Below are 144,179 nucleotides of genomic sequence, written 5' to 3'. Positions count from 1 at the left end.
AGTCTAAATGTTTCTGGGCATAACAGTTGGTTTTATATATATTGCTGCATAATTATACCAAGATAGCTTATTGATTGTGTTCTTCATGCACCAATTTGAATGGTCCAGACACTTGTTGAACCTTTCTGTGTAACTATTTCTCATCACTGAAAATCTCTTCTAATTCTTTTCACTAAGTTCATAGACTGAAAAACTTCATCAGATAATAATATCCTAATCCACAAAGTATCCTTTTTATCACTACCAACACATCAAAAGCAAAAACTGGGGAAACATAACATGTGGAGATCATATCTTTTCAGATCCAGCAAAACTGGGAATAATCCCAATTGAATGTAACATGAACATGACCACATAGAAGGGAATCAGGCAGCTGTTTATATCTTGCAGAACAGATATCTTTTCTACTGCAAATGTAATATCTGCTTGTGGTTAGAATTCAGTTGTCTTAGAAAATTGCTGAACAGAATTGCCCAGTTTCTGTCACTTGACTGGCAAGATGATTTTGCTTTTTGAAATAATATACCCTGCAGAGTTTCTTGAAGCAATTAAAAGCTATTGCTTCACTTCAGTTTTGTTAATTTCACTGCCCTGCCCATAGTCCCAATAGGACTTAATAATGTTGGCCAGTTCTGTGTGACTACGCCTTTTTGATTCCATTGATTCTCCAATTTGTCTCTTTAGTGACCCTTGCATACTGGTTAGACCTGATTTGACACAACCTTGGAAACAAATGTAATCATTATTCAGATAGCCACATGCAGACTGCCTGCTTTTGGGCCTAATAGAATATGTAAATTCTCATTTAGGGAACAAAAGTATCAGGACTACCAATGTTATAAAGTACAACATGAATGCTAATATGACAGTTAAAGATTGGGAAATATCCTACACATTACTGTATATTCTCACATATAAGTCGAATTTTTCAGCACATTTTTGTGCTGAAAAAGCCCCCCTCAACTTATACACGAGTGAGGTGTATTTTTAAAAATATTGTAGGGTTCTTACTTTGTCGGCCGCCAGGGGGTGCAGGTTTTATGCTAGCAGCACCAAAATGTCAGGCTTTCATCAGGTGACACTCCTGATGATACCAGCCAGATTTGGTAAAGTTTGGGTTATAGGGTCCAAAGTTATGGACCCCCAAAGGGGGTGCCCCCATTCCCCATTGTTTCCAATGGGAGCTAATAGTAGATGGGGCTACATTTTGTGGGTCCATAACTTTGGACCCCTTGAACCAAACTTCACTAACCTGGGGGGTAACACCAGGATAATCTCTTGCTGATACCAGCCAGGTTTTGTGATGTTTGGTTCAGGGGGTCCAAAGTTATGGATCTCCAAAGTGGGTGCTCCCATCCTCCATTGTTTCCAATGGAAGCTAATAGTAGATGGGGCTACCCTTTTGAGGGTCCATAACTTTGGGCCCCCTGAACCAAACTTCACCAAACCTGGGTGGTATCATCAGGAGGGTCTCCTAAAGATACTCTGAAATGTTGGTATTGCTAACATAAACATTCCTTCCCTGACCAAAAATCCAGTTTTGAAGGATTTTAACTCTTGTGTTTTAGCTTGGTTGCTGATTGAGCTAAGGTTTTTGTATTTTTAAAGTTATTGTTGAGACCATATTGTTTTTGTTGACCCTCTTTTCAACTTACAGATCTAGTTTACTGTTTTTCTTTCAAATAAATATTAAAAAACATTTAACCTACTGATGCCTCAATCAATGTAATTTTATTGGTATCTATTTTTATTTTTGAAATTTACCAGAAGCTGCTGCATTTCCCACCCTCAACTTATACGCGAGTCAATAAGTTTTCCCAGTTTTTTGTGGTAAAATTAGGTGCCTCGACTTATATGCGGGTCGACTTATACACGAGTATATACCATATATGAAACTGTGTGTTGCACAGTTGATTTTAATTTCAGAAACATATGATTGTGTATAAAATTCACATGTATCCAAGCTGGATTCAGCCATTTCTTCTGAAACAAATGTGTGAATTGGGTGCAAAAACTTGTGGGTGGCTTCAGAGGAATATCTTAGTGACCTGATATGAACTGATTAAACAGTTGATCTTTTATAATTATTTTTACAGTCTGTTTCTAGCTGGGTTCTATTTTATAGAACTTGTTTTAAAACTCTGACTGAGTTTTTAATAATGCAGATCAATAACTGTTTTCTGTTCAAACACAAGAAGAAAGGATTTAGAGGTGAGAGACAATTTTTTAAACCATTCATTTAGAAATATTTATTAAATATTTAGATTTTTATTTTGATCTGTGTATGTATTTCTTCTTGAGATACATAATTTGCTTTTTGTGGATTTATTGCCTAAGATTAATTGACATATAGCATCACATGATCTTAGCACAAAAGGAGCATTAGCCAAGAAACAATGACTGGCATTCAAAGAGTTTGTTTTTGTTTTCTTCAATGTAAGCAACTCATTTTGTTGGGGGATACCCATTTTCCTTGTCTTGCTTAGTAACTTAATTGTTGAATTAAAAATAAGTACATTGCAAATCTTGCAAAGCCAGAAAACCCACATCTTCAGATTTTAAATCAGTTCTTTGATTTTTTTAAAAAATTAATGAATTCTTTTTATTTATAGTTTTTACATGTCATAGCTATTCCTATTTAATTGTCAATCCACCCTCCCATAAAAACTCCTCAGCGTAAGGATTTGACAAACTCAGTGTCCTGCGCCCAGGGCGGGGTCCCCGTCAGGACCCCTGTTGCCTCCCTCCTTCCCTCCTCATCCTCCCCCCATCCTTGCTGGGTTTCCCCTCTTTTATCCCCTCCCTTTCCTGCCGAGAGGTTGAAAACCCCGCCCCCGCTCCCCCGTGCTCCCTTTCGCCTTCCGTCTTCAGCCCGTCTTCAGCCCAACAGGGCTCAGCTGGTTTCTCTCTCGTGGCCCCCTCTCCGGCTGCCGTGGCAACAGGACTCCTCGGCGCCTCGTTCCTCCGTCGCAGGAACGACACATCTTTCCCTGCAGCCGGAGCCCTCGCCTGTCACGCCGGCAGAGGGGAGAGCAGGGCGTCAGTTGGGTCTCCCCTCCCGCTGCGGCATTCCGCATTGCCGGGGCACCACCCACCGGCCGCGGGCTGGGGAGCAAGGCCAGGGAGGGGGTGGGGGCTACCCCCGCGCCCGGATACTCAGTTATTGTTATCTTGCATATTATTATTAAATTCCTGTATTCATAGAAGTAGAAGCCCTGAAACTTATCTATTTCAAAATAGACAGTGTACAGTAGGGAAATTATTTGTTGGAAAAACAATCTGCTATCTTTTACAGAACAAACAAGATCCACAAACTTCAGTGGAAGTGAAATACCTTTCCATCTTATGTTTATGATCCTGAGTGCAACAGATATGTGGATGTATGGAATCATAATGCATGAAAAGTATATTCATCTGTTATTTTACTTTGTGGGAGCATGCATTTTCAGTATATATTTGTGATGACATGAAAGTGAGAGAATGGATGCTTAGGAGAGAATATATTTCTTCTCGAAGGCACTAAGTTGAAGCAATTGTGTCAAAATCTATGAGCACCAAACCTCATTGTAAAATTACGTAGTCTGCCAAACTCTGAAATTCTATGTTTCAGTGAGTCAGTGGCTATGAATGTAAGATTCTAAATAGGGGCCATAAGAAATTTCTCCATATTGGCAACGATGTCCAGTCTTGACCCCATCACTGATACTACAGCATCTGTACCATCATTTGTGGCTGGGTTTAAGAAAGGTTTGGTAAGGCTGATTGAAGGATGGAATTGTCAGCAATCTCACCACAAGATATGAGGAGATAGTTCCTCTTCACTATCAGCTCATGATAGCACCAGTACCAGAAGGCTGGTGGGGTGAAACTGTAAAATGGAATGGGATACTTTTGTTAGTGCTTGATGATGGACAAGACAGTCTAAGATTGTATTGTACAAAGACCACATGCTTTGCAACCCTTTCAGTGGCCAGTGTTGGTCAGTCAACTACAGCATCAGTAAGTATGACCAGCAGTATTTGTTCAGCTACAGTATCCTTTCAGCATTAACTGAATCCAACTTTTGCTCACTCACTGCACGGGGTGGTGTGATTTGCACATGCTCCTTGTTTGCTATCAATTACCACCCAGCAGTTGTAACCTGAAAGTGTAGCAAACACCTTCACATCAGGTGCAACTGGAAATAAAAGACCTCACTGTACAAAAAGATAAGAATGTAGCTTAGAACAGCTTTAACTAACCTTGAAGTGGGCAGAGGTGAGATTCCTTTAGTTAATTAGCTACTTATATTATTGGCTTGAATTCCTAGTTCTACTTCTGCAAGTAAAAGAGACAGATAATACTGGTTCCAAGATTCTGCCCTATAGTTTTGGTCCCCTCCCTCTATGCCATGTCCTAATCTATTCTTGAGGGTCATTGATGCAGGAGATACCACTGGGAATCAGGTGGGTAAGCCATGTTCTGCAAGCAGATTGGTTGTCTGTATATGGCCCATTGTTATTAAATGTGTTAAACACAATGTCATCAATGTTTATGATGCTTAACAGAATTTCAGAGCGGGGGAAGGATGAGTGATATGAGATGCTCACAATCTTAATTTTGACAAATGCAAGGATATTTATTTTCAGCGGAATGCTGTTTTTGATAAGAGACTTCTGAAGGCTCTCAAATAAAATCCATGTTTGTCTTTCCAATCTTATTATTGTACAATAAAGCCAAATATAAATATTTCAAAGCAATAGCAAACATATCAAAAGGCCAATAGCGGTCACTATTTAAGTATCTAACCACCTTTCACTTTCCTAAAAGAACCACACAGCAATAACTGTAGCCTAGGCCCTGGAGACTCTTACTGCAGTCATAACACATTCATAACATTTAGGAAGAATTTCTCAGCCAATCCATATTCTCCTTAAACACTTCAGCAGGAATAAGATCCTAACAGGAGTTTTGTAATTGTAGCCAATCAATTAAGGATTTGCCTTTCTAACTGAAGTTTGGAGGTACTGTCAGAGAATTAGAAGACTACAATTTTGCAATGATATCTGGATTGAACTTCTCTTTTGTGATATGCAGGAACTCAAGCACCAAGTACTCAGGAATTTAAACCTTTTTACTTTCTATATCCTTTTCAATAACTAATTGATTTCCTCTTTCATACAATGGAATTCTAATTTTGAATCACCTAATCTGAGGCCATCCCTTCATAAACCCTCAAGTCTTCATTTTACATCAAAATCCTTTATTCAGATCAGAATAGGAAGATTTCATAGAAGAAATTAAAATATCCCATAGTTTAAAAGATATTGGAAGAAATGTATGTACTCATTATACAGAACAGGAAGCCTTATTTTTCATATTCCTGCAAATTTATTTGATTTTATAGTTTTTGTGATTTTATCTCATTATTTTGGATACTGTCTTCCACTTTTAAACTATGGGTATTTTATTCCAAGACAGTTTTTCTGTAATTTAATTTTGTTTGTACATCACCCCGAGCCAGATCTGAGAGGGTAAGTAAGTAAGTAAGTAAGTAAGTAAGTAAGTAAGTAAGTAAGTAAGTAAGTAAGTAAATAAATAAATAAATAAATAAATAAAATCCCCCTTATATAAATCACTCTAACAAATTAGGGAGGGCTACACTAACAGTGCAGTTCTAAGTAGAGTTCAAAATTGATGGGCTTAGAATGATGCAACTCTACAACTATGCCTGGAATGACGATATAAATATTCCAACCTGTTGAGCTGATGTCTATCATCAGGAAGGGTATTTTTTTTTTAAAAAAATAGTTAAAACATATTTAAAAATATTAAAAATATTTTAAAATATTTTTAAAAATCATGAGCCGCCTTGTGTGGTTTGAAATGGTCTAGTCCAAAATTCCACCACTGCAATTTTCCATCAAGTTTTGCATAGTGCATATCTGGCACCTATTTTAGTCATTTAGTGGAAGGAAAACAGCATGATATAATCTGATGATTAGAACTCAGAAGTTAATAAGCAGGGCCAGTACTTGGATGGGAGACCACCAACAAAGGATCTTCAGAGGAAGACAATAGAAAACCACCTCTGCTTCTCAATTATCTTGAAAGCCCTTTGATAGGCTGCCATAAGTCGGTTGTGACTTGATAGGACATACAGTATGCCAGTCACTCAGAATATTTATATAATATGAAAGATCGGTCTTTCCTAACTCTCCAAATATTTCTCTTCTACTTGAGTCTTGGTTTTCATTATATTTTGATATGATAAACATAAAGTAAAGAAATTTAGACTTTACACGTACAAGAGAAGAAATCATAAAATTATTTCGATGGTTGTAACTGAGGCTTTTTAAATCTTCTTTTTTGTATCTATTGTATCTATTGATTTTCTGTAACTTTGCCAAAAAATTCTAATAAAGAATATTTTTTTAAAAAAGAATATTTATATAATATGGTAGTATGCAAGTCATTCAGAATAATTGGTATGAATCATAAACTGTGATTATAAAAAGAGGTGAAGGATTCATTTGGGTTATTCCTGGCAGCAATCACCAGGCAACTTTATGCTTTTTGGCTTGCATGACTGACAGCAGCCACAAAAACTAGGGTGATGTAGTTGATAGAGTTCCAGACTAGTATCTAGTAAACCCAGGTTTGAATTTCCACTCTGCCATGAAAGCTAGCTGGATGACATTGGGTCACATAATTTCAGTCTAACCTACCACAGCGGCCCTTTCTGTACAGATACTTTAAAATGTTTTGAGGCAGGAAATAAAATGTTCCCTCTGTGGAGTTCTGCTCTGTTTTTACCCCAAAGAGTTTTATTTGGATCCTCAAAACATTTCAAAAGAACCCTCTTTTAAAACGATTTTTTAGTTGAAATGTTTTCAAAATGGCTTCATTTGCCTATGCAATTTTTCATGCCTCTCTGCCTTCCCTGCACTTCCTCATTTGTGCCATTTTCTCAGCTCATTCCTTGCCCTTCACCTCTTTTTCCTGCAGGTTTTTCCTTCCGGTTTCTTTATTTGGGGGGGGGGGGCTGATAATTGAAGGATAGACTGCAGATGGTGCAGAGAATTGCAGCACTCCAATTTGAAGCATAGAAGCAACATTCTCAAACATTCTCAAACTAAAAGGGAGGGGAAAAAAAGAGAAATCACAAAATGCTATCCAGGAATTGTTTGGAGGGAGTGTGTAGACATTCTTCATGGTAGAGGGAGAACTGAAAACATTTTACAAACATTTTCAGGGATTTGTGCAGAAAGGGCCCATCTTCTGAGCATAATATGCTTTGGGTCCCCATTGTGGAGAAAGGCAGTAAAGTATAAATGAAGTAAATAAATAATATATATAGGGGAAGACTGGACAGTGGCAGATGTATAGTCGTCTGGTTGGTGGGTGGGAAGAAAAGAAGGAAACGACGAAAGGTAAAGATATGGAGTTGCCAGGAGAAGGGAAACAAGGAACAGTGGTGGGAAGGGGGATACAGTGGAAAAAAAGGTGCCCTCTACAAGTTCCTGTCAGTTCTCCACTGTGCATCTAGGCCTGCCCTGGGGCCAGCATGATGTAATTTAAGCCCATTATGCAGGCATCATTAGTGCCATAGCAGCTCACTTCACTTTGGGGTTTCCCTGTGACTTTCTGTACTTACCTGCTTTTTCTCTGGGAAGAAGGGCAGGAACAGAGACTGGCCAGCCCAGTCACCATTCTCCCTTCCTCCTCCAGCTGTAGCCTCTTGTACTACTGCCACAGGAGAAGAGATAAGCTTGTCACTCTCAGATCTCCTTTTTCCAGGCCATTTTGATATTTCCTTATTAGATCTATCATTATTTTGATAGATCTAATACTGTACAGCTGCTTAAAGCTGATTTTTTTTAAAGAAAAAAAGCCCTCCTAGTCATCTGGGAGGGTGGAAGTAGAGCAGTGGAGGTGGAATGGAGTCAAAAAGCTTGAGACAAAGAGCAAAGGGGAGCCATTTCTTTCATCTTCCCTGCAAAGCAGGGGAAAGAGTCTCTCTTTGCCCACTTTCACAAACAGTGGAGACGATCAGATCTGCTGTGCAGTGAGCGTGAGAGGTTGGAAAAGGTGTTCGTAACAAAATCTCTGGCCCAAAGAATGTATTCCTTCAGCATGGGGGAGGGCACCAGTGTATAATCTCTCATAGTCAGAGTTTTCCCAGGGAGAGGATGCCAAGAGTAGAAAGGAGTAGGGTTTCCAAATGCTCACTTATGGCAGCAGAAATCCCACTAGAATGCCACTCTGCCTGCTAGTTAGCTTAACAAAAATAAGAGAAAAGTGGGAGGAAAATGGCAGTGATGCTCTATAATGGTGACCATAGAAACTACAAAGGAAGGTCACAGAGCATCAGCGGTCTACTCTTAGACGTTAGTGTGCATGCCATGGCCATGTGCAGTTTTGCAGAAGGAGAGAGGAGAGGAGCATGTATTCAGATCTCTGTCCACCAGCAACCAGACTTCAAAATTGCAGTGCTTGGCTGGGCTGCCTGGCCATCTACCTCCTCCTCCACCCCTTCTGAGCTAAGTGCTTGTTGTTCAGCCTGAGCAATGTATGCTGCCTTCCCTGTAATTGCTTGAGCTCCTTCATAAGGGGAAATAATTTGTGCAGAATTAAAAACCTGTGCGCCCCCCGCCCCCCGTTCTTCCCACCCAACCATTTCAATCATTCTCTTCTCCTCTGGCCAAGTCAGCAGTAGTCAGCTCCTTCTTCAGTCATCAGCTGAAACTGGTTTTTCTTGGGGAGCAATTTGGTAAAACCTGAATAGATGGGTGCCAGGCTGTTGGGCTGAGCAGAAGTTAAGAGGACATGTTTAACTTTAACATTTTAACTCTGTTTTCACCTACCCCCACCTCATCTTCCTTTTAAGCAGGGCCTTACCCCAATCCAGGCAGAACAGCAACCTGGTTTTCTATCTCATCATTCCCCCCTCCCTTACATGTGACAAGAGCCAAAGAGGGATTGTGGGTGGGCAGGTATATGCATATGTAATCTTGACAGGTAAATCCTATTCTTGCACTCTGCTCATTTACAGTTTGTGCAAGGGTGGGACTGTTTTTTAGTGCCTGGCTGGGAGAAAGAAAAATTATTCATGCTCTTAGTGTAAACCGTCCTGGCTCTAATCAGTTACTGTACCCAGCAGCTTTCTGAGCAAGAGAGTGGTACAGAAGCCATTCCATACCTTTCATTAAGACTAACCAAAATAACAGAAAGCAGTGTGCAAGCTAAGCTTTCTAGTTCACTGGAAGTTTTCATTATGTTGGATATTTATAGGTGTGTGTGTGTGTGTGTGTGTGTGTGTGTGTGTGTGTGTGTGTGTGTGTGTGTGTGTGTTTCCAGGTAAAGCCTTTTGCAAACATCCTCTGCAGAGTACCAGGCAGGTTTAAATAGATAAAAAAAAGTGCTGGGCAAATTTAAGCAGAAAGATCATATGAGTTAGATCTTGCTTCAGCTGATACAGAAAGTGAACATCCGTGTAACATATATTATACTATGTAGCTGGTATCAAATTGCAGTTTCAGCCTTCTTGGAAACACTGAGTCACTTGACGAATTTCACTCTCTGACACAGAATGTGACCAGAAAGAATATGCAGAATGTGACCAGAAAGCCACATTAAATGACATGACATCACAAAGTAATGTCATATCTTCAATAAGCACCATTCCCAAACTCTCCAGGTAATTCCTGTGTTGGGCCCTTTCCGCACGGGCGGAATATGGTGGCCTAGGGATGGCAAAAACGCCGTCCCCAGGCCGCCATTCGCACAGGGGGTGCAGCTGCAGCGCAGCTGCGCCATCTTCGTGCCGCCTGACTGGCGCGAAGCTGGCGTTCCCAAACCATGCTTCCCCAGGGTGTTCTTTTGGGAACGCCGGCTTGGAGCCGCTGCCGTGCGAACGGCAGCGGTTTCCAAGCGCCTTCCCCCCTCCACCGGGCGACTCACCAGTCCCGCGGCCCTCCGGCACGTCGCCGAGGCCTGGGGACACGTCCCCTTTGCCCTGCGACCCTGGAGCGGCCACGCAGGCAGGGGGGCGTGTCCCCTGGCCTCAACGATGTGCCGGAGGGCCGCGGGACTGGTGAGTTGTCCCAGCTGGTTCCGGGACCATCCATGCGTCCAGGTCAATTTTTAGCTTTTTCTTTATTCACTAGAGAAGATTTTCATTCACCAGTTAATTTTTAAAGATTGGACATCCTATTTTTTTCTCAGTGATTCCTAGCAGCACGCTGGCAGATTGTAGAAAAATATTTTGGTGCTATATTCTCAGCAAGACTTATTCATAGGCGCATAGCACATCCACACATATATCTCTTTGTCACATTTTTGCCCTCAAAAAACAAATGCTCGGTTATATTTATAGAACAGTTCTTAAGCTAGAAAATTACAATCATCTACTTTTGGGGCATGTTGTGGGTTGTAGACGGAAGAATTCAGATAGGAGCTTCATTTGAGAAGAGAGAAAAATCAATGATACGTTGAGATTTACAATAAGGCTGTGCTCCAGGGAGTCAAACTCTGGTCAACAAGCCCTCTACATTTATGAACCTTCCAAGTGTCTTAGTGGAATTTATATGAAACATGCTTTCAAGTATCACTTCTTAAGTCTCAAAAGGAATGCTGTTTTCAAGCTTTCAGATCATAACTTTGAGAGGCATATGTGTATGAGGATCCCTATCTGTCATTTTCAGTGCACAGAATGTGCTGTTTTATTTTCACTTGTACTCTTAACTTATGAAGTTGGCCTACAAACATTGTAGAATAAAGGATCCAGTTTCTTATATTTCTGAATTGGGGTTTACTCAACATTTCCATGCTAGCTCCTTCCCAGACTGAACAGGAATTAATGATTTTATTTCAATGTAAATATTGCTAACATAACAAAACTCCCAACTCCCAACCAAAACACCTAACCAGCAAATGCTCTCCATATTTTTTCCTGGTTAGATCTGAATTTTCCAAAATGACATTTTACTCTGTGCTTCCTACATTTCATGATCTTTTGATTTCCCCTCCCTCACATCTCCTTTGTAAAATACATGCAAAGTGGGAATCCATTCATAGCATCTGAAGAAGATGACTGTAGTCCATGATGGCTGTAGTCCATGAAAGCATACACTGGGGGAAAAGTGTCCTTAATCTTTAAAGTACAAAAAGCTCAGACAAAATCTGTAATGAGGGGAACATTGACTCTTAAAAGGTTATACTCCCCAAATCTTGTTGGTCTCTAAGGGGCTACTGACGGTGGGATCCAAAAATTTTAATAACAGGTTCTGATTGTGGTGGGATTCAAACAGTGGGGAAGCCGCACACACGCACCTCCAGTCCCTATTGGGCAGGGAGGTTGCTTTAGTAACCCCTTCTCGGCAGTCAGAAAAAATTAGTAATCACTTCTAGAGAAGTGATTAGAACTGGTTGGATCCCACCTCTGGCTACTGGACTTGAATCACTGATTAAGTTATATATCCATGACATGTATAATTTGCCTTCCTTGATTTCTTTTATATCCAGTCATGACTGGGAAAAAATGCAAAAATTTAGTGCTCTGATCTGGCTACAAGGTCAAGCATCCACCCATGTATCTTTGGGGCAGGGGTACAGGAAAAGATGAGGAACTGCACTCATAAATGAACATGGTATAAATGATGCCTCTCCCCATTACACCAGCTAAAACTGCTTCAATAGAAGTCCTTTTCAAACTGAGCCTGGGAAGGAAAGTTGGTGAAGAGTGGCCCACTCCCTGAGTCCTCCTGCTTGCTGAATAGCTGATCAGTGTGATTAGGGAGAAATGCAAGAAAGTAACCCACAAAGCAGTCCAGTTTATAGCACATCAAAAATCATTATAAATTTGTTAAATCAAATGCAGTATGTTGTTATGGTTACCATTTACAGATTTAGAGCTCTTGGCTATTTACGTCTTCTGGATTATAGCTACTATATTACATGTTTTTAGGTTTGTTTTGTAAAACTGATTAAGACATTCTAGCTAAACAATACACACTCATTCATACTTCTAAAAGAGGAGTTCAAGCTTGGAGCCTTGACTACTGTGGTAATCCCACTTTATATTGGATCGCTACATCTGGACTATTGTGTGCAGATCTGGAAGCTTCACTTCAAAAAGGACATGGAGAGAATAGAGTGGATGCAAAGGAGAGAAGTGTGGACAATCAGGGGCCTGGAGAGCAAGCCATATGAGGAAAGGCTGGAGGACTTGGGAATGTTCAGTTTGGAGAAAAGGAGGTTGAGGGAAGACATGATTATTTTCTTTAAGTATTTGAAGTAGAGGCATAGCGCCCATGGGGACATGTGGGGTCACATATCCCGGGCATAAGCCATGGGGGGTGGAAAATGGAGGCAAGGTGGGCCAGGCACAGCAGGAGCACGGCATACTTTGAGACTGTATCTCCCCTCATATTGCCCTCAAAGGTCCTTTTGATCATCTGCCTGAGAGATATCCAGCTGACTTTTATGGTCCTGGCTGTGACCTCGTGGAACAGGCTACCAAGTGAGGTCAGAGCCCTGCAAAAGTTATCACAATTCCACTGGGCCTGTAAGACATGGCTGTTCTACCAGGCCTTCTCTATTTAGCCAGTTGGATCAAAATCAAGTAGGAACATCTTATTTCGGCCTCTGGGCGGGGGGAGAGTAGAAGGGGAGGAAGGGATTATTTATTGTCATCTGCTTTTAACACCTATTTTAACAGTTTCGGTGTTACAGTATCATTGTTTTAATGTTTGTATTGATATTTTATGTTTTAAAAGTTTTGATGATTGTTATTGACATTTTGTGATGTGACCCACCCTGAGCCCTGTCTGGATAAGGCGGGATAAAAGTCAAAGAAATAAATATAATACATAAATATTTTTTCCATCTGGTCCTTTCATCAGTCTTGAAATATTTGCAGCCTTCAGGTGGTGGGACATACTAACATATAGGGCCACTCCCCACTTACCTCGTCTGAGTGCAACCCCGCAGCGACCCCTCGTAGAAAAGCCTCTGTGGCTTTTGACCACGGAGACATTTGTTCCCCACTCATTTTCCATTCAGGAAATAGCGCGGGGTTCCACATCAAGAGTCAAAGAGGCAATCGAGCGTTCTGATTGGCTGGCACGTGTGTACGTCATTTACACGTGGGAGTTGCAGCCAGCCGAAGGCGGGGCTCCATTTTGATTGGCTGACCCGAAAAGTTGGTTTGGATAAGCTGAACGCATTGTTTTGAGATGTCTGCACATGCTGACGTCACTACCCGTTGCAAATTGCTTGGGCAGAAAAACGAAAGTAAAAATCGGTTTCGGTTTACACCGGTTTCAGTTTACACTGTGCTCAGCGGCACTTTGCCAAGCTGCAAAACCGTGGAGCTCGAGCAAAAAAGAGCAATGTTGGCACGTCTTGTTGTGCACACGTCTCAATTTCCGAGCACTTTCTGACGGGGACAACCTCCCTAAACAAAATGGTGGTTCCTGTTTCCTGATTGGCCGGAAGCTGCGCGTCAGAGCGAATCAGCCGTGCGTAAACAGCCAAGGTTCCCCACCCCCCCGCAGCACCTGCGGGGTTTTTGAAAATGTTGCTCTTTGCAGAGGACCTAATTTGCCGTGCAACAAGGAGGTGGGAGAGCGGCAAATTAAGGGCAGCTGCGCAGTGGGCGCTGGTGACGTGGGGAATGTCCATCCTCCTCGTGTCTTTTAAAGAGGTGACCCCGCAGCTTATGGTGAGTGGGGAGTGGCCCCACAATCTATGATGGAAACCCTTTGTTGTGTTGTCTTAGGCAGTGGACGGAGATGGTATGATTTCCAAAGTTCCATGGATAGTTATTCTTCAGGAGAAGTTAAAAAACAAAACAAAATAATTTACTACTTCTTCCCCTAACAAAAATAAACATTCAAATCTGCACAATTCATTTTGGCCACAGGGTTCAGTTGTCCTCTTGCAGAATGTGGGTTAGGTTTCCATTTGCAGAATTAGGCTTGGTGCAAAATTGTAATTCTGCGAGCATGAATGAGTATGTATCTTATAATTGTGAGTATACATCTCATAACTGTCAACTACTGAAAGTGATTGAAATCAGCATAGCAAACTGTGAAAATAAGATACATATACCGTATATACCGGCCTATAAGACGACTTTTTAACGCAGGAAAATCTTAACAAAAGCTGGGGGTCGTCTTATAGGCCGGGCACCCCCCACCCCCTGCTCGGACTTGCCACTGCCTAGCCCAAGGCTCTTTCCTGCTTGCTGTGCGGCTCTTGCCCGCCCACCTGCCCGCCGCTGCCACCGCCACCGGCCCCACACATCCCCCTCGGCTCAGGCTGGCTCCAGGTTGCCCTTCAGGCAGTCAGCCTGAGCCTCTGTCTATGATTTTCTTAAAAGGGCAATTCCCCAAAGACTGCTTAAAGGGGAAAGTTTCCCCTTTAAGCAATCTTTGGGGAATTGCCCCTTTAAGAAATTCAGAGCCGGGAAGAGACTGGCGGGAGATCTCCCCTCTTCCCCAGCCAGCCAGGCAGCCTCCGTGGAAACGTCCGTGTCCCGTCCCCGCAACAATCGGCCGGCCTCCACCGAGGCCAAGGAAGGCCACCCGGGGTGCCGCCGCTGCTCTGTCCCGCCCCCGCGACAATCGGTTGGCCTCCGCCGAGGCCAAGGAAGGCCGCCTGGGATGCCGCCGCTTCTGCTCTGTCCCACCCCCAGGACAATCAGCCAGCCTCCGCCGAGGCCAAGGAAGGCCATTCGGGGTGCCGCTGCCGCCGGGGCTCTGTCCCGCCCCTGCGACGATCGGTCTGCCTCTCCTGAGGCCGAGGCCACACAGGGTGTCGCCGCTGCCTCTGCCACGGGGGAAGTCTTATATGGCGAGTATGTGCCAAAATCTATATTTTAACTGGAAAAGTGGGGGGGTCATCTTATACCCCCAGTCGTCTTGTACGCCGGTATATACGGTAAGACAATTCCATTCTTAAAACAACCAATGCAATTTTAGAAATTTGCAAAGGTTCTGATTAAAAGTGGCTAGTCTAAATAACGTTTTCATGCCCTTTGAAGCCTAATGCTTCTTATTTTCACACGAGAACACAGAATAGTTGAGCAAGGAATATAAAGGCACATGAATTTTTCAAGAGCGCAACCCCAGATATCTAATTTCTGTCAATCTAATGAATTAATGTGACAAAATGAAGCTTTTCAACAGTCTCATGTACTAAGTACCTGTTTTAACCTTGAGCCCCTTTTCATTCCTTATCGCAGATTTCAAATCCTGTATCTTTGTTTATATTTGAACACACAAAGCTTTCTTATATTGTGTCAGACCACAGTATCTAATCTGTTCTTGTGTATTGTGACTCGAAGTGTGTTTCCCAAGCCATGCTACAGGAATTTCTTCAGCTGGAGATACCTGGAACTAAACTTGAGGGTCTTGTACTAGCGAAACATGTACTCTTACCATTGAACCATTTTGTGAAATAATGCATGGATGTCCTCCTTGTACTATTGAATGTCCAAGCCATCAGGGTAAGTTCCTTTCAGCAATTATTTTGTTCTTGTCACTTCTTTTATTTACTTTTGTAATCTAAATCTTCAGAATTCTCAGTGTTTAATTAAAATGATTCATCTCAGTCACTCTGCTGACGTATACAAGGGAACTGACATGACCAATGTGGTTATTTTAAATTCTTCTCTAAATACTTTAACCTTTCAGATCATGTTTTATTTCCTCTAAATCCCCTTTCTTCAGCCTCACATTTATTACAGGTCTCCAAACTATGTATGTTTTTCTGCTGGTTGTTGCCTTTCATTTAGTCTTTGTGCTTTTCTGTGAACATCTACACTGTATGATAGATTTTACCCTGATTTTCTGCTTTCCTTTTTGCCTAATCTCAAATGTGTTTTCTTACCTTGTGCTGTGATCTCATCATCTTCTGATGCGCCAAGGAAATATGAAACTGGAAATGTACAAGTCTCCCACAAAGTATGTTTCCAGTATCACATGTCTTTAATAGCTTTTATGACTCCCAGCCATATCTTAAGGAATCCAACCCAAATGAGCATTTATGTCTTGGCCTTATAGCCGTACCCTCTTCTTCTTAAATATTCTGTTGGGATTTATTTAACAGTTGCAAAACTATTTCTGTCTATTCATACATTCTTGTATCTTGCCATGTCTCTTTTTACCAGATGTAATTGACTGAGATATAGTTACAAATGTCAAAAGACTTCTTGATTTCTAGGTTCTTCTACAAGATCTGTCTTGTAATGACAAACTGATATGTTTTAACTCACACTGACCTAAATTGTGTTACTTCCACTCTACATGCCACTTCCACATAACTCTAGACTCTCCTCAGCAGTATCCTTGTAAAGACTTTGCTAGTCACCTCAGAAAACTTCATTCCTCTATCGTTCTTGAAATTGCTCTTTTTTTTAACCATTCTGCATCATTTATATTTTTTATTGCTACAGTACTTTGGCAGTACAATCCTGAACTGGGTTTTTGGAAGTAAGTCACACTGTGTTCAATGGAACGTTTATTTATTTTATTACATTCATATACAGCCTTTCTTTCATCATGGAACTCAAGATAGCATCATCAGCAGATCTCCCATCCAGGCATCAATCAGACCCAAAGACTCTGTGTAACTTTAGCAAGATTGCTGGGTCATGTGTCTTTAAGCAGACATATAAACCTGTTCACAAGTGTGTACCAAAACGAGGCTGCACAAACAGAAGGGATTCCTCCTAGACATGAAGGAAATATATTACTTTGTAAATTAACCAAAAGAAAAAGACTTCCCACCATAAAACACTGAGCTTGCTCTGACCAGGAGGCAGAGAGTGTTGAGTATTAAGGAGGAAGAAAAATGGTTGATGGTAACCTGATGAAGCTCCTAAGGTCTTATCTAATTGTAGATGAAACCTAAATGGGTGGCTGTTATTTCCAAATAATTTACCTTTCTCCTTAGTGATTCCTTGCGTGTCCCCAGCTTAATATGTCTAGCATTGATTTCATGGTCAATAGGGACTTGAAACAGAACACTTCCTAATGTACCTCTACAGAACTGGTATCTTTTGGATGAATTTTAGGAGTTTGTCTCCCCTATATTAAGAATGGAATTTATGCCATAATGTAATGTCAAGATAAGGTCCCATCTTGACTCAAGACGATCTCCATAGAAATCTGGAAACTTAACTTATTGACTCTTCATTAATTCTAGGTCAGAAGTGGGTTTTTTTTGAAGGAGGAGGGTGTCACCAAATTCTTATTTATTCTGTTTAGCTGTAAGCATTCATCAGCCTGTCAAAATTATGAAAGAAAATCTCTAGAAATAATGTAATTTGAATTTAATTAACAATTATTTACTTTTATTTTCACTATTCTTCAATTCTGTGCTATTTTCTAGAAGCCACCTTCTATATCAGTATTTTAACATGAAAAGTCATTTGAACTCAATGGAGACTAAGGCTACCAACGGTAGAACCCTAGCACCAAGGAGGCTGACTTATCAGTAATGCATGCTCCATCATTTGGGCAACTCAAGATGTAGGAAGTAGGTAGATGATAAGTGGGTATCCAGGGAGGAATGTGTTTCCATAGCCTTGGTGATGGAGAAGCCTGGCAGATGAGAGCCTAGAGTCTTGCCAGCAACAGGAAAGGGCAATTTGTGTGTGGTTAAGCTTAGGACCAAGTATTTACAATCTCACTGCAAGTGGCCAAAGACTGTTTTTAGGAATTTATAGTGACATAATAAAGCAAAGACCTTGGAGAGGCACAGGAGAAAGAGTCTGGAAAGGTATCCCTAAACCAAACACAGTCCTATGCATAAAAACTACTTTATCTGCTAGAGTTACTTTAGATTATATTTGGACATTAACTTCAATTATTTGTTTTTGGATTAAATCCACCAGTTGTTTCAGCCAGGCTGGGTTCAGCTTTATGTCCCCATATGTTCTTGGGGAAATAAATTCAGTCTCTTTTTCATGGGATGTTTTCTAACCAAAATTTATAAAACCAGATGCTTCTCTTCCTTCCAAATTTTGAGCAATCAGCCAGTATGACTATAACTTCAAAGAGAAGACTATTTTAAAAATAATTTTACTGCAATGTGAAGGGCTTAATGATATAATCACTCACATTATCTTCTCAGCAAAGAATTCATCTTCTCATCTGTGTTGTAGCAATTCTTGTGGTTCTAGCTGCAAGACAAGCAACTTTAGAGAGAGATAAATTGAGGGGCTCATTCATCAAGTCCCTAATCACTTTTCTTCTTGAAAGGGCCGAGTGTTCTCTCTGAGAAGGGGAACTATGTCTTTAGTAGTCAGGGATTCCTTTCATGTTGCATTATCAGTTATTCTCAGAGAACTTAACCAACTTTTAAAAAAGAACTTTGTTGTTCTTGTTTACTATTTCCTTTCAGTAGCTGGAAAAATAGAGCATCCCTCATATGGCACAGCTGAGAAGAAAGGATGTGTCTCAGGCATTTTTTTACATATTCACTGAACAGTGGAAAGAAGTGTGATATTGAGGTCCCTTTTATACAATATTTTTGGAGCCCTCCCAAGAAACATCTCCTCCCATCATTTTTGCTTGATGAAACTGTTGTCTGAATTAGCCCTCTACACTGAGATTTATCCATCAAGATGTATCATCAAGAAGTCTGACACCATATTCCAAGGTCTTAACAAGGACCTGCAATGCCTCAACCATTACAGGTACTACTAATCAGCCTAGCAAAATCTTGAGATATAACAGTATCAGCACTCAATGTAATTATGAATGGCAACTGCAGGCAGTTCTTTTGAGTCACCTCTTTCACAATTTATCATCTCTGAATCTATATTTAGCTTTGTGTAGGCTAACAAAAAGGGCAAGCACCTGAACATTCCCCCGCCCCAGTATTGATGACAACTGTAGCTTAAGGCGGCTGTTTGATTAATAGAAGGGGTATGGAAAGAAAAGGTTAAACATCTTATTCCATGAATTATCTTTCTTTGATTATCTTTTATTGAGAAAGATCATAACTATGTATTTTAGCATCTCTTATAGCGTGGCTTCAAGACTTTTGTTTATTTGCATTACTCATGTCTATTAATATTTATTTATTAAGAACCCTTTTATTCTGCCTTTCTTCAAAAACCTGTGAACTCAAAACAGTTTTCACAAAATAATCCATCATGAGCATATGAGCTGAAGATTTCTACACAGATAAACATTTGAAACCACCTAAAAACATCTGACCCAGGCGTGCCCAATCTTGTCAGCTCTTACAAGCTAAGCAGGGTAGGCCATGGAACTCTAGAGTTGCTACAGAGAGGCAGGCAATGGGAAACCACCTCAGAACATCTCTTGACTTCCAAATTCTATGGGTTGGTGTAAATTGCTGTGACTTGGCAGTACTATAAACAAAAACATTTGAGCATATTAACAATCCACAACCAACTGCCCAAAAATTCATACAATGGCCAGCCAATTAACATTAAAAGCTCTTCTCCAGAGAACAATCTTTCATCACTTATGAAAAGCATGAAGGAATATTGCCATTCAGATCTCTATCAGAAAGCTATGGCTGTTTCAATTTAAAAATAAAAAACCTCCCATACATAAGAGAAGTACAGATACTGTGGTTTCATGTGCCCCTTTGGAAAGCAGGCAGCACCAGCAGTCCTATGTATCTTGCGGGAGAAATAAATGCATATTACAGGGCAAACCAGAAGGAGAAGATGGTATGATACGTAGCCATAGGAGGTGCTGTTAAGCCACCTGTGTACCTTACAGAGGTCAGAGAAACATTTTGCTTGTAATAAGTAGGGTTACCAGGCATGACCTTGCCACCAGTGGGACTCTAGGGTGGGTGGAGACATGGTAGACATCACTTTCAGGGGAAAAAACTGGGGAAACTCTAGAGTTTACAGTTATTCCTAGGATGGACTGATGTCACCTCTGGATTTTCCTCAGAAGTGATCTCATTCCATCAGCCCATCAGCCAATTTTGAACTTTTCTCCCACTGCTCTTCTGAGCAGCAGTGGGAAACAGGCTCCAAAGGCGGGACGGGGGCAGGGGTGGGGTACCATTTCCCTGACAGGGTCTGGCAAGCATTCAGAATACTGTTAGGATAGTGATAATGTAGGATAAATAGGAACTGATTCCCAGGCACTGTGCCTACTTGTCTTACAGCCAGACTGGGGTTTGTTTTGTTTATTATTTACTGTGCTTTTAAATGTCATAAATGGAGCCTGGGGTTTAAGTAGGTGAAAACACACACATGTTCCTAGACATGTCAGACAAGGAAGGATCAAATCATCACTCTCTGCATGAGAAAACATTTCTGTCAGGAACTGAGATTACTCATTATCCAGAATGTTGTATGATTAACCCCCCTGCTGCTGTTGCCTGTGTGTGTGTGGGGTGTGTGCGTTGACAGATAACCTCCTCTCATTCATGTATAAGAAATTGGAGGAGATTCATATCACAGTGCAGAAGAATTAAAACCTGCCTTATTGTGCATCTAATTCTAAAGCTTAAGGTATATTTTCTCCTGCTCAGAGTCTGACATAAGAAGTTAGTGGGGGTGAGAGAGAAAATTCTGAGCAGAAAGCTGGAGAACAGACAATTTCTCTTGTACACTCCACACTCACAAAATGATCTAGTTTCATTTGTCTCTTTACATACACTGGGTTTTTCATTGAGAGAGGCAAAGTCCTGAATGGATGAAATAACACAAAGGGAAAGTGGCTTTCTGGAGCAACAAGAAAGGCATATTATTATCAGGATCATGATGATAATCATAAGAGAATATATGACATTTGTTATTTACATCCTCTCCAAAAGAAAATCTTTATGCAGCTTCCAATAATTCTGAAATAAATCCCCAAAACGCATTGGGTTGGAGCCTATTAGTCTGCTCAGCAATAGTCCTGTATTCATCCAGCGGTAAGAACCTCTTCTGACACAACTTCAAACTCAGGCTCTTACTTAATTCACAGCCTTTGAGAGAACCACCTTAAATTTTCATAATCGAGGACTCTGCAGCAAAATGAAGTATTTTCAGGCAGGAAACATCTTGAAATATATGCATGGATCATCCTGTGTGAACCCCACACATGTGCACGCCTGCCTGTTTATACGAAGGTATGCATATGCCCTTGTCAAATCTATGCATAACTTTAATTCCCTAGATTTCTGTGTAAATAAAGAACAATGTGTGAAATAGCCTTCCGATGTTCTAAAGAACCCTAATTTCAATTTGGACATTATTTACTGGACTTTTTAAAACGCTACATTCACAGAGTTTATTTACTTACATGTTACATCCGTATATTTAACTGGATGGCAGAGAAATGATCTTCACTGATACAGAGATGATATCAGCTATGCTTTAGGAAAGATCTTGAAAACAAACACAAAACAGTTGCACTAATGGGTGGAGGAAAAATCTGTGCTTTGGCTTCTCCATGCATCCTCATCATGCATATACCCTCATCTTGCATTCTGCATGTATTCTCATCTTGTATATGCCAAGGCAACATGCACAGCCAATCAGTTCCAGAAACTCCCAATGAAAGGAAAAATTCTGATTATGGCTGTTGTTCATAGCATAGCTAAAACACTGGAAGAACCAGACAGTTTAATTGCTGCAAATGTGATTCCCTCAAGTCAGTCACTTCACACATTCTGTCCTTCTTGATAATTCTCTCCTTGGGTTTTTTTTTTTTTTAAAACACCTCTTTAAAATTTCAATCAGGTATTGAATAAAGGCAGAAGCACAAACAACCATAGATCCAAAAGGGATCTGAAAGTTTAAAAATAGAGGCACTGATTGTTGGTGAGGGGTCAAAGGCACTGTCTAGAGAGGGGCAATAGTTGGAATATCCAGAATTGGATGACAAAACAATGACCCAGAATTGGAGAGCAGAAAGAAGAGCCAATGAAGTCCCAATATGGTGGTATCTTTAATATTTATGTACAAAGCCAGAGGTTGCCATGGGGACAGAGCAGCCTACCTGATCAGCAAGTCCAAAATATAACATTATCCCAGAATTCTCTAGTACATCACACATTTTAACATTCTGTATCATTTCGTGTTGGCATTCAAGTGTCGAACTAAAAAAAAGTTCTGGAAGCTGCTAAATATTGTGGTACATTTTTATAGTCAATATAGGTCAGAAGACAAATGTCTTTTGGTGATTCCAACAACCCACCAAGTACATTTAACTTCAGTGAGGACGCTATGGTAGCTTCATGGAACACCCCCTTCCTCTCTCTTCATGTACCTATTGTTGCAGCAGCTGGATACAACAACATTATTCAAGAAAATAATGGAGGGAGGAAAAAGTTAGCTCACATTACAGTCTGAGGCAGAATGAACTCTTACCGCTTTTGGTTTGAAAGAAAGCAATATGAACTGCCAGAATTTACATTCTGTGTTGAAGAATTATGAAATTTCAAACAGTGAACATATTGCTTTTCTTTAGAATACAATTTTGGTTCCAAAATTCACTTGTACAGTATTCACTTGTACAGTACTTCTAATTTCCATTCACTTCACTTTTTTTGGTGTTTCTTCCTCACAACAATGCAGAAAGATAACACACAATCATATGACTGTTTTGGAATCCCTTCATAGAGTGAAAATAGCCTTGTGCATTGGTAAGGAGTTTGAAAAGCAAGCCAAAGGTCTATTGCTAGCAACATGTAGGGATTCCACATGTGAATTTCTAGCCACATGTAGCGTGAACCAGGTTTGTTTCCCCACTCCTACATATGAAGCCTTCTAGGTGACCTTAATCTAGCCATATATCTCTCAGAACTTTCTTAGCCCCATCTATCTCACAAGGTGTCTGTTGTGTGAGAGGAAGGAAAGAAGTTTGAATGCCACTCTGAAACTTCTTCCACCTGAGAAAAGTAGGGTATAAATCCAAACTCTTATCTTCTACTATGAGCTAGCACAGTATCCATATCAATCAGCACAATCCTAGCACATTTGGTTACTACACACAGACCTTCTGAGTGCATTTTTGAGGAGTCAAGGAGTCATTTGTAGAAGAGGGATGTAATCAGTCAGTTGGTCTATACTCAATACAGTTCAGTGATTCCTCTGCCAGATCTCTCAAATCACCTCAGTTGCTTCTTCGGGAGACAAAGAAAAAATGATCAAAATTCCCTCCACAATGACACTCTAGAATGTTCCTTATGTTTCTATGGTCTTTACTATAAGGATTAGGGAAAATTCCTAGAGATCATCCTAGAGCATCATCCAGATGTGGACCCCCCCCTTCCCGCCTGCAAATTCCCTTCTCCTCAGACATTACCCTCAAAATCACCTGGCACTTGCCAAGGCAATGCTGACAATCCTAGGGATGTAACCAGTCAGTTAGTCTGTACTCAGTACAGTTCAGTGATTCCTTTGCCAGATCTCAGAAATCACTTCAGTTACTTCTTGGGGAGACAAAGAAAAAATGGTCAAAATTCCATCTTGTAAACACTTTTTGAACTTTAAATTCAGTTGTTTTATGGTGTTGCTTTTATCTGTGAGCATCTCAAACAAGTCACTGGAGAATATAAATTCTCTAAATCATATTATAATAATTGTCCACTTGAGGGTTAGTCAAACAATGGAATTGCTATATGGATTATTAGAACATTTTTCCTGTCACACAGACTTTGTTCATGTTTAACCTTAGATCTATTCTTTCCAGCATTTAAGAAATGGAGAAAACTACAGCAAAACCATCCACACAATGTTTTTTATTTATATCTATCCAGTAAGGCAGCTATTGTAATCAACAAGCCAATGAGGCTGGGGAATAATCCAGTCAGAATATGTGATTTGTGTGATTGTACTGGAAAAGAAGTTAATTGATAATCAAAGAAAAACAACAAGAGATCTGAAAAGCAGTTGGGAAGCTGCACAATCTCATTTTCAGTTTTCCTTTGAGAAAAACCTCTGTTGCTGTTTTAATATAGAAAAAATGTATCAATGATACTTAACTTTATAACCTAATGAAAATCAGTGCTTGTTAATACATTAAATCAGCTTCATAATTGAATGCTAATTCAGTAGCTTGCACAGAATGATTTATGTAAAATATTGATTAACTTCACATTATATGCATAGAACATAACTGAGTTGTATGTAAATGAAGTGAACTGAACATTGTTAGTTTAAAATTTTTATCTTTTTATTTATGATTTGTTCCTGCATTTAGCATGTGAAGTGCAAAATATAAATATAAGCTATTCAATGCTCTTCTTATATATTTAGAGAACAAAGAAAGATTTCTAACATAACAAAGAAAGTTTCTAACATATGGATATGTATCGGACTGGTTGGTTTATTAGTAATGACATCATTTTAGAAGACCATGCTGAAAACAATTTTATAGTCATGGCAAAAAATATATATGTAACTCTTTTGTATAAAATATAAAAAATATCCTAACAATGCAAACCTACCTACTTATAGCCATGGGCTGCATCCAAACGGGTGTATGTGCACAGAATGCACACAATTAGGACTGTGAGGTCCAAACATCAGGTGTTGATAATCATTGACATTTGTATTGATAGATGGGAAGGTCCTTTCTGTGATTGTTAATCCGGGGGGTTTTTTTTGGCTCTGAACAGCACCATCTTTGAACACAATGGATTTCAGACTCAGATCCTGTGTGGTTTATCATTAGGAATTGTAGCTTTTGCTGAGACTGCAATGATACAGCACCAAGTGATAGTTGTGCTTTCCATGAAGAACATCTGACCACAGACAGCTGTAAACACAGAGAAAGCATCTCTTAGTATTGGGAGAAGACATTTGTTAAGGGAGCCAATTTGTCTAAAGTTTGACCTAATGAATTTTTTATAACAAAAGACACATACAAGAGGACTTCAGTTGTATTTGACCAGTGTGATATTATGAGAAAAGCATGATTTTTTAAATCTTATTTTGCACATTGCTCCAGAGACTTTGGAAGAATCTGTGGATTCAGCAAAAGGAGTCCATCTTGATCCACCTACACTGGCTTCCAGTTTGTTTCCAGAAACAATTCAAGGTTTGGTACCTATTCCCTTATGAACCCACTATACCACTATAGTAATCTTTGCAGCCCTGCTTTGGGGATCTACATCTTCTGAGATTAGGTAAGTGGCAGCCAAGAAGAGGACCTTCACAGTCATGGAACCAAAGCTGTGGAGCTCCCTCCCCAGGAAGATGCATCTGCTCCTTCTGTTGCCATCTTTTGCTTGCAGCTGAAGACCTTTTTGTTTCATTTGGCATTCCCTCAGAGAATCCTTCTTCCTGTTTTTATGCCTTTGTATGTATTTAACTCTGTTTTTAATTTGTTTAATGAGGTGTGTATTAGGGGACTGGTTTTAAAGGCTTTAAAATGTGATTTTATCATGTTTGTTTTAAATTTGTAAGCTGCCTTGGTGGACCTTGTAAGGGCAGAAACCTGGGATATAAATTTTCCTATTAAATTTTGAAAACTCTTAGAGCTAGCAATGAATTGGGATTTATGTCTGTAATTCTGCACACCTTCACTGATAATATGAGCTTAAAGCCATTTGTTTTTGAAGTCACATATATAGAACAGCAACTTGTACTTCCTGAATACCTAATCATTGTACACTAAATCATGCAAAAAACACTATATAGCCATCTTGCATATTCAATATATAATGGAGAGGAAGGCTCCATGAAATTTGTTGTTTTGTTCCCTCTTTTGCTGTAGCATCCTTCCATTAACAGTTTGATCTAAACATGTCTAACGTCCTGGTGCAATGCAAGTCTATTTTGAGTCGAGGATGCTCCAGTAGGCAACGTTTGAAGGCAAGTTAGATATTCATCAGTGATGTATCATGCCACACTGCCAAAAGCTGAGAACGTTACAAGCCAGAAACTGCCAGGAGAACCTTATGTTAGTCTTCGCAGTCATTTTATACAACACAGCATGCTGCACCATCCACTGTCAATGAATTGGAAACATCTTTTTGAGTATTGAAGACCTAGAAATGAAACAAAAAGCCCATCTTTGGAAAATGCAACATTTAAAGCTAAATATCTATGAGATTTTTTGCAATAAACTCTCACAGTGATATGAAGCATGGAAAAACATTTTTTTCCTTTCAGGTAAGAGTGGTTGATCTATTTTTTAACATCCATGAATGTGAAATGTGAACTCAAATGGCCTTTTCCTGCTCTCCCCCACCCCCCAAAACAAAACATTGCAAACCTCAAGGCGTATTGTATTTAAATCGCAGGAACACTACAGAACTGCTTATTTTCTGCCCCTGTTTTCTGTGTTTTTTTTTTCATTTTTAAATTGTATAAAAACATCCTGCTGCTATTATGTTTTAAAAAATGTTACGGATGAGAAACTTTTCACATAATAATTATATTCCAGTTGAGCTAAAGCACAATACTTCTTGACTAACACAGGGAATTTTGCTTGGCTTTAGTTTCTGCTTAACTAATTTCTATTGCCTATTTGACTTCATATTTAACTCCAAAATGTATTGCAAAAATACATCTGCATGTTATATTCTTGCTGTCTGACCTGCTATAAAAACCTCTTATGAAATAATTTAGGCAGTACAGAAAGCAGAATGGTGGGATAGATGTCGATCTATCAAGAGCAGCAGATTGGTCCAGTGAATGGAATAGTAGACTCTACAGGGGACATCTACTTTTCTACCAATCCAGAATCTCTCACACACACACATTTTATGCCACCATTTCTTCAAGGGACTCTGGTCAGTTAACATGGTTCTTCTTCCTCAGTTTTATTCTCATTACAGCACTGTACTGTAAGATAGTGAAGATCAACATAAGGTCACACAGTGAGTTTCAAAGCTGAATGGGGATCTGAATTTTTTCAATTATAATTCAGAATTCTAACCACTACAGACCCCTATCTATCAAACTTACCTGAAATTAACTTGTGAGAAGAACCAGAAGGGAATTGGGTATCTGTGGGGTTATCTGAGATATCTTCACTGGGGTATCTATAGTTTCCTCTAAGATATGCTTTTGCCTTGTGCTTCAATTACTATTCAGTAGTGCTAGATAATCCCCACCACACTAGCTTCTGTTATGTAGCACCTTCTCTATATTAAGATCTGTGGGGGGTTTTTTGCCCCATCAGCCTAGTCATGTAACTCAGGGTGGCCATTTTTTTCTAGACATAAAAAAAGCTTTAAAGGACCAGAAATTAGATGACCCCCCAGTCCTCATCCCTTCATTGTATCTTCATGCTGTGAATTTCCATATGCCTGTCTTAACTCTGATTAAGACCATTTTAAGTTTTTTATGCTGTCTGGGATCTATATGGAGAAAGACGGGATAGAAATAGTGAAAATAAATTGTGTACGAAACAGAACAATCTGAGCAGCAAAAAAACTATCCATTTGTTTTGTGCCTCAACTTCCAGTTCAAGAGCTATGGCTGCTCACTGCTGCCATCTTGTGATCCATATTACTGACAAAAGCTCTACATGAAAGGAAGCCCTTATGAAAGAATGATTGAGCTGTCCTTTGTATTTCAGAAGTGGCCATTATAGGCCAGTACCTTTATATTTACCTCAGTTCAGAGTTTCTGTCTGTTGCTGGGACAAGGACAAATTCAAAACTAGATACTTCCAAAGCAATGATAGGTTTCTATTGGTGATTTTGTGAAAACAATTTACTTTTTAATTAAATAATTGAACATTACTTCATCTCGAGCTTTGCCAGTTTGAGAGCGAGAAATGTTATGAAGACTGAACTGACTACGCATTTTTGTTCTTTAAGTTCTAAGTAAACCTAATAGAATATTTCGGCTAATAAAGGACCTTAAGTAGGTGAAATTTATTGTACCACAGAGAACTAATTAAGACTATTTACAAATTTCCCCTATTATTTGTTTGTTCATTTATTTATTTGTTGGTTCCAAAGGAACCAAAACAGCCTGCAGGCATTTAAAAAACAACCAATGTTAATACTAAAACTGAAATAAATGAGAGAAAGAAAACAAACACTGTATTTTTGTTGTTGCCTCTTTACTCAGTGGTCAGATAACACACCCCTAGATGAGGAGATGTAAGGAATTCCATAGAAGCAGAAATAAAAGGCTTTTGGGAGTAAAAGTCCATTTATTAAGACATCTTAGAAAGCTCAAGTACACGCAGTGGCAGGAATGGCACTTCCCGCCAGAAGCACAGGTTATAACACCATTCACCCCATCCCCCCCTTCCTGCTTCCCATGGGAACGGAGTCTTCATCTCCCGCGCAAAGATAAAGTCTCCGCCGATGCATCTGGCCCATCGCCCGGGCTGTGGAATGCACTCAAGGTTACTTCACCATCAACACCATTGAATCCTTTACAGGAGAGGGGGAAAAAACTCTCCTGCAAGAAGAGGGGGGAAACACACATTTAGCTCAGATTATACTAATCTGCTCCTCCCAGCTTTCATCTCTTTCCATGTACTGAGATGGGTTAAGACTGGCTAATTATGCGAATATATTTTTTCTACAACTGTCATCACTACTTAGTCATTACCGTTGGCAGGATAACCAGAATGGTACGGTAGTTAAAATATTATACTATGGTTTGGAAGATACTAGTTTGAATTCCTAGTCAGTCATGGGGACAGAGTCACGGTACCTTACCTGAGAATAAAATTAAAATAAACAAATCAATGGGGAAATTACGGTAGCTACAGCATAAGCAGAAGGGGGTTGCCTAATTTTGAATTCTTGGTTTTGTCTAAAATTTGGATGAACAGTCACACATTGAATGAATGGGTGGTTAACAATCTGTTCAGAGACAGAGGTCAGTGTCATGTGTTTTCCTGTGGAAACAGGAAAAAAAGAACCCCTTCATGAGTGAGGTGGCTGAAACATGGAAAATCCTTGATGTGAAAACAGCCCTGGAGTTACTATTAGTTCAACTATTCTTGCAACAATATCCAAAGCAGAGCAACACCCTTCTAAATTCACTGACATAAACTATAACTGTTTGGGGTTCCACTACTAGTTTAGTGGATGGCCAAATAAAAGTGGACTGTAGATCAAATCAAGCAACAATGCTCCCTAGAAGCTAAAATGACTAAACTGAGGCTGTTGTACTTTGTTCACATAATGAGAAGATAAGAGTCCCTGGAAAAGACAATAAATGATAAGAGTCACTGGAAAAGATAAAGGTTGAAGGCAGCAGAAAAAGAGGAAGAGCCAGCATGAGATGGATTGAATCTATAAAGAAAGTCACAGCCCTCAGTTTGCAAGACTGATAATGATAGAAAGTTTTGGAGCACATTGATTCATTGTGTTGGTATGAGTAAGAAACGACTTGACAGCATGTAACACACACACACCACACACGAGTTTAATAAATGGTATGAAAGAAAGGTTTAATTTAAGCATTGCCCTCTTCAATTCTGCATTTCCAGTCTGCTTTGAACCTACCCCACTCCATTCCCCTGTCCTGCAGCTTGGTAGCTGTTTGGAGTCTTGTCTAGTTTGGCTTGGAGTTGACATATATAATAATAAAGAAATAGGAGTTGTCAGATCTCGATTTAAAGGCTCAAAGGGCTTCAGGAGCTCAGTCACTTTATGTATATTTGCTCTGTTTTGGCTATGTAACTGCTGTAAAAAAAGGATGTAGGTAGAAAAATGAAAGCAACTGACAACAAACATTCACCTTAGGTCTGAAGAGAAACATATCTAGGCAAACTGGAGCTTGGGGACGAAACCTGAGTTTGCCCCCCCCGCCATATCGGCGGCCACCCTCGCCAACCACGACCAAACAATGATTTTTTTGCACCAGCTCACAAAACACCTCCCACCCCCAGCAAAACATACATGTCTCTTTCTGCACCAACAATGTTTCCTAATTTTGTCCGCACACCAACCCTATGGGGTAGGTTGTTAGTCTGAGAAACAGCTCCAAGTCAGTGCAAGTGGGTATTAAGCATGTAAATTTCTCACAAATCACCCCCAGCAAAACATTCACCAAACAAATGTCTGCATCTCTCACAAAAAACCTCCAGTGGAATCCACCCCCAAACAGCATCACTTTCAATGGTGTTTCAACAAGGGAGCCCAGATTCTTCTTTTAAATCCACCTTAAAGGGAGAATCTGGGCTCCACAGTTAAAACAACATTGAAAGTAATGCTGTTTTGAGCCGATTCTCCCCCACCTTGAAAAACCATCACTTTAAATGATTAAACTGGGGACCCCACATTCTCCCTTAAAGTTCATGCTAAAGCGTGTGGATTTAAAAAGAAAATCTGGGGAAATTTGGGGGGTGCCTGCTGTCAGGGGTGCAATTGTTAAACTAGCAGCACCAAAATTTCACAGTATCTTTAGAAGACTCTCCTGATGATACCACCCAGGTTTGGTGACGTTTGGTTCAGGGAGTCCAAAGTTATGGACCCTCAAAGTTGTAGCCCCATCTGCTATTAGCTCCTATTGGAAACAATGGGGGATGGGGGAACTCCTTTTGGGAGGTCATAACATTGGACCCCCAAAACCAAACTTCACCTAACATGGATGGTATCATCAGGAGGGTTTCCTGAAAAATCCCTGAAATTTTGGTGCTGCTAACCTAAAAACTGCACCCCCTGCTGGCCGCAAACTGAAAAAACACTAAAAATACAAAGAAAACACACAAACGAACCTGAATTTTTTGCGCCCTCCACTGTGGGGCATCCGGGGACATAGGGTACCCCATGTCCCTAGGTAAATACACCACTGCATAACACTAAGGAAAGCCTGAGCCCCCGCCCTTGCCTTAACCCTAAATCTAATTTATTATTTTTATTTAATTTATTTTTTGTTACAATTTCGGGAATATTTTCTGACTGAATAAATTTAATAAAAAGAATAAGTTAGGGTTAGGGTTAAAGCAAGGGCAAAGGCTCAGGCTTGCCTACATGGTACATTGAGTTCTAGGGCGCAGTCTGAGAATAGGACTATGGTCTGTTTCAGATTTTGGGATTTTGTTACAATTTTGGGAACAATTTATGACTAAATAAATTAAATAAAAATAACAAGTTAGGTTTAGGGTTAAGGCAAGGGCACGGGCTCAGGCTTGTCTTAGTGTTTCACTGTGCTGTAGGGCGCATTCCGAGAATAGGGCTATGGTCAGTTTCAGGGTTTGGGTTCTTAATACAATTTTGGGAACAATTTATGACTGAATAAATTAAATAAAAATAATAATTTAGGGTTAGGGTTAAGGCAAGGGCAGGGGCTGGGCCTTGCCTTAATGTTACATTGAGTTCTAGGGTGTAGTCCAAGAATAGAGCTATGGTCTATTTCAAGTTTTGGGTTCTTGTTACTGTTTTGGAAACAATTTATGACTGAATAAATTAAATAAAAATAATAAGCTAGGGTTAGGATTAAGGCAAGAGCAGGGGCTGATGCTTGCCTCTGTGTTACGTTGAGTTCCATGGTGCAGTCCAAGAAAAGGTCTATGGTCAATTTCAGGTTTCAGGTTTTTGTAAAAATCTTGGGAACAATTTATGACTGAATAAATTTAATAAAAATAATAGGTTAGGGTTAGGGTTAAGGCAAGGGCAGGGGCTTGGCCTTGCCTTAATGTTACATTGAGATCTAGGGCGCAGTGCAAGAATAGGGCTAAGGTCAGTTTCAGGTTTCTGGGTTTTGCCTTAACTCTTGCTGTTGCTTGAACCCTCACCCTAACTTGTTATTTTTATTTAATTTATTCAGTCATAAATTGGTCCCAAAATTGTAACAAAAACCCGAAATTGACCATAGCCCCATTTCCAGGATTTAAGTCATGGACCTGCTCACAGGTGTAATCATCCCTGACATATAGTGCTACTACACCACCTTTCCTTGATCTATTTCTCTGGAATTGGTTGTTCCCTTCAATTGTTACATTCCAGTCATAAGATTCATCCCACCAGTTTCAGTTATGCCTGTAATATATTCATTATGCCATGTTAAGAGTTCTAATTCATCTTGTTTATTACCATGCTTTGTGAATTAGTGTAGAGAGATCTAAGGTTTTGGTTCATGCCCTGTGGGTGCTTATTTAAAATTTTATCCCCCTCACTGCTAGGTTTTGAACTATTTATTCAGTTCTCTATATAACCTTCAACCTATTCTCTCTAGTATGAGGTGAACTCCTTCCCACTTGAATATTGTCGCCCCCCCCCCACTTCACTCAGGCCCTTTCCTCACTCTGCTGTCGCTCTGAGGAGGCACATCCCCATGGCCAGCACAACGGCTGCAGCTACTGTCCCCTGGGCTCTTTAAAGCGACGGCAGCTAGCAGGAGGTAAGGAGGTGTTTGGGGCCAGGGAGGGGAATACGGCCGCTTCCACCCACTGCCATTCGCATGGCAGCAGATGGAAGCCAGTGTTTGCAGAAAACCTCGCTCCCCGAGTGAGTTTTGAAAACACAGTTTGGGCGGGTACAGAGTGTCGCTGCATTGATTTGTCAGCGGTACCTGTGTGAAGGGTCCCCACCAAAATGGTGTTTTACCGGCGGAAGTCGTTGCTTTCGGCCCATGCGAAAAGGCCCTCAGTTTAAAGCCCTTACTTCACTCAATTTAAAGTAAAGTATATTTATTGGTATATGTTGCCTTTGTTCCCTGGCTCATAAGACAAGCCAGCATGGTGTAGTTGTTAAAGTGTCGGACTAGGACCTGGAAAATCCAGGTTCAAATCCCTGCTGTGCCATGAAAACTTGCTGGGTGACTTTGGGCCAGCCACACATTTTCAGCCTAACCTACCTTATTGTGAGGATAAAAATAGAGGAGAAGAGAATGTAAGCCACTTCGAGTCATCACTGGGGAGAAAGGCAGGATATAAATAAAGTAAATAAATTATATTTAATATAGCAAGAATTATTTACCCATCGTATCAAACCATGCTTCCCATTATAATACCGTAACTAAAACATTCTATATAGATACACAGTTGAAATTCTAAGGACTCTTTCCTCAGAGTAAGAGCCACTGAAATAACATGAGACTTACTCAGCAGACCTGCTTAAGTTGGCTCCCTAAGCCTAGGTATTCCAAAATCTCTGAAGAATAATGGAAAGAATAAGGGATGAGGCCAGTTGAGCCAAATTATTTTCAAAACGTTGACATCAGGAAGCTTATGCACCAATCTTGACTACCTCAATCATTCAAACAGTCTTTATTATGTATTGTTGAAAGCTTTCATGGCTGGACTCAACTGGCTGTTGTGGGTTTTCTGGGCTGTGTGGCTGTGGCGCCGCCCACCCCCACCCCACCCTGGAATGCCTCCGGAATGCCCCAGAATACTTCATCCCCCGCAGCGCTGCCCAGGTCATTGTGCCCCCTTGTCCTGTTGGCCCGACAGCACAGATGTAATGTCACCCTGTGGATCAGTAATGACTTGGTCCTCACACAGGGGACTATCTTTACCTTTTTACTTAGGCAATCAGCAATTACTGTTTGTCCTTCATAATTGCTGTTCTTTTTAAAGGAGTTGGATCTCAGTCATACTACAAACAGCAAAGACAGACTCAATCTCATGGAAGTCCGCACCATATCCTGTCAGTGCAGAAGTTCTTCCTTGAGGTATCCTGTACTTTACGTCCAACAGTGACTCAGCTACCTATAATATCTCGTACTCAGAGAATAATTGCATGTAAATCTACAGGAAAATCATGTTAGCTGTATTAGTTGCTAATAATAGCAGCAAGAGTTGTGCATTCAGGACTGTTCATGTTGCTTATTAAATACAATTATTTTCTGCACATCCCCAGAGCTAAATCCAGTGGGCTAAATGATTCACTGTGCATGTTGAATACCATCAATATTCCCCATGATAATAGCACTAATTCTTTTTTAAAAAACACTAGGCACCAAGATTTTTGGTTTAAACAGATTTTGCAAAGGCATTTTTTTGTTTTTTGTTTGTTTGTGTAGGACTGTGTTAAGTTAGTTTTTAAATTAAATGTCGAGGTAGCTTGGCACTCGAAACATAGTATGTGTACTGTGTTTGAGGGGAAACCTGTCAGCTCTCCGTCTCTCTTGCTGTCAAATTGCCATCTGCCTCCATCTGATTAGTTTAGGCTAATGGAGCACTGTTTGGCAAGGGACTGGATGACAAATGTAGCTCAATACAATGTAATTTTGGGCAACAGAAAAACACACACACACATACAAGGCCACTCATTTGTCTTTGTAAGATATGGCTCTCATTTATATTAAACTATTCAAGAACTTTGGTAACTTGCCCTAAAATAAGATTCTTCATTGACACCTGCTGCAAACTTATCCCAAGCTGAACATGTTCAGAACTCTAAGATGTCTGTTTAGGAGGAAGACATGTCATCTGATGTGACAAGTACCATGCCATGTGAGGGAGCAAATTCCAGCTCCTGTCATATGAGGCTTCTTTCAAATTCCCCATGTAGAAATGATGAAACTGTATTTCTGCTGCAAAAGTAATATTAGAGCTAAGGTTTATGAAGAATACAAAGCAACAAGAGAGCTATAGAAACAGAGGCAACAAACAAATTCCCCTGCCACAGCTTTCAGCTTGCTCAACAATAATCCTTTAAATCCTCCTCTCGGCCTAGGATAATTTTTTGAATATAAGAAGAACCCTACAGGTTCAGACCAGTGCTCCGTCTAGTCAGCATCCTGTCTCACAACCATGTTTGTGAATCTTTGGAAAAACAAATATCAAAACAGACAGAACTCACCATCTATCAGTTTCACCAAGTGGCTGTTTTTTTTTCCTAGTCAATAAAAGGCAATCATGAAAGTTTCTGTTGTAAATGAAACTTTTTTCAGCCTAACCCTAACCCTTCCACTATGCACAGTAATTCCAGTTCCAAAGCAATCTGTCTGTAGCCATGGCATGCAAGGGATGGGAGGGAGGGGGAGGGAGGGGGCTGGCATCTGGACATGACCCATCCACCCTAGCAGAGGGAGAAGGAGGAGAGGGAGGGGTGGTATGCAAGGGGAGGGGAGGGAGGGAGGGGAGGGAGTAAGGGGTGGCATGCAAGGGAGGGGCAGGGGCACGACATCTGGACATAGCCCACCCACCCTAGCAGGGGGAGGGGAAGGGGAGGGAGGGGTGGTATCCAAGGGAAGGGGAGGGAGGGGAGTGAGTAAGGGGTGGCATGCAAGGGAGGGGGAGGGGAACATAGATGCTGTACTAGAGAGATGTTGTGATATTCTGAATGCATAATTTGATCATCCTGACTGACCTTAATAAACCTTTAGCCCCCAAAAAAACCCAAACTTGAAAACAATCTCAGTGGTCTTTCCTATAAAGACATGGCCCACCCACCCTAGCGGAGGGAAGGGTGGGGTGGCATGCAAGGGAAGGGGAGTGAGGGAGGGGAGAGAGTAAGGGATGGCATCAGAGATGGGATCCAACCAGTTCTCACCACTTCTCTAGAAGTGGTTACTATTTTTTTCTGAGTGCTGAGAAGGGGTTACTAAAGCAACCTCCCTGCCCAATAGGCATGTGTGTGGCGGCGCCACTGTTTGAATCTTACCACCATTGGAAACTGTTATTAAAATTTTTGGATCCCACCACTGGGTGGCATGCAAGGGAGGGGGTCCGGCATCTGGACATGGCCCACCCACCCTAGTGGAGGGAGGGAAAGGGGTGGCATGCACGGAAAGGGGAGGGAGGGTGGGGTGGCATACAAGGAAGGGGAGGGAGGGAGCTTCTAGAGTGCAAATGGCATTAGTCCATTAGTGATAGCTACAGAGCATCATGAGTGATTGTAAAGGTTGCAAACAAATTGAAGCTAAGCCTAATGACGTGTTATGCAGTGGGAGGCATATTTTAGTATTGTGACCTTGATCAACATGAAATAAGGCTTCAAATAGGCCTTTTTGACTGTACTAGAACATATCTGACAAATTTATGCTTTCAGTAATTAAAATGACATATGTTCTCTTCCAGAGTGATTTTGATCTAAATTAAGTGGCGGCACTTTTCTACGTGTGGTTAGTGAAAGTATATGGATTGTTTAGAATGCATGGCTAAGGGGGGAAGGAGAGAGGAAAGGAAGCCTCAAAAGAGAAGAAGAGGCAGCAGCAGAACCCCACTGGCTAATGGATTGAGCCTCATTGCTTTTTCCTGTATGTGAAAGGTGGAGCCAGGAGTGAAGCAGAAAGCAGGAGCGTTGAAGAGAGTGTGCAGATTGAACTGGGAGTACCTGGAGAAGGATTTTCTATCCAGCTGTCCACAAGTCGTCCAAGAATGAAATCCATCGCTAAATATGGCTTCAAGGCCACCGCAGATGATGAGCTCAGCTTCAAATGAGGGGAAAACCTTACCGTTTTGAATGAAATATGTGATCAAAATTGGTACAAGGCAGATTGCATGCACAGTGCATCCAAAACTATTTTGTTCATCTTATTGGGATTGCCTGAAGCACATGTAAAAAGTATGGACCAATCCAACTAAAGATCAGGGCTATTACATCTTATTGATTTCAGCAGGAATTCAGCGCATCCTTAATTTCCTTCTGTTGAAACCGGTGAGATTCAAAAGTGCTGAAGCTTTGCTAAGGTTGTGCTGTGTATTTGAAAGTGCAGAGTTACACCCTTCTAAGCCTTTTCAGACTTCAATGAAGTTAGATTACTTTAAAGCACATTGAAAATGCATTAATGGGATCAATAGCTGAAAATAAGAGTATAATAAAGATTTGGATTTGTAATTCTTTTTCCTATGAAATGGAAATAAGGTCAATTTTTAATAAAATGCCATAAAAGGGTGAAATTCTAAACACTGAAAGAAATCTCTCCTGGATCAATATGTACAGTCAGAAATAGCAACATTTGTCATTCTGGGATTTAACCTAAATCAAAAGCCATTGTTTTCTTGGGCTGGATTTGCAAGTTTTTCTTGGGCTTCAATGAACTGTCATTGCATCAGCTTAAACTATCTCAGCCTAGACAGGACTCTAGCAGCAGCGTCCCATTCCAGTATTGATGAATGCTTCAATTTTATCTGAAATTATTAAAAAGTACAGTAACAAAAACCCTATGAGCAATGAGAGAAAGAATCAAATGTGCTGATGGAGATATCTTTGACGTTTCTACTTCAGCTGCTCCCATGGCTGAGTGGGCAAGAAGATTTAAAACTGAAAAGCGGCTTTGTCTGTTTAGCCTTCTGAGCTATTGCAGCAGAAATGCCAGGCACTTCTGGCCGAATGCATATTTCTCTCCCTCATGTGTCCACTTAACTTTTTGGGATCACGGCCTTTTTCTTTGTTCTTAATTCACTAAGAATGAATGAAAACTTTCAGGGTAAGGGAAAATATTTCGGTACGATCCATCTTTCTCCATGTTGTGTGACATTTGCTATTCTGTCCTTTCCTGCTGGCCCTTGCTTTGATTATTACTTGCTATGGATACTTGTGCATGTTGTCCATATGAAGACCCAACTAGCCTGTTCATTGGTTGTAACTTTGTCACTCATTATTGTCCAGACTCCCTGCTTCCAGCCCCCATCGTACATGGCTTTTGTACGTGCAGGTATCAGGATTATGAGCATGTCTTTTTGACAGTTCAAGGAGATCCCATCTTCCCCTTTTCACCAGCAGAAAAGCTTGTTGGATTTATTTATTCTATTTATAATCAATTTTATATACTGCCCCTCCCCTGAAGGGCTCTGGGCGGTGAACAACACAATCATAACAGCAATAACATTAAAATCCCAGTTAAAACAGCGAATTAAATAAAATTACAGCGGATCCGACAAAACTTCATAAAATGTAATACACCCACCCTGGAAACAGACCCCAAAAGCTGAGGGCCCCATAAAAATTAAAGGCCCAGAGCGTAAAAAAGGAGGGAAGGAGGGGGAGGGTGCACTTCAGCGGTCAGCCCCTCCAAACGCCCGGTGGAACAATTCGGTCTTACAGGCCCTGCGGAACTCTCCAAGATCCCGCAGGGCCCGGATAGCTGGTGGTAAGGTGTTCCACCAGGCAGGGGCCAGGGCTGTAAAGGCCCTGGCCTGGGTAGAGGCCAACCGCATCATCGAGGGGCTAGGGACAACCAGCAAGTTGGCCTCTGCCGAACGCAGAGGCCGCAGAGGGACATATGGGGTAAGACGGTCCCGAAGGTACGAAGGTCCCAGACCGCGTAAGGCCTTAAAGGTGATTCAACCCTATGTGTGCAGAATTGGATATCTGCGTGTGCATTCTTGAAAAGCAGCAGAACCATTGCCTCTATATATGGAGGCCCGCACAGTCCATGGAGATAATGTCTGTGCAACAGTGTAACCAGGAAGTTGGACCATGAACTACATTTTTACAGCTAGTACTGTTACCTGCTTTCAAAAACAACCTCATTGTGCTCTCCTGATAATTTATTCCTTACAATAGCTATGACTTGAGAAGCTAATTTAATTTTGCATGGAACAGCAACATATTACTTTAATGGAATCCATCCTGAATAGATTATGGAATAATTGGAAACAGTATCAATACCAATGCACTAGATAGAGCTCTTTTGCACTTTGGTATAGATCTTTCTGCCAGAATCTATTAAGACTTAACATCTCCCTTTGGTTCACTCCCCAAAGACTAGAAACTAGGATCAAGTGAAGTTTCTTTAATAATCTCTTATCACAGCTTGTGGTTCAGAGAAGGCAACTTGGAAGACTTTCACATGATTGAGAAATAGGCACCAGGGCAGCTGCTATGATGGGAAATGGGATCTAAAAACTGATTGTTAGTCCAACCACGTCTTGCAAATTCAGTGCAGAGAAAAATAGATGTCTAATTATTTGTACAGAATATATTTGTATTATGAACAATGTCAATAATTTACTTATAACCCTTTTATTTTAAAATACTAGGTCAATGATAATAAACATGACTGACATCTAAAAAAAAATTTTTTTTTTGCTACCCCCTGCTTTATAGCCCCAAGGTTGGATTTCTGTTCCGCCACTGCAGATAGAACGAATTGCGGTAGAACTGGAATCAAAATGTCCCTTCATGTTAATGTGATGCCTTTAATCTGAGATTTTCTTGCATGGTACTTAATAATAAGGGCAGGACAGACACATTCCAATTATTATAATATGTGAAAGGCTATGTAACTTATTAAGGATTCATTTACATTTCCAATTATAATGCGTGAGATTGTGTGAGAGGGTAAGAAAAAGCTAGCAGTCCCGGGCTATATGCTTTACATCCTGGAAAATTATTATAAATATTCAGCTCAGTTCCAATCTTGATATAACATTAAAACTTTCTGTTTTAGCTACTTTTAGAATACACATTTACTGGTAAATTACCGGTTACTGGCAAAAAACTAATGCTGTGGAAAGCATGGACCAGGAACTGTTTTATTGGTCAGTTCCTGAGGGCCGTGCAATAATTACCTATTCATTTATTTTAACACATATCTTTAAAATGTGTCTTTATAGTTTCAAGAGGCTTAGAAAAAAATTCACAATTAAAACCCCGATAAGATTAGTAGCCGGGGCATGAACAGCCATTTAATTAATGTTATTCTTTGCATACCCTTCAGAAAAATCCACCAAATGCTCCCTCTCTCATTGGCTGATGGGAGTGGAGAAAAATCACATGATAGCACAATTACTGTTCAATTTTGGGAGTAAAGACAAAGATAAGCTAGGGAAACACAGTTTTCAGCAGCTGATCAGTGTCTGCCACATCTGGACACGCTGGAGCTGATTTAAGAAATCCAAGCAAGAGTGAATATAAAAGAGTGGATGTGGAAGGCAATCAGAGGGATAGGGAGATTTCAGTACAAGATTGTCAGGGCTGTTCTTCAGCATACTCAGCATTATATTGTAGAAATATCAAGAGCATGTCTGTTACAGCTTGGTATGTAAGGAAGAGACTCGAGAGAAATATCCCAGAGAAGTAAGTTGTACTAAGGGAAGCCACAAAAATGTCTTTATGAAAAGGTTTATTATAAAGAAAAGAGGTAAAAAGGGGAAAGGGTGGTTGAATTTTAAAAAGTGGTGGGGAAAGGGCAAAAACAAAATACAAAAAAGGTACATAGCAACAGCACAAAAAAGCAATCAGTTGAACTAACTCAGGCAAACACGTTACCTAGGTTATAGCACAGCACATGCAAAGTTTCTTGCAGCAGCAAGATGTTGGAGGAAACCTTAACAGCTACTCAATCTCCTGTGGACCCAGTTTCTTTTGCAGGCAGAAAACTGAACACAAGGGAAAATCTGAAAAGCCCAGACATTTCTGACCAATGGAACTGAACCTAAGCAGCTTCCTTTGTAAGAGTGAAGAGCTGAAGCAGCCAATGTCATGCAAAGATCAATTTCTGATGTCAGAGGTACTGATACCAATCAGAGGGTTAGGAAATACAGTCCCACTCCCATCAAACATCTGGCAATGGCTCTGAAACTCCATGATGGTGGTCTGGTCTAAACTGGCTTGTCCTTTGTCCAAATGGGGTTAACTGTCATGATGGTCCAACATGCAATGGAAATGAATGAATCATTCTAATTTCTAACATTAACCCTCAGGGCCAGGGTCCAAGATTCCAGGCACTCTAGGTGGTGCTCTTGCCCTTGCAAGGTTTTAGGGTTTCTGTCACAATGTGTTGTGGTTATTTTTTTATGCCTGTTATTACCATAGCATCAATATGTTATTGACAAAAGGCAAAAAGAACCAACCATTCAGGAAGCAGCAGCAAAAAGAACAATCCACTCTCTTGCCTCCACTTTTTCTTTATTGCTTCAGCAGACAAAACATTAAACTTATGCTCATGTACTCCCTTAACTAATTTTTTTTTGCCATCACGTCACAACTGATTTATGGCACCCTCTTGGTTTGTTCAAGGCAAGAGATGTTCAGAGGTGATTTGCCATTGACTGCTTCTGAGTGGGCTGAGAGAGTTCTGTGATTGGCTCAAAGTCATCCATCAAGATTCATGTGGAGGAATGGGAAATTTAATCTGGTTCTCCAGATTACAGTCTATATTTTGATCTATATTCATAGCAAAATTCTCTGAACTGCCACACCTGAAACCTGGAACACAAATATTGCCCCTTTCCAGTGACATTGTGTGTGTGTGAATGGTGCCTGGGGAAAAATGGCACTGCCCCCACTCCCCAAGGCTCCCCCTGCACCCCCCACTTATTTTAGTTCAGTCAGCTGCAAAGAGCAGGTGGCTGAAAAAGCAGCCTAACTGGGCCACCTGCTGAACTAAGATAAGTGGGGAAGAGTGAAGGTGAGGCATGGGGACACCCCCTGTGGCCCCCCATGGGGCCTTGCTCTTATGCTGCCCCCACCCTCCCACTTACCTTAGTTCAGCCAGCTGCAAAGAGCAGCTGGCTGAAAAAACAGCCTGGCTGGGTCACCGCCCAGCTCCACGGCCAGGCCCTGCCAGGCTGCTCTGGGTCACAGGGTCTGGTTGGTGGGGCTGGACAGGGGCACCCAGTAGCGACCGCCACTGGGCCTGGCAAAGAGGGGACAGGGGGGAAGGGAGAGGGGTGTGTGGGCAATTTCCTACCCTTATATGACCCCAATGGCACACACCTGGGGTGCGGTGCCCCGGGCCCTGTGGTAGCTACCCAACTGCTGCTCTCTCCCTGCTGCACACACATTTGTTCAGATTTTTTCTTTTTTAAAAGAAGTTTTCTTCTATGAGTTTCTATTTTCTGAGAAATCTGTCAGTTTGGAATTGCTGGTACAAATCAGCCATTCTAGCATTAGAACCTCTTAACTCATTTAAACCTCAATGGTTAACAAATGCATGAAGAAACCTGGGAGTCTACATCTGACAAAATCAGGAACCACTGAGTTTCCTCTTCTGCATTAAGGCCAAGAGATCATATAAACAAAATAGGTATAAAGAGGAACCACTGCAACTTCTTGAATATTTGTAATAGGATGAATTTCAGTGAAATCTTGCTTAGAAAGGTTCTCTGCTTCTGCAGTGACATTCTAACACAGCTTTATGACATTGAATTTTAAATAGATGCAGAATTGAGAGATGGTCCCAGTCATTTGAATATGGATACAAAGATTTGTGGCACATATCTTCCCAAATATGAAGTCAGTGCTGAGTCATACCTGTATTATTGTCCATTTCAATATGCTGTAACAATACAGATTGACAAATAATTTTGTATGTGCTTCCATGGAATCAACTGGCATTGAAAAGAACTTATTTTCTTTTGAGGAAAAAAAAGTTGACAGATGCTGCTTAGCTGGTTTCCTGAGATGGACATCTCTTTCCTTTATTCTTCTGGGAAAAGGGCAGCAACTGTCAGTGCGATGACCAAAGAGAAAAAGGGGGACTGGCTGGGATTGACAACTTGATTAATCATTTGTCCAAAAATGATACTGGAAAAGGCGTATCTTCCTGAACCACATGCTGCAACAAAGATATTTGTTTTTATGGTAAGGAATCAAGCATACATACAAGTATGTGGCAAACTTGCATATAATTTTATCCCTATCCCTCATGATGATCTAGGTTTAGCTAGTAATAAAAAGCTTCTTCATTTGTTTCCACAAGGGTAATGATTCTCACATGCATTCTTTGGTGTGTGTGAATTAGTAATTGGATACTTGGACGAGCATAGACTATGCATGGAGGCGGAAGCCCATATGTGAAGGGAAGTTTTTGTGCATCTGAATACACTCAGAAGTTTTACATTGGGTGTATGAAGGTGCTCCATGGAACTATGGCCTTTTGTTAATATAATCTAATCCCTGTTACCGAATTGGTACAATTATTCTGAATGCCATCTATTATTGCTCCTACCTCTATTGGATAAGTTTGTATAGTTGGACGGATAAAGAGCAAATAATTTGGCCATGACTGAAGAGCACCGACACACAAACACACATGTACAGCACTTGAACAGAGGTGGTCCCATCCTCTTTGATGTTAAAGGAATGAATGCAGTTCATTATTGCATATACAAGTATTATGTGACCCATAAGAAAATGAGTTATCCCCCTTTGGTGCTGTTATGTTCACTTTAGAGCCACTTGTAAATAAGAATTGCACCAGAGACTTTGATAAATGTATTATCGTCTTAACATGCTCAGCACTTGAATTCTAACTTATCAGAATATACTATTTAATATACTACTTGTCTGAATTCAGAGACTTCCAGGAACAGAATGTTAAGTGGTTGTGGTGGGTTTTTCGGGCTATGTGGCCATGGTCTGGTGGATCTTGTTCCTAATGTTTCGCCTGCATCTGTGGCTAGCATCTTCAGAGATGTATCACAGGGGGAAGTCTGTTACACACTGTTAGGAAAAAGAACTAAACGTTAGGAATAAGATCCACCAGACCACGGTCACACAGCACAGAGAACCCACCACAACCAGTTGAATCCGGCCATGAAAGCCTTTGACAAAGCATGTTAAGTGCTCAAACTTCCCCAGGACTGGGGAGTTGAAGTGAAGAGCTGCAAGATTAACTTGCTTTTGGAGAACTGAGAACAGTGGCTAGTTATGGCATTCTGATAAAATTATTTATTTGCAAATATTCCTTAGTGGAAGCAAACAGAACCCTACAAACCTGCAGCAAAAGTTTACATAATAATAGCACAGACCCCTCATATTATCTGATTTCATTTTCCAAGCTGGGAAAGGCTGGGGAAGAAGGGGGAAAGGATGATTCAGTATCAGCAGGTCTCTGGTACTGAATCCCATTTGCTTGTTTACAGCAAGAGAAGAGACCTCCAGCCAATTGTAGCCCTTGTGCCCTGATGCTTAGCTGATTGTCAGGCAGAAACTTGGACCTTTGGGACATGATCATCCTGGGGAGAAAAATTAAAGAGAAAAATGAGGCCTCATACACTTGCAGGAAGTTCTGACCACAGAGTTCCTGATTATTTCTTGAGCTACCCAGAAGTGACAACAGTAGCTTTAGCAAGCAGCAGAAATTCTATTGCAATCTTACCATAGAGCCTTTTATTGCTAGAGCTATTATTGTCACTTCTGGTTATCTTTAAGAGTTGTCAGAACCTCTATCAAGTAGCATAGGTCTTTTTTTCTTTTTTCTCTTTTTTCTCCCAGGCCTCTGCTTGCCCACAACCTACTGCTGATTGCTTTGTATTGGCCCTAAAATAGAGGGAAACAAAGCTGCAGTGGCGAACTGGGATCTGGGAGATCCAGGTTTGAATCCCTACTGTGCCATGGAAGCTGGCTAGGTGAACTTGGGTCAGTCATACTCTCAGCCTCATAAAATTGCTTCAAGTGGAGGGCAGAATAATGATCTAAGCTACTTTTAAGTTTCATAGGGTGGATATTAATGGTTAGTAAAAAAATAAATGTACAAAAGATATATGGTATGGGCAAATGAAAGGAGAAAAACACCTCCCAGCTTATCCTGGTATTGACACATATTTTCCTGACCAGGTTCCAATAATAGAAGAGAAATCTGGGGTAAAAATGGTGAAAAAAACTGAATAGAACCACGTAAGACCAGGGTGCAGCATCTACATTGGCTGATGCTCCATTCTGGGAAAGAGCAGAAAGCTCAGCCACACACCAATGTATCTCTTTCTGTACTTGGTTGGTGAGAACTGTAATCATATGAAGAACAGCAGTACTTTTCTCTAGTAGCTCAATGCTTGGTTCAACTTCTGCACCTCCCTGCTGAAAATGGCAACTTTATAAGTCAGCTTATTTTTTTAAAAAAATGTGCATCAGCATATAAAAACTAACATAACAAAAATAAACATAAAATCAATTGACTTAATTTCAAAATATGGCCAGCTTTACTTCCTATGTGAAAGAACAAGTCTCTTTTTTACTGTCTGGCTTCAAATATTACTTTTTTTGCACATCTGAAAGACTTCTGAGATCATTCTCTGTCTCCCTAAATTTAAAGCTGGCAAGTGGCCCTGAGACCTATATCAAAATTTCTGAAGTAGAAATTCTGGTCTTGTAATAAAGACCTATAGCAAATAGATTAATATAAATACCAGACAGATGGACAACTATCACAAACAATAACAAAGTGAGAACAGTTCATCTCCAAGGTTCTTTTTGATCTAACATTCAGTGTTATTGAAAAACCAATAACTTTCATTGTGAATCCAAGTCTCTCAATTGATTCTCAATATAGTGTTATATATAAGGCCATTTTTCATTGTTGAGATGTTAATGGATTCTTACAAGGCTATAGCTTTAAAATTAGAAGCTCAAGGCAATATGATGAACAGTATGCTGTAAATGTCAGAATACAGTGTACCAAGATGCCACCTCTCATGATATGATAATTTGATACACAAACATTAAATGTCCACTTTAAAGTTTCACTAAAGGCCAAATTGCACATTGCATTGTTTATAAGTTACCCACAACATTGCAGCTGTGAGTTCCCAATAGCAACTCCATTGAAAAGTGCTGCAGGGACCAATTCAGATTGGGATTAGTTTCCCAACACTGCTTCAACAAATGCTGGGAGATTTTGGAAGTGAAGTTTGGAGAGGATACAAAGTCAATTCTGTGTGATACTCTAAGCTGCCTCCCTTAGTTTCTGTGGTCTTTTAGTTTCTGTGGTCATCTGTAGGAGCAGCAGTAGAGTACTGGTTAAAAGCTGGATTTCTGAGAATCTGGAGAACTGGATTTGATTCCCCGCTCTGCCAGCTGAGTTGTGGAGGCTTATCTGAGGAACTATATTAGCCTGTGCACTCCAACACACACCAGCTGGGTGACCTTGGGCTAGTCACAGCTCTATGGAGCTCTCTCAGCCCGAGAGTGCCAATATTTGGCGGCCATATTTTCTCCTGCTTTCCAATTTCTCAGGGCTGAGAAATCAAAAAATTGTGGTTGAGAGTAGGTTGAATGGGAGGCCTAATTAGTATTGCAGCATGGGGGAAGAGGGTCTTATTTATTCTTAATCCCACAATTTTACCAAGCTGAAATGGCCTTGGATGCATTTTGTGCCTCATCAGAGGGCTGCATCCAACACCTGCCCACTACCCCCGAGCTGTTTTGGCTTGGAAAAATTATCTGTGTGTGCGGGGGGGGGGAGGGGAGGAGGCAGGGACCTCTTATTCCACCTGCCATGGTTCTGATCCAAATTGCCCCCTGCAGCACTTTTAAATATAACTAGCGGGGCCCGGCCATGTGTTGCTGTGGCAATTGTCCTTCTCATCACAGTTTGCAACCCACACAGATGTCCATGCAGGTCCAATGATCCACAGCATAGCCTTTTGGGGTGGTCAAATGGAATCCCTCTTTCCCTTTTCAATTCACATTGTTATATGGTGGTGTCTTGTTTTTTTAGTATAAGGTAACCCTTTCCATTCCACAGCGGAACTGACCAGAGTGTGAATCCCTCTGTCCATGAGGCTGGTTGACACGCACAGTCCTGGCTTGGGTAAGGCAGAACTGGGGCAAGCAGGCTATTCCAGTCAGGCAGCAGAGGCAGGGTGGTGAGGCGCTCGGATCGCTCCCTGTGCAAAAGAAGCGGAGCCAGTAGTGTTGGTTCATCCCCACCCCACGGAATTTCTTAGAAGAAAAAGGCAAACTCCAGCTCACTTTTAGTAAAAGAGAGCTGTGGCGAATATGGGTGAGGAAGTGGGTAAGTGGTGGTTGGATGTGGGGGAGGGCAGAGTGAGGTGTGTGAGGATGAGGTGGATGTGTATGAGAGTATGTGTGTTGTGTGGTAGCCATGGGTGAGGCACAGAGAGTGAAAGTTACCTGCGTGTGAGGGGGGGAACCCCACCTGATGTCTCACACGGCAAAGTGTGTATGTGGTTCACTTCCACTCATATTACCTAACAGTATTACCTATTTACTGTTTTCAATGCTCATCTCTGGCCATCTGCACAAACATTCTAAGGGCATTCCAACCCCTCAGGCCACAGACATGCTGCACGAACATTCTAAGGGTGACAATTAAATACAGCCAGCTTCATGGCCTGGTGCGCCAGGAAAAAGACATTTTACCTGGCTCAGGTATGGACTCTCAGCAATTTGAAGGTCCGATTACCTGCCCTCAACAGGGAGGAGCGTCATGTGGAAATTTGGGGGCGATCCGTCCAGCCGTTTCGGTGTTAGGGCATCAGTAACAAAAACACTGTTAGCTTTATATATATATCTTATCTTTATATATATCTCCCTCATTGTTGCAATATAGCTCTAACTCCCTGTGACTAACTTTTGAACAACGTCAGATGTAGTTTGATCCAAAAAATACATGAAGACTCCAGTGTATTTCAGTGTTTGGATCTGCTTGGTCAGGTCTATGTTAGCTTTCTCACTACAAGGGGCTGTAATATTTTTAGGCCTCAGCCAATTTGCATGTAAAGAAAAGCAAGGCAAAAAGAGTTGCTTCCCAAGGCTGAAGAAATTGACCATTTTTGCTTTAAGTTATCTCTCCCTTATCACTTCAACAAAGGGCGCTCTGACTTCTTGAAAGCTCATACCCTGAAAGTCTTGTTGATTTGTAAGGTGCTAATGGACTGAAATCTACCTTTCATCATCTAGCCAAGCTCACAGTCAAAAGAGCAAAAAAGAGATTTTTGTTTTACCACCATTTTTTAAATTAGGTAAGATTTCTATCATTTAAATAAAAATACAAATTAAAAGCAATTAAAAATTAAGTTCTCCAGTGCTCCAGAAGACCCAGTGTTCCACTGGACTCCCCTGGTTACAACCCTGTGTGGAATGTATTGAAGAAAATAGAGAAAATCTACTACTAACACAGTCAGAGAACAGCAAAGAGAATTTCAGGATCATAGAATCATAGAAACACAGAGTTGGAAGGAACATCCAAGATCATCTAGTCCACCCCCCTGCACAATGCAGGAAATTCAAAATGATGTCACCCCTCACACACCCAGTGACCCCTACTCCATGACCAGAAGATGGCAAAAAAATGACCCCTCCAGGATCCCTAGCCAATCGGGTCTGAAGAAAAATTGTTTCCTGACTCCAAAGTTGAGGTCAGCATTAGGAAAGGGCCATAAGAGCCAAGTACTGACATTACCCTCCCTCTCATGATTTGCCTAAGTTCACAGAATCTATATTGCTGTCAAAATCACATTTGCCTTTTTAGCTACCGCATCATACTACTGGCTCATGTTCAGTGCACATATATATACTAAAAACCCCAGATCCTTTCCACACATACTACTGCCAAGCCAAGTCTCTCCCATCCTATCATTATGCATTTAATTTTTCCTACCTAAATGCACAACTTTATCTCCACTGAAATTCATTTTATTATTTTTAATCCAGTTTTCCAGCCTATCAATATCAACCTGCCTTCTGACTCAGTCTTCTACCATATTTCCTACCCCTCCAAATTTAGTATCATCTGCAAATTTAATATTCCTTCTATTCCTTCATCCAAATCATTTGTAAAGATGTTGAACAATACAGGGCCCAGGACAGATCACTGAGACACTCCACTTGCCACTCTTCTCCAAGAAAATGAGGGACCATTAACAAACATGGTTTGCTTAGTTTAATATAGTTTGAGCTTTTCTCCTTTCCTTTCCTTTTTAAAAAAATAATGTTTTCTGAAACAATGAATACACTCTTTTTGGGCATACAATGAATATGTATTCAAAAGGAGTAATTATTGGTGAACAAAAAATAATCCACATGAAAATACATTAATCCAAATTAGCATTTTAATCAACTGAAATTGTTTGCAATTGTGACCTGATTGTTTTACACACAAAATAATAACACCATGCTTTTATGATTTAAAACAACACAATTCTTTTACAAAGTTTCCAGTATCTAATAATCTCAGGTAACATAAATATGAAAAAAAAAATTCTTTTCACATATAGAAACTCTCAAGCTTTCCTGGGAAATCTTATTTTAAACATCTCTGCTTCAGAACAAACAATACTTACTGTCTTATATAAACTCATTTTGGCCTTTATTTTCAGGAGAGTGGGATGTATTTTGTTGGTTGTTAAGCTGTATGATTTTGTTTCTGTGTTAGATTACTCTCCGAAACTGGCAATTGAAGACAATTCAGAAAAGATTTAGGAGAAAAAGGTCTCTAACCATCAGGGGGAAAAAACCCTTAGAAAGGTAAGATTGGCTCAATTATATTAGTAGTTTAGCTGAAATAAAAGAAAATATTGACATCTGGAAATGTTTTAAAGATGCAAGCCAAAATACCTTCAGGAATTTTTTTAGCACTTTGATGAGTTATGGCTATGAAATGCATGTTAAAACTTTGGTTCTGTTATCAGTAGAATGGCTCATAATCTTTACATTTAAGATAATCCTTTGTGGATTGGGTTGATAGTTTCTGGGACTGGCTCAATGTATGTAACCCCACTGATTTCAATAAGTATACTTTTGTTCAAAATCAAGGCATGTTAACATAAGATACATGCTGCTTAGTCAACTAATCAGTGACTCAGTGCTAAATGGCAATGCAACCATAGAATTCACCAGTTTTGTTGTATATATGGAAAAACACATATTTTCCACACCTATCAGTGCAAGCCTGAACATTTTTTTAAGTCCACTGAAGTCAGTGGTCTTAAAAAGGTGTTTAGGCTTGCACTGTTAGGGGTGTAACTGCTTCAGATTGCAATGTACGACCTGGATCCATGGAAGATTGCCAAATAAATATGGGATTCCAGTTGATCAAATTTTCTTGTGACTTGTTCTGACTGCACTGAAACACCTCCGGACATCTTATTTGTGCTGTGCAGATCGGACTATAGTCTGTAGTCTGTAATCTGGAAATAAGCTGTAATTCTAAGATCCCAAATCCCACCTCAAGGCTGGCATCTCTTGACGGAACCCTTCATCCATCACAGAAATCCTCCATTGCATTATGTTGTGTAGTGCCTCTTTAAGAGGTTAACCCCCAAATCTCCCAGTGCAAGCAGCCAGCGGTGTACCTAGGTAAACTGGCATCCGTGGGCAAAACCTGAGTTGGATGTCCCCCCATGGGCAGCCACCCTCCCCCACCTGGGACCAGGACGGGCACAGTCGGGGTGTTTTCCCCCTTCCTTTTTTCCCCCTCGCTAGAGCCAGGCACGAGGACAGGAGGCGCACCGGCATGCATTTCTCTCTCTATTTTTTTGCTATTGCAGCAATGGCTCGGTATGCGTTAGGCCAGCAGCACTGCCTGTTTTCCTGGCTCTCTGCGCAGGAAAGCAAAGGTTAGGCAAGGTTTTCCTGCCCCCTCCTTATGAAACCCAGCGCCGCAGGAGGCAGGCGAATCACCTCGCTTTATGCCGGGGCCCAGAACCAAGTGTAACGTATGTCAAGCGCTTCCTTTCCCTCAAGACCCTCCAGTTAAGCTGAGTCAACAGAAACCATGCTCCGTTCAGGAGATGCGAGAGAAGGAAGGGGCTGGAACCTGCTTCCTTCCCAGCCTCCCCCACCCCCCCAAATGTTTCCTCTTCTGCAGCGCTGCTGGAGAGCAAAACCTCCACAGTTGCTGCCTTCGCGGGAGCTGCCAAGGGTGGAAGGGAGGCAGGGCTGGTGGCGGGCGGTGGGTGGAAGGCAGCTCAGCTCTATGAATTTCTTAAATTCCCCAAAGATTGCATAAAATTCCCCTTAAATTCCCCAAAAGATTGCATAAACGGGAAAGCAATCTTTAAGCATTTGGGTGCTGTGTGGTTTCCGGGCTGTATGGCCGTGTTCTAGCAGCATTCTCTCCTGACGTTTCGCCTGCATCTGTGGCTGGCATCTTCAGAGGATCATGTCACAGATGCAGGCAAAACGTCAGGAGAGAATGCTGCTAGAACACGGCCATACAGCCACAGATGCCAGCCACAGATGCAGGCGAAACGTCAGGAGAGAATGCTGCTAGAACACGGCCATACAGCCCGGAAACCACACAGCACCCAAGTGATTCCGGCCGTGAAAGCCTTCGACAATACAATCTTTAAGCAATCTTTGGAGAATTGCCCTTTTAAGAAAGTCATAGATAGAGGCTCAGGCTGACTGCTAGAGTGGCAGTCTGGAACTGAGCCTGAGCCTTGAGTGAATGAGGGGGATGAGTGGGGCTGGCGGGGGCGGGGGGCAGGAGCCTGCTGCATGTTTCCCACATGACCTGCCGATCGGTGTGCCCTGGGCAACTGCCCATTTTGACCAATGGGTGGAACGCCAGTGCAAGCAGCAGAGATATAGGTTCACTTCCCTGCTAGTAAACTGCAGAACTGCTAAGCCTATCCAAACTGTTCAAGAATAGGTCAGCATAATCCTGGACCTAATGGACAAAAAACCACTTTAGCGAAGTATTGTTGTGTTCCAAGCCGTTATCTGCCCTGAATTTCAGTGTTAAACAATAAATCATTAAGCTGAAGGAAACTGGATGTTAGTTGCTTCTCCACTATACCATAGATTCAAGATTCAATTCCTAAAATCAGAATTTCAAAGTTCTCAAAAGCAGGCCAGGATAGCCTCCTAGAATGTTGCAGTTAATCAGAATATACTTGATAGATCAGTTACTGGTAAAATAACTTCATAAGTGCCTACTATGAAGAATGTTAAAAAATTGCTTGAGATTATGAATAGACAAAATGATAGCAGTCAGAAACAACCATGAAGCCACAATAGGCTGATCTGCATAATCCTAATTAATTTTCCATGTCACTAGTCTATCTGTAGCTTGTTAAACAGCTTTTCATGTAAACAAAATTAAATACCAAAATACAGACTGCAATCTTTATCTTACCTGTGCAATTCTTTATGATACAATGAAGAATATACCTGATTTGTTTAATGCAATGGCTACAAGAATAGATGCCGGTATGAAGGCAGATGGTACTAGCAACAGGAATTCCGACTTTCTTTTCATCAAGCTTTTGATTCATATGCACTAAAGTGGGTGATATCTGTTCTCTGTCTTGCAAAACTGTGAAAATTTGACAGTTCAGAGGGATAGGTCTGCAAGCTGTTAGATTCAAATTCCCTATCAATCTCCGCTAATCTCTTGCAAAAGAAAACAGATGAATGTGAGATTTCAGGCACAGAAAAGTTTATGAGGTCAGCTCATGGGAACAGAATCAGTCCTAAAATGTGATGAAGGTTAGTGAGATGTCTAATGTGACCAAGTGTTTTCTTTGCCCAGAATAACAAGACTAGCATAACTTCTTCCTTAAACAGGTTACTGTCGTGGTAAGCATGGGATGATTTGAAGTGCTAATCACTAGAAAGCAGCAAAGAATAATGAAAATATAGTTCTAAATTTACTTATTTAGATTTGTATCTTCTACTTTTCTCCCCAACGAGAACCGAAAACAATTTACAACACTGTTCTCCCATTTCCATTTTTTCCTCAGAACAAAATCCCTGTGAGGTTAATTAAACTGAGAGTGAGCAACTGGTCCAAGGTCAACCAGTGAGCTTTAGGGCAGATTGACCATTGCTCTCCAGTTATTGTGTGCATTACCGTAAAGTCACATCTGATTCATGGTGACTCTGTAGGGTGTTCAAGGCAAGATACATCCAGAGGTGGTTTGCCATTGCCTGCATCTCTGTCATGCCCCTGGTATTCCATGGAGGTTGCCTATCCAAATACTCATGGCTAGTCAGGGCTGGTGTGGTGTAGTGCAGTGAACTCTCCATAACTACTGGTGATCAAGAGTGAGACTTTTTTACTATATACAGTTTATTCCCTACTATAAATGTCACTGCACAGAAAACTGACATCCCTAACTACTAGCCTATACAGAGAAGCAGGCCTACACTATACTGGTGATGGGTTGTGACAGGGTTGTGACAGTCCCTGCTGGAGATTGTTAATGTATCTTTAGAGATGGGGACTTTTCCAGGGAGGCTGAAGGAGGTGGTGGTAAAACTGATCTTGAAGAAGCCACCATCATGTTCTTTATATCTGACCAACTACCGCCCAGTTTTGAATTTGTTATTTCTGGGAAATGTAGTTGAAAGAGCAGTGTTCTTGGATGAAACTTCAGGATTGGAACCATTTCAGTCTGGCTTTCACCCTGGCCCTGGGATTGAGACCATGGTGGTTGTTCCCACAGATGACCTCTGGCATCAGTTAGATAGAGGCAAACTGGAGCTGCTGCCATTGCTAAACCTTTCTGCCTTGCTGCTTCCAGGGTCCAGGGAAAAGTCTTGGTGTGGTCTTGTTCCTCTGGAATTAGGGACAGAGGGTGTGTGTGTGTGTGGGTCCTCTTGGCACCCTGTTGATTGTGAGGTACTCAGGAGGTGATCATTTCCCCAATATTCTTTAACATCTATATGTGATGCCTCACACAGCTAGTCTGGAGTTTTGGTCTGGGTTGTCATCAGTATGCTGATATAACTCACTATATCTGTTGGTGGAGGACTGGATTGCCTCAACCAGGGCCAGGGTTGTTTTGGCCCTGGCTCCAGCCTAGTGGAACTCTCTACCATCTGAAATTAGGCCCCTATGGGATGTGAGGCAGATCCGCAGGGTCCTGAACATGGAGATGTTCTGCCAGGCTCATGGTGGAGGCAGCCATGGTCTATCATCTCATCTGCCCTTCTTTTCCCCTCCCTCCCATTCCTTTAACCCCCCTTCTCTTTTTTCCTGTTTTTTTCCCACCTGCTGATTGGAAGAATGGAATATTTTAGAATTTAGGGTGGTGGGTGGTGGGTTCTGAGTCTTTTGTATCTTCTGTTAGTAGGGATCTCTTGTAGGGACATCTTTTCTTATTTTAAACTACTGGGAAGCCCAAGATCCCATGACATGAGCATTTTTAGTCTAACTGTAAATATTTTAATTACTGATTATTGGATTATTGGATTATATCAGGGGGTTGATTATCAGATTTCAGTTTTATTGGTCATATTTTGTATTGCATGATGCTATTGTTCACTATTCTGAGCCAATTTGCTGAGGTGGGGCAGGATATACATTTAAAATAAAGTAAAGTAAACCTGCCAGGGTAAAGGCTGAGAGTTGTGACTGGCCCAATGTCATACAATGTCATACATAGCAGAGTGGAGATTTGAACCTGGGTTTCCCAGATCTCAGTTCAACACTTTAACTACTACTTAAATCTTAAATATTTATAAATCTTAAATATTATTTTGCTTCCTCTGGAAATTGTAGCTTCATCTTTTACATTCGAGCATGCACCAGCATGTTGAAAGCCACCAACTGTGCAGGCACAAAAGAAGCACATGCAATCTAACGTAATTGATTTTAAATTATTATGATCTGTTTCCAGGCAAAGGTGCCGGTATTGACTTTTACAGCCCCAATTGAAGGAAATCCTACTCTTTATCTACCTATTAGGCTGCTGAAGTTTTCATTTGAGGCATTGCTTTGGGTACTCCCTGCATTCTGAGATTAGGCAAGTGTCAACCCAAGAGACGACTTTCAACTCCTATGCCCCCCAGGCTCCCCAGAGTGACTTTGTTGTACTGTCTTCTGCCAGTGGGTGAAGACACTTTCATTTTGCCTTGCATTACCTCAATGATCCTTCCTTTCTCCCCTGTTTTCAAATATTGGTTTTATTATGTGTATTTTAGGCATTGTATGTGTATGTTAACTTGGTATTATTTGAACAATGTGTTTTTGTTTGAAAAATAGGCAGTGGGAAAGACAGAATGTTTTAAATATGACTGCATTGTGAAGGAAGCTGGTTTAAAAACATTTCAGCAGAAAGAAACATTGTAAAAAGGTTTTCAAAAGCAATAGAGAAATGTTTTGGAAATGTTTCCATAACCAAAGGTGGTAAGGCAGTGACTGGGCTGCCCTGTCTTATAGTGTCTCCGAAACAAGTAAGCAGACCTGGCATGTGGAAGGGTTAGGGCTCTCTGTTTATTGAAGAGACACAATCTGTGTGGTGAACTGCGGCTGGCTGACCTAAGTGTAATCCTGAACCTGTGTGATACAGATTGTGGAGGGTGTGAAGTGGGGTCAGACGGTACTTGACTTGACAGCGGATTGGTCTCACAAGCAAACAGATTCAGTTGTTGAACAGCTGTTCTGTGAGCATCAAATCATCCCTGGTTGTCAATCATTCGGCAAGCCATAACCTGTGGCTGTTGCACAGAATTTGAGGCCTAATTTCATAAATATTTCTGCTACAGGATAGGCTGAATAATTATGGATCATTTTCAAGTTGATCTTGCCTTGGATATGCACTGGATGTTATACTCATGCTTTTATTTGCAAAAACTGCTGAAAAATAGTATTCAGATTTATGAAAAAGAATCTGAAAAATACTCATCTGCCCCTCTGTCCCTTCTCATATAAACAGAAGCGCAAAGGGTCAAGATGTGAAATAGAGTAGTGGTTAATTTATTACCAGTAAAAAGGAAATATTTCTTCTTGTAGCAGAAAAAAGCCAACCGGTGTAATTTACTGCACAAGGAGGTCGTTGCAGTAATTCTGTGGCAAGGTTTTAAAACAGGCTGAAAATTTTTATGACCGACCATTAATAAATGTTTCAGGCTATGCATACTGAAGCATGGATACAGATTGCCTAGTCTCTTGTTTCTGAATTTATATTATTTGCTATAGGAGGGAAGACATAGTTTAGCTGAACCACATAGCTTTAATAAGATCAACATGATTACAAGTATTAGGGTACTCCTAGTTGTAAGATATATGCTGATTACCATAGACAGATCCCCCCCTTCTGAATAAATACAGGATAAACATGATGCATAATATCAATCTCTGTACAGTGTTACAAGAAACAAATGCCTTAGAGGTCAGACAAAATAAGCTTTTAGAAAGGAAGCTTTCTTTTTGTGCAGAGAATGCAATGTATTCCTTAGGCCTGATCTAGAACAGGTAACTATGAATATGGATCTGATGAAAATAGGGAAACGGCCATATGGTTCAGTTCAAACCACTGCTTGTGTTCTTGTCCCAGTAGAAATGTATCAATATTATCCAAATAAAACTTTAGCTGAGCCTTGCCCAACAGGTTTAAGGAATCTGTAACTCATCCTCTCAATTGAAATTCATCACTGGCTTTGCAGCGCAGTAGCTAAGCTGAAGCTCATTTGGCACAGATGCCAGCCCTGAATCTCTTTTCTGACGGCCACAAATTAATCACTCACAAGAAATGTGCAAGCCTCCACCATTAATTTACCTGGATTTTGATTGTCATATAGAAGCAACAGAAAGGGAAAAACATTTTTTACTAAAATAGATCTTAGAGTACATTTCAAAACTGGAAATGGATTGGTAAGGAAAGGGAAGAATGACTATCTAATAGTAAAGATGGTGTACATTGTTACAACTCACTTGGCTTTAATCCACTGACTATAAAAAGTCCATCAAATTTTCTTGGCCTTTCTGCCATTCAAGGCTTTTAGTACTTTGTTGGCATGGAACATCATCTTGGCAAGGTTGCTATGTTTTGTTTTTGTATGAACAGGAATTTGGGGGTTACATTTATCAGTCTATATTATTTATTATTATTATAATATTATTATTATCCTGTACAGCCATAGCAATGAAGTTGCTGTGCCATATGCAGACTTAGAATCGTAGAATCATAGAGTTGGAAGAGACCACAAGGGCCATCAAGTCCAACCCCCTGCAATGCAGGAACACACAATCAAAGCACTCCCAACATGTGCTGATCCAGCCTTTGTTTAAAAACCACTCTCTGAGGCAGTGAATTCCACTGTCGAACAGCCCTGACGGTCAAGAAGTTCTTCCTAATGTTTAGGTGGAATCTCTTTTCCTTTACCTTGAATCCATTACTCCATGTCCTAGTCTTTGAGGCAGCAGAAAACGAGCTTGCTCACTCTTTGACATGACATCCCTTCAAATATTTAAACATGGTTATCATGTCACTCCTTAACCTACGCTTCTCCAGACTAAACATCCCCAGCTCCCTAAGCCTATCTTCGTAGGGCATGGACTCCAGACCCTTTACCATTCAGAGAATGTAGATATATACAATATTATTCATTTATGTCAATCATTATCATGTGTGGTTAAGAAGGTACTAGCCTGTATCCAATCATAGAGTTTCAAAGACTGAAGGACACTTACACATTTATAGGATGATTTAAATTTCCCCATCACACTGCATCCCAATGTCTTTTAAATTTTATTCCTGGGCATCATCTGGACCCCCCAGATCAGTGGTGGCGAACCTTTGGCACTCCAGATGTTATGGACTACAATTCTCATCAGCCCCTGCCAGCAATTGGCCATGCTGGCAGGGGCTGATGGGAATTGTAGTCCATAACATCTGGAGTGCCAAAGGTTCGCCGCCACGGCCCCAGATAAACACAGAGAACAAAGTTAAGATCTACAGCAGGGTGACAATTATTGGAAAGCTGTGGAAGTCTTTTGAGTTCTTCGTTTGGATTCAGAGCACTGTACTAATGTCTGTGGGAATGTGGTCCATTTGGCTTTCCAAGCCAGTCCAAATTCTAACTTAGGCAGTCTGAAACTCTGAATATAAGAAAAAAATGTTCTACAAATGATTTCTGAATCCTGTGCAAGATGGAAAATAGTATCTTTAGCACTTTACTAGCTCTCCAAGGGCTGATCAGACGCTAAAGCAGTTGTGGACCAGTGTGTTTAAATATAGCAGTAAATAGACAGGAAGCCCCAGGTGAGGATCCTTTTAAAGTGAATTAAAGCTTTACTGAAAACTAGTTATGCATCCTAAAATAACCTTATTCATGCTTCTCATTCAACCAATATTGGCCAAGCCCACTAGTTGCATGCAAGCAGAGCTGTGCAGGCTGCCTGATGGACTCTGCCTATTTTGTCTTTGTCCCAAGGATGTAGATAGGGGGGGTTCCCGTGTTCAACCCCCCCCATTACATGTCTGAAGCTCTGCCCCCCGTTTGTGATTTTTTGTATTTTTAGTGTTTTTTCAGTTTTGGGCCTGCAGGGGGCACAGTTTTTAGGCTAGCACAGTGGTGGCGAACCTTTGGCACTCCAGATGTTATGGACTACAATTCCCATCAGCCGCTGCCAGCATGGCCACCACAGGGCTAGCAGCACCAACATTTTGGAGATTTGTTGGGAGACTCTCCTGATGATACCATCCAGGTTTGGTGAGGTGTGGTTCAGGTGGCCCAAAGTTATGGACTCCCAAAGGGGGTGACGCCATCCCCCATTGTTTCCAATGAGAGCTAATAGAAGCTGGGGCTACACCTTTGAGGGTCCATAACTGTGGACTCCCTGAACCAAACTTTATCAAACCTGGGTGGTATCATCAGGAGAGTCTCCTAAAGATACCCTGAAAGTTTGGTGCTGCTAGTTTAACAATTGCACCCCTGACAGCAGGCACACCCCAAATTTCCCCAGATTCTCCTTTTAAATCCACCCCCTTCAGCATGGATTTAAAGGGAGAATCTGAGGTCCCCAGTTTAAACATTGAAAGTGATGCTGTTTCAGGATAATCCACCACCAAACAGCATCACTTTCAATGTTGTTTTAATTGGGAACTCCAGATTCTCCCTTTAAGATGGATTTAAAAGGAGAATCTGGCCTCCTAGTTTAAACACCATTGAAAGTGATGCTGTTTGGGGGTGGATTCCAGCATCACAGTGGCTGCCCATTGGGGGGGCACAAAACTCAGATTTTCCACCGGGCTCCATTTTCCCCAGCTAAGCCTCTGCCCAGAGGGGAGGGCAGAAGGGACTACCAGCTTTGGCCTCCTCTTTTTGTAGGGCTGGTGACATCAGAGTCTGTGGCTCTATGTTGCTGTTTCTTCACCTCTTTCATCCTTCTCTATGATGCAGGTATGCCCAGTTTTTGCTTGGCTCCCTTTAGACATCTTTGTTACTCTTTTGCCAGGCTCATCAGCTCCTTTTGTTTCTGCTTTTCCCAGTCATTTCCATTATCTAACAATGTTAGTAGGGGTGTGGTGCTTGAATAGACTGACATTATCAAGATGTTCAAACTTGTATCATGTACAATCAAAATGGCATAGGCAGTTATTTTGGCACTTAAAAGGCATCTATGTGTGTGGCTGTGGGGGGGACAAACAAGGTTGTATGATCCTGCCATGATGGGAGCCTAATTATGATTTTTAAATGTACAAGTTATAGAAGGCATCCCCAACTCAGATCTTAGAAGCAGGCATATAAGCCTTTAATGAAGCTTTTCATGTAGCATAATCCATATTTCCAACTTCAAAGAGCAAAATGGGAAAATGTACTATTTTGACCAAATTTTAATAAAACCCTCTAAATAATTTTCCTCCATTAGAAGTTTTGGATGATGCTGGATCACAGCCATCAGAGATGTCATGGCTTCCTATCCGTTGTAACATTTCATGGAGGAAGCTGGCTGGGTAGATCTCTCTAGCAGTGTATGACAACCTATAGGGGAAGGAATAAAATGGCTTTGTCACAATATTTTGTGCCATTTGGACAAAGGCAGTATATCAGTTTGACCACTGAAAGAGTAAAGTAGCAGCACTGCATTTCCATAGGCTGTTCTGAGCTGTGGATCAGAGCGAGAGGCAATCTGGGTACTTATAGAAAAGCACATTTAAGAACATAAGAACATAAGAACAAGCCAGCTGGATCAGACCAAAGTCCATCTAGTCCAGCTCTCTGCTACTCACAGTGGCCCACCAGGTGCCTTTGGGAGCTCACATGTAGGATGTGAACGCAATGGCCTTCTGCGGCTGTTGCTCCCGATCACCTGGTCTGTTAAGGCATTTGCAATCTCAGATCAAAGAGGATCAAGATTGGTAGCCATAAATCGACTTCTCCTCCATAAATCTGTCCAAGCCCCCTTTAAAGCTATCCAGGTTAGTGGCCATCACCACCTCCTGTGGCAGCATATTCCAAACACCAATCACACGTTGCGTGAAGAAGTGTTTCCTTTTATTAGTCCTAATTCTTCCCCCCAGCATTTTCAATGAATGCCCCCTGGTTCTAGTATTGTGAGAAAGAGAGAAAAATTTCTCTCTGTCAACATTTTCTACCCCATGCATAATTTGCACTGGAGACTACTTGAATATATTCTTCCCTTCAGAATCGTTTGATTTAAAGTCATACACATGTAGAGCGCATACAGAGGTCTCTGATACTTTTCCTTCATACTTCTGTAAAAAAATTGAGAGAGATCACACTTTTCGCTTGGATAAACCACCAACAGGCCTGTTATAATCTAACAGAGTGAGGTTCAACTCTTTCTAAGAATTATTCAACACCAGCCTGCTCTGCTTGTACTGAAATGGCTTAAAGTATTTTCCATGAAGTTTGAGTTTAATTTGTTCAGTTAGATCGAAGCAAAATGAAGTCCAGGCTGAGTGTATTTTGAAAATGTCAGATATCAAAGGGACAAGAGAGTATGCTAAGGAAGTAAGAACCTATTCTGGAGGATTAGGTTTCCACCTTAAGTACAGTGCATCCAGACAACTGGGACAGAAAATTAATGAGGATTATTTAAACCAGAAGTTAGAAGAAAGTTGAATTATGTTGAAAAGCCTTCAGGTCATGAGCCATTGATATTGCCTACATAAATGATTAGGTAAAGGAGATCACCCTCTTCAACTATCATCAGAGCAGATAGGCCATTGCATAAGTCTCTTTTTCCCTCTCAGGTGTGGAAGGGGGCTTTCATATTTGTTAAGTCCTGTTTTGTTATGGATTTTAGGCAGAAGGTAAGGAAAAGGAAATTTAAAAATGCAGATTGATTATGAAAATCGTGGGAAGTGGGCAGAAGCCCCCCTCACAAAATAAAGTATGATACTAAATGTATGGAGGCAAGGAACAGGATTAGGATCCAACTTCTGTACTTTTTTCCTTGCACATGATGACATACATACATTATTTATTTATTTTAAGCATTTATTATCTTCCCTATTCCCTTGCAGAATTCAAGGTAGGTGACAATGTAAATAAAACATTGTAAAACAACAATTAAAACAACAATTATAAAAACCATACAAAGTCACCGTTTAAAAATTCAGTTTGGACTGTGAATAATAAAAGCTCAATCAGTCAAATAGAATCCTAAATAAAACTGTCTTCAACCGCCTCGTGAAGATCGACAGTATGAGGACCAGGGACACTTACATGGGGAGATTGTTTCATAAGTGAGGACTGCCACAGAAAAGGACTTGTCTTGTTTTATTTGTTTAATTTTTGTTATAAATTGCCCTGCTGCCTGCCTTGGCAGGAGGAGGATGAAATATAAAGGCCCACTCTGCAGGGCCAAAAAACCCATGGGGGGGGCACTTCACACAGCTGCTGCCTCTAAAGCGAGTCTGCCCCATGTTATTTCCACTGAGCTACAACCGCTCCCCTCAATATGTTTTCCTCACAAGTTATCTGATAGTTATATTTGAAATAATAAGCACTGCACTTTCGTGGCCATTAACCTTTGCTATGGAAAGCAGACATCCTACTGAGTTTTCCTGATTTATGATATCACCAGTCCTGGATGTACAATATTTCCAGCTTGTCATAATGCTCACATAATGAAGTTATACTGCACTGAAAACAATTCATGAAATATTATGGTTGTCAACCCTTTTCTGCCCCCGTCCCCCACATGGCTTCAGGAGACCCTCCTGGTAAAAGCACCCAGGTTTGCTTCAGGGATCCAATTTTATGGACCCTCAAAGGGGTAGGGCTCATCTCTCACTGCCTCCTGAAGAAAAATTCACCAAACCTGGGTGCTCTTGCCAGGAGGACCTTTTGAAGCCACCCTGAAAGTTTGGTCCTCTACCTTGAAAAATGTGCAGCCTGCTTGTTGACACCCAGAAATGTCCCATTGGCTGCAATGGAGCCAGATCAGTTCAAAAGGAGAATCTGGGCAAATTTCTTGGGGTGCCTGTTAGGGGTGCATTTTTAAAAATAGCAGCCCCCATCTTCTATTAGCTCCCATTGGAAACAATGGGAGATGGGGAGGCCGCATTTGTGAGTCCATAAAATTGGACCCCCTTAGCCAAACAGGGGTGGTATCTAACCTATTTTCAGAAAACTAAACATATATTTTCTAAATATTTACCATTCACAGTTATCTGGAATCTGATTGAAAATATATTGATAGAAGACTTGGAATCATGGCAGTAAAAAGGGAAAGTTAAGAATACTCAAACCTGTTGTGATTTTTAATCCCATGCTGTAATATTATTTTGAAGGACTGCCTTGATAGAATTTACATCTAAAAGTTAGAAATGCCACTTCACATCATCCTCATATAGATAGTATTTGCAGTTCAATTTTATTCAGTTTTATTGCATAGGGCCAGCCTGGCATGGATTTTCTTCGCAGCTAAAGCAAAGAAAGCAACCTTATGTGATATCATTGGCTTTACATCGTTGGAATTCTTGATGAATTAAAAGTGACTGGAGAAAGTAAGGTAGAGGAGAAACTCCCTGCCTTTAATCCACTTGTCTCGAAGGTCAAGGGAGAGGAGACGTGATCCAATGAGAAGCAAGTGGCAGAAGCTGGTTTTGAAATGAGCCCCTGTTTCTTCCCCGTCTCTGAGGTTCTTTGAATAGTGGGTTTTAAATATTGATACTTGAGGCTGGTGGTTTGTTTATTACTAGCTGAGTGAATTCTCCATCTTGAATTAGATTGAATTGAACTGCGTACAGTGTGGTATAAAATTACAACGTTTGTTTTTGACCACTAATAAGAATTTTGCACATTTAAATTATAGGAAGGGTGCCTAATGTTTCATAATATTAGGTATCTCTGCCTACATCTGCAGTAAATATCCATACTGAGCAATTTTCACAGATGAATAACCTGGGTCTCAGCAAGGTAATTTGAAAACAAATTAGAACAGCAGCTAGGAACAATACCCGGGAGCCTCTGACATCTGGCCTGCTGTGTTGATCGATGAATATACTAGCCTTCACTGCAAACCATTTCACTTTTTTTGAATAAAATAATTGTTGCAAAAGCTTGCAGGTGAGATTAAAAGGAAAATCTATATTGGCTTGACTATACCCCCTATGGCATTACTAATTGTTTGTAACAATTTGTTTGCAATAAGCAGAGATGTTGTGAACCTGCCCTGTGAGTTTCAGGGGATATTTTCCACCTTCTGAAATGTTACAGGGAGGGGTGCAGTTCTGTCGTTGCAGCAACTGCTAGATATGCAGAAGGTCTCTGGTTCAATCCCAGCATCAAGAGTGAAAGGATTAGGTAGTAGGTGATCTATATGACCTCCTTCTGGCTCTGGAGAGCTACTGCCAGTCAGAGAAGACAATGCAGTAGATCTGTGATTGTGAAGTTTGCACAAGTGTTTTTTTAAAGGTGCCACACTATTCATATAGACTATGTTAACCATATATACATCGATCTTCAAAAGGCAAAACATTTTTTGTATATTTTCTTTCTCTCCATTTTTTTTTTCAAATTGTTAAATGAGTAGGCTTCATCATCAGAAATGTCTTCCATGGTCTGTTCTGCACAGCACAAAAAAGACATCTGTGGGATATCTTAAAAGAGGCAACTGCCCTTTTTTACTCCACACATCCAAAATAAGATGTCTGGGGGATATCTTAAAAAGAGGCAGCTTTGGTTCCAGACAGCAAAAGAGGTTTGGTTCCAGACAGCAAAGAAGAGTTTTATTTTATTTATACCACACTCTTCTTCTGCAGTGGGGACCCAAATAACAGTCTCCTCTTCCCCATTTTATCACCACAACAAACCTGTGAAGTAGGTAAGGCTGAGAAGTCACCCAGGAGGCTTCCATGGCATTGTGGGGATTCAAACTTGGTAAGTCTATTTATTTAGAACATTTTAATGCCAAATCTCCAGGAACTTGCCTGAAGCAACTTACAAAAAAATGAATAAAATAAAATAAACATTAAAATATATGTTAATTAAACCCTGATTTAAAAATATATATTATAAGATACTGTGAGCTATAAAGCTGCCTTGAGCCTAGCCTTGAAACAGGCTGTGTTTCTTCCACTTCTAAATAAGTCTACATTGTTCCCAGGAGATCTCAGTCACTATTGACACATCTCAAATGATATATTCTTGAGCATCTGGGAGATGGACAGGAGTCCTAGATGCTTCAGTAGCTTTTAGTGCAGTCATAATGGTATGCTCCTGGAGTACATTTCCCTGCTGGGATTGGAGAGTAGGAGCCTGGAGAGTAGGTTTCAGAAGGTGGTGCCAGGGCACTGTTGCTCAGCCCCTTGCCTTTGGCCTGCAAAGTCCAACAAGATTCCATCTTGTACCCTATGCTCTTTAACATCTACAGGAAACTGCTGGATGAGATCCTCTGGATATTTGTGCCAAGCTGTCATTGATCTGTATATGACACTCACCTCTGTCTTTCACTTGTGGCTGATACCAGGAAGGCTGTAGAAACCCTAAACTAGTGCCTGGAGGCAGTTTGGGAGTAGATGTGGCTAATAAACTGAAGATTAATCTGACAGGATGGAAGTGCTGCTGGTGAGAGGATAGTCTCACCCAAGATTTAAGGTGTCACCTATTCAAGATGACGTTTCTGTTCCCATGGAGGTCCATAAACTGTGGGTACTCTTGAATACAGGTCTCCAGCTAGATAAGCAGGTGGCATCAGTGGCCACAAAGGCTTTTTACCAGCTTCAACTGATCAGCCAGCAGCTTCCTAGAGAGGACTGACATCACTTCCAGAAAATGCCTAGAAGTAGTGTCACACTATCAAACCAACTGACTTTTTTGTTTATATTTCTCCAGCTTTCACACGGAATGGTGGCAGGAAATGGGAGCTTGGGGTGGCTACTAAGAAGTTGGCAGCTCTACCTTCCACTCACTTTTTCCAGTGCTACCTGGTTTTGTGGTACTAGCAGTAGTGGTGATCATGCTGAGGAGATCAGGAAAACTCTCACTCTTCTATCATTGTGCAGAATGTGTAAGCTAAAAAAGGTGCAGGGAATATTCTATTTCCCCGAGAACTAATTTGATAAATACATTGAAATACACTGACAGCTGCCTGATACTAACTCGGTATTGTTTGCTCTTTAGCTGCAACAGTTCTCCAGGGATTCAGATAGGGAGGTGTCTTTCCTGGCATTTGCTACTTGAGATGATTTAAGTGGAGATTCCAGTTGAGCTTAGGACTTTCTGTATGCAAAGTAGGCAATCTATCATTGAGCTACAGTCCTTCTCAAAGAACATGTAATGGTCTTTCCTGAGCATCAGTCCCAAGCAACAGAACTTTTCGGTAATATAATTTTTTAAAAAATGTAGTCCCCCTTGAAACATAACAGATACTACTGTATGTAATAAAATTATTTTAATTGACTTCTAAGCATGGTTATACCTTCATGTAAACCAGACACAATTATTCACGTGAAATGCCAAAGAGTTAAATTCAAATGTTATATTTATATATTAACCATCATAAAAACTACACTGGTGATTTAAAACAACTTTTAATCTAGTCTCAAACATTAACTCTTACTAGTTTGATTCCCTTTCCAAATAGGCAATAGGAAAAAAAAGAAGTTGGATTTATTCCCGGCTTTGCTGAATTGTATGGAGTTTCAAAGAAATTTGCAAACTCTTTCCCTTCTTTTCCCCACAATGGACACCTTGTGAGGTAGGTGGGGGTTGAGAGAGTTCTGAAAGAACTATGACTAGACCAAGGTCCCTCAGCAGACTCCATGTGTAGGAGTGGGGAAACAAACCAGGTTCACCAGATTAGAGTCTGCTGCTCATGTGAAGGAGTAGGGAATCAAACAGATTAGAGTCCACTGCTCTTAACCACTGCACCATTCTCATTGACCCCTCTTTCTCACCATCTACTTTTTAGAGCCATGATGGACTTGGAGAGAGATTGCCAATTCTGGATTGGGACATTCCTGGAAATTTGGGGGTGCAGTTGGGAAGAATGGAATTTATGGAGGGAGTTTAGCATGGATGTGATGCGATAGTCTTCTTGCCAAAACTGCCATTTTTCTCCTGGGGAACTAATCTCTGCAGCGTGGAGATCAGTTGCAATTCTGGGAGAATTCCAGGCCCTACTTAGACATCAGAAACCCTGTTCAATAGTGTTTTTTTTGCACATTAAAAATGCCCTGTTGTTGGCACAGGGAATGCCCCAGCACAATGGGGAGTTCCCCACAGCACCCGGTGCTGCAGCATGTCTGCCACGCTGTTGCCCTGGCACTGCCCGACAGCAGTGGCTTTGCTATGGGTCTTTCCAGAACTGCAAAGGTTGAGGACCTTTTGAAATAGCCCTCTGTTGCTTCGGTGGCTTCCACTGCCATAGAAACTCCTCAGCACCAGAATGATGCCATTTTTTTCTGTCTTGCTGCTATGGCTGCCCCTCCAATGAACGGGCGCCTCCCCCCTTGCATGGGAATAAAAAACACGGGGGGAGAAATCTTGCAAAACCTTGAGAAACCTCGCAGAAAAGCAGCGTGTGAAGGCGCTGCGAATGGGAGGGTGGCAATTCCCTTGTACATGCAAGGAGTTTAGATGGGGTGGGGTTGGAGTACCATGATTCCCTCGCACATGCAGGGATTTTAGATGGGGGGGGGGCGAGAGCGCCGATTTCCAGTGCCTGTTTTCTGCAGAATCAACTAAATTGGTGAAAGTGAGTGCAGGGAGCGGGGGAAAGGGAGATTCAGCTAATCAGAACGTGGGAAATGGAGGTTGCCCGTGCATGTCTAGAAGACATTGCCAAAGACCTTGTGGTGCAAGTGGAGGAGAGCCGGGGAGCCGTGCAAAGTCAAGAGAAGGGTAAAGATCACCATGGCAGCTGCACTCCCAGATATAGCATGGGGCGTTTTTACTGTGCGAAATCAGCCCTAGAAACTGTTTTGGAATATTCAACTTGCTTTGCCTGCCAGTCTCCAATTCTAAACCATAACGTTTGGAGGATAATAATTCTCAACCTGGATAACGATTTTTGTGCATATTTGCATACTTTAAGAGAACATTTGTTGTTCTTTGCTTTATCATATTTTTATTCTTTCTCACCCATTCCTTGAATTCAATCATATAGACATAAAATAAAATAATAATATATCCTTTCTACAGGCTATGAAATAGTAAGCCTTGAGCTTCTGAAGCTTTTGCTGTTCTAATCTAGTTTCTTTCTGATGTACTGGCAAAATATTCTTCATGCCACATGTTGGAGGGAAGGAGATTAATGCCACTTTATGTGAAAAGTCTATAATGTGATTACTTAGGCAAGCAGGCAGTTGTGATAAGGCAATAATTCCTGGAGAAACTGTGGTCAATTGGCAGTAGTGTCTGAAATTTTTATTTAATGTAGCAAAAATATTTGCACAGTTCTTTAAGTAGTACCTATTCTCACACACACACTGTACATACACAATTTTAATACATTTTGGCGTGGCAAAAGATACACTTTTCTTTAATGTTCTTTGAAAAGAACCCATGTGACACACACTGAAGCTTCTCATTTGACTATTAAAATTCATTAATGGTCAGCAGACTAATAGGGCAATCCTAAGAATTATTTCCCTTCATCTATTCCAAACCTATCCTTGCAATACTGCTTAAATCCTAGGAATGTATGGGAGTTTTGCTGTTTTGATTACTGTATGCTTGTGTACCCTAAATAAATTTGTTAAACACAGTTTTTCTCCTCACTGGGAGCCAGTATAAGATGTCAGATCTTTATAGCTAGTGTTTGTTGCCTTATCTATCAAAATTGGTCAATATAATATTAACATATTGCAATAAAGTTCTGGGGATGAACAATATGTGGGGCTGATTTCTAATACATTCAGCTCGAAGTCCAAATGTTTCAGGGGAAGGGTGAATTTTGAAACAAGTGGGCAATGGCACTGTGAAAAGAAGAAAAAATAATGTGTCACTGAGTCACAACTGACTCATGGTGACCCCAAGCAAGAGATGAGTAGAGGTAGTTAGCCATTGCCTTCCTCCACATAGCAACCCCAATCTTGGTGGTCTTTCTTCCAAGTACTGACTATGGCTGACTCTGGAAAGACTATAGTTGGAATCCCAGCTCTGCCATGGAAGTGTGCAGGGCCTGTAAGACCGAATTGTTCCACTGGGCTTTTGGAGGGACCAGCCGCTGATGCAGCCCCAGCCCCCCTTCTGATGGTCCACATAACTTCTGAGGGACCTACCGCCCCACCTCTTGGGAGGGTTTTAGTTGTCGGACATGAGATTGCTTTGGAACGCTGTGTTTTAAATTGGGGTTTTAACTGTTTAATCCTAATAGAGCCATATATATGTATTATAGCTGTATTTTGTTATGTTTTAAACTGTGCTCTACTTATTTATATTCATATGTTGTGCACCGCCCAGAGCCCTTCAGGGGAGGGCGGTATACAAAACTAATTAACAACAACAACAACAACAATAACAACAACAAGAATACAGAAAAATGTGATTAAAATGAGGACTGAAAGCTGGCACAACAAAGCACTGCACGGCCAATTTCTGGAGAAAATCAAAGACCAGGTGGACAACAAAAGACCTGGCTGTGGTTAACAACTGGAACTCTGAAAAAGGAAACTGAATCCCTGATTTCAGCCACCTAAGAGCAAGCCATTAGAACAAATTTGATCAAGGCCAAAATTGAAAAATCCTCAGATGATGCAAAATGCAGATTGTGCAAAGAAGCTGATGAAACTGTAGATCATGTCCTCAGCTGCTGCAAAAAGATTGCCCAGACTGAGTACAAACAGAGACACAACTCAGTGGCCAAGATGATCCACTGGAATTTATGCAAGAATTACAACATAAGAACAGCTAAGAACTGGTGGGAACATTGTCCAGAGAAAGTAATGGAAAATGAGAAGGTCAAGATCCTGTTGGGCTTTCGAATCAAAATGGACAAAGTGTTGAAACACAATACACCAGACATCACCATGATCGAGGACAAGAAAGTGACCATCATCGACATAGCAGTCCCCAGTGACAGCAGGGTCATTGAAAAAGAACGCGAGAAGGTCACTACATACCGCAATTTGAAAATCGAGCTTCTATGGCACAAACCAGCTGAGGTCATCCCAGTGGTAATCGGCACACTGGGTGCCATCCCAAAAACACTAGGGCAGCACTTGAAACATCTTCGAATTGACAAAATTAACATCTGTCAAATTCAGAAGACAGCCCTGCTGGGATCCACATGAATACTACGCCGATAGATTGCAACTTCCTAGGCCTCTGGGTGAGGCTCAAATTGTAATGAAGGCCAACAACCAGCTAAAGATCTGGCAGCTGTGAAATCTACAATAATAACCACCACCACCACCACCACCACCACCACCACCACCACCACCACCACCACCACCACCTTGGGGCAGTTATTCTTTCTCTGCCTAATGTACTTCTCAGGGTAATTAATAATGTGAGGATAAAAATGGAGAAGGGAAGAATGGTGGTATACTTTAAGTTGCCTTGGGTCTTCACGGGAGAGAAAAGTGGGATCCATATCTAAATAAATAAAATAATTAAAAATATATACTGAAATTCAGCAGATTTCCCCACCCAGTGAATTTGCTTGAGATGCTGAACAAAAGAGTCTGATGAAATTCAGTTTCACGTGGCAAATGTTTCATTTTTCCTCTCTAAGTTAACTAGGAATATAGAGGTATTATCCAAAACTATTATCACATAGTGAAATACAAAAAGCAATCTGAACTTTTTGATTTTTTAATGCAGTTTTGGCAAACAAGAATACTCAGGGTTTCTTTTAAAGGATAATTTATAAAGATTGTCATACAATCATTACTTTTTGTTGGGTATGGAAATATATTATACCATAACATCCACAATGTCTGATTCTTATAAACATTGTCATAAAAATAGAAAGTATATATTGAAAAGCTGTATTCTTCATTGGCCAAAATTTGCCCAAGATACAGACACATCAGTTTATCTGGACTGATAATTTAGATGATTTATATATTTGCACATTAAATATTTGTGCGCCAGCTTTGAACTCTGTAGCTATCACACACAGAGTTTCCACTCCTACCTCTTTAATTAAGCTCAGATTTTATTTTAATAATTTCAGTGTTCACCATTTCACTGTTCATTTTTGTTTGCATATCCCATAGAATCCACTACTGCCGGAGAAGGGTATATACAAATAACCCATCTGTCAGGTCTCCAGGGCTTTTGCTGTTATCTGCACTACTTCCTTTTGAGTGTAAGGGCAACCCTCTAACAAGGTGCATCTTGCTAAATATGCAGTGTGAACATCAATTGCTTGAAAGTTAGAACTACCAGCTGTCAACCCAATTCATGACAAAAGAATGCTGAAACAGGCCACAGGGGATTGCACAGCCATTTGGGAACTGATTTCCTAAGGGCTTATCCAGGCAGAGCTTTTTATTTGCAGAAAAGTTATTTATTAAGAAGAGCTGTTTTCCTGCTGATTTGTGTGTTCATATATATATATATTTCAACACACACTGCTTCACACTGAGTCAGACCATGTAGGTACACTTGGCCAAGCACTGCCTACTCAAATAGATATCAGATCTCCAATCTGAGTTTAAATTGTAATGAGCTCCACTGGACCACGGCCACACAGCCCAGAAAACCCACCAGAACCAGTTGAGTTTAAATTGTTTTCTTTTTAGTTGGAATTGTCAGAGGTTCAGCCTTGGGCCTTCAGAGTGTCTATATGTTCTAGAATTAAAGGCAATATTTAAAATGATGACTGCAATTGAAATACAGTGTCAAGTGCAAAGATGAGTGCATGTTTTATCACATTCTGTTCACCCGGCTGGAGCAATCTTATGTATTTTGCAATGCTATCCTAAGCAGAGTTACACCTGTCTAAGTCAATTGAAGTTAGTGAGCTTAGAAGAGGTTACGACCTTGACTAGAATGGCATCATTGGTGCCTTAACCATTATATATAAATGGACTAAATATCTCCAGTTATCACAGCCTCCAGATTCAGTCTTCAGTCTTCCATGGCAATAGTAGATGCCGCTCTGAAGGAAGCTATGAATCAACAGGCCTCCTTAATTAAGTGTTCCCAGTGTAACAACTGAGGAATGATAATCTTTGTTAAACTGCTTGATTGTTAATCCTCAAGAATGATCACTTAATGTTTCCTAAATGGGACCTAATAATAATTTAGAATGTCTTTCCCCTGTGTTTGGAAGGTGACACTGTTCATCTAACTGGAGAGGCTAGGAATACTGAAAACCTTTACACAAATACAATCTACATTTGGATATATCATGACTGCACTGCTCCTTTACATGTCAGTGGAGCCCCTCATTGTTTATCAAGCCCTGAGAATCCCCTAGGGCATTTTTGAAATATGGTGATTTTATAAAGTTTGAGGAATACCGGTGTACATTCTTGAACTCCACGACTGCAGAAGAGAAGAGTTGTGTATAGCAGCACTGTTAGTAGCCACAGTTACATATTCTAGGGTACCAATTGTGTTGTGACAAAGGTAACTTCTATTCAGACTATGATCTATTTTGTTCACAAGTGACTCATAGGGCAGGTCTCAATCTCACTGGTAAGAGTTGTCTAAATTCAATAAAACAAAAGAGGAATTTACAACAATAGTCCAGCTTTGTTAAAACAATATTTAGTATATCGTAGCCTTCGGTTTTCGTCCATTTCAGTTTTTGCCGGTTGCCCCCAGCCATTTTTTTGCCTCAGTTTTCGCCGGGTGCCTCGGTTTTCGGTTACGCCGTTTGCGTAAACTTACGCTTTTTGCATAAATGTAATATTCCGTTCGTGTAGTGCATGCAAAAACGGTGTAGCTTCGGTTTTCGTCGGTTTTAGTTTTCACCAAGTGTCGCCGGACAGACTACTGGCGAAAACCGAGGTTCCACTGTATAAGCAACTATGTTTATTGAGATTTATCAGAATATGTCAAGGCTGCCTTGCCAGGCCTAATTTCTGAACAGAGGATGAGCCTAAGCCATGAGCAAATCCTAGGTTAACATTCATCTAGACTCTGTATATTTGAAAAGTTGTAGAACATGAAAAATTCTAAACGTTACAATGCACACAAGGCTAGAACGCTGAAACAACAAGTTTAATGGACCTGAGAAGCTATACTTGAGCTCCTGTTGGTTCTGGTCATGCCGTTTGGCAATTGTGAACAGGGAGCTGATTAACCTGTGAGCTGTTGGGATGTGTCTGAGCAAATTCAAATATGATTGATTTGCAAATGCTAAAAACAAATAAAAAGGAATGTGATGTTTGGGTTCAGAGTTACTACTTGGTTGTCTCTATGATTTCATTGTCTTCCTAATGTTGTAATCACTTGTCGATAGATGTGGCTGACAGTGCAAGAACAAACAGCTGGCAATACTTTCTATCTAAAGTTGGCCATGTAAAGGATTCCGCTGATTACATAGGCACAAGGAGGGAACAAATCATGAATGACCAAAATAACCATGACCATGGAAAATTCGGCTTCTTCGCTAAATGAGATGGTTTAATTCCTGGACTGTGAAAAAGTAGAATCAGATTATAATAACCAAGCGGCTATTGTGTGGGTACAAAGCTGCTTGGTACAATGCTGTGCTTGAAACTAATGTCTCCAGGGGACATCACAGGAATTGGAGCAGGAGCTTGCCTTGTACATAGTCTGGAGCAGGGGTCAGCAACCTTTACCACCCAAAGAGCCATTTGGACCCGTTTTCCACAGCCTGAAGATCTACGGAGCTGCCTCTGGTTCGGCCCCTCCACTGACCTTTCCTTCCAGTGCTGGGAGGCAGCGGTGCCAGGCAGGAAAAACCCCTCTGTCCAACAGAGCAGGCAGGTGCCTGCTCCATGGAGCAAAGGGTGGATGGCAGCCATGGCCTGCCTGATGCCACCGCCTCTCGCGCTGTGTGAGGCAGCGGTGCTGGGCAGGGGAACCACCTCTGCTCCACAAAGCAGGCAGCCACCTGCTCTGTGGGACAGAGGGGGGGATGGCAGCTGCAGGGCTAGCAGAGGGGGGATGGCAGCTGCTCTGCAGGGACATGCCCACGCTACCCTCCAACCTCCTGGGGTCAGAGGGTAGCATAGGTGTGTCCCTACAGCTCTCCAGAGCAGCACTGGAAGGAGAGGTGACTGGAGGGTATGCAAAAAGCAGTGCCCTCTTGCACGGAGCCACCTCTGGTTCATTCCCTCCACTCACCTTTCCTTCCTGTGCTGCTCTAAAGGGCTGGAGGGACATGCCTACGCTACCCTCTGACCTCCAGGCCACGTGGAGCCACAGTACAAGGCTGAAAGAGCCGCAGGTTGCAGACCCCTGGTCTGGAGGATTTGAACAAGGTATGTTCACCTGGTGAAGATGTTTACTGCAAAGTCCTCAGCATGCATACCCTTGATATTTTCTTAAGAATTCTCCTTTGTTTATAGATAAGATTTCCATAGTTCTCTTCCAACAACTTCTTTCTGGGCTACACAAGCAGAATGAATGCGGAAATATATCCATTGCCTGGCTTTGAGTCATGATCCTGGTATTCCTTGGAGTCTCTCATCCAAATACTTGCCAGATCAACTCTGCTTAGCTTCTGAGATCTGCACAGATCATGCTAGCCTGTGCTGTCCAAGTCTGGGCAAAGTGGTTGCTAGGATTCCTGTAAAAAGTACATCAAATGCCCTTCTCAGTTCTCAAAATATGTATCTTAACGTTCTTCTCATAATTTAGACACTGAACATTCAGATCCCATTACTGTGGAACTGACTCTTTTCTTTACTTATTTCTTCTGCTGCAGTTATAAATAATCCTCCCAAATGTCACCATTGGGAGATAATTGGGAAAAGGATAAATCTGAAAAGAAGGTGTTGAATAACAATAATTTGTGCTTTCACCTGTCTGGCCACATTTGACTGGTATTGATTATTCAGTATTCAATATATGCAAGAAGTAGGATGCTATTTTGTCTAATGTTCCTTTGGCTTTATCTTTCCACCTCATTTCTTGTTGACTGTACACTGTGCCAGCTATAATTCCATTACAGCACTGATCAGTTGCCATTAGAGAGCTGCAAGGCAGGAGAAAAAAAAATCTTCTGATATTTAAAGCAGCCATATCCCAGCAGGGGTTGTGCTTTTTACTTTTGAATGGTGCAGCATGCTGCTTTACTTTCTATTTCATTTGTTTTAATTACCATTTTGAAAAATTACAGTATCAATATTACCTATTAAGAGACTTTCATTGACTATGATATGTTGAAAATGGTCAACGTTAATTTAGAAAAGAAAATGAAGGTGTGATGGACTGCATACAAAAGTGTGTATTTTAAAAGTGCAGGTATGTCAGGAACCATGATTGTTTACAATCAGAGAGAGGCATAATGGTCTAGGAACAGGAAAGCCACATGACTAGCTGAGGCAATTGTGGACTCTGATTGGGTAAAAGATGTGATGATATTGAGAGGGAGGAGGATAACTCCCTGTAGAGAACAATCTGAGAGTCTTTTGGAGTATAAAGTTCCTGAGGTAAAGAGTGATCTGCCTTTGCTGTGACAAAACATAATCACTCTGAGGAAAGTCATTGTGTGATTCTGGTTCACCCTACTGTGGTGACAGCTCTGCATGCTGTGGTTTAAGTAAATAATACACAACTGGTGTGTACTATATATATATATTTGTATCTTGTATAAAAGGGCTTGCCAAGAAGGGTTCTAAAATAATGGAGTATAACAGGGCAGAGGGAAAGGGCTTTTATTATCTTACGCTACCAGAACCAGAAGAAATTAAGTCCCTGAAGTGGACTACAGAAAATATTTTTGAGTGCCAGATAAACCACTGTAAGGTGCTGAAGGCAGTTGCTTAGAAAAGCTTCTTCACTTTACCCATGCATTTGTACATAGAAATGAAAACGACTGTAAACATGGGTATGTTGCTGAAAGTGACTGAACTTCCAGGCTTGATGCAACATCTATAGACAGATATCTGTGCTTTTTCTTCCTGCCTGCTTCTAGTATTCAATAATGTAAAGTAGTGGTGTTGGAATATGTCTTGCTGATACTGTGACATATGTAAATATACTTAAAAGTTATGATCAAAGGAGAAGTCAGCTAGGTCCAGCTTGTACTGAGTGCATACATTTTGTTCAGTCTAGTTCTGAGTCATAATTGGGACACTGGTGTTTGCCTACACATACTATTTACGATTAAACTGTGTTTATCAAATTAGTCAACTGCAAACATGCAAACTGATCCATCTGTAGTAACTACTGACCTGGATTTGCAGTCATAAACTAAGTGATGGGCTACAGTCATGCTGACGTGTGTATATCTGGTAGCCCTGGGAAAAGGGGAATTAACTCAGCACCTTTTTCTCTTTTTCATCTCCTAAAAAAGAATACCTCTTTTAAAACTGACCTTTCTGGATATCTGTTCTTTGTGAAGGGATGTGATGTAGCAGCTTGCCTATGAAAGCCTCTCCCATTCAGAAGAAGTAATGGATATCATTCTGGCAGTAGGCCGCAATCTATGAATGGCAATAAGATGGTAAGATTAGGAAAAAAATATCAAATTATGAGAATTCTGCAGAAACCCATAGTAAGAAACTGACTGGGGGGGATTAACTCTCCAGCTGAAATAAAAAATGATTTGAAATCAGTTGGAGATTGAATTGCTGAAAAGAAATGCCTGATATTAACTCAAGGAGAGCATGCTTTGCATATGAATGGTTTCATGTGATGAGCTGTCTCAAATAATTTAAATTTGATTCTTCTAGGTTAATAGTAATAGTCTATTTTGACAACTTGAAAAAGAAGGACTTTTAAAAAATCAAACAGTACAAATTAAAAATTGTGCACATTAAATAAATACATATTTAGTCTCCAGTTATGTCATCTTTCCAAAAATTTTAATAAGATTAAGTTTAACTCTGATATTTTGAGTGTTACAGAAGAACGTCTACAAGTTAACAGTTTCAAACCTAAAATGATTTAAATAGGTAATCAAGAATGTTTTTTGGATTCATCACCACCTTTGTTTGGGTATGTATTAAAATCATGTAACAGTAAAATGTACTAATGATGTCAATATTTCTGTTATATAAACAGACTAGACTAGAATAGTATATTAACAAGAATGACAGTTTGGCTAGGAAAAAGAGATACTAAGAGGAATGCAAACCTAATAAACTTGGGCACCAAATCTACCAAAGGATACAGACAACAAACTCTATTCCCAGCTTCTGATCCCAAAAGCCCTCATTGTTTTGTCCTCACCCTTCTGTTTCATAACACCATTGTCAGATTCCCCAGGATAGAAAAGGGATTGGCAGATATAAAAAGGGGACAAACTTGACTCTGTCACGTGACTGTTTGGTCCTTTCCGCACGGGCCAAAAGCTGCGACGTCGGGCCAGTAAAACACCATTTAGGCAGGGACCGTTTGCACAGCCGCCGCTGCCAAATTGCTGCAGTGGTGCTCAGTTCCCACCCAAACGGTGTTTTCGAACCTTGCTCGGGGAGCGAGGTTTTTTGCAAATGCCGGCTTCCATTCGGTGCCATGCGAACGGCACCGGGTGGAAGCTGGCGATTCTCCCCCGGCCCTCCCAAACGCTGCTTACCTCCCATCGCCTTCTGTTGCATTGTGCAAGCCAGGAAACATGCCCCCTGGCCTCATTCTCCAGGTTCGTTGCTCTGGCCAGGGGGGGGGGTGTCCCCTGGCCTCCACAACGCGACAGAAGGTGACGGGAGGTAAGCAGAATTTGGGAGCGGTGCAGCCTGTGTGAAGGCTGCGTCGCCAGCACCACTGCCAACGGGACCGTCCATGAGAATGGTCCCGCGGGGATGCGCCAGCATAAACTATGCCAGCGCACCCCCCTCCTCAGCGCCCATGCAGAAAGGGCCTTTGTTTCAATTTCTCATAGAGGTGTTTATACCTGATAGACCCATTTAACCATCCTGACCCAGTTATGTAATATTAACCACAATCAGGATTTAGCCCAAATGTGATGGACTACACATTTCTAAGCAGCTTGTCTATTTCATCAGTTCTCAACAACCGAAAGTCATCCATTCAACTATAACTAAATTGCCTCCCAATAGTCTTCTGAGACTGAACTGCATCAGTGCATGCTAGGAACGGGCATCATAAAAGTGTCACAGTAAGCCTGTACATTTTCCAGAGATACATCATCAGTGACATGAAATAAAAGCCTCTTTACAATCTGGAAAACTCTGTCAGACAGAATTGTGGAGATATAATGGTAGCAGAGAAGTGAGCACGCTGTAGTCTCTTCAATGCTACTAGGCACAAGCACGCTGTAATCTCTTCAATGCTACTAGGCACAATACACTTTCTCACCAATATTTAGTTGCATTTGTCTGAGTTTTCTTCTCTTTGTATACTAAGCATCTGCCCGTTCCATATCCCCAAGCTCCGAGTCCTCAGTCAACCATGCCCGAGTCTGCAAGAGGGTGTTCCAAAGCAATTGTGTCATCAGTTCCACACATTTCTGCATTCTGCAGGTTGACCAGAACTGAGAGAGGAGATCCAGACTTGTTGACCAGAAAATCTCCAAGATTCATAAGAAAAACCTCTGAATCTGTCAGTTTCCTGCTGGATTGTCCCAACTACTGTGTTTCCCCGAATATAAGACAGTGTCTTATAGTAATTTGTGCTCCCAAAGATGTGCTATGTCTTATTTTCAGGGGATGTCTTATTTTTCTGTGTTCTGTTTGTCGGGCATGCTTCCAAACAAAAACTTTGCTACATCTTACTTTCGGGGGATGCCTTATATTTTGCACTTCAGCAAAACCTCTACTACGTCTTATTTTCAGGGGATGTCTTATATTCGGGGAAACAGGGTAGCTATTGTGTAAGTTCAAAGTGTATGAGGATATAAACCTTACCATGATAAGAGAATTGTAGAAAATCTTCCATTTACTTGGACCAGCCCCCTTGAAAGACATGGAGGACTCTGTGCATGGCAGTACAGCAAACTGTTAGAGATGAAACCTACATTGAGCATCAGGGGGAGAGGCACAAAGGGAAGGAGGCACACAGAGGAGAGGCAGAGGCCACTACACATATGTGCATCAGCCCTGTTTCAAAAACAGATTTGTGGCATAGGGCATGCCCGCCTTGTGCAAGTCCTGGGTCTTTTGATTGGTTCAAAATAACCCCTCCCTATCATCTCTGCCTAACATTTATGTCCAGTATCTCCTCCACCAGCAGAGTCTCATTCCCCTTGACCCCCTCCATGCTGCCCAATCCTCCCTGTTTCTCTAAAATGCACGTATGGGGACATGGAGAGATCAATCTTTCAGCATAAAATAACAACAGAAAAGGCCTTTTTCAAGGAACAAAGCAAGCAGGAGTCTTTTTGCATCCACCCCACCTCTCTCCCTTTGCCTCTTCCTTCCCCGATGGCCAGGAAGGCTTTTAAAACTTTATTTCAGGCGAGACTCTGTTTTAAAACAAGTCTCTCTCTTCTCTTGCAATGGCAGCAGAGGTGGGGGGAAGGGAGGGGGAAGAGACTGCCTGCCCTGTGCCTTTAAGGCTGTTAATGGACAGAGTTGAGAAAACCAGGGGAGAACCAGAGGCCCCTTTGAAACTGCAAGCAGCTGGAAGGCACTGGGCTGCCTCCTCACATGTAAACAGAGAAACTGAAGGAAAGCCCACTGTGAGCCCAATGCACAGAGAACAGGTTTCATGCATAATGCGCCATTGATTCAATGTATAGGTTGTGTCTGTCGATATTATGAAAAAGGGGGGTGAGGTTTTACAGTGGAAAGTCCTTCTAGTGCAGGTAATAAAGAACTGAGGAACTAAAGACCTTAGAGAGAGTGCCTGCATTGTCATTTGGAACTGGGACTTGTATGCCCCTAGTCTACACATGCCATGCACTGTGTCCCCAGAGGAATGCAACCTGACTGTTCTGTTTTGGAGCCATGAGGAATCCTTGAATGCACAGGTATATTCCCCATGTTCACACCAGTGCAATTTTGCCATGAAAAACCGGCCTAAGAGAAAAGGCAGGATGTTGAGTAGGGTTTCAGAGATAGGTGATACTTACCAGTCTTGAAGGCGCATGCAAGAAATGCAGCACAGAAGAGGAAACGTCTAGCATTTCAAAGAGCGAAAGGGGAGCCCACAATGGAGGTGCATTAACACATCCAACACACAAGCACAGAATTGCCAAAGGGCTAATATTTATACCCCCAAATAGGTCCTGAGGCAGTAGGAGGTAAGCTGTCAGAAAAGCCAAAGACATAGAATGCTTTTCCTGGGGTTCACACAATAAGATAGGAGAGCCTTGATGGATCATCAGGGCCCAAAAGAATGCCTGGGCTATTCTCTTGAAAACTGATTGATTGTTGTGATGGGAACCTTTAGGGTAAGTGATGGTCTGATTAAAGGTGACACCATGGGGATGATCTGGTTTCATTGTCCAGCTAAACACAACTTAGGGGAAAAATTCAGCTGCCAACTGACTTCCTGCCCAGACTTGACACATAAGATCCCAAAACTCTCTGGAAAGCATCCATTTTGTATGGAGCTCTTGCTCTTAGGCCAGTCTTTGGTTCCTGTGCCTTTGTGGCAACCATTAGCTGGAGGAGACCTTCAACTGCTTACAAATGGTGAAAGAAAAGAATCTAGGGTAGCCAACTCAGAGGCAGGAAATTTCTGGACATTTGGAGGCAGAGCAGGCTTTGGGGAGGGAAAGGACTTCAGCAGGCTATAATGCCTTAGAGTCCCCCTTTCGAAGCAGCCATTTTCTCCAGCAGAATTGATATTAATTTTTTTTTCAGGAGAACGGATGTAATTCCTGGGGATCTCCAGACTGCATCTGGAAGTTGGCAACCATAAATTGATCACTGAGTTTGCCTGTTTGCAGAACAAGCTGAAAACCCAAGAATTAATTATAGCACATCTGTGAGGTGCTGAGTGCTCAACTGCTACAGACATGAAAACAATACAAAAGCATCTATTTTCTTAATAGGTTTGCAGTTCTTGATAGAGCAGACAGAATCTTATAAAATTGTTCCTTTTTAGATTAGACTATTACATGACACTGATGCACATCTACATTCATGTGTACGATCCCTAATGTGCTGATTCCTGGCAATGCATTGGAAAGTTGGAAGAAACTTCTGATGGCTTGCAGAAAATGATGAAAGGCCGGAAATTTTTTTTATAGTAGAAAGCTTTTCTTCTATTATCTTCTTTTACAGCAACCTCTATAGCCTCTAAAACAGAAGCAGGCAAATTTGCAAAGAAGGAATATTTCTTGGGCTGAAGCTGGAATGCCTTTGAACAATTAATGCTCCAAACTCATTCCAAGTATTATGACAAATTCTTGGCAATCCCAGGCAGTATAGAGAGTGAGACTCACCCACATGTATAATTTAAGTAATCTAATTTATGGCTTTGAGATTTACAAATTGCTGGAAAAGAAGAGCTAACACCTTAGAATTACAAACCAGCTCACTGACTCCAGCAGGTTTTTCATATGAAAAGCTGTCATGAAATATCTCTTCTATGCCACAAGCCCTATTAATGCTAGGTGACAAAACTCCCATTTCTGGATAACACTGGACAAAGGTAAAAATGACCCTGGAAGAGCTCAAAATGCAGAGAAGCCAAACAGTCTCATATAACGTTTTTGGATCTGGATAACATAGAAAAAGAAAATTAAAGTATTTATTTATTTATAATTTGATTGTAGGCCACCCTTCTACAATCAGCTCTGATGCTAGGGGTTAGTCTTTGGGAAGGCCTGCCTCTGGGAGCTCATCTTGTCCTGTCTGAGCAAACAAATTGGAAATGAGAGGCAGTGGCCCTTTTGGGGTCAATGGTTATCTATTGATCTGGATGGGTGAACAAGAAGGATTGGTTTGAATTCAGATTAAATGTTCTGTTAACAGAATGTACAGAAGGAAGTGCTGTCAAGTCAGAACCAATTTATGGTAACCGCAGGAAGGTTTTTCAAGGCAAGGGAGAAGCAGAGGTGGTTTGTCATTGCTTTCCTCTGCAGAGAACGCCTCCCATCCAAATATTAACCATGCTTAGCTTTTGAGAGCTGATGAGATAGGGCTATATATCATGCCACCTTTCTTCCCCCCTGCTAACAGGAGAGGTATATTTTCTGCAAATTTCACCTTTCTTCTACAGGCCCCTCATGGCATTCTTGAGGGTCCCCTGTATGCCAGGGGTAGCATTTTGAGAAAATCAATGGACTGCAGTGGGAGGCAGAAAAAGATCCACACCCAAAGTGACAACAAGCATGTGTCACTATTGCTTTGTCTATTTACTTTGTGGTTGTACCACACCTGGAAATCCGAGGATGGCAGCTGCTTGGAGGACTGGTCTACCTCCCATTAAGAAGCCATGGGTAGACCTGTCCTTTATGGAAAACAGGTCTACCCCTTAGTTTTAATTGTGAGTAAACCTGCTCTCTGGAAGGCTGGTCTACCCACAATTGAAAGTAATGGGTAGACCTGTCCTCCGCAAACAGGTCTTACTGAATGTTTTAGATGAAAATAGAAAGCGAATGAGCTGCTAGCAGAGGAAACCTCCATGTGAGCAGTCTGCAAATGGCAGCGGCTGCACGGAAGTTCCTGAAGCTTGCTGGAAATGGAATTCAGATTTGCCAGACAGGGACTTGAAACAAAGTGTTCCATGTTTGTCCACATATGCTCTGTCCTTTTGTCCATTCTGCTTTTGAGATTACTTAGAGGAACAAAGGGTTGAATGATCTTCCACTAATGATGGAAGTGGCTTTTGATATGAGGAGACCTCCACTGACAGAAGAAGCTTTTCCACCAGTGGGAATATTTCCTGTCTCAGTGGAAGTCTCCTAGTGATGGAGGAAAGCATCATCACTAGCAGAATGGATATGTGCAATCCAATTCCAAGGGCGGGGGGGGGGGGATTTCCAGTTTTATACTCATGCTAGTCACAAGAAATAATGGATAGGCCTCAGAGTTTTATAGATTAGATATTATTATAGATTACATGTACAGTGTTATAGATTAATGCCTATTTGACTGGAATATGAAACACTCACATCTGCCATTGGAAAGAGATACAATAATAATTTAAAGCACTGTTTGTTCAGCACAGAGTAAACTACTCATCTGCACTATGGAGAAATATTCCAAGATAAGATATTTTGGAAGCTTAATTATAATAAATCAGTGCTGAACACAGAGAATTAAAATGACCGTGCAGCCAAATACAGAGGGAAAATCCTGTTGCATCATTTAAGTGATAAATGCCACCTGATGTAACTCAAGTTGGCTTCATAATTGCTGAAGACAAAAGACCCTTGTGGTTCTAAGCACCCTGGCAATGGGTAGCTTCTGCTTCCACACTAATTGGAGTTAGAGGCTCATCTAGGTTTAGTACAATAGCGAGATAATGGCCCCATTCCTAATGCCTATTATCTCCATCCTTGAATTTCTGGTCTCCTGGTTACTAGCACAACAGATGGCTAAGATTTTTGACACCTGTCCCAGCTGCTTTTCTTTTGCTATTGCTTGCAGAAACAAAAGCATTTGTCAAATAAACTAATTGACAAAGCCAAGTTAGGTGAAATGGTTTTTCTGAGAAGAATAAATGAATTGTTAATAACTGAAAGCAAATTGGCAATATGAGGTCTTGTATTATTTGTTTTCAGAAAGTATTTTTCCCCTCAGTACACACAGACATTGACCTATTTCATGAAATAGTCTGGGAAATCTTTTGTCAGAAACAACATATAAAATGATAGATTATTGCTGTGTTACAATAATTGCTGTATTGCAGTCTGTGGAAAAGAAGAAAATATTATTTTCCTACATAGAAAACAGACAATCAAAAATGTGGTGCTCTTAATTTAACATGCTGTTTGTTACAGATACACAAGAAGAAAAATCTCTAAAATTCATCACTGTTGAAAGTTACTAGAAGGAAGATAACATGGTGTTGAAATGGTGGTGGAAAATCACACTCCTGTAGGGTTTTTAAGGCAAGAGATGTTTGAAAGTTTCTTGCCATTGCCTTCCTCCACATGGGCTGAGAGAGTTCTGAGAGCACTGTGACTGGCCTATGATCAATCAGCAGGTTTCAAGTGAAGGAGTGGGGAATCAAACCCAGTTATCCAGATTAGAGTCTGCCATCCTTAACCACTAATCTGGCTCTTTACTCTTGATATACACAAAATAAAATTCTGCCTATTTAGACTGTTCTGCCATTTTCCTTTAAGGGTATCTGCTGCATCATTGTACTGAGTATTTATTTTACTGGGAAGCTGGACTGATAGGCCAAGCACAGTCTTTGACTCCACTTCAGGGCCTAGAGTGAATTTAGTAGCAAAACTAATCTGGTATTCAACTCCATTTTTTTCCATTTCTTTTCACAGCTCCCATTATCTTCCTTCTAGTTTGTTAATACAGCCAAGAGTAAAACTATCCCTGGAACTTACTTTGACAGTACACCATATTCATTGCCTGTTGCAAAAGATACTGTCATCTTCCATGATGCATCTTTACATAAGTTGTTTTGCAGGAGCAGAAAGCTTGCACACATTTATGAATTATTTGATTTATCCTAATTAAAGGTATTGCAGGGATTTTCTAAGTGCTTGGATATCCTTGTAGATCTTGCACTGTGTTCCTTGGGTCATATGCAGAGTGCCTATTATTTTAATTATTTGATACATATATTTATCCCAGCCTTTCTTAAAGGATGTCAGGATTATGTACATGGTAACGCTCCTCCAATTCATCCTTACCAGCAATTTCGTAAAGTAAGATACACTGAGCGATTGTGCCAGATTCCCCTGGCAGCAGGTTACTATCTGGAGTTGCAATGTTCCTTTTTCATGGCCTGGTTTTCATAAGACCTCAGGTATGGAGGGGAGGAGAATTCTAGCTCATCCTTCAGCATCACTGTCTCAAGTCATCCATCTCTCCCTAGGCATCATGAGAGAAATCTCTATCTCCTTAGCCTTTTCAGGGCTGGCCTAATAGAGGATTGTTAGGGGTAGGTGTGTGGGTTGACTCTGGATTTCCCCCAAGGCCCTTTCTTCAAAGGTGTATCCATGGTATGTGAATGGAATCTGGTCCAATGGTGTCACTGGCTGGGCCCTTCCCTTTATTGTCCAGCCATCCCCTGATTATTCAAGATGCAGCTGTGCCTCCCAGGAGGACCCAACTGTTGCTGGTCTCCTTCTCTGGCCTTTTCCAGGTGCAGCCTGCTGACTGAGATTCACCTCTCTTCTGACGCATGGCTAGGTTCTAAAGCTGCAGATGGTTAAATTTCCAAGTGTGTCCTCAGCCTTGCGCTCCCCCCCTTAACCTCTGGCTGGATTGCCTGTTGCCGTGGTGCTTGGGCATGGCCATTCCAACTGGAGTTTCTGAAGCATGTGAGTATGGGGAAGAGACTGCAACCCTGGAAGGTAGTGTCTGGCCCAATGTAAGCTTCATAACAGTTGTGGCAATTTTAAATCCCAAGTGCCCCATGTCCTAATCCAACACTCTTAACAACTACCAAACATTGCTCTTGCTTCTGGGGTTATGGGAGAAGGATTTCTGAGTTAGAAAACACAAATTCCCACCAGGCTTGGTAATTTCTGGAAATCAAATCTTCCTGTTCTGTGTACAAACAACAAAAAATGTTTGTATATTTCCCACACACTTACTTCCTTGGCCATGATTGGGTTCAATTTAATGACTGGCTCTTACCTCATTTTTCTGAATTATGTGCTCTATGTCTGTTTGCTGAGTCTGGTGCATTGATTGTTCTTCAGACTAGTTTCCTTATTGGAGTATCCCATCTATGAACTGGATAAGTGATTTCTATTGATAAGTCTAATGATATTCTATGTGCATGTTTATTATAAAAGATGTTACATCTGGAGAATTACCTGGGAGAAAGGCAGACTTATTAATGGTATAATAGGTTAATAAGCCTGTCTGCTTGAATGATATACCCAGGGTATACTTTTTGCTTTGTTTTGTGCTTATGACACAGACAATGTATGGATGATGCCTGGTTGCTCTGTATTGACCTGATATTTATCTGTTTCTCACATTTCTATTCATCCTTCCTCAAAAGAGCTTAGGTTGTGTCCATAGCAATTACTTTTTTTTATTCCTGCTTCAACCCCATGAGGATGCTGAGTGTGGATGATTATCTGAAGGTCACAACTAGGGGTGTGCACAATTTTTTTCAGTATTTTTGGGTACAAGTTTAATAGATGAAAACATTTCAGGAAAAAAGCTAAATCTCCATATCAATGTTGGTTTTTTTAACAGGATTTTTTCAGATATGCAACATTTTTAGTCTATTGAACTGAATGGGTAATCTATTGAATCCAGTGGGTGGATTTTTAAAGGCTGATGCACCAAATTTTTTAAGGCTGAGGCACCACATTTTTGAAGACTGATGCACCAAATACTTGCAGGCAACTTTCCTTAAAAGAACCCCCAAGTTTGGTACAGATTGAGTCAGGGGTCCATGGGCCCCTCATCCATTCTCCATTGTTCCTAGTGGAGAAAAAATGGAGGCCCATAAAATAGGACCCTCTGACCCAATCTTTACCAAACTTGGGGATTCCTGTAAGGATAATCATCAGCAGTTATGCTGCAAATTTGCCACTTTGCCTCAAAAAACAACCCCCTCTTCCCAAATCCCACAAAGACTCCATGTATGTTAGAATGTTAAAATTAGTACGGCTTTATGTTAGTCAATAAGAAATCTTTGAGGAGCTCTGAGGGGACAGCTTTTTAAAAAAGCAGAGCTACCACATTTGCAGCATAGCTGCTGAAGACTCTCCTTACATAAGCTCCCAGTTTTGGTGAAGATTGTGTCAGGGGGTCAATGTTATTGGCTCCCAAATGGGGGAAAATTGGGGCCAATAAAATTGGACCCCCAGCCCTATCTTCACTAAACTTGGAGGTTCTTGTAAGGACAGTCACCAGCAGTTATACTACTAATTCGATGCATGTACTTCAAAAAACAGGACTCCCCCCAGAGCTCCACAAAGACTCCCCAAAGAGTGAAATGTTGCTGAATTCCCCCCCCCCCCCACACACGCACCATTGTGAGAATGGTGGGGAAAGCTCAATTCTCAATTTTAAAATTGCTTGATTACCCTCTTTTAGGGAGTCTTTGTGGAAATGCTGGTTTTTTTAGGTACAGGCACCAAATTTCCAGCATAGTTGCTGGTGACTCTCCTTCATGGAGGGATCTGGATTCCAAACTTCAAAATGCTATGGGAAAATGTGTCTATATGAGATGCTCAGATTCCTGCAAGAATTCATAGAAACTTGGTCGGGGAAGATTTGGATGACTGAGTGCTTGAATAATCCACAGATCATCAATCTCTCCCTCATGGATGCTTATTAATCATCCTCATTAGCCATCATTCAGAAATAAGCATCTGCTTGAATGCAAAAGCTCCAGATTCTAACCTTGCTATCTTCAGTTCTAAAAAAAAACAGATAGCATTAAAATAAAGAATAAGATAGTAGGTGAAGTCAAAATCCCTTAATCTAAGATACTCTGGGGAGCCACTGCTTGTCTGAGTAGACAAAACTGATTTTGATGGGCCCTTGATCTGACTCAGTTTAAGGGAGCTTTATGTGTTCATTCCATCATCTTAGAAGGTGCCCTTACTGTGTGTCACTGGAATCAATTCAATTCAATTCAATAAGCCTTTATTGGCATACAGAACATACAATATAAATACAGTTAAAATTACTAGATAAAACTTCACACTGGATCATAAGTTCAGTTGGCAAACCTCAGCCAGAAACTTTGCCACTGCAAGACAACAGTCAAGGTCATTACAGTTTAAGAGCATATTTACTTTATCAAGCTCTGTCAGGGTTTTCATAGAGTCAATGATTTGTAATAATAATAAGCTGGATCTTGGCTTCTGGTAAATTGGGCAGTGGAGGAGGATGTGCGCAATGGAATCCAACTGCCCTGGGCTGCAGGGGCAAAGCCTCTTATCGTTTGGTTGACCCTTGAGTCTTCCTCTATGGAGCGGGGATGGCATAATATTAAATCTAGCCAGCATGTAGGCTCTCCTATATATAGGGTTGGTAAGCGCTGCAATATAGTAGGCTGGGTTTCCCTGCACAAATGGAATTGCCACGTTCATTGGCGAGCAGGATTTGTTGGCCAAGCTCTGCAGTTGTTGATAATCCATTGCTAGTAGCTGCTCTTTGATGAGGGCAAATGTCTCAGTAAGGGTTAGCATGTTCAGAGAGTCACTATCATAGCCCAATTCCACAATCTTTGTTATAACTGTTGTGCACCATTTAGAGTGATGGAGTTCTCTCAAGGTGAGTTGCGTCAGTGAGTTGTTGGAGCTTTGATAATGAATATGCAGCCCAAATTTTATGATGTTTAACCAGATAGTGGCCTCTATAGAGTATTGGCCAGATTCTAGACATAGAACTGCATATGGGACGCAGTTTGGCACGCCAAATAATTTATGCAGAAATTTAGAATGGAATGATCTAATGGCACTGTTGCTGGGTGTTAACCAAATGGGTGCTCCATAAAGCAGTTGTGCTCTTGCCCTTGCTTTGAAAACTTGCAGAGATGGGGGAATATATTGGTTGCCCCTAGAATGATAGAACCTCCTAGTGGCATTTACTTTTGACTGGGCCCGAGCCAATATATATTTTTGATGAGTGGACCATGACAAGTTATTGCTAAACCAGAGTCCTAGATATTTGAAATTTTTAACTTGCTCAATGTAGTGGCCCTTTATCTTCCAGACTTGTTTTTTACTGCTTTTTCCAAAAACCAGGATCTTAGTTTTGTCATAATTCACCTGCAGATCATTTGTCTCACAAAAGTCAATGAATCCATGCAGGAGTCTTGTTAGACCCGCACGAGAAAGGGATAATAGGGCTGCATTGTCCGCAAATAACAGGAGGAGACATGCTTTGGGCCGATCTTAGGGCTGTGCCCATCCACTCGGGCCAGGGCTATGGGGAGGTCATGTAAGAAGATGTTAAATAATAAGGGGGCTAGTACTCATGCCAGGTAAAAGACCACAGGGGATTTTTGTCGAACCCGGTCCAGGTAAAAAAGGGAGTCAAACAACACTGGAATCATTTATATGTGTTGTTGTAGTATTTGAAACTTGTTGAAGCATTATGTGTTAGAAGCCTCCTTTTGGACTATACAATAGAGCACAGGTGTCAAACTTGCAGCCCTCCAGATGTTCATGAATTACAGTTCCCATCAGCCTTGCCAGTGTAGCCAATGCTCATGTTGGGAGGGACTGATGGGAATTTTAGTTCATGGACATCTGGAGGGCTGCGAGTTTGACATCCCTGCAATAGAGGATATAAATTCTGGATTCTTCCGGCTTCTGTATGATCTACCTTTCCCTCTGATTTAAACCTCCAGAAGTTGTACTTATATTTAAAAGTTACAGTGATAGTCAGCTCATCCCACTGCATATCAAGCGGGAGGTCTGGTGAATTATTCATTGTGCATAAAATACCCAACATATTCTGTTTAATTCTATTTGTGAATTGTTAATGAACCATTCCTGTTATCTGTAATTATACACTGCAAATGACTTGCTATATAATTTGTACAAACAAATGTTAGCCTGTGGTGCTTGGCAAATTACTCACATTGACAGTAGTCCTGAACACAATCACGTGTGGGTAAGTTCCACTGATTTGAATACAATTACTCATGCATGCAGGATCAGAGCCTTACAGCCCAATCCAGATAGGAGGACATTTGAATATGTCAGTGGTCAGTTGCTGCAGCTCTCTGAGATGCCTGGACATGGTGCTGAGCACTGCATCAGTGGTCCTGTACTACCACTGGCCCAGATAGTATAGAGGGGGCATTCCAGAGGTGGGGTCAGAAATTAGTCAGCTTCCACCTCGGTGTTGCCTTCAATTACACTGCAGCCTGGAGCTCCAGTTTACCCCACTCTTTTGGATGGTATAAGTCCATGTAGCCTGATGGAAGGCTTTCTGGCAGTGGGGAGGTTTTGTTTGATCTTCTAGTCCTTTCTGCCCTACTGAAAAACACTCTGGAGGTGTAGGAACAGCACATCTGCAGTGCCATCCTCACCCACCCAGGGCTCTGGATTGGGTTGGCCATTTGCCTTGGAGGGTTCAATACAATTTGAGACCCACAAATTTATCTGACATTAGTAATCAACTATTTGTGGTCACCATGTCGGGTAGCACTGAGAACTCATGCTTGCCTTCTCACTGCATGATGGAGGGATGCCAAATGTTTCCGGAACTGAGATCTTATTTTGTTCTCAAGCTCCTAGCTCAGGTGGAATGTAGGGCTGCTACAAAATAACAAGAGGTGAGAACCTGTGGACCATTGCAATATTATTGGTCACCTAAGTAACATAAGAAGATTTGTTCATTTCAATAAGAAATGAGCCTGTTCAGATGACAAGAGAACTAACAGGAATGAGCAGATTTGGGAATAATCAATTCTAATAGTATATGTCTGAAACACTGATCCACAGTCAGTTCAATGTGAGGGTTCAAATCCCCGTTCAGTTGAAGCTTTCTGGGGTCTCCATTAGGAAGTCACTTCCTTACAGCCTAAACTATCAGTTGCCAGAAAAAATACACATGTGTGGATCTTAAAATATATCTAATTTTTTTAATCTACGTGTTTCAAGTTGTGGTGTTCTTGTACTGTTGAAACAAGTATTGGAACTTTGGGAAGAGAGAGAACTGAGAGTTTTTATAGCTGCAAATGGTTGCCCTATTGGGAAAAAGTTGGATCCAGGCTAAACTGGCAATTTCCATAGTTTCTTCCTTTCTGCTTCAGAGCTTCCACAACCCCAGGGTTTTCTATTCTCCAGGAGCTGCATTTGGTGGAGATCAGTGGGCTGCGGTGGGTGGGTGGAGGTAGGAATGTTCAAAGCTGATGAAAATAAAATTAGTCTGGATCTATCCTTGAATACCTCAGTTGACTTCTCAGTTATATTAAGTTGAGGACCTTGATTCAGCAGAATGCATCTTGTGCTGAAAGATCATGTGTGGGCTGAGGAAATGAAATGGTAGATCTGTCCCAGTAGAACCTAAGGAAATCAAAGCAACCTGATTGGATCAAATTAGTAGTCCATCAAGTTTACTATCATGCTTCACACAGAATCCCAATGGAAAGATAACTTCAGCACCTCCATTCCTGTCACAGTTCAGAAACCAGGGATGGTCAAGATGTGTGAGAAGAGAGCAGTTGTGAATCTTTTTTATATTAGATTAAGCTTTATATTATATAAGCGTACGCATTATTTAAGAGAGAACATGCCCAAGAACGTACGTGTGTGTGTGTGTGTGTGTGTGTGTGTGTAAGTGTATTGGGGAATGCTCCACTCCTCTACCCAGAGTCTCACAGTGTGTACTCAAAATCATTTGAGGTACATCCCATAATACCATTTAACCACTTTCCCATGCCCACAACTAATTAAAGAATGTTAAGTCTTAGAGAGTGATTAAATGGATTTTACCATTCTTTCAACACACATGGAAGAGGCAAACGGGGCTTGTATTTCACATTAGAGGCTTTAAGTACATAACTAGGATTCTGGTAGTTTTTAAGGATTAATTAACATAACAATATGAGGTCTTGTGTGTGACATAAATCCAGTACTTTGCCTACACAGCCAAATGACTTTATGCACTATTGTTTATATTATTTTGATTGATAATTGATAAAATTAGTATCAGAAATACATTCCTGGATTTGCAATAATGCCCCCATCCCTGGCCCAGTACTGTCTCAGGTACATTCCCCCCATACACTCACACACATAATTTTCTAGTTAATTTGGGCATTTTCTCGCAAATTATGACATGCACAAATGGTTTTCTTTAATGCAGTCCACCCTCAAAATATTTTGGAATATTTTAATAATAAATGGTTTTAGTCAGCTATTTAAGTAGACAAGTTAAACCCATGCTGTTGTATTTTGTCTTCATTAATTAATCCACCAAACACAGAAAACAAATAACCCAGGGATAAAGTTGTTTGGGATGAATGCTGTTTCCATTAAATTCCCAACAATGAATTCACAATGTTATAAAAAATTGAAGTCTTTCTGAAAAGACTTGAATGTCTCAGTTATAGCTGATTCAGTTTGATGCTGCATAAGTCAGCAATCTCTGACTACACACCCTTACCATTAATATTCTGTGCCTTGTTTGAATTCAACAAGGTGCGATAACAACAAGATCTATGTCCTTAAAAGCCAGAAATACATAATTAAAAATTTGTACAATAGATTGTTTTGGCTATTGACATTTTCATTGTGTTCGTCAGATGTTCTTTCTTTTCTTAAACTTCCATAATTATTTGTTGATTAATTTTGGTCCTGTATAACATTGTATAAACATCAAAGTTTCTGAAACTGTTACCTTACCTGCTGATATCCTATTATATAAAAGACTAGCTGTGGTGGTGATGACTCATCCAGCCAATCGCCATGCATGATCACTTCCACCGAATTGCCATGCATACCCAGCTTGGGGGTGTGGCTTACACAAAACATGTAAAAAACCCCAACACAAATGAAGCAGTAGAATGTGACAGTTAATCACTCTCTCATGCACTTGCCCTCCTCAACAGCTGAATAATTACAGTCACTTTACCATCTGCAGCTTCCTGAGGAGGAGCAGGCGCAGGCATCGGCCACTTCCCATGGGAGGGGTTGCAACTCTGGTGGCTGCAACTGCCCTGTAACTGTTGCAAGGCATACAAGTGTCTGGGAAGAGGAAAAGGCAACCAGGAACAGAAGGAGAAGGGTAGCTGGTGACATGGGGCCAAGGAGGGGAAAAAGGCAGAAGGGGTCACCCCCCCTTGGAGGGCACCATTAACCCTTGCATGCTGACATTTATTTATTTATTTATTTATTTATTTATTTATTTATTTATTTATTTATTTATTTATTTATTTATTTATTTATATTTGTTCCACTTTTATACCGCCCTCCCCCAAAGGGCTCAGGGCTGTTCACATCACAATATAAACAAGCGGATAACAGAATAAAATACTAAAAATTCATATCAGTTAAAAGCAGCACTCCTAATTCATAATCAGTTAAAACAGATGGCGTTCAGCCATTAACTCCTCAACTCCCCTGAGAGGGGAACAGCGGATCTTAGTTGTTAATGGGCACCTATCAGCAGCCAGCCTCCCCAAAAGCCCGGCGGAATAACTCAGTCTTACAGGCCCTGCAGAACTCATGTAGGTCCCGCAGGGCCCGAGCAGCTGGAGGAAGAGCATTCCACCAGCCAGGGGCCAGGGCCGTAAAAGCCCTGGCCCTGGTGGAGGCCAGCCGCATCATAGAGGGGGCGGGGATCTCCAGTAAATTGGCCTCTGCCGAGCACAGAGACCGACGTGGGACATATGGGGCCAGACGGTCCCTGAGGTACGAGGGTCCCAGACCGCGTAAGGCCTTAAAGGTTAACACCAATACTTTGAAGACGATTCGGAATTCAACTGGGAGCCAGTGCAGACAGTGCAACACGGGCGTGATATGATCTCTAGAGGCACCGCCCGTGAGCAAACGAGCCACCCCATGCTGGACCAGTTTCAATTTCTGGATCAGCCTCATGGGGAGAAGGTCAAGTAGGGAGTTGATGACTCATGGCCAAGGGGAAAGAAAGGCAGGAGGGGTTGGCCCCCTCAGTGGGCACCATTAACCCACCAACAGCTTTCTATATCCCACTGTGCTTGTTCATACAACAGGCTTTACTGCTAGTTTGCAATAAAGTATCTGAATGTGAAAATTCAGTCCACAAAGGTGGAAGTCGAAACAGATAAAAAATAACCACTAGGTGTGTATGTGCCAATTTTGTGTGAATGAAAACCTACATTTGCTTTTCATGTGTGAAATAGTCATTTTGCTTTACTTCTAGATTGAACAGCCAGTTTTAAAAATAAGTGATCATAAATCCATTAGCGGCTGCTTGAGTTTGTTTAGAGAGAGATACAGTGAAAAGCTTTTTGAGAATTAGTTGTCATTTGGGATATATTCTCTGGAAGGTAACATTACATTACTGGTTTTGGCACAGAAACATCACGTATTAGAATCTAATTCATAAGGGAAGCACTTAAGACACAGCAGTAGCCAGAGTAGATAATATTAAGAGGCTAGGGCTGTAATCCTCTGCAGTCTGAATACACCCGGACTTTCTTTGGAGCAAACAGGCAGAAGACCAAAAAGTAACAAAAGATTGGTTAGAAAAGATGAATGAAATATATAAACTGGTGAGGCGTAAGTCAAAAAATGTAAGCCAGCTGAATGTCTGTTGGAATTCTGTAACATATTATATAAAATGATATATGGTAGGTGATGGTCTGATATTTATATGTAGAGATTCACTTTCTAAAAAAAGAAGGCATAAAGTGTAAACTTGTTAAAGTTGCTGCTGCTGTGTTTTGTTTTGTTTTTGCATTTATGCATTCAGATTAGTTGTTGCAGAGTTTTTGTTATAGGTATGTTATAGGTATTGTTATAGGTATATAGGAATCATATCCCTTCTGTACTGAAAGATCTTCACTAACTGCCTGTCTATTTCTAGGCACCATTGAAAGTATTGGTTCCTACCTTCAAAGCCCTGAATGGCTTGGGGCCAGGATATTGGAATGAAAAACTCCTCTCATGCATTTTAGCCTGCCACAGAGGCGTAGTTCCAAGGGGAAGGGAGGTGCACGATGCACCGGGCGCACACCCCTGCAGGGGTGTGGTGAGGGCATTCCGGGGGCATGGTGGGGGTACTCTGGGCGGACAAGGGCATGGCAGAGGCAGAGGATGCACCAGTGCACCGGGTGCTTTCCCCCCCTTGCTCTGTCCCTGGCCTGCTATCTAAGATCTCCCTCACAAGCCTTGCTCTCCTTAAGCCAACCTTAATTGGTGAGGCAGCTGGCAACCAAAGGTGGGCTTTCTCACCAATACTTCCTTGCCTTTGGTCTTTCTCTGTTAGGCAGCAGTCCAAAAATTTCATTTTACTCAGGCTTTTCATTAAGCCGTTGATCGTCTTATAGTGCTGTTTTGGAATATATGCTGTATGAAGACATTGTTTTAAATGAAATAGATTTTTGAGGAGGTAAGACCATATGTGTGCTTTAGTCATTCCTTAACTATGCTGTTGAAAAAAGGTTACTTTTAAGATGATATGTTTACTGTGGAAATGAGCATGGTTACTTTTCGAAGCTGGCAGAAGAGATTTATGAGTATACTTTAATTCCTGTAGCTTTGGCTGATTCTGTCCCTCTTTTTCTTTTACCAGGTTCATGATACCAAAATTTAATACTTTCATGATACTAAAAATTCAACCAAATGCTATCTTTTCTCTCATAAGAATAAAGTAATGGAAAAGCTGAACCAGTTGAATGTCTGCCCAAAACTATTAAATATACACAGTCTTTGGTTCAACTCATAAACAGTAGTTATCATTTATGTTCAAGACCCAATCTTTTGTGCTTCCACCTTTCCTTTTGCATGCTGTGATTCTCTATTACAGGGGAAGCAGACTGCATCTCTTCTTTTTTGAAGTTCAGGAACCAATCACTCACCAGGAACTCTTTCCAGTCCTGATTAAGGTTAGGTAATAATTTCCTTCCGTGTAATCCTGATTTATTTTGGAGGAAGGTAATTTCACTGCTGGAGCCACCCAATCACCCAGGTTAACTCTGCTTTCTGTGAGCGCCTCACACGTCGTGAAAGCAGATCATACCCAATTTCATACTGCTTTCCAACAAGTCTATCAAAGGGAAAGTCCGCAGGTTAAGTGTATCAATTTTCCCTTTCCCCCCATGTGATTTCTGCAGCTTATCCATGCTGATAGCATTTGATGAAATTCAAGATACTGCAATCTGTGATGTGTCTTCTTCTCAAAGCTTTCACTTACTTTTTATAGCCTGTGCATCCTGACGTGATACATATATCCTCACAAGTTAGCATAAACAAACAAATGAAGGTTTTTTTGTTAAATGATCCTTTGCTTTTAGCTATTCATGTTTGAGGCCATGTAATAGAAATAGAAATTTTATTCAACTAACAATTGTACCGCATCTCCATCAACACAGAACACCCTTTCATATGATAGAGTACACTTGACATTAAGAGTTAAGACTCGTTTTAAAGCTGTAATTACTGAATTAACTGATAGTTGTAATTAATCCCATTTCATATGCTTAGAAACTTCCGAAAGTCTAGAGGGTGAATAAGCACAGTAGATTTCAATCAAAAGCTTTCTTCCTAAAATATATTTTTTTATCCTATGATCAGTATTTTTTTTACAACATCTTCTGCTTTCATATCACAGTTTAGGTGCTGCAGTTGACTTTGGCCTGGCTGCTTTCTGTCTCTCACTGTTTTGACATGGGTTATTAGGTCTCTCACTTTGGCAATGAGATAAATAATAGCCACTGAGTTTATAGTATTTGAAGGTCATTTCTTTTGTACTACCTTCAGCAAGATGTATTCATAAGATGACCAACATCTGTTGGGTAGAGACCATAAATTCTTTATGGGAAAATAATTGAAGCATTAGACAGAGGAACACAAATATGAAATACACTGCCATTAATTCCCCTTTTCCATTTTCAAAGTTCACAGTCTGCCGGGAGAAATTTGTTAGAATGATTTATGTATTTAATTTAATCCAGATAGGCTATAGAAGAGGTTCCCAAATGTTAAGCATAGTATACATATTACAATCCCACAAATCAGTTCTAATCTCACACCTTTCTAGGTGATGAGGACTGTTCAAAAAGTTCCTTGAGGCAGCCGAAGCAGGTTTCTGTCCACACAACAGACTCACTTGATTCCTGACAGGAGACCATTACCTGCATCAGCAGTCACTGATTAGCTTCATCTGAGTTTTGGGGGCAGGATCAGAATTTGTCACAAAGCCCTTTGAATCATCATCACATTAATTTTCTATGAAATTAGATGCAGTTAAATCTGTCTGGGATTTGGCACAGAAAGCTGTTGTTGCAAAAACCTGATCTGTGCCAACTTCAATTTGGGTCACTTGGGTTTTATTTTTCCACTTTGTCACCAAAATTTATGAGCAGTCAGTTCAGGCCAGACACAAAAATCATACTTCTTTACTTAACACAAAGTTCTCTTCTGGAATCCAGTAGCCCAAGATGCAATGTTAACTTTTTAAAAGGACAGGTCAGTTTCCTGGCAGAAATTCTATCTGTGGTTAATAATCATGAGAACTAAATGAAAACTCCATGCTCAGTGGCAGTATGCTTTTTGGATGTTTTGCTGAAGGACAAAAAATAGGTTAAGACTGATTTTTTTTCCATGCTCTGACAAGCTACTGCTGGAAAAAATACTGGACTAAACAGTCTTTGGTCTGGTCCAACAGGGGTTCTGCTTACAACATGGACTGGAGCCAGCATAATCCAGTGGTCCCAACAGTCTAGCACAGACTAAGCTGAATCCATAGGAGCAACAGTGGCTCAGTGGTAGAGCATTTGCTGGAGGTCCCAGGATCAATCTCTGGCACTTTAAAGGAATGGGTGATGTGATACTACCAGCTGATATTCTGGAGTGTTGATGCAAGTCAGAGTACAGCAATACTTGTCTGGATAGATCCATGTGACTCAATAGAAGACAACTTGATGTGTTTAAGATAGCATAAGCATGGGCTTTCAGATTAGTCCTCTCAAGAGTCTTGTAAGTTTTGCTATGAATAAATGAGAGACATTTCTGAATAGTTGAAGTTTTCCAGTAATGTATATCTGAACCTAGGAAGCCCTGCTTGGTTCACAATATATGCCCTGAACATGAATCAGGCAATTTTCTTTCCCCCTTTGCTAATTTGCCTGAGAGATTAATCTCCTATTAATTACTGAAATTACTTAACTTACTGAATGAAGCCCTATTTAATCAGACATGTTTGCTACAAGACCGTGGCCCCCACCCTATTTAATTAGGAACAAGAAATTTACTAGGCATCTAAATAATGATGGCTTTGGTTTGAAAGGGATTAGAAAAATTCATTCATTGGTCACCATGATTTTGTGAGGTCTCTAGGTTAATATAAATCAGACTCTCTCAAACTAGCCCATTAGCCTAATGTTAAAGAGTTAATTGCCAAGATTTGATTTTCTGTTTAAAATTAATTTCCACTGAGCCTGAGCACATTGACCCTAGTATTGTGAGAATGCCTCTGTGGAATTGCAAGCCAGTTCCTATTTATTTATCTATTTATTTATTTATTTATTTACTTACTTACTTACTTACTTACTTACTTACTTACTTACTTACTTACTTACTTACTTATTTGATCATCATCTCTGGCAAATCTTTTTGTTGAAGTACTTCCTTGACTTTTCATATATTAACATTACAGAATCATTTATGTAATTTCATACAACATAATAACATACAATAAATTACAGTTAGGTTCCATTTGTAGAAGTTTACCCTTTTTTTTGCTTTTCTCAGTGCTGTACTATATTTTGGATGAAAATCATTCCTCCAAGTAATTCATCTATTACTGTGTGTGTAATGTGGATGTAAGTGCTGCAAGCAGATGTTGGGGCTGTTACATGTGGGTATGTAGGAGTTAATCAAATTACATTTATTATATTATTGATCTATTACAGGGGTAGGGAATCTGCGGCTCTCCAGATGTTCAGGAACTACAATTCCTATCAGCCCCTACCAGCATGGCCAATTGGCCATGCTGACAGAGGCTGATGGGAATTGTAGTTCCTGAACATCTGGAGAGCCGCAGGTTCCCTACCCCTGATCTATTAGGTCCGAAAGAGAAGTCTATCTATAAATGAAGACAACTTACTAGCTAACTTTTTTCTTTTTTAGACACAAACTGACAATTTAATTTTCTAAAACATTTGACAATGGATATATATATATATTTAGAATATATCCTCTAACATGTTATATTTTATTGTCTTTTGCTGAAATTGTTATTGTAACTATGTATTGTTCTTGAAGTTTATTAATAAACTTGTTAAAATAAAAAAGATAGCATTTCAAAATAATATGCCCTAAAAATTTAGTTGGCCTGTAAGGTGTGGTGCTACTGGACTTGATTCTAGCTGTTCTACACTGCAGATCAACATCACCATCCTCTAGAACTAAATCAATGTATGTAATTCAACATTTGGCCCAATCTATGGATACTTAGATATAAATGTAATTCAACATTTGGTCCAATGTACGGATAAGATATTTTTTCCTACAAACCTGAAAAATGTCCCCGATTTGCAGGAAAAAAACTGAAATAGTTTTTTTAAACAATCATTGTTGTTAGCCCCCCCCCCCCTGCTCCAGTAACAGAAGCAGCTTTGTAGTGTTAAGAAATAACCATTAGTGACCATTACCAGGCAACCACAACAGTATTGCCATCCTTTAAGCATTGTCTTTTGCCAATAAATAGTAGGGCATGGGAAGTAGTACCATTCCAGTGGTGTTAGGTTTTTAAAAGAGGATTCAACATGCCCAGGTTTGGCAGCAGCCATTAGGAAACTTGAGTTGTAAGACTCACCCAGGACTGGCTACTTTCTACTATTCAACAGCAGCCGTTCCATGAAAGCCAGTGTGGGGTAGTGGTTAGAATTTCAGGCTCAGATCTGGGAGACCCAGATTTGAGTCTCCACTCTGGAAGCTCACTGGGTGACTTTCGTCCAGTCACAACTTTCAGCCTGACCTGTGTAACAAGGCTGTTGTGAAAATATCATGAAAAAGAGAAGAATGCCGTAAGCTGGTTTGGGTCCTCATTGTGGGGAAATGTGTGCTGCAGATGAAATAAATAAAAAATAAATACTGCAGACAATTTTGTGAGTGAGTGAAGGAAACAAGCAAAAGTGAGGATATGGGGGTTGCCAGGATGAGAGAATGAGGAAATAGTATAGGGAAGAGGATAAAAGGGACAATGAGGTAGGTGGCTGCAGCAGCATAATTAGATGGGGATAACTGGAAAGTCATGAACAAGAAATTGTCCATTGCTATTTTAAGAACTGAACACTGAAAAGTTATACAATTTTACATTGTAAAATAGATAAGAAAATGCCTATAATTATTGCTTGAAAAGTTATTAAATAAATTTACTAAGTTTAAAAATGTTTGAAATAAGGAAGAGCTCATAATATTCATTTTTTCTAAAAATATACTTATCCTGAATGCAGCTACTATTTTGTAGAAAGAGATGAATGACGTTTTGATAACTGCCTATTCATTCTCTATAGGTGGAAAAAACACGTTTCTAGTTATGTGTTATTGAAGGAAACGTTGGCACCATGATCCAACACAGCATTAAACCGTTTTAAGCATTCTGAAATGAGCAAAGGAATGGAAGCTCATCAAAGGGTGTTACCTGAGGTTTTATCTCCTGATATGGACACCAGCTCTAGCTTGGGAAATTCCTGGAGATTTGGGAGGTGGCAATAGAGCTCAGTGAAGATATAAGGTCATAGAATTCTGCAGAACTGATCTTTGTAGTCCAGACAGCAATTATAATTGGAATTTTGGTCACCCTAACACCTGGTCACCCTCTCAGGTGGTGAAAGCAGTTGAAACACACAGTCAGGGTTAGAAGAAAACGTGAAAATAAATACTAAGGGTCCATTTTTGCAAGGCATAAATTGAAACAAAATGGGAGAATAGACAGTGAAGTGAGCCAGATGGCTTTTGAAATTAGATCACAGCCCTTAAAGTAACTTTTTTGTGCTAATGTTCTTTTTCTTTACCAGATTTTAAAACCTTGATTGGGTAAGATGGTGAAACATTTTCTTTGGACAGCAAAGAAATCTTACAATCTTGCTGCCTCAGTGCTCAGTTGGGTCCCCAGTGCTTGGCTGACATCAAGTTTCCCTTTGGTAGTCAGAAGTACTCATGAACCTTATGTTTCCTATCTCCCACTGGCCTACAAGCAACAACTGGTGTGTGGCCAGGTGTAAAGAGACTAGAAGTTGCAATACAGTTTCTCTCATTAGAAAGAAGAACACTCGCCAACAGCCTTCTCTGTGGTATCCGATCAACACATGTTCCTCTTGTATTTAAAAACAGATGTAAGTGTAACAATAGTCTATTCTCTGTGGATATGTAGAATTATAGCAAGTGGTATGTCAAAAAATTGTCACTACTTTCTTCAATATTTATATATTGCTGGGAGCATGGTAGGTGCTGTTCAAATATAAAGAAATACAATTTCTTACAGGATTTACAATCTGCATTCAACAACCAAGAAAGACATTGTTACACAGAAAGGGAAGGCCAGGATGCTAACACTCTATTAAGAAGCATATCTTCAATATAAACTTCAAGGAGGACAATTAGAAAGGAAAGAAACTATTCAGGGAAAACGAACAGCCGAAGAGTGGAAAGTGGTATCTTCTTTTAAAGAACATTACAGAGAATAGTCGGACCAAATTCATATGCGCGACATAAAATATTTATTGAGGCTTTCTCTGTCCTAAGGATGCATTTTTCAGAGATTTTTTAATCTATGCTGGTATCCACTTTCGAAATTATCAAGGATCGTGCAGGGAAGTTGGCTACAATCACATTTTAACCTTTCCCCAATGTAGGTGTCCCCAAAGAATGGAAGTATGTCTCCCACTCCCCCCCCCCCCAAGAGTAGAACACTTGGGGAAGACTTTTTGGAATTTTGCATTTGGGATTCAAATCTGGATCTTCCCAATCTCAGTATAACACTCTGACCTCTATATTATGTTCTGGGATCTTCCTTTTTTTAACTTTATTGGATCTCGTGGTTTTGCATCCATCATTGCATCAGCACACCAGATTTAAATAAATGTGCTACTACTCTCACAAAATCCCTTTCAGAGATTAGTGTGATATCCCTGGCTCATATGTTGCCATAGCTATGGTTGATTTTAACATGTGCGAGCATGAATGGTGCCTTATATGATTGCTAGAATTTTAGCTGCCATTAATGACATGTCCATACCATTTTCTAGGTCCTCTACTCTAACAGAGAGTATTTTTAAAGTAATGAGATTCAAACAAACTTAGTATCATGGGGGTGTAGAAATGCTGAGAACCTATTTGCAGTGAAAATTAATATTATATCATTGCCTTCATCCATTGCAAAAGGCATTTTGGAAGAATTGCACACCATTCATTACTTATTGGGATGCTTTTGTGTGTCTAAATGAGATGAAACTTTGCTCAGTGTATAGAAAGAAGAGTTGTGTATTTACCATAATATATTAATTCAAAATAAGCCAGGTGGGTTGTCATGCCCTCACAGAGGCTTTTGTTATTTCCCCATTAAGCTTCAATTTCCCCATAGTTAGCATGGTTTTAGTTCATTATTAAGTTTTCTAAGGGAGGGAATTTAGTTAGCCCCTGTCCCTTTAAGACATTTCCCAAAAGGCAGTTTCCTTCTTTACCCAACAACCCCCTGTTTTAGCTCCAACCAGTCAGTCAGAGCAAGATGCCAAGGGTAGCTGGAGACTGGAATATTCATGATGTATATGGTGATATATAGAGCACAAGTTAAGGTTAACAGCAATTAGAACCAGACAAAGACTGAAATAACTAAAAGGAAGCAAGACACAGTGGACTTTTTTGAAAGCAGCCAAGAGAAGACACAGTCTACAGCTTCAAATCTGCTCAAGACAAACAAGTACTCTGATTTAGACAGACCCAAGGAAGGAGTTAGGGTCGTAATTCTCTTAAGTAATAAACCTAATGTTGAAATGTTGAACCTGGCTTGTGTCTCCCCCAGTCTGTCCTAGCCAAGTACAGGGCACCAAAAACAGATTTACTGGGGGAGGGGGGGAGAACATGGGTGATGAACATTGTGTTAATGTAGATTTGATACTTACTATTTTGTGATGTTTGAGAATTGTTTTGGTACTGATGGTGTCACAATGAATTGCATGCACATGGTTCAATCACTCAAGAGACTATCATTCACTAGGCAAACAATTTATCCTGAAAAAAGCTTGGAGCCTTCCACCATCTGAAATAGGTGCTATTTACAATTTCAAAGGAAAAAAAAATCCTTAGCAATTCCAAATACACAGTTTCCCCAGTCTTATCTAATTTGGCTGTTCCACTGAAATGAATCTTACCTAATTTTGCTCTTCCACTTACTCCTGGGAGACAATTCCACTTAATTACCTGAATAGGATTCTGAGGAGGCCTCCTTAGGATTGTTTTCTTAAGCTCCTGTTAAACTGGTATACTTTGTGTTTACTGTGTTTGGCCTTCATTTACATTTTCTCTCACTTCCTTTTCATTGACCAACTGAATTTATGGCAGTTTTCATGGAGGTTTGAATTTCAGTCCACAAATTCTCCTTGAAATGTATTTCTCTTACACAATTGCCATAGTTTCTCCCAAACAGAATACAGCGGCTTTTTCATTCCACAGTAACCCTATCCAGATTTCAGTGATGTAGCTAGCAACTCCACCAGATTGGGGAGGCAGACACACATTCTCACTGACCCTTCTGATTTATTTCATTAGTTTTGTTGGAAGCAGAAGGAAAGGAAGAAGAGCTAGAGGGACAAGAGGAAGAAGTTCTTTGAGAGGGCAGCAAGTGGTGGCTTGACAAGACTGTAAAGAAAGTAACTTGTCTACAAGAGGCCTTTCCTTTGCCTATCAGCAAAATGCGATTCTTACTGGGCAATCCTAAACAGAGCTACTCCTGTCAAAGCCTGTTGAAATGAACAGACTGGAGTAGCTCTCTTTAAGATTGCATTTTAGCCTTCTAGAACAATTTAGACTTTCTCTCATTCTGCTGGTAAGGCAGCTGTGATTATCTCTTCTTTTCCCTATCCAGTTCATTAGTTTCACAAATAAAACTTTTGTTACTTTTAATTAGTTTAGTGTCCTTACCACACGGGCAGTCAGCCAATAGTTTCTACTTCCTTTAAATCTTCTCTACCTATCATTCTTTTGTTTCCTGCTTCCTCAGCATCAACTTTACCTCTGGCTTCTGCATCCTGCATTTCAATTCACTTCCATTTTCAAATCCCTAATATAAAAAAAGTTTTTAATTTTAAACATTGCAAAAGTAAGAGGGGATGATCTATTCTATAATTCAAACTATAACCTGGCTGTTGACTTACAAAAGGAATATTGTTTATCTCCTGTTTGCCTGGTCCTTTCTTTGATACTGTACTTAAATTTCAGTGGTTTGCATATGCAAATATATTAACTGTGGGGTTAACTTTGAACTAAGAGGCATCCTGACAACAATCACACAGCCTGTATGAGAAGCAAACTTACATTATAGGCAAAGATTTTATGGAAGTCATGATTACACAAAGGCTTACAGATATGTTTATCACATGGTGACAGCATGGCTTGGTGATCCTTTGCATTTGTGGATGGAACATCTTATATCACCTCTCAACTGACAAAAATACAATGCTACCATCATTAAGCATAGAGAAATCAAGCATGTGTACACATAATCTAGGACTGTGCTCCGTGTGGCTGTTGTATTTTTTTATTTTATTTTATTTTTGCGGGATACATGGAATACCATAATGATATTACTGCTGGGATTATTGCTTACATCTGAAAAGGGAAGTGATGGTTCTGTCTTTTCATTCTTAAATCTATGAGGGATTCTTTAAGATGAACTTATCTTTATTTATTTTTGTGGATGATTCTGAGCTGTTTTTCTCACCAAGGAACCAACACACCATATCGAAAATTTCAAAATATGATTACAACGAATTTAGTGCAAGCCCCAGACTGCTAACCATGAGCCAAGAGCCCTTTGTGTCTTACTTTTTGACTCACAGCAAAAAGCTCATACTTCTGGCAAAAGTACCTGCAAGCAGATCAGAGGACATGTAAACTCAGCTCATATGGTATTCAACTGCTGCTAGCAAAGTAGCAGGATGTACCCCACTCCCAGTATCTTAGAAAAACCAACTAGTATATCTTAGTATAGTTTGGGCAATAAACCTTTCATTTCAGTGAGGTATGAACTGAATGCAGAAGAAGTTGGACATCATGTTTTCATCATGTCTGTCTGTCTGTCTATATATAACATGCATGCACGTAGGTAAGGGGGCGTTCTCGGGTTTGAACCCCCCCCATTCATGTCCGAAGCTCCGCCCACCCGTTTGTGGGTTTTTAAAACATTTTAGTGCTTTTTCGGTTTTTGGCCTGCAGGGGGCGTATTGTTTGGGCTAGTGGCACCAAACTTTCAGGGATTGTTTGAGGGACTCCCCTGATGATACTACCCAGGTTTGGTGAGGTTTGGTTCAGGGGGTCCAAAGTTATAGACTCCCAAAGGGGGTGCCCCATCCTCCATTGTTTCCAATGGGAGCTAATAGAAGATGGGGGCTACACTTTGAGGGTCCATAACTTTGGACCCCTGAACCAAACTTCACCAAACCTGGGATGTATTATCAGGAGAGTCTCTTATTGATATCACCCAGGTTTTGTGAAGTTTGGTCCAGGGGGTCCAAAGCTATGGACTCCCAAAGGGAGTGCTCCATCCATTGTTTTCAATGGGAGCTAATAGAAGATGAAGGCTACATGTTTGAGGGTTCATAGCTTTGGACATCCTGAACCAAACTTCACCAAACCTGGGATGTACCATCAAGAGAGTCTCTTATTGATACCACCCAGGTTTTTTGAAGTTTGGTCCAGGGAGTCCAAAGCTATGGACTCCCAAAGGGGGTGCCCACCTCCCCCATTGTTTCCAATGGGAGCTAATAGGAGATGGGGCTACACATTTTGAGGGTCCATAACTTTGGATCCCCTGAACCAAATTTCACCAAACCTGGGTGGTATCATTAGGAGAGAGTCCTAAAGATACCCTGAAAGTTTGGTGCTTCTAGCTTAACAATTGCACCTCTGACAGCAGGCACCCCCCAAATTTCCCCAGATTCTCCTTTTAAATTCACCCCCTTCGGAATGGATTTAAAGGGAGAATCTGAGGTCCTCAGTTTAGAAGAAGAATAAGAGTTTGGATTTATATCCCCCCCTTTATCTCCTGTAGGAGACTCAAAGGGGCTTACAATCTCCTTGCCGCTTGCTCCCTCACAACAAACACCCTGTGAGGTGGGTGGGGCTGAGAGAGCTCCGAAAAGCTGTGACTAGCCCAAGATCACCCAGCTGGTGTGTGTGGGAGTGCACAGGCTAATCTGAATTCCCCAGATAAGCCTCCACAGCTCAAGCGGCAGAACAGGGAATCAAACCCGGTTCCTCCAGATTAGAATGCACCTGCTCTTAACCACTTTCATACATTGAAAATGATGGCTGTTTCAGGAGTGGGGGATAATCTACCCAAAACAGCATCACTTTCAATGTTGTTTAACTAAAGGGACCCCAGATTCTCCCTTTCAGGTTGATTTAAAATGAGAATTTGGGCTCTCTAGTTTAAACACCATTGAAAGTGATGCTGTTTGGGGGTGGATTCAGCATCCTGGCAGGCTGCCCGAGGGAGGGGTGAGCAGAAACTCCCAGATTTTGCACCAGGCTCCATTTTTCCTTTATGCCTCTGCCTAGAGGGGAGGGGCAGGGGAGGACAGGGCAGGGGAGTCTGCCATCCCCGACCTTGGAGAGCTGCTTTTATAAGCGCTAGGCCAGGGGCGGGGCTTGGGGGGCATGGTCATGCCCTAGGGGTGGGTGGGGGTGTGGCCCCACCTCGAACCCCCCCATAAAAAATCTATACCTACGTCCCTGGTAACATGCCTTCTATAATGACCATTAATTCCTGAAAAAAGCGCAGTTTCTTTTTGCATGTGAGAATCTCTTTCTCCCTCTTCGTTGGGATCCAACATTATTTATTGATCTCTCAAGGATCTGTAGGCTGCAGCACAACTAATGTATATAGGAGGGAACTTAGCTATTATGAGATTTGGCTGGTGCAGGGTTGTGATTATAGTGCTGTGATATGTAGTTATTTGCCCTAGGCCTTGCCAGCAGGGAAAACTACTGAATGAACTTCCTCCCACTATTTTATCTCATACGTTAGTTGGCCCCCACTTGAGAACACTGTCTGAAACATAAATAAGGGAAGGCATGTGAGAGGACTCTAAACATCTATTTACAGGTCAAAGGCATGGAGCAAGTGTTACACTATGCTCAATACATATTTTCACTGAGACCCACCTTTGCCCATTTCAGGAGAGATTTTTTCCCCTCTTCCTTTCTGATATTCGAAAAAGGAGGTTGCAAATGCCATCTCAGAGCTCATCAGTTGGAAGAAATAACTGGCACATATGGCCCATCAAAAGAAGAAATTCACAGCCACGGAGAAAACAGGAGAATAAATGCAGTTTGTTAAATTTCTCTCCCAGCTGTACATAAAAAGCCATCATCATCCCAGTGATTAAAATGTGTCATTTTTACCTTGAATATCCTTTCTTTCCTTATTGTTTACCTCCAGATTTGCTTTGAGGATGGCTGCTCAGCAGTGTACAGCTTCAACCAGCTGCCTGTTTAGTGATGCAAAACCAAAAAGTTCATTAACCTTCACCAAAAATGTTGAAATATGCAGTTATTTTGATGAAGATGAGGCATCAGGCCAGGTTAACGGCTTGGAAGAATGACATATAGAGCAAATGACATTACTTTAAGAGAAATGAATTATTAGCATATACCCTGGGCTGTTGATACAAGAAAGGTTTCTTTGCCATGCTGTTCATTGCCAAGGAAATCATGCTAAGGTACAATTTAGGTTGAGTTTATTCTTCCTTCTAATAGTGAATTGGATGGGCTCATACTAATCATAAAAACATTAAAAAACCACACTAGTTATATAAAAGATAGGAAATTTTAAATCCTGAGGAGGTTCAATTATGAAGAAAAACAGGACTTTATAAATTAACCAACCCCTTCCCCAAGTAAATTAGAACTGAAAGTATTCCAGGAGGCAATGAATGTTGAGGTCATTTGAAAGAAAACAAGAAGTTAGGGCAATTACCTCACTCAGTTCCCTTGACAGTTATAGAAAACTGGAGCACAGTTTTTTGGAGCGGGTTGGCATTGCGCCAGAGTGGCGTAGTGGTTAAGAGCAGATAGATTCTAATCTGGAGAACCAGGTTTGATTCCCCACTCCACCTGAGTGGCAGAGGGTTATCTGGTGAACCAGATTTGTTTCTGCACTCCTACATTCAGGGGAACATATGGGGTCAAATGTTCCCAAACTGCAGCCACTTAGTCACATGGGGGAGGCAGAAAATCATTCCCGCACCGCTCCTCCTTCCCCCCAAGTCCATACATTGACTTTAAAAAAATGTTGTTTGGTCGTGGTGGGTGAGGGTGGCCATTCATGCTCCCTCAGAAAACTAATATTTTGCACCACTCTACATTTTCTCTTAAATCGGCTCTGCCTGAACTCTCTCAGCCCCACCTACCTCACAAGGTGTCTCTTGTGGGAAGAGGAAGGGAAAGGAGCTTGTAAGCCACCTTGAGTCTCCTTACAGAAGAGACAGGTGGAGTATAAATCCAAACTCTTCTTCTTTTTCTTGATAAACTGTTCCCCACTTCCCACAATTCTTTACATGTCACACAGTTTGTATGGTAATAATTTCCAAATCTAGATATCGAAGAGATAGAAAAAGTGCAGAGAAGGGCAACGAGGATGATTGAGGGATTGGAGCACCTTCCTTAGGAGGAGAGGCTGCAGCGTTTGGGACTCTTTAGTTTGAGAGGAGACTTCTGAGGGGGGATATGATTGAAGTCTATAAAATTATGCATGGGGTAGAAAATGTTGAGAGAATTTTTTTTTCTCTTTCCCACAATACTAAAACCAGGGGGCATACATTGAAAATGCTGCGGGGAAGAATTAGGACTAATAAAAGGAAGCATAGTACAGTTATTAGGATATTGGAGTAGGATATGGAAAAGTCAGGCTCAAATTTCTTCTGTTGTATGTAGTCTGGTAGCTGAATTTGGGCTGTCTCACTGTCTCTCTTCACAAGCTTTGTCATGGGATTCTTGTAAGGATAACATGGAGGACAGAACGATGCACACTGCCCCAAGTTTCTTTGAAGGAAAGGTGGGATGCAGGTGCACTAAATAAATAGACTAATCTTTTTAGAAAAAAATAGTACAAACTTAGAAAATACTGCAAGAAGATGGATTAGATGTTGCATGAAGAAAAATGAAAATGAAATGCAAAGATTTTTCCACTTGCAAAACATCTTGAATTAGGTGCCTGAAAACTGTTACAGAATCTGTCTGTTACATAAGAATGTCATGAGGTCTTACACAGCTGCTTCTGTGAGTGGCTGCAAACTGCACAAGTATTCTTTGTTGCTTATGGGATGCGATTAATTTTTTAATTTAATCTTTTAGGGGGTGACTGACCCTGCCATTATCCCTTCTTTTCAATTTTGACCCATTTTGTACATGAGGTACAGAAAATAAACCAATATGGGAAATGATTTTTAACAACTTTAGCATGTGCAAATAATCATTCCACAATTTAACAACCTGCTCGCCCCACTCCATGAATAGGTGTAAATGAGTGAGAATTTTTTTTCAGAGCTTTGACAGTCATTTTAAGTAAAATGAACTGTGAGACATGGAAATAAATGACTTAATTTTTCAAGTTGCACTGGCTAATTAGAACATATTGTGGCTTAGGAATCAATTTAATCACTGCCATGTGATTCTAAAACTATTTTCTCACAGAACTGTTTTGAAGCAAGTTAAATTTTGGAGAATTGTTTGTCCCCCTCCACCTGCTCTCACAATGTCCTTGTTCATATAAAGTGTATTTATCTTGGAAAGAGAAAAATACAGATTTGTCCAAAATGTTGAGCACTAAAGCAGAAATATATGTTCATCCTTATTTGTACCTTGTATGGTTGTGTTCAAAGAAAAATGTTTACATGGTATGGGGGGAGGGTTGTTTTCTTTGGCTACCAATCTTGATCCTCCTTGATCTCAGATTGCAAATGCCTTAGCAGACCAGGTGCTCAGGAGCAGCAGCAGGCCATTGCTTTCACCTCCTGCCTGTGAGCTCCCAAAGGCACCTGGTGGGCCACTGCGAGTAGCAGAATGCTGGACTAGATGGACTCTGGTCTGATCCAGCAGGCTAGTTCTTATGTTCGTATGTTCTTATGTTTGTTTTTACTTTTTATACATACAGGTTTTTCTCCACAGGTGACAACCTTATATTTTTTAGCTTATGAACATATGAATATGACTTATACTGAATCTGACACTGGTCAGTGTTGTCTGCTCAGACTGCCAGTGGCTCTATAGCATCTCAGGGAGAGATTTTTTTATGTCACCTATTACCTGAACACTTGAAAGTGGAAATGCTGGGGATTGAACCTGGGGGTCTTCTGCATACCAAGCAAAAGCTTGATCACTGAGCCACAACCTCTCCCACATAAGCATAAGTATTAATATAAACAAATTTGCCTCTGTACATGCTGATTGTTTTTGAGGTGCACGAACAACTTGTTTTTTTTAAAAATAATAGTCTGAATCTACCAAAGTGGAGGGGATTGAAACTAAGGCCGTTTCTTTACAGGCCCCGGGATTGCCAGAGTGCTGGCGTATATGACACCGGCACCAGCCAGGGGCCGTTTGCACAGTTGTGCGCTTGCGGCCCCGGTGCTCCTGCGCCCCCATGGCAGCACCTCTGCATGAGGTGTGCTGCTTTTGTTTTTAAAACTTATTCCGTCTTCCTGCGTCACTCCATCAGGACGAGAGGACACCCCCCCCCACCGCCCTGGCAAAGGTGGACAGGAGGCATATCTTCTCATCCCCATGGAGCAATGCAGGAAGAGGGGGTAAGTTTTAATGACAAAAATGGAGGGCCAAAAAATGGCACCTTCCACCCACTGCTGTTTGCTCGGCACCAGGTGGAAGCCGCTGTTTTCTAAAAGCAAAACAGCAAAACACTGTTGGGGGGGGAAGAGTGGTGCTGCCTTGATTTGTAGGTGGCAGCCATATGCAGTGTTTTTACTGGGCCGTCACCGATGATTTTGGTCCGTACAGAAACGGCCTAAGATTTATATATCTGCCAAATATTCATATTATGTTTCTCTTGACGTTCTGAATGACTTCCTGCCTTAGCTGTTCTGAGAATGACAAAGCAAGACTCTTCTTGTTCTGCTTCCTGAAAGGCTTTCATGTGGCAGAAAGCTAGGGTTTCTTTCTGTATACAAGCTCAGTTATCTATATAAATAGCATTTTATTTCAGTAGGACAGATAGGATTGGATCTTGTCCTTTTGTTTTGCTGGTACCAGCTGCTTCCACTGACAGGAAGCATTTTCCAATTCAAGAAAATCTTGCAAGGCAAGAATATCTTCCACTGTTCAAAGCATCTTGCACAGCAGGGATGTGTCAGTGCCAGCAGTGTAAAAGAAGACATTCCAGCCAACAGTTTGTTTAACAGTAATTATAGTATAGCTTCCAAGAGCGCAACTGTCCAGGCAATTGCTGCTTAAACTACTGGTTGGGAAAACAAAACCATTTTCTGGGAAAGGAGTAATATTCAAAAGTTCCTACTGATACAGCGAATGGGGTCTGTTAGAAAGATACTTCACAACTTGTCCTTATTTTAATTTAAAGATGATTTTATCCACCCAGGGAATGCATAGTTCTTGCTCAGGAACAATATAGAGTGTTTGTAGGCTGACTTTGTTTTGTTTGCTGTGAGTTAAGAAGAAGAAGAGTAGAAGAGTTTGGATTTACATCCCCCCCTTCTCTCCTGTAAGGAGACTCAAAGGGGCTTACAATCTCCTTGCCCTTCCCCCCTCACAACAAACACCCTGTGAGGTGGGTGGGGCTGAGAGAGCTCCGAAAAGCTGTGACTAGCCCAAGGTCACCCAGCTGGCGTGTGTGGGAGTGCACAGGCTAATCTGAATTCCCCAGATAAGCCTCCACAACTCAAGCGGCAGAACAGGGAATCAAACCTGGTTCCTCCAGATTAGAATGCACCTGCTCTTAACCAACTACGCCATTGCTGCTCTCATGATTTCTGAATGAGAATGTAGGGTAATATCAGAAACATTGACACACTGTGCCATGGAGAGAAATTCATCTTACTGTGACATGCCTCTCAAGATGCCAGTCATAGATGTGAGCAAAAATGTTAGGAGCAAAAACTACCAGATAATGGCCACAAAGTTCGGAAAATTCAGCCAGTTGATTCTGCTTGTGAAAGCTTCGATAATACATCATTGTAGTGCATGAACATCTGGAGAGCCGCAGGTTGCAGACCCCCGGACTAGTCCCTAAAAAGTCCGTGGCAGAGTGGGGATCTGAACCTGGGCCTCCCAGATCGTATTCTGACACTGTAACCACTATACCACAACAGTAAGAGGAAAAGGTAAAAATAAATTGGGACATAGTTAAATGTAACAAGTGTTGATGATTCAGGGTAAACAACAATGACTCAGAAATGAAGAAAGGGAGCTTATTTACAATAAGCCTGTATAGTTGTCAGAGAAAAAGCACTTATCACTTCAATTTTCAATTACGGAAAGTCATCCAAAAATTGCTTTGCATCAAGCATAATATGGTTCCCTTTTTTGGTCTTTATAATATATTCAGGAAGTGAAAATTATAATTTATATTTAGTCGTATTTAGACATTGATTGTACAGTCACTTTTGCGTGCGGAGGTGTGTAAACTCGCTGCATTAATACAGACAACAAATTGTTTGTTGGAAATAAAGTCGGCCGCAGCCCAAATTTATTTAACAACATATCTATATATATAAAAATCTAACAGTGTGTTTGTCCCTGATGGTCTCCCTCAGAAGCTGCAGGACAGATCGCCCCCAAATTTTCACATGACGTCCCTCCCTGTTGCTGGCAGGTACTCGGACCTTCAAACCGCCGAAAGTCCATACCTGAGCCAGGTAAAACGTCTTTTTCCTGGCGCACCAGGCCATGAAGCTGCCTCTGTTTAACTGTCACCCTTAGAATGTTCGTGCAGCATGTCTGTCTGTGGCCCGAGGGCTTAGAATGTTCGTGCAGATGGGAAGAGATGAGCAGTGGAAACAGTAAATAGGTAACACTGTTAGGTAATACGAGTGGAAATGAAACACATACACACATTGCCGTGTGAGACGTCAGGTGGGGTTCCCCCCCTCACACGCAGGTAACTATCATTCTCTGTGCCTCACCCACTGCTACCACACAACACATATCAAACTCATCCTCACACACCTCACTCTGCCCTCCCTCACATCCAACCACCACTTACCCACTTCATCACCCATATTCGCCACAGCTCTCTTTTACTAAAAGCAAGTTGGAGTTTGCCTTTTTCTTCTAAAAAAATCTGCGGGGTGGGGGCGAACCAACACTACCTGCTCCGCTTCTTTTGCACATGGCCCTTTACGAACCCAGGGAGCTGGCCTCGATCTGAGCACCTCACTACCCTGCCTCTGCTGCCTGACTGGGACAGCCTGCTTGCCCCAGTTCTGCCTTACCCAAGCCAGGACTGTGCGTGTCAACCAGCCTCATGGACAGCGGGATTCACACTCTGGACAGTTCCGTTGTGGAATGGGAAGGGTTACCTTATACTAAAAAAACCAAGACAGCACCATCTAACGATGTGCATTGAAAAGGGAAAGAGGGATTCCATTTGACCACCCCAAAAGGCTATGCTGGGGATCATTGGACCTGCATGGACATCTGTGTGGGTTGCGGACTGTGATGAGAAAGACAATTGCCACAGCAACACGTGGCTGGGCCCGCTAGTATATGTATAACCACCATGAAGGTGGGCAAGCATAACCAAGCACATCCTGGCCCCCAGGCAGCAACGCTGGTTATAGGGCAGCCCCAGCTGACCCCTCAGGCCCTTCGGTCAGATAACACTGTCCGGCACATCCCCCAAGGGAACAGGAAGTTACTAGATGTCACTGGGACGCAAACCCAAATTGTGACACCTCTTTTGCTTCCCTGCCTTGCAAAGAGGACGTCCCCCGGCGGGCTCAGCCTTATAAAGGCTTGCCTGAACCCTGTCACATGCCGGTACCCGGCCACATGACAGGTCCCTGCTGGCAACCAAGGAGAGGAGGCATTTCACTCCTACCACCCCCTGCCACAACGACCCCTCCAGGGCGATACCTGGGGCGCATTTTTCCATTGTAGAAATCTTTAGAGGGAACAACAGAGAAACAGAAAACCTGCCTTTCAAGTTAATTGTATTCTATAGGAAATCCATCACAATATTGGATTTTTCAGAGCAATCACATTTTGATTTCCTTTAGACAGAACCAAGCTTCAGGTGTATATGAGTAAAATATGTCGATTTGTTCTTCAGTAAGAATCTTTATTACCTTTTTCCCTAGTTCCATGGAAATCTTCATAAGAAAATTGATTGCTTAATTAGAATTGTTCTGAAGAAAAGCTAACATTATTAAAGCTTATTCACTGAGTTTTCTTTAACATTGCACTGAGTACTGTCTGAATGTTTGACTGATAGGAAATCAGACATCCATTCTCAGTCTTTTTAGTTTTCACCAAAGTGATGCACAGACTTGAAGAAAAAAAAATCACAATGGCAATTTGATAAAGTAGATTTAAGAGCTGTGTCAAATCCTGTAATCTCTTCTTACCTGTAAATGTTTGATTTGCTGTCTGTAATTATTCTTGATGTAGGTTGACACAATCTTTGTGACTATCTAATATAATTCCCTATTATGTTAAGAAAATGCATGCTTTGAAGTGATATTACAGAGGTTACAGCAAAGCACTGTTTTTGACATTTATGACAAAAGCAGAACTCATAATGCTCCGAGGCTATGAAAATAAGCTTGATTCCATCCTCATTACACAAAATACTCCAGCATGTATTATCTCTCTTTTTCTTTGCCACATGACCAATTTGGAGGAAAAAAAGGTTAAACTCTTGTGAGACTGTACCAGTTTCAAATACAGTTAGGATACATAAACGTTCTGCCAAATCAACAGCTTTCTCTCTGTGAAAAGTTACTCTCTAAGAGTGAAGGATTGTAGTATATTGATCTTTATAACACTGTGGTTTTGAAGAGTATGAAGGCTTTTTGTGTGTGTGTGTGTGGGGGGGGGAAGCTTTGAAACATATGACTCATGTCTTCTGCATATCACAAAGTGGCACAGTCCAGGAGAGCTCTATCATTAGTTGTGGTGGAAAGGTTTCAGCTGCCATTCCATGCCTTAAGATGACCTTTGGAAGAAATATTTCAGCAGCAAAAAGGAATAGGTGACATTCTGGTAATGGCTCCATAATATCCATGTCTTTTCTAATAGCTACATAAAGCAAATCTTGGAAAGTAGAGGAAGGTAAAACCTAGCATACCACTTACAGCTTTTTCATTAGTACGCCTGCAATGATTTTTGATGGTAAGCATATCTGAATATTTATGATCTATTTTTCTTTGTGATACAGTGTTTTGTAATAAATTGAAACATTCCCATTAAAATATGATAATGATAATTCTGTGAGGAAAAGTCAGTAAGTTGGGTTTTTTAATGCTAGAAAAAACAACTAATAGTGAAGAGGTCAGTGCATTTTCAAATCTTGAAAGCATTCTGATGAGATTAATAAGCATTGGCCACTGTGTCCCAGCCCTCCTTCTCACACACAAATGCCCCCATCTGCTTTTCAGGTTCTCTTGGGCAAGGAGAGGAAGGGGACTGGGAAAGAACTGGGTTACTGCATGTATCACCTGTACAACTAGGAAATACTGTTTTATGATAAAGTATTTCTCTTAAATGTTGGAATTTCCTCACAAAGGGTCTACATGGATTGTTGGGTGGAAGAAGGGAATTTGGGGGGAATCTATGGGCCTTTCCCCACTTACCTTAAGCCCCGCGCTACTCTCTTCAAGTAGCGCGGGGGCCTTGGGCACTCCCCACGACAGGGGAGGCCACAGCGAAGCCGCCCCGATGCTGCCGCAGTTGCGCCCCCTCAGCACGCGGCATCCCTGGCGCTGGAGAAGAGCAGCACGCGGCATAGAGGGGATCTCTTCGAGTGGGGAAAGGCCCTATGACTTCTGCCCATAATACTCTGGATTCAATCTGTAGTTCTCAGACAAAGACTGGGGGCACCAGTGGGAAATACAGAAAGAGGTGCATGTGCAAATGAACTGAAGGGGAAGAAGACAGCTTTCTGGTTTGAGGTTGACTGCAATCATGTCATTCAGTTCTTGTGTGATTCTCTCATTCATGTTGTCTTGAAAAAAGCCATTCGATTTTGTTCTTGATGTATTTATTTATTCTAGCTAACTGTATATATTTTTCACACTCTATTTTCAAACATTTAAAGCTTATTCTATGAAACTGTAAATGTTTTTCAAAATAGACTTTTCATGTGTTTTTTATTGTTAGTGGATAATTGCCACCCATCTCCCTTTTGTGCAATTGCATTTTTTGTAGACTGTTTTGAGGTATTCCCTCTTTTTTATCTTGCAAAAAGTACAGAGTTGGGGAAAAAGTTCTAATCCTTCAGCCCCTCTTGGCATTAAAACGCATGACCCTTTACCAAGTGGTCACTGACCCATTTGTGCTTACTTCAGGTAGGGAATTTTTAACCATTCCTTTAATTTCAGAAAATTTTGGATGAAGTGTGATAAAATGATCTGCTCAGACCAGGACAGGATGTTGCAGGAGGTCCAGCTTACCAAGGTGTTGAATAGGCACAATGATAAGATAGAGCACATGGTAGATAGCTTCCTGCACCAGCCCATATTCAATGCAATATTGTAAGTAGGGCATATGTAAGCATATATTTTTGAAGGGGGACAAAAGTAAAAAAAATGGCACCTCCTTTTATATTATAATACACATTTTTATTTATATATACATATATAACCAATGTTTATAATATACATATATAATCAAAAACTCTTTTAAATGACAGAATAGATTATGTTGACTTCTGCGAATTGTTAATTAATAGCAGCATTTTCTCCTGACGTTTCACCTGCATCTGTGGCTACCATCTTCAGAGGATCTGATGGTCGTAAAGCAAGTGGAGTATATACCTGTGGAATGTCCACGGTGGGAGAAAGAACTATTTGCCTGTTAACAAGTGTAAAAAATGCAATTAGCAATCTTGATTTGCATGTGTTGGGTGGGATCCATCCAGTGGTGTGATTCAGCAGGTTTGTACCACTTCGGCAGAACTGGTTGTTAAAATGGTGCTTGTAAACAACCAGTTGTTAAATTATTTGAATCCCACCACCAGAACTGGTTGTTAAATTATTTGAATCCCACCGCTGAATCCAGCCATTCAGCATGTGAGTAACCATGAAGATAGCATAATCAATTAGTGAGGGCATGTGCATTGTAGTAGCCTAGACTTCTGATCCCTTTGATTGCTTACTGCCTAGAGCCATGGTGGCGAACCTTTGGCACTCCAGATGTTGTGGACTACAGTTCCCATCAGCCCCTGCCAGAATGGCCAATTGGCAGGGGCTGATGGGAATTGTAGTCCATAACATCTGGAGTGCCAAAGGTTCACCACCACTGGCCTAGAGTGTGGGTAGTGTTCTGGGTGGTGTTCACTAGCCTTTTGCCTGCTCACTGCTTGGAGACATCCTTTGTCTGGGTGGTGTTCATTAGTCACTGTCTTGATTCTAATGCTTTTCAGTACTGGTAGCCAGATTTTGTTCATTTTCATTGTTTCTTCCTTTCTGTTGAAATTGTCCATGTGCTTGTGCATTTCAATGGCTTCTCTGTGTAGTCTGACATAGTGGTTGTCAGAGTGGTCCAGAATTTCTGTGTTTTCAAATAATATTCTGTACCCAGCTTGGTTTATCATGTGTTCTGTTATTGCTGATTTTTCTGGCTGAATTAGTCTGCAGTGCCTTTCATGTTCTTTGATTTGTGTCTGGGCGCTGCATTTGGTGATCCCTACGTAGACTTGTCCACAGCTGCACAGTACGCGGTAGACTCCTGCAGAAGTTAGAGGATCCCTCTTATCCTTTGCTGAACTTAGCATTTGTTGAATTTTCTTAGTGGATCTGTAGATTGTTTCGAGATTATGTTTCTTCATCAGTTTCCCTATATCATCAATGATTCCCTTCATGTATGGTAAGAACACTTTCCCTCTGGGTAGCTGTTTATCTTCTTTCCTGTGGTTTGTTCTTGATCTTGCAGCTTCTCTGATGTCTGTAATGGTGTAACTATTAGCCTGTAAACCCCACTTTACGTGATTCAGTTTGTCTTAAACGAGGTGAGGTTCGCAGATTCTTTTTGCATGTTCTACCAAAGTTTTTATTGTGCTCCTTTTGTGTCCTGGGTGATGATTTGAGTTTTTATGTAGATATCTATCAGTGTGTGTAGGTTTTCTGTATACTGTGTGGCCCAATTGTTGGTTTGGTGGGGGTTGGCAGGTAAGCCATCTGTCTTTATTAAGTCTTAATTAACAGTAGTTGTCTTGATCTAGGGAATCTCATTCGGACAATACTGGACAATTACTGCTTTAAATAGTGCATCATAATCCTTAGCTCTTTTGTGCAGATCTAACTTCAAATGTTTGTACAGAAATATCACCTGAAGTATAGTGAAGAAGAGAACAGTACCAAATGCTAGTTTAAATAAGGTTTTCCAATAAATTAGCAATGATCTTCGAGAATGCCTTTTTGACCTATGGGAATACTAGCAGTCATGTACTATAAAACATCTCTGCAGAGAGATAGATGATTGAATGGGCACACAACGCAGTCCACTTCCCATTTTACATTTTCTTCCATCCTTAAAATTCTCTCTGTGTGGTAGCCAGCTTGTCAGTGTATTTGTATTATTTTTAAATCCTTCAGTAAAATTGTAATAATTTCCCTCTCAGTCCTGGTTTTGACTGGACCTTGTTGGGGAGAAACCTGTTTAAATTGGTAGAGGTCTCCTTACCCACCACATTTTATAGGAGATCTGCACTGAGCTGATTCCCCCAACCATAAAAGGGAACAGATCAGATCAAATTTGGGAGATACTAGTACTAGTTTTGGATATATCTTGCTGCCAGTTGAATGTAACTTTTAATGCTTCCGATGAAGCTGGTATTGGTTCATTAAAAATTATGCCACAATACATGTTAGCCTTAAAAAAATCACAAGCCTCTGTTAATTGACCACAGTGACTAACCTAGTTCCCTGGAAGAATCAAAGTATATTATTTGGTGATCTTAATCCCATTTTTATACGAATGGTTTCTTGACCATTCAAGATCTTCAAATCCCATGGTAGGAGGCTTCCTGCATGCACGTATACAGTGTAAAATGAGATGACCTCTCTCCAGCTGTTGTTACAAGTTGAACTGAAATCTGCATCTGAGACAACAATAGAAAGCCAATGTTTCTTTAATTTGTGGTGCTCTTGCAGGATGCAAAGTACAGAAACAACAAAAACAGTATAAAAATCAGTCCAAAGTATTTATACAAAAATGTTATTTTATTTAAAAAACTTTCATAGATTTTAGTACACTGTTGTATCAAAAATATGTCTGTCTTTTTATTTTTTTTATTCTGCTTTTATACCCAGAGACTTTAATTCTTAAGGCCATGATATTTTTGAGCTAGTATTGTTAGTATCAATAAAATGGAACATTTGGCACTGAATGATAAGGACATGAAAGTCTGTTGAAATGAATGTTTTTAGCAAGATTTCTTTGTGTTGTAGATAATACCTGAAAAATCCTGAAGTGTTTATATTTATTTTAGGATGGAAAGACCTAGGATTGCTATAGCTGCAGTGCAGAAATTCTACATGAAAGGTCATCTAGTCTTTGAAATGTATTATTGCAACATATGTTTCACAGAGCAATCTAGGGGAGGTCAAATGGAGCTGATGAAGTACTAGGTCACCATTTCTGAGATATACCCGCATATCTCAAAGATGTGCTGCTGGACAACCCAGGCCAGGTACTGGCAGAATAACAACATGAGATGTAAAATGTATATTTCTATCTGTTAAGGGGTTCTGGCTCACTTTTGTTAAGCCTTTAGACTGTTTTCTAGTGAGAAAATTCAGAGGCTTGCAAAAGCAAGAAGCCTGTTTCTCCATACCCCAAATGGTTTGAGCTGGCTTTCTGCTTCAAACTCCCTCTTGACAGGACAAGACTGAGATTTTGCCACTAATCAGTGTGCAGCAACAGTTTAAAGTAGAGAAAGCTCTGTGTAATCTCATAATAAAGCACCTTATAATTATGTTTGATTTGTCCAGGCAGGGACAGGTGTTGAGTGAATAAGAGAATGAAATGAATAAAAACATGAGTTTAGGTTGACCTGGAATGATAGGTGTAAAGAAACTACCAGCTGGAAGGCTCCAGACGGCCTATACCCTAGTGACTGAAAAGGGCCATTATCAGCTCCTTACTTAAAGAAAAGGAAAGGCCACAAATAAAGGCATGTACCAAGAAGGCTCCAGAGCATCTGTGAGTAAAGATCACCCCACCTTCCCACTGAGTCACAGGACCTGAATCTGTCACCCAGATAAATGGGATCTATCCCATTTTAAATTGGATAATTAGTGGGGACAAACCTTGCAATGTGAGAGACCAGACTTTGGGATCTCTTATCAGTTTTTACAGGGGATTTTCCTTTCAGAAATTTACAGGAAACCAGAATTTAAGTGAAGCTTAACAATTTTATTAAAGAACAAAAATAATAAAAGGTACACATGCAGCATGACAGAAACACACTTACAGCTTTTTGAGGAGCCGAGGATATAGATAGAAATGAAGAGATGATGGGAATAGTACAAATCATTACAGGGAAAAAAAGAAGGTCTAAGGAGATGGGTGGGGTGCCATTCCCCACCCCGACGAATGCTTCACACCATTGTATAGTTGGCCAGTGAGGGAAAAAAATGGGTCAGAAACTGGGAGATGCAATGTGTGGCCCAACACACTGACATCATTCTTCGTGCACCCAAAAGTGATAGCACTAGGCCTTCAGAGATATTCTAGCACCTGGGCAAAACTCTTTGAAATTTTATGATGTCAGCATATCACTGAGGATCCTCTAGCATTTGGATGAAATTCTATGGTTAAGTGCCCTCAGTTAGTCCCCATTCCTTGCAACTCTAATCATGGGACCTGCATGGACAAAAGACATCTGGGATGTGAGCTGAAGTAAGGAATAAAATTAGGTGGGATTAAATTAATAAACTAGCTGTATCCAGCCTACTCATTTTAAAATTAATATCTCTATTTTTCATGGTTACAGGGATTAGGTTGAAAAGAAAGTGAAGTAGATTCAGGAGCCAAACCTAAACTTCCTCCCTCCCACCCCCTTCATTCTCTCTTTCTATATATATGAAATACTTCAATCTTAGAGTCTTGTCTCATTAAATGTGTATCATTATGATTACCAGCCTCAAGATGCACAAGGTGTATTATTCTTGTGAGTCACAGCATTAAGTCAATGACAGAGAAATGAAAGCATCAAGGGAAAAAATGCAGACAAGTGGCTAGAAATGCTGCAGCTATTTCTCCATATGGCAGTGTATTTATTCACACTGCATAGTACAGGAGATAAAAAAGACATTGACATATAAATAAGTGTATCTGCCACTATTCTGTGAGTGTTCTGATGAAGAAATACGCTAATTGACATCAATTTTCCTTGTACCTGCAGCTCCAGCCAGTGTATTGAGAATTGTAACCATGGTAGTCCTGCTGTGCTTTTCTCTGCAACATACATCACATCAATTGCCTTTCCAAAGTACTGGGGGTGGGGGAAGCCCAGAGGGCATGCTTCCTTTGTTGATGCTTCACTTGGACCTACCTGGAGAGTGAGGCAGCATGCTGACAACCCATCAATCTTCAAGCTACCTCTCCTCTCCTATTCTTCTTTTAAATTGCCTCTTAAACCATCTAATTGATTGTTCTAGGGAACCACCTTTTTGGGGTATAAGAACATACAGGTCCTCCAGAACACCAATTTGAGACAGATAAGAGAGAAAGCAAGACAAACTCAAAACAGAACAGGTTTACTTACCAACTTTGCACATTTCAGTGATTAGCTTCTCTAGACTGCAAAATGTATTACAATATTAATTATTTTAGCAAATCAGGTGTCATATCAGAATTAGGGCTGAGCTGAATTTTTACGGGGTACCAGAAGGTGCAAAATGGTATTTTGAAGAGCAGTGTTTCTCTATAAAATGCCTTGGGGAGGGACGTCAAGATTGGGATCCATCGTCCAGCATAGCATTTTATACAAATGTCATTATTGCTTGTATTACACTCATTTTATCTGTTTTGTCATTATGTTCATTTTCTGAAGACTTTTTTTACTCTGACTGCCTCTCAATATAAATAGAGTTTGGCTCAGTTAGGAAATGGATCTCAAAGCTTTAAAAATATTTTTCAAATTATTGAAGTTGCTATATGCAAATAAAAAGAAAATCATTATTCAGCTCCAAAGTGTACCACAAGTTTCCTAGTAATTTTCTAATTTAAACATTGGACAGTCAAGACATGAGCTCTGAACACTGGCACATCATTGCTGTCACTGAAGAACCAGCATCATTGGTCAGTATTAATTTAGAAAGCAAACTAATTGCCCTGAGTCCACAACTCTATCACAACCCATCAGTGTAGAGTGACATGCTGACAATTCCCTCTGACAACCCAAGATGGCAATGCATATCAGGACCCTGTCACAGCCGCTAACATCATGATACTGCCACAAACATGACAACACAACAGGAGAGGGAACAAATGAAACACAGCTTTGTTGTAGGATGGACTTTGGCATGGCCAAAGTCTCTGAATGAACATGCTCCAGGGAACTCTAGTTGCAAGTTTGATTCCTGTCCTCCACCCATGTGGAGCTAGGTGTACCATACTGCTTATCACTTACCTGAATGGCCCAGGCTAGCTCAGACTTGTGAGATCCTATAAGTTAAGCAGGGTTGGCTCTGCTTAGTACATGGATGGGAGACCACCAAGGAAATCCAGGGTTGCATGCAGAAGTGGGCAATGGCAAACCATCAGTGCCTATCTCTTGCCTTGAAAACTCTGTGGGGTTGCATTAAGTTGGCTGTGATTTGAAGGCACTGTCCACCATATTGCTCTCATACTATTTCAGTCATATTGCTTGCATGCTTCTTCATCTCACTTAGCAAAGGGGACCCAGATTGAACAGTTAAGACCTGAATCACACAAGAGTTCAGGTTCAAGAGTGAGTTTTAAGGAGCATCAGTCTTCTTTCAACAAGAGAACATAGAACTGCACATTCACAGATAGCAATGATGTCATGTATCCAACTCACTGGGGAAAAGTACCCAAGTGACAAAAGGAAGGCATGGATTTGTTTTCCTTACTTCTCCATAAGAAGCCTGCTGCATGACTTTGGACTAGTCACAGTCTGCTCAGAACTCTCTCCGTCTAACCTGCCTCACAAGGTTGTTGTGGGGAAGGCAAGGCAATTGTAAGCCACTTTGAGACTTCTTAAAGGGAGAAAAAGCAAGGTATAAACACCAACTCTTATTTTTCAAATGCAAAGCTCAATATTTTGCCAGTAACAGTCCAACCAGTTGCAAAACAGAAGGAAGAGGCAAGGCTTGAATTGGCCGATACAGTATAGGGTATTAGAAATCATGCTGACATCATGATAATACATTGCCTTCATATCTGCAAGGGGTGGCCATTTCTACGCTGTGTATATTCACTGCTAGTGACTGTTGAGGCAGGAAGAGTTTTTGAGGCAGCACACAAATGAGGTTTTGTGAGCAGCATAGAGAAACAGATTCAGCAGTCCAGTTTTCTTCCCCTTCGCTGCTTAATGTGGAGTGCATCGTTCTTGCATCTCCAGCTGCAGGAGTGGTGTTTGTGTTGTGAACACCTGTAAAGGTTCTGATCAGACACTAAGGGCATTGTTTAGCAGCCACAGGAACTGCAGAAGATCCCAAGTTCAATCCTTGATATCTCCAGTTCAGGATCAGATAGAATATAATAATGGAAGACTTAGACTATGGAGATTCCACTGCCTGTTTGACTAGATAATATGTACCAAAGTTTTGATTCAGTGTAATACAGTTTCATCTATTTGTTTTTTCAGAGTAGGGGTACAAAAGTGCTCGTACTCATCCTTGGCTATTTGTGCAAATGCTCCTTTTTTTGTGCAAATGTCCTTTCTCTGAAAGGCCCATATGTATGTTATACGTGCGCACAACATGAGATGAGTTATACGTGCGCACAACATGCGATGATGTATATCTCAACATCTGAAATATAGGCATTCTGGATGGGGTTTATACAGTGCATGGCACAGTTGTTATTAGCTTTGTTGGTATCCTCAATGGCATTATGGTTTGTGGGGAGAGACAGGGAGCAGTTGCTCATGAGTTCAAGCAGGTATTTAGAATATGCCTGCATTGTTGCTGGATAGCATTGTGTCAATGCATGGGCTGGGAAAGCTTAAGAAGCTGAGTCCACTACTCACCTCCCCTGACACTATCCAGTTAAATGCCGTCATGGTGGTTGCACTGACCACGTCTTCCAATATGTCAATATACCTCCAAATTCATTAGCATATCTTGAATTTGCTCCAGCGTCAGTTACTTGCCACCCTAAACCAGGCACAGACATGGTTTAGTACTGCACTGTAGTCCACTTGTGCTTTAGTTAAAAGAACCAGAAACTTAAAATATATTCTGTGGGATTTGACCTGATGGAATAATCATGGCAACAGTAGTAAGAACAATATAACTAGTGCACAGCAAAACACTAGAAATCTTGAAATAGTGCCAAAATGGCAATAATTTATTTGCAGATGTAATCAGGCGTAACTTTCCACACCTGTTAGTTACAATAAATTGTTGTCCTGATCCACCTAAGGGGTTCTGTATGCATATCACTTGCCAGATTTGTTGGGTGCAAATTAGATGTATATACCAAAACCCATTTAAATGATTATCCAAGTGTGAGTGCTGTTGATCTGTGCTGATCTCCTTGCTGTGGAAGACTCATTCAAAAGTACATTCACATTCTAACTTAACTAATCATGCATAGTGATGGGCAAAGTCTCTTGGCTTGCTAAATTCACTGCTTCTTTTTCCAAGCTCACTGGCAGGTACGCTCAAATGCTTTTTGGAGGGGTTTCATATTGTTGGCACATATTTGCTGAGTATTACTTACAGGTTCATTATTACATTATCCCTTGGGATTTACAGTTCACTTGCTATAATACAGTCATTGAACTGCAGTGTCCAGATGCTGCCATTTTCTATTTGTCTAGCATGGGAGAGAGAGAGGTGTACTGGAACTGATGAATGGATATGTAAAATTAAGTGGGTTTGATGATACTCTCCCCACATCATCCATGCACATAATTTGGGAAAACTAAAGATGACTTGGCTCCATGACCTTGCTTGAAGATGCAGGATTGGTCTTTGTGTAGTCTGATCATGGCTATTTTCTTAAAAGCAAAGCAAAAAAAATAATATGGCCCAAGATCTGTAACATGAGCAAGGCAGAAGGCCTAGAGTTGAGAATTGCCTTGACATTTCTTCACACAACATGGGCAAAATTAATTTTAAGAAGATCACAATGCCCTATTGTACTGCTGCCTGTTTTTGTAATGGGAGAAGGTTTTATTTTGTTTCTGTTCTGTGGGAGCAGCAGTGGCGTAGGAGGTTAAGAGCTCGTGTATCTAATCTGGAGGGACCGGGTTTGATTCCCAGCTCTGCCGCCTGAGCTGTGGAGGCTTATCTGGGAAATTCAGATTAGCCTGTACACTCCCACACATGCCAGCTGGGTGACCTTGGGCTAGTCACAGCTTCTCGGAGCTCTCTCAGCCCCACCTACCTGTGGGAAGCCAGCCTTCCTCAGAGCGCAGGCGAGTACCCTGTATGCCCGTTTACTATGGAGATGCATGCTCCCCTAAGAAGCTTGGCAGACTCCTAACTCTGCATGCTGGAGAGGAGAAGGCTGGCCTCCTCCATCTTCCAAACGTGCCTCATTGGGCAGTGGCCATCTTGCAAATGTGCCAGACACAACAGTCCTGCAAGGCTGGCTTCTCTCATGGATTGATGGATCATCAGAGACCTTTTTTTTTGAAGACAGCTTAACTATCTCCTGGTTTTTGCTTGTAGCACTTGACTTTGGAGCTGATTCTGCTGGGTTAGGGATGTGTATGTGTTAAAAACAGGTCCATAGTAGCAACTCCTGCCAACTGAACAGCCTTGCTTGCTAATTCCAAATGTATTAGGGACACTGGAAATTCTCTGTTGTAGGGGGTGGGTGAGACATTTTCCAAGCTGTAGTTGGGAACCCATGGAGATGTGTTCTGGCTTCAGGGGTTCTCTGAGATACTGTGCAGGGTCAGTGCCCCCCCCCCCCAATGCAAAAAACTCTTCTTCTATCCAGCGAGGGAAACCTTATGTCCAGAAATGTCCCAATCTGGAGGCAGGGAGTTATAGGCAGTTGGCTACTTAGAGATTATGCAGGGGCATTCACCCCTTCCCATGCAACAAAAGGGGCATGCGGTGGAAGAGGGATACAGCATGTTCCAAAGAAACCATGTCCTCAGGGGAAATTATCTCTGTACTGCAAAGATCAGGTGCAAACTGCACATGCATACAAGTTTTTTTAAGCCTGCAAAAGGACACCTTAGTGGTCACAAATGCGGAAGCAAACCAGAATGTGCCTCTTTTTAAGATGTCCCCTGGACGTCTTATTTTATCTGTGGGGAGTGAAAAATAAAAAATTGCCTCTTTTTAAAACATTCCACAGACATATTTTTTGTGCTGTGCGGAATGGACCATTGTTATTCATTGAGGTAGGAGTGACCATCTTATGCCCAAAATATTCATAAAGGCACTCAAAGGCACTTGCTTTTATGCCCTTCTTTTGCCAACCCTTAATACTTGCCTCCATGAGGATCTTGCTTTAAAACATGAACAGAGTGGGTTCATCTGTCATTTTTTTGTAGTCTAATAGCACCTTTTATCTGATGGAATCCGAGTGATAAACCTCAGAGGCTTTATTCCATATATCTGATGGTGTCCTGGACTTTAGCTGACCTTCAGCTGAGATAAGCCTCATCAATGAGAATTATTTCTTGGACCAGGCAGAGTGGGACCTTAATGTCAGAAGATATAAGTAGGAGATAGTTTGGGAACCCATAGTCAATCCTATATAGATATAGATGCAACCTAATAATCGGCAGCTAATCTTTCACTTCTTCCCATGGCATAATGTAATGTGATAACCTTCAATTATGGGAAATTAATCCGGAAACCACTTTATGTTTCCTGCTGAGTGCCTAAAAGCCTTTTAGATACCTTTGGGCTTAACAGTAATTCTTATTCTACATTTGGAGAAACTGATTGAAGCTACAGTACCATTAAGAGCCTTATTTCACAGACAAGTGATTGCCCAGTGCAATTAAGCACCTGCAATTCAGAGTCTGTGGAGAGTCACTTCATTGCCAAATGTCTTTCACTTGAGCAAACAACATAGTGAAAAATGCAAACGAAAAAATTTCCTGTGCTCAGAAGCTGTTACCAACACAGTCAAGATTTTTAGTTTGTTTGTGTTTGAGTCCTGATGACCTTTTGGTTCACAAAAAGATTTTTGTTTTGCTTGTTGCCTCTTAGAATGAAGGAATATTGACAGTGCTACTCTTCACTCCCTTCTTTGATGTAGACGATTTTAATATAATACGAAGTATCTTGGCTTGTTAAATATGTCCTAGATGACCTCTAGAATGTGCAAAATGAAAAAAAGAAAAGAAATGCTCTGTGTCAGAATCCTGAGGTATGGTACCTTGAAATACCACCACCACCATTGGTATATGTGCTACAACACACTATCAAAGCTATTCCTCTGGAAACTATCTTCATTGTTGTTTCTTGAAATATAATAGTAGCACTTGGTTATAATTTCCTATGACAAAAAAAAACCCTTTCTACATTAATCAGTGAATTCTGGGGGACATATTCAGGTCTACTTCTCACCAACGTGCCATTTCAGACTGCAGAGCTTGTCAGCCATTACTGAGTTTTATTTCATTTAGGAGTCTCTGAAAAGCTTCTGAAGAACCCCAGGGCTGCTTGGGAAACAGTTTGAAAGTCAGTGCCCAAGACTTCCAGCTGTTAAGACACAGTATTAAGTATACCCTTGTGATCTTTTATAGAATGGGGGCTCCAGCACTGCCCTGGATCTCTGTGTCAGCAAAATGCCTCTTGTGTGATGAGGAAAATACTCTTTTGTGATGCTCTGGTTTGTATTTTCTGTTGCCAAAAGCTCACTGCCTGCAACACACAAGGGCTTACTTAGTTAAAAAGTTTCCGGCATTATTTATTTTGCTGGTAGGTTTCACTACCTGCATTTATCAGATGATATTCAAAAATCTGTTTCCCTATCTCCAAATAAACATACTTTGGGATCCCATATTTAACACTCCAGGCATTAAATTTGACAGATTTAAAATTAGTTTTATTAACACAAGGGACTACTTCCTTAATTATTATGACCTTTCTTATTCATTCAGAATAAATCCTGCTAAACACATATCTTGTGATTTGCTTCATTATCATTTCGTATAAATCATCTTCAGTGGCATATCATTTAATTAGGTTTGTTGTGCAGGTACTGATGGCTGAACTTGTGTATTCATCACATGCAATTTCATTTGACTAACATAATAAATCTTATTCATGCCATTGTCACCGTCTATTACAAAAATTAATAAGGCTTTCCCCCATCCAGCCCAACTTGCTGAAGATTGTGAGGGATTTTCCTTTCATTGCATTATAATATCACTTATTGACAAACTTTTTGGCTGTTCTGCCATCCTTGTCATAAATAGCAATTTACTTGTCAAGCATCTGCTATAAATGCTACCTGCCAGTAACTTTTATAGCCCTCTCCCTTGATCATAAATCCAATTTGGCTTTATTATTTTCTTGGTTAATGTTGCCATTTTGTCCTGCTTGAAAGTCTGGTGCCTCTATCTTCAAAAATGTGCAACCTTCTATTATGCCCAGCTGGCTCTGTGCTGGAGATTTGGGGAGGGTGTTCTAGGGGAGGGGATTCTAGGTAGGGGCACTTAATTTCCTGCAGGAAAGCTGGTGTGAGTCTCTGAAAGGAACCAGCCAACTTTTCTAAAGGGGGTCCAAAGTTATGGATCCTCAAAAGGGTTGCCCCCATCTCCTGTTAGCTTCTATTAGAAACAATGGGGGATGGAGCGGTCCATAACTTTGGACCTGCTGAAACAAACTTCACCAAACTTGGGTGATATCATTAGGAGAGTCTGCGGATGATTCCCTGAAATTTTGGTGCCACCACCTTTTAAAATGCACCCCCTGCAGGCCACAACATGAAAAGCCTGAATACCTTGCATTCGGATTTATTCATATTCGGGTAGGACATATTCGGCCGATTTTGACCTGAACATGTATGAATGTGCCCAGATTCGGGCCAAATCTGGGATTCAGTGCACCTGAAACGCCAAGCCTACAAACCACTATATAGACATTGTCTGTCGAGTAAATGTTGTGATGTAACATCACCCCATGGGACAGTGATGACCTGGTGTTTGCATGGGAGACTACTTTCATCTTTTACCTTGTAGTTAATGCTCTTTTTCTGAAGAAATACTTTAGGAGTTTTGTCAGATCAGCTGTTTCCTCAGGTGTAAACATGCAGCAGTATGTATAAAAAGATCCTGTACTGGCTACAATTGTGTACTGGTAAAATGACTGATACTCACTAAAAAGTTATAGATTGATGGCACTGAGTGTGCAGGCCTTTCACTGCATGAGTATGTGTGTGACTCACCAGTTTCAGAATGCAGATGAGCTTGGGACTTGCCTTCTAAGCCTTGTAATCTGGATAGGGACATATATGCTATCTGGATCTGTATTGTAACACCTGTACGCAAACTTGAGATATTGGAGAAATTTCTATCTTTCTATCAGTCTTTACTGTGGTCTCAGACCAGTAATCATTTACACTGCCCTTCAGGTTTACCCTCCCAGCTTCTTCTTTGCCTACCTGTGTTAGAGCAAAGCACCTAGATGGTTTTTACATTGCTTGGATTACTCCTGCACCTTGGTGCTTTCCCAATAAGAACAGTTCCTTCCCTGGCTCCCACTCCTTGCCCCATCTTGTCCTCTATGCCACATGTAGGATTGTCATGTCTGGGTTTGGAAATTATTCAAAATTTTGGGGATGGGAACTTTTTGTTGATATGGTGGGCCCACTTGGAGGTTGGCAAGTCCAACCACATGGCAGGCCTTTAGCCACTACTCACACCCCAAGATCTTAGATGGCCCAGGGTGTCATCTTCCTGGGTTTCTAGCCCTTCTGGCTATTCCATGCAGTCCTTTGAGAATGAGAATTAATTTCTGTCCAGCTGCCCACCTTTTGCTCAGTTTCCTTCAGTTTCTTTTTGGTTTGAGGTTAGCTCTGCCATTGACCCAGGCCTCCCTCAGTCTCTAGTCTAGGGCTGCCAGCTTCAGGTTAGGAAATACCTGGAGATTTGGGGGGTGGATTCTGAAGAGGGTGGAGCTTGGGAGGGGAGGGACTTCAATAGGATATGCCATAATGCCAACCTTCCAAAGTAGCCATTTTCTCCTGGTGGGCTGAACTCTGTTGCCTGAAGATCAATTGTAATGTGCTTCTAGAACTGATCCTTGGACATTTCCTATATCTTCCATAACTTTCTGGTGCTTCTCACAGCTGATGTAGTCGCTAGACTCCTTGACCAGCCACCATACTGCTGCTGCAGCTATTGTTGCCCCCCCTTCAGTTCTCCAACTGCTAGCCTTTAATTGTTCCAGCCAGGCCCTGCTTTCCTGCTGGTTCCCTGCATGTCACTATTTCCGGCTGGGCCATGGGAGATGTCCTGCCACTGTTTGGGCTCCATGAGGCTGTCCTGCCAACCACAATTTATTTTCAACCAGTGGATCTATGCACAGTTATGCATCTGTTTGGAGGAGGGAAACTGTACTTGTGGCTGTGTGAACAGGAGAGAAATATAAACAATCTAGGGAGGAAAAGGTGAACAGAGAACTGAGGGGGCAATCAGTACATAGGAAGTATTAAAAATGAAAATTTCCTATGATCTTTCATGTTTCTCTATCTGTAGACTCCAAGTCTTTGTTGTCCCACTGCACCAAATGGACTTTCTGTGGAAAAGAAAGTGAAGGAACAGATGGGGTTGTTGTTGCATATGGAGATCGGATTATTGGAGGAGAAGGAATCTAAAAAAACCCAAAACCTAATCTTCTTAGGTTTCTATAACACACTAGGACAGGACAGAAAGAACTCAAAAGCTCTTCTCAGCTATATTCATCACCTGCCTGTGAGGGGGAAAATGAGGGAAGCTTGACTCTTAGCCCCACCCCCTTCCCCACAATAAATTATTTACTACTCAGTCCTAAGCAGAGTTGCATCTTTCTAAGCTCATTGATGTCAGTGAATTGACAGAACAATCTAGTAGGCTAGTAGGTAGAATGTAGGCTAGTAGGTAGTGGGCTAGTAGGTAGAATGGCTCTGCTCTGATGGCACCCCACCCCTTACAAAAGGCTTTCCCATGGTGCAGGAATCCCTAAAAGCAAAAAAAGCAAAAAAAAAAAAAAGCCAGATTCTCCCATATGGAACGCAGAGTTACACCACAGAAAACATGGCCTATCTCCAAGGATGGCCCTGAGGGCACAAGGGGTTGAACAGGCAGTGGAAACTGACTAAGGTAAGTTCCACCCTGGGAATGCCCCCCATGGTGACTTGACACAGGAGCACCAATGCAAAGTTGTTCACTGCTGCTTGGCATCCTGGGGTCCTCCAGAGGCCAGACACTGGTATATATCCCCCCCTGCCAGGGTAAGTGCCCTGGGGAGAGTAAATCTGCCAAAATAAGCCCACACAACCTTCAATGGGGCAATCCCCCTCTGGATTGGGCTCTTAGAAGGGTACAACTTTAGGGTTGGATTTTTGGTTTTTGAGAACTGTTCCAGTCCAGAAAAAATCCACTCTAGAAATGTAATTCCGTACCAAGATTGTCCTTGCTACTCTGGAATTGACAGTGTGATTCTAAATGGAAGTCAATGGTCTTAGAAAGATGTAACTCTGTTTATGATTGTTCTGTTAGTTCTGTACTAACTATTTTGAGCGATCAAATAAAATGACAACTATTATCTCAGTATAGATTTATAATATGGATTACAGGTTTATAAAAACTTCCATGTTTTGGACTTTGTTTCAAAGATAGTGTGGAAAACACTTTGCAATTGTCATGCAGGGGCATGGCTGGTATTTGTGCAGTGTACTTTTCTGACATTTTTGAAAAAGCGAGATGTCAAATCCTAGAGACAAACTACACAATGCTCACTCACTGCTAACAAGTGATTGTTGTCTGTACTCTTATGCAGGTACTTTCAAGGGCAAAGGCATTGTGTTCTCACACTTGCATTTTCACCCTGTATTTTACTGTGGGTAGAGAAATAACTGTTATGGCTCAGTTAAAAATATTTTGTAGCTGGAAATAAAATGACTAATCTCAATGTCCTTTTGGCTCTGTTCTTTATCTAGCCTTTAATCCATTTTTTCCCTTCCCTTGAGGTAGCTCCTTTTTCTGGCTGTTCAAGTAATAATTTTAATGTAGGCAATCTTGTCTCCTCCAGGCACAGATAGTAGCAATAGCTGAGCTTCAATACTATTTTCTTCCTTTTCCTGAATAATTTTGCCTTGTGAAGTGTGATGTTCAATGATTATCAGTTTTGGAAGGGTACAAAGAGAAGCAACATTTTTATGGCATCCATCTTATCACAACAATTACTTACAGGACTCTGTGAATAAAACAAATTCTTCCAAAGGCAACAGAAGGAAAAAGAAACTCCTTAGCATTCTTGGAAAAGTCCCATACATGCAACAACAATATGGACACCGTGCTTAGCACCTTGAGGTCAGATGGAAAACGTAGCATGTGTGAGAGGTAATTTGCATTTTCAATTGCATAAATTAAACATAATTTGAAGATTATTGCAAATAATGTTATTCTTACTTATTCTGTTTTATGTATCTTTATTTTGAAATGGTTAACTCAAAATATATGAAATTTGAAGGCAAACTCTTGGTAATCATGAAATCTACCGAAAGAAATGTGATTCTATGCTCATCTTTTATCTGTTTTTGAAATATGTAATTCTCTTCCCAGGTAGGCTCATCTACCCCTTCTTTTGCCAACAGGTAACAACCATTTTGTGTCATTTTTTTTAGTCATTGTGCCAATCACCCCCTCTTCCTACCCCAATGTTTTAATTGTTGTGGATGTGTATTTTAATTCTGACTTCAGTTGCTTTAATAATGTAATTTTTGTCAGTTTATAATTTGTTAGCTGCCTTGGTAATCCTAATGAGGGCAGAAAGGTGAGGTATACATTTTCTACACAAATGCATAAATTGTGCTGTTTCTATGCCAGCTATGTCCTTGTTACCTTTGCTTGTTGCTGAGATATTCTTGTATCCATTGTTGTAGTCAAAAAATGTGCTCATTTGATTGATACTAAGTCCAGACATGATGTGATATGTCCATGAGTTGGATCTGTGGACAATCATGCCATTTTAAAGGGATTGTAAAAAGGTTATGGGCAGGGAGCCTGAGGTGCTCTTATCGGCCCCCTGCATGTGCAGCTATTATGGCACTTGAAAAAGTATATTTTGGGTGGGCAGGGGAAACAAGAAAGTCTCACTTGCTTCACTACCTTTCTGGCATTTTAAAATCCCTTTAAAATGGCAGCAGCATCTGTGGGATAGCACTACGAAATGATGAAAACTCTATAGTTTTACCTACTGTCTCTTCCAGATTATACCCAGAAGAAACTTAATTACTTTGGAGACATCCCATCTACCTGCCCAAGGCTCCATTCTTCAATCCTCCACTACATGCCCGACTGGCAATCTTAAGTTTTGAACCTTGGATCATCTTTTTTGCTGCCCTCTGGCTGAGCTGATACCTCAGGAGCTGCCATAGTTTTTACTGACTACCACAGCCTGAGTTGATTGCCTGTAAGTTGCAGTTTGTCCTGCCCTGTCCTTTTCTGGGCCCTTTAACCTAGTTAGCAGCTATGAGAGAATATATTTGCTCCCCTGCTACCTCATCTGCTGGCCTCTTGACTGCAGCTCTGATTTCTGCCAGTCAAAAAATTTGCCAGTACTCTGTATGGGAAAGCTCTGGATTTTCCTTTAATTACTTACTAGCTTCCTTTCTCTTCTACTGTTATTTCCAGAGTAAACTGGGTGCAAAAAGAGTTGAACATATGATGTAGAATACCCTTAGGTTACACTTCCTCTGACTGAAGTTACCGAGAAAAATGTCACTCTTCTCAGTAAAAACCTACAGGCTACATGTTAATTAATTCTTCGACATACAATAACAAACCCTGTGGGAAGATAGTTAAAAACTACTTAAAGTGGTTTTCTTTTATAAAAGAAAAAAATTGCTGTGGAATTTCTAGTTCATGAAGTGTAGATGGCTATATATGAGACAAAATCCACCAGAAATGTTATTTGCACAATTCCCATTTCAATAAGCAGGAGTTGCACTATGATCCAGTCTTTCTTGTGTTCCATTTTCTACCCATTTCTTCAAGTTCCATTTTCTACTCATGAGGCTTATGCAGGAGATGTTTTCAATATGTTCAGTACATGATAATGTAAGAGTGGTTCCTAACAAAATGTCCTGATATATGATGGGTCTTACTTCTTGCCAATCAATCAATCAATCAATCAATCAATCAATCAATCAATCAATCAATCAATCAATCAATCAATCAATCAATCAATCAATCAATCAATCAATCAATCATCATCATCATCATCATGAAATATTGTTTATTATATGAGTGATGTACATGTCACCTGACAGACCAACTGAAGAATCTTTTCATATAAATTTGTACACGAGGACAAAATAGAGAAAAAGAGAAAAAAAGGGAGAAAAGACAATGGCAAAAATAACTGAAACTATATTTGTGATTTACTTTCTTTTTTTTACAAATCCACTGAAAAAAATTAGGGCTTATGCCCAGGTAAACATGGTTGGAATTAATTTCTCTTATTTCTACTAAACATCCTTCACAGAATCAGCTGATCAATGACCAAAAAAAAGGAGAGGAGTTCCCGATATACCACTGCCTCCCCTTTCCAGTGAAATATAGTTACTCTACTGGCATTGGAAGATTGTTCATGGAATCAATTCTGATTCAAATCATTTTTAAAAAAGTTTTGATTCATGATAATAGATGTGCTCAAGTTCTTTACTCTAATACATCCCATAAGAAGAACTAAACTACATTTGAGCCTGGGCAGCATTTTTGCTTGTACTTTCATGTTCTCAAGGGGCACTCCAAGTTTGATGTGAGAAGGGTCACTGGGAAAGCCCTTTCCCCCTGTGCTGCTTTTCCAACCTAAATCACTCTCCCTGAACTTCAACGCTGCTAAGGGAAAATACAGTTGTAACAGACAGCTGCAATCTAGGGAGTTGTCTTAGTCACAGAACCATGGTGATTGACAAGGAGTTTGAATAGAACTCTGAGAGTGGCAGTTAGAACTCATGATGATTAAGAACTGACAGTTGACTGGGAGTTAGCAAAGCTTGAAAACAGCCAGGCAAGGTGTAAGATTTTTCCTGAGGAGTAGAAAGGAACACATTTTGGGTTTTTCAATCAGGACAGGATGCATAACATAACATAACCAGTTATATAAGGAATAAAGTTCTAAAGTTTAGAGTAATTCCTCAGGATTTAATGGGAGATAGCACTGGTGAAATCAGTGGTCCCAGGCCAATTTAACAGAGAAAGTGGGGAAGTGTGTTATTGTTCATAATTCCTACAATTAAAGAAACACTGTGTAAAGGAAAGTTTAAGAAACAAACCAGAGACAGCTGAGAGAAAGCCCTCTCTGTAGAAAATATTCAAACACTTGTACATGAAACATCTTGATATGTTGGGAAACACAATATATCACTTGAATTTAACCACCTCAGCCTTCTCAGTTATGTTATTCTGTTACAGTCAACATTTCCTGTTTGGGATCATTGCTAACCTGACGTTTAAATCCTTCAAAAAGAGACAAATAAAACTATTTTAAGTTTTATTTCAAAAGGTTTCCTGAGTGCCAAATATTTCTGACCATTGTATTATGCCAAATAACCCCCTCTGTCATAACAGAGGCTACCATCCATTTTGAGGAAAGGTTTATTTAGTTTGAGAAAACCACATGGGAGAAAGGATGAAGCAAGCGTCATTAGTAAAACCCTCAATCTGCATGTTTAAATAGGCATGGTGAAGGAATTACTTTTAGAATTTTAGTCAGTGCAAGTGGGACAAAAATCCAGACCACATGACACAAAGGGTCCAAAGACTGGTTCTAGTGGGTTTTCCAGGCTGTGTGACCGTGGTCTAGTGGGGCACAGGGGGGATGGCATCTGCGGCCTGCCCAGTGCCGCTTCCTCTCGTACTGCGGGAGGCAGTGGTCCTGGGAAGGGAAACCACCTCTGCACCACAGAGCAGGCAGGCGCCTGCTCCATTGGGCAGAGGGGGGATGGTGGCCATGGCCTCCCTGGTGCTGGTGCCTCTCACACTGCAGGAGGCAGCGGCGCCAGGCAGGGAAACCCCCTCTGCCCGATGGAGCAGGCAGTTGCCTGCTCTGTAGGGCAGAGGGGGTGGTGGCTGCGGGGATACTCTGACCTCCAGGCCATGTGGAGCCGCAGTATAAGGCTGAATCAGTCGCAGGTTGCATACCCCTGCTTTGGAGGCTTTGGATTTCAAATCAATGAAATGTTTGTCCTGGACAGACTCCTGACCAGGAAGCAGTCAAGCATGAGTTACAAAAATGAGATTACATGGTTCACAATAGAATCCAACACAGAATTACCCCTCTCTAAAACCAATGATGTCCTGACCTGGATAGCCCAGGCTATCCTGATCTCAGAAACTAAGCAGAGTTGGCTCTGATCAGTGCTTGGATAGGAGACTATCAAGGTATAGCACGGTCACTATGCAGAGGAAGGCAATGGTAAATCACCTCAATTAGTCTCTTGCCTTGACAATGCTACTGAGCTGCTATGAGACAGCTGTGACTTGATGCCACTTTACGCACACACAAAACCAATGAGACTAAAGGAAGTAGACTGGAGTTACTCCGCAGAAGATTGCCCTGTCAGACTTTGATCTTTATTATTACTATTATTGGTTAATTTTGTTTCTGGAATTTTTTTAAAAAGTGCATTATTGTAAGTTTTTATTACTATTTTTTCCAAAGTATAAGACAAATGCTTCTACTATTTTCTGCAGAACTCAGCTCTCTGACAGAACAATGCTTTTCTGTGCTGTTTTAAAAATTTGCATGAATACTAGCCTCTAAAATCAATTTTAAAATGAAGTTAATTAAATGAGCTGTAAGGTGTTTCCAGGGATAAGGGAGTGATTTACTATTTTAGAAAATGCAATACATTTGTAATGTATGCAAATACAAATGTAGCATAAGTAAACTAAATTGCTAGTTATGAAAATAGCACATTTGTCTTCCCACTTTTAGGAGCTTCTGATTTCAGCAGAAGAGTTCCAGTAGCTTCTTCCACTGAAATTATTTTGATTTAAAAGTGTTTGTTTGATGGATCATGTTCTTAACATTTTTGAATACAAAGGCTTTGCATCTCTTTTTCCAGCTAGTGTGGTTATCTACAAATCCCACAAATGTGAACTTGTTATTCTTGTATTATTGACTTCAAACAGCTTTAGTGGTCATATAAAGAGATGATTTCTGGGACTCCCAGAGTATGGTTGCAAAATGCCCTTGCTGAAACAAACTAAACAGTCAAATTCCTGGATTGGAATATAGGGCTCCCCCCACCATACCCCGTCTCTCTCTATATTTAGTTCCATGATTGAAGAAAGACTGGATGTAATAAAAAGTGAATTTATGACTGCTGTACTTGCTTTTTCAAAAATCAGTTTCTATTCATTTTTATATATTCATGTTATTCTTCACTGAGACTCAAGGGAGACTGCATAATGTAAGTTAATGCACTCAATGGGATGAAACATCTAATAAGAAATATAATAGGATCAGGATTACAGAAATCTGAAACAAAGCATAAACATTAAATATGACATGTTAAACAATACAGAAAATAGTATTACATGTATTTAATTTATGTTAAGTATAAATACAGTGCAGTGAGAGCAAAATAATACGCTCAGCAACAGACAAATACTCACACAGTACTGAAGTTTACAATCCCATTCCCTTTATAAAAGCATTTTACTGAACCATTCAATTATAATCATCTTATATTCTAATAGCAATATCAGTCAAATCTTTGGATACTTAAATCTGGTGATTGCAAGACATATCTTTCTACATTGGGCAAGACATAGGCCCTTTCCACACGGGCCATTTACAGCGGCCCAGGGACGGCAAAAATGCCTGGATCACAGCAGCACTGTCCTGGCCGCCCAGGAGCGGCGTGAAGCCATTCCTAATAACCTCGCTCGTCTTCCCATTGGCGCGGTGGCGAACCGCATCGCTGGGAAGACGATGCTTTCCTCATCCCCTCCACTCACCTCATCCTCCAGCATGCTCTGGAGGCCGTCAGGGACCCGCCCACTCTGCCCTCCAACCTCCAAGAGTCGGAGGGCAGCGTGGATGGGTCCCTGACAGCCTCCAGAGCGACCCTGGCAGAAAAGGTGAGTGGGGGACACACAGAAGAAGCAGCTCCGTGCGAAGCCACCTCTTCCGCGCCAGCTTCTGCTGGGCCGCTCGCATGCTCCCGTGCGAATGGCCCCCACCCATCCACCGGCACAATTTCTGCTGGTGGAGAGGCGCCCTTTCCGCTGTGTGGAAAGGGCCATATTTTTCTACAAACCTCAAAAAGATTCCAGGTTTGCAGAAAATGTGATCTAAAAAAGAAAAAGATTGGGGAATTTTAAAAAGCCAAACATTGTAAAAGGAGCACCTGTAGTTTTAAACAACAGATTCCCTAAGTGGTTGCTGGTTAGCAACCACAGATTCCAGTCTGATTTCTGTCAGTAAAGGACAGAGGGAGCAGGCAGGACTCTTTCCAAATCTATTTTGGCCTTCAGAAGAGGACTCAATGGGGCCAGGTCTGACTAGATTTGCCAACTCCAGATTGGGAAATTCGTGGAGATTTTGAAGTGAAGTCTGAGGAGAGCAGGGTTTGGGGAGGGGAGAGGCCACAGCCAGATACCATGTCATAGAGTCCAACTTCCAAATAAGCATTTTCTCTAAGGATGACAGATCTCTGTTGCATGGTGTTCAGTTCTAATTCTGGGAGATCTGCAAGTGAACAACCCTGGAGGTGAGCAACCCTATGTTTGAAAGCAACTTCTGGCTGACTTGGTGCCACCTAATTTCTATGACACAACTAGGCCTGGCTGCTTGCTACTATTGAACAGTAGCTACCTTATGAAAGTCAGTGTGGTTTAGCAGTTAGAGCTTCAGGGTAAGGTCTGGAAGACCCAGATAGAAATTTCTGTTTTGCTGTGAAAACTTACTGGGGAATTTTGAGCTAGTCACTTACTTTCACCCTAACCTATGTCACATGGTTGTTATATGGGTAAAAAGAAAGAGAGGAAAATAATATAAGCTGCTTTGGTCCCCACTATGAAGAAAGGTGGGGTAAAAATGAAGTAAATAAATAATAAATATAACTGAAGATGGGAGGTGGGTTAGTTGAACGGCTGAGGAGAAAATGAAGCAGGGGAAGGAAAAGAGGAAACAGTTTGGAGAGGGAGATAAAAGAAAATTGAGGTGCTACTTTACTACTCATTGAGGGTTGCCAACCATGCAAGTGGGCCTGGCTACTATACAACCTAGCCACAGTTTTCTTAGGGAAAGGCATGTGGAGGCAGGGAGAGGGGAAATGCCTGAGAAACCTTAAGACAAAAGGGCAGTAAAGGTATGCTGGCTAAGGTGGGAAAGATATAGGGTTATCAACTCAAGGTTCAGAAATACCAAAAGTTTTGGATGGAGAGGGCCTAAGGAAGTTGTGGTTTGAGAAGTCATCAATTCCCTTACCTATTCTTGCATTAAAATCACCCATTATAAGTATTGGGATATTGGGGAAGTTCATTTCCAAGTTAGATAAATAATCCCCAAATAGTCTCTAATAGCTACTAAGTTCCAAGTCTATATCAGTAGATGGTAAATAAACATTAATAATTAATAATGGTTTAGGGTGCATATCCATGATTAGAGCTTGGGCAAATGAATTGCATGGATCAAGATATCTCTCATAATAGGATGTAACTTTTCCTTAACCAGAATACAGAGACCAGCTCGATAGCGTCCTCTTGAATTTTCCCTGAAGCCAGGTAAGTGGAAGGGGTAGAAACCTGTCATTCTTGGAGCATCTAATAGCCAGGTTTCCTGTAATAGCACACAATCAAATTTAGAAATAAAATCCATCAGATCACGATCCTCTCTTTTAGACTTCCACCCTGCTATATTCCATGAAAGAAACTTGAAACTTGAACCTAGACCTGGGGGTTGTGGTTTGAGAAGGGAAGGGACTTCAGAAGGGTATAGTCCATTCTCCAAAACAGCCATTTTCTTTAGGAGAACTAGGCTTGACAACCTGAAGTAGGGGAGGGGAAATGAAATGCCTCCCTCATGACCCTGCAGGCTCTCACTTTTATTGTTGTATCATCTTTATAAAAATGTCCTACTGCATAGTTCTTGTTTTATATAGTGTATATAGGTCTTCCTGGCCTTCTCAGGCAGGTCATTCCACAATACAGAGCTACAACAGAGAATGCACATATATGAGCCACTGCTGATCTTGCCCATTTACAGTATGATACCATTAGAAGGCCCTGTTCTGGAGGAGTTTAGTCTCACATATACTGAATAATGCCCTTTCAATCCTCTTTCAATGTATTTTAGAGAAAGTTTGCAATTTCACATAATGATGCCAAGTGCACTGAAAGTGGATTGAAAATACAACATTCATCATGTTATTCATCCTTCCAGCTTCCAAGCTCTCAACCTTGGAGTGAGTTGCAGAAACCTGTTTTTATGCTTTACTTGTGATGAGATACACTTTTAAGAGTATGAGTTGACCGATGGAGTTAAAAGACCCGAGAGAAGCAGAGACTTGAGAGAGTTAAGACTGAAAGCTTTTGAATAACTGTTAATAGTTCTCATTGTTTTTATTGTTAGCTGTTAATAAACTTTTTAAAACCATGATGGTCATCCTGCCATCCATCACATTACTCAGGAGGAGCGCTTCTTGAAGTGACATGCATTATCTCCTAAATATTCTTTGTCCAAAGTGCTAACTCAGGTGATTTACACCTATCAGCTGGAATTCCAGCCGCGAGGATCTTCTGCAGTGTGCATAGGCTTCAACAATCATAAATCCCATTACCAGAAGCCAAGTCACCCTCAAGTTCCTGGATTTCTTAATTATATACCACTTTCTCATCCAATTGCCATAATTGTTCGGAAAGGAACGATGATAATTGATCATCCATGGCCATATATTTTGGTATTGGTACCCATATATTTATAACTGGCACTATGGGAAAGTGTCTATGAATAATGCAAAAAATTACAGCAGCTTAGGTGATCCACAATGCTCACACAAAGAAAAGTTATTTAGATTCCTATTCAATATGGCATCTCATTATTTAGTTTGAATATTTCACACTTTCCCTTTCATTTTGGGATGTTAGAATATTTTTTCCAAGTTCAGATGTAAGATATAAAAGAAACTGGGAAAATGGAATGAAGAAGGAAGTAATGAGTTTTCTAAGAACAGACTAACCAGATTTGGATCACTATGCAAATATAAAGTTTTTTTTAAAAAAAAATTACTGGTAGAGTATATATGTATCATCATAGTATGTCTTAATTTCATGGAAGGGCATCTTCTGAAATCGTCATGGAGAGTTTGGTCCAAGATACTTACTTTTAATCAGACTGTGTGTGTATATATATATGTGTGGCATATTTGAATTCCACCCAAGGAATTCATTACGCTGTATTGATTTATTGATACAAGAGACAGAGCTAATTTGCATGTGTAAATTAGCAGTAAGAATATTTCCCTTCACTGGGCTCTGGCTGATGGACTGTTTACTTAAATTCCTTCTTCAGAGCTTTGAGTTTTACTTTCAGAGCCAAAGATGTCATCTCAGCTTTAGTTACTTGGCGTACATATTTATGTGAGTTAAACTATGCAATGAGTCCTAAGGGTTTCTTAGCAGGATGTTTCAAGCTATTGGAATACTCTACTTTTTCCCTGTTGGAAGCCTTGGAAGAGCTGATGTGTCACTTACATTTTCATAAGGAAAAAGACTTTATATGCCATCTATTTTTATTTCGTAGAATCATCTCATACGCATAATGACTTTAATACTTTATCTTAGTGGGAGGTGGGCAATAAAATGTCTTCAATAGGAGATAATACATCTGTTTTATAGTCTCTTTTTAATAAAGAATTGGACATTTGGACACTTTTTCAATTCAAACTAAATGACGTGTAACCAAGGAATAGAGTCTAAATGAAACTTAATAACCTTGTACTGCGTTGCTTTATCAAATGCAGATTTGTAGATATTTCATCAAATTCTGTTACGATAAATACAAGCCAAGATAACTGTAGGACCCTGATGGAGTACCCTGCCATTGGCAAATTCAGGGGTATTTAGGCATCGAAAATACAATAGCTACATTATTGCCCATCATTTTGAGAAGGATTGACTTTTGGATATCTAACAGACACTAAGGGATATTCACTGATTGGGGGGGAAATCATAAAAATGGCATTAGCTCTGATACCAAACCAATGATTTCAAGCCTAATTCTCTGACTGTTACATCAGTACATGCATTAAAGAGACATAAGATGCATTTCAGCATGAAATTTGGCATTCTTGACTCTATTGGCTTATATCTCATCAACATTTATCGTGAGCGATAGGATTTCTGCTCACAGTCAGAGGGCAATATTTTGTCTTCCCCACTGTAGCAAAAAATGGGTCTCATAATGCACCTCCTGGGGGTTGTGAGACACAATGCACAACCCTTCTGAGCAGGCCACACTGCTGCAGGTTCTTTTCAGAATTCTAAAAAGACCAAGAGCAACCACAAACACACCAAGTTACACTGCTGAATCAAATTGTTCGATTAAGCATAATAGCAGGCATCTCTATTAACAGCAATGATCAAGTAAAGGTATACAAAACACATAATATTATCTTATCCACAGGAAATATGGATACCAACTGAAGCTACAGAGTGGCCAGCTGGTCACTTCAGAGGTAGAGAGTACATCTGGATGACTCAGGAATGTCAAGGAGAAAGCAAACATCCACAGCAGGTTTAGCTTTGCTCTTGGTGAAGTAGAGTTGCCATCTGCTCAGGAGTTATGGGCAAGCTCTTCCCCCAGATCAACACCCTACCAAGTCTCTTTGCCCCACTTGGTGATGTTACAGTGGTGATATTATTTCCTTTTTCTCCCATGCAGACTCTGAGCTTTTGATTCCTTAGCCAAGTTTAGACTTTTGTTTGGAGTCTTTCAGGACAACTATTTTTAGAATGTGGCCATAGTTTCCTGTAACAATGCCCTTTGAAATAACCACCCGATTCTAGTGATAGATGCCTGAGCACCATGTCATGGGAAAATCTAGTCTACACAGGCCATTGTATGTTCCCTCTATTGACTAAAGTAGTCTACTGAATAAAGTTTGTGGGTCTAGGGGTCCTGCATGCATTACCTGTTTTGTGTCTGGAAAATAGTGCTAGATTGGAACACACTGGAACTCTGTTTCTTACTAGCAGATTCATGAGGTATGGGTGATAGTGTTGCGTTCCATGTTTGTTCAATCCCCATAGCAACAGCAAATTAAATTTGTCATGTGTCTTCTTTATAATGGAAAATGTTGGATGTGAATCACTGTCAGCATGTAAGATAATGTGTAGATTGGGATTGAAATTGGAGCTATTTTTATGCATGCAATCCCAGAAATATGTTATTGCCTTGCATTTTAAGTACCAGAATGTCTGGGGGATGCTGGTGTGAAGTCAAACATACTTATGTTATATAGATTACTTTTAAAAAAAGTTTTAGGCAGTATTTACATGTATTGTATATATTGTGAGCTGCTCTGAGCCCGCTCCACAGGGGAGAGCGAGATATCAAATCTAATAAACTAAACAAAATTAATCTAAACTACTAAAGTGTCCAAGTACTTTTAATTTGTGCTAGTTATAACAACACAGTACACAAGTAATCAATTAGTCAAGATATAAATAATTTCTGCATTGCTTTTCCATTGCATTTAATAGTGATGATAATGATAATGCTGCTGTTGAAAATATTAATACTATATTATTACAAAGGATATGTTTCATTTCATTTTAATTTTATTATACTTATACCTGACTCATCCCTGACTGTAGCCAGGATCAGAACGGCTTATACATCATAAAGTCATGTATAAAATAACATTAAAATCAATCCAAATTCTGATGGTGCTGAATAAATTCCTTCAACTCTCCTGGAGTAAGATGTAATCAAGGGTGACCAGAAACACAGTAAATGGTAAATTGTTGATGGTAAATGGTTGGGAACAGAGATGAGATCCAACCAGTTCTCACCACTTCTCTAGAAGTGGTTACTAATTTTTTCTGAGTGCCAAGAAGGGGTTACTAAAGCAACCTCCTGCCCAATAGGGACTGGAGGTGCGTGTGTGTGGCGGCGCCACTGTTTGAATCCCACCACCATCGGAACCTGTTATTAAAATTTTTGGATCCCACCACTGGTCGGGAGGCCAGCAAGATGGAATTATATCACTGGGTGGTCTCAACCAAAAGCCTGGTGGAACATCTCTGTCTTACAGGCCCTGCAGAATTCCGTAAGATACCACTAAGGTCTCAGGGAAACTGGGACTGTCTCCCACTCAGCCCAGTCACCCCACCCCAGGTCAGCCTCTTACCCTGTGAAGTTGCAGGATAAATTATGATGTCATATCAAATGTTTAATTGATCAGAGAAAAATTGATATAAAATGTTAGAATCTAGGTTTGTCAACATGTGTATGTTTACTTGTTCCCATATTTAGAGAATAAATAAATCAATAAAACCATTTCATAATTTCAGTACCAGTCAGAATGTTCATTTAAGGGTAGTGTGTGAGCACAAAGAACTCATTTTAGTCATAGTAAGGGTACATGCTCTTTTTTTAAAAAAAAATCAGTGCATCATATGAGGGGACCTGGTTACAAAAGACAAGCTCCAAAGGTGCAAAAAGTTCCAAGACCCGTGTCAAACACTTGATGCCAATTCATGTTCTCTTTATGACCTAGTGCACTGGACAGTTGTATACAAAAGCGTATAAATATAGCCCAGTGTGCCATGTGTAATTATAGCTGATTTCCAATTCAGGAGAAGGATGCATTTTCACCTTTAGAGAAAGAGAAGACAACACTGTATTTTTTCTCCAACATTGTCTCATTTCTCCTAAATTTTAGTCTGCACCTATAATAACAATTTCAAATAATTTTTTGGGGTCTCACAGTCTATGCTGGCAAATCAGACTTTGGGTATCATAGCAATGAATAAGGACATTCATACAGTATCATCTTCTCTACTTCATTTCCA

The sequence above is a fragment of the Sphaerodactylus townsendi genome, linkage group LG10 (assembly GCF_021028975.2).
Source record: "Sphaerodactylus townsendi isolate TG3544 linkage group LG10, MPM_Stown_v2.3, whole genome shotgun sequence".
Taxonomy (NCBI): Eukaryota; Metazoa; Chordata; class Lepidosauria; order Squamata; family Sphaerodactylidae; genus Sphaerodactylus; species Sphaerodactylus townsendi.
Note: the sequence above shows the minus strand (reverse complement) of the source record.